The sequence below is a fragment of the Amblyomma maculatum genome, chromosome 7 (genome assembly GCF_055883805.1).
Source record: "Amblyomma maculatum isolate TAMU_Amacu chromosome 7, ASM5588380v1, whole genome shotgun sequence".
In the NCBI taxonomy this organism is placed as follows: Eukaryota; Metazoa; Arthropoda; class Arachnida; order Ixodida; family Ixodidae; genus Amblyomma; species Amblyomma maculatum.
The window spans coordinates 58,572,012-58,713,607 of record NC_139350.1 but is presented as its reverse complement, the minus strand read 5'-3'; the positions used below and the strand labels follow the sequence as shown (position 1 = coordinate 58,713,607).

Here is a 141,596-nt window from a genome sequence, read left to right as displayed (position 1 = left end):
CGATCGCTATCATTGATAGCCAAGCAAAGTGGCTCTAAATACAGTGAAAACAGCAGGGGTGAGAGCGGGCAGCCCTGCCTTACCGATGAACGTACTGCGATGCTGTCAGTCAGTTAACCATTCACTATAATACGGGTCGTGCAGTTCGCATACGCCATTTTAACACCCTCCACTATGACGTCACCAAGTTTAGAATGCTCCAAAATGGAAAACAGAATTTCGTGAGAAACACGGTCAAAGGCTTTCGCCAAATCTAACTGCATCATGGCTATCTGACCACCGAGTGCATCAACACATTCTAGTACGGTTCTTGCGACATGTATATTCGTGGCAATGGATCGACCCTTGATGCCGCACGTTTGATGAGACCCAACCAGTTTTTTTATTACGCTTTGCAGTCTTTTTGCTAAAACCTTCATATACACCTTGTAGTCAACATTGGTGAGGCTAATCGGTCGATATGACCCCACCAACAGTCGTTTCTCTGGATCATCTGTCTTGGGTATTAGCACAATATGCGATGTAGCGAAAGACAATGGAACAGTATTACGTTCATAAGCTTCAGTGATTACATCGAGCATAAACTGAGCCGCATACTGCTGAAAGGTTTTAAAGAAGGCAGCGCTTAGACCATCCGGCCCAGGTGCTTTCCCAGGTGTCAGGTCATCTATTGCAGATTCTATCTCCTGCAACGTTATCGGTGTTTCTAGGCGCGCTTTACTTTCGTCATCCAGTGCAGGCATCAGTCTTAGAAAATCTGTTCGAAAGCCGCCTACAGTCTCAAGCTTAGCGCCAAGCAGTTCTTCGAAGTGCTCTGCTACCGCACGCTGAATATCTTTAGCATCTTCAGTGATATGGCCGGCATACCTTATACTCCTTATTTCTTTCTGGCAGGAGTATCTTTTTTCGTCTGCTCGGGCTCGTTTTGTCGGCACTTCTCCAGCCCAAAGTTTTTCAGCCCTTGCACGTATGACAGCCGCTGTGTATCTTTCGCTGTCGATTGTTTCCAGCTGCCTTTTAATCTCTCGTATTTTACTGGCGAAATGCCCTGGCACAGTACTTTCCATGCTCAAGAAAAACTGAAGTTGTTCATTCCGTTCTTTTTCTTTTTCTTTCTCTTTATGCCGCACCTTACTGCTCTTTTCAATGGATTTCAATTTCACCCACTCTTTGAAGCTGTCCCATTCCGCTTCAAAACTTACTGGTCGCATAACCAGACGATCTTCAAACTCGGTCTTAACTTCCGTAAGGAACTCTTCATCGGCGAGAAGTTTGGCATTCAGTTTCCATAGGTACCAGTTAAAGCGCGATTTCTTTCCTGCCCTACCGAACACTGCACTCACGAGACAATGATCGCTGAAAGACACAGGTTTGACCTCACATGCAGTACATAGGGAAACAAGATCAACCGAGGCATACACCCTGTCCAATCTAGCATGGCTATCTCGCTGAAAGTGCGTGAACTCTGGTTGGTTTCCAGTGGAGAACACACTACCAACATCCTCAAGGCCGTATTCATGCACAAGTGCATTCAACAGCTCGGAGCTTCTGTCTCTTCGAGGTTTACACTTCGCCGCTTGGTCCACAGCTGCGCACACACAGTAGTAATCGCCAAGTACAAGCAAGATTTTGTCGACCTTCAACCACAATTCAATAGACTAAAAAAACAATTCACGTTCGCATTCTGAATTGGGAGCATACACACACACAACACGCCAGCATAAATTACAGTAGGTAAAATCAGTAACCAAAAGCCGACCACTTGGACAGGCAAAAACGAACTCAACACTTATTCCCAGCGTGTTGCGTATAAATAAAAGGCATCCACCCGATACACCAACAGAATGGCATACACACACATAAAAGTTTGTTTGAAAAGAAGCCACCATACGGTCAGTGCTTTCTTGGCTCTCAATCTTTGACTCTTGCACAGCTGCTATATCTATATCATTATCCAAAAGGAGGCGACTGAGCTGGCATTGTCGCCTTCTCGCTCCCAGCCCTCTGACATTCAAAGTAGCTACTTGTAACGGCGAATTAAGCTTAAGAGTCATGAATTAGAAAGAGACGCCCGTACCAGCATGGTGCCTACATTCATGGTTGCGTGGCCTCCGCTTCTGAAGAACAGCGGCTTATGTGTGCATGTAATGTCCTCCCAGCAGAATATCGGGCTGCATTCAAACGAAGTCCAAGCACCGTCTTTCATTTTTTTTTCCACACACGCCCCTCTTGGTTGCAGAAAGTTCCTGACGCTGGTCGGTAGGCAGCCGACCCACACATCGTTCAGGACACCACAAAACTACGGAGGCGGTTTCCCCGCCTGCCGCGTGTCGGCCGAGAAGTTCGGCTTTGGTCGCAAAATTGCTCTTCGGATGCCCGCAGTTTTCGGAGGCGGCTCACCACAAACACCGCCTGGCAGCTGAGTCTCCTCGACGCTTTCCTCGTGCGGACGTTTCGCGGCAATTAAGGCTGCTGTCTCCGGCCCAACCTCCATGGCATCAGTACAGGAAGGCTCAGTATTGAGATGGTCCTCAGCATCAGAAAATTTGATTACGTCTTCTGACGGTTCCTTTGACGCGCTTTCATGGTCCTGGGATGGAACGTTCAAGACATGCAGAGTTTCATTCTGTTCATTAGAGACCGTCACCTTATTCTTCTTTAAAACCGTCATGGAAGGCGCGTCCTGTTTCGTTGACTGACCTCTAATGTCAGCAGCCTCCTCCGCATCCGCCTCGTCGATAATTAACTCGGACGAGTCTTCGCTGGTCCCAGGTCCGGCAATGCTAGCGTAGGTTCGTGCACACTGGCTGTCTTCATGCCCGAACCGTCGACAGGTTCCGCAGCGAGGAACCCGGCACTCTTTGCGGATGTGACCCGTACTCCGACAGCGTAGGCACAACGGGGGTCTGCCTGGCACAATCACTAGCGCCAGCTCGCCGCTAACATTCAACTGATGCGGCAGGTCGTCGAGCTTCAAGCCAGCTTTCAGCTTCAGCGTGACGATTCTAGTGGTGGAGCCCTTTTCTAACATACCTTTAACACGCCAGCGCTCCCGGGAAACCTTCGACACCTTTCCGTACGGCGCAAATGCAGCACGAACATCCTCGTCTGGCACGTTGTGTAGCAGCCAGTGAAGTTTGAGTCGCACGTCCTGGTTCGCCGGGTCAATCACCATGCAGCGACCGTTTTTTACACACAGCTCACCTACACTTACAATCTTGTTCACCACTTCAGTATCTTTGAGAGTGACGGCCCAAACGTGGATCATCCGATACGCCCCCATTGCGATAACGTCGGGGATTAGCGAGTGTTGCGCCAAAGCATCCCGGAAATCTTCCACCCGGTACGAGCGGGCCCTGATATCGGCATGCAAAAAAAACGGTATTCAAAACAAACCGACCTGTTGGCAGTGCAGGCAAAACAACCTGGTAAGTATTGTCCTGTTCAGCAGTCCTGTTACCGCGGCCTGTAATGGCCGCTGAAGCAGCTCCTGAGGAGCCCTGCATCCTGCGTTCGTTCACTGGTGTGGCCGGAAGCAGAAACTGCGCCACGGAGGCCGGGACGGAGGGCAATCCCAAGAAGAAAGCTTCTCTAGCTAACAACACACTCGGGCAGCTTAAAATAGGGCATTTAGTGTTTCATGAAGCATTTTTTTTTATTTAATCCACGTGACTACAGCAACAAAGTAAAATGTTAGATATGTGTGTTTCTCTCAGTTAAGCAAACATACTTATGTTGCACAGTGACAACTACTACACTGCAGCTAGAACTAAAAAAATGCCGCCACCGGGAGGACTCGAACCTCCAACCTTTCGGTTAACAGCCGAACGCGCTAGCCGATGGCGCCACGGAGGCCGGGGGGGGGGGGGGGGGGGGATGTGCCAAGAAGAATGCTTCTCTAGCTAACAACACGCTCGGGCAGCTTCAAATGGCTAGGGTGTTTAGTGTTCAATGAAGCATTTTTTTTTTTCAATTTATCCACGACACTACAGCGACAAAGTAAAATGTCAGATGTGTGTGTTTCTCTCAGTTAACCAAACATGCTTGTGTTGCACATTGACAACTACTACACTGCAGCTAGAACTAAAAAAAATGCCGCCACCGGGAGGACTCGAACCTCCAACCTTTCGGCTAACAGCCGAACGCGCTAACCGAGTGCGCCACGGAGGCTTTTTTTTATTTATTTATTTACCTGTTCATTCAGACAAAGGAAATACATTGTAATAAAAGAGCACTTGAGCCTGCTTTGGCTGAAGTGATACATTAAAATTTCTTGAACTGGATCAGTTCATCCAATACATTCAGCCATGAAGGTGGCTCAACCTGCGCCCGATAAACTTCACGTACATAGCACAGACTTTCAACAAAGTTTTCTCTCACCGACAGCACATTGACATCTGCATTCCTGACTGCCATTCGTGTCTTCCATAAACTATGGAGGCCGAGCAGCATTATCATGTCGTAGGGAATACCTTTGTGATCATTGTCTGTTGGTAGATAGCGTATTCCTATAGGTGTTATGGGTAAATCCTTCTTTATGGTACGTTTCAGAATATCCCAATAAAATACCGGGTCCCAGCATTCAATGAACACGTGCTCGATGTTCTCAGGCTTTTTACATAATAAACAGTTTGTGGTCCAGGGTACAAATATTCCTTTGTCAGCTAGCCAGGTCTTAAAGGGAAGTGTAGTAGTGTGCAGTTTGAAAAAAAAACGACTTCGTACTTGCTTTGACCGGCATCTTTTTAACTCTTTGTAAAACATCTTGCCCTCGGCCTCCATTGTTTATCATTCGGTACAAGGGAACTGGCATCATGACATCTATTAGGTCACTATACATTTTTTTCTTGTTCACCAAACTTTAGATATTCTATCGAGAATCGAACCTTCAGTATATAGGCAGAGTCAACAATCTCCTTTAAATATCCCTTCAACCCGCATATTGGCCACCCTACAGTAGACACAATAAAATCTGGAAGGGCATTTGCTAGACGCAGTTGCATCATTGTACGTAAGAAGGGCTCACTTTGAGCCCTGAAAAACATAAAACGGGAGACGAGTTGCCGAACAAACAAATGTGAGAGACCGACACCACCATCTCGAACTGATCGAAATAAATTGGTTCGTTTTGTCCTTTCCCAGTTGGACGCCCAAATGAATACAGCAAGCGCTCTGTGCATTTTTAGCACATATACGCGTGACATAGAAAGAAACTGCAAAACATACCACAATTTGGAGATTAAAAAAATATTGCATATGGATGCCCTCTCAAACATGGATAATTCTCTACCTTGAAAAGCCCCTGCTTTCTCCTTCACTTCGGGCATCACGTCCTTCCAGTAATCGGCGCTCCTGTTATAATATTGCAGTGGCACTCCCAAGTACTTCGATGGAACGGTTGTCCACTGGAGGTTCAAAAAAGACCTCGGCGAAATTTCCCAATTTCCGTGCCAGAAGCCGACACTTTTGTCCCAGTTAATCTCAGCGCCTGTCTGTTCACAAAAGTTTTTGGCAACGAAAATTGCTTCTTGAACACGTTTTTGGTCGCTACAAAACACCGCAATATCATCCGCATAGGCAAGAACTTTCACCTGGGACGACTCAATACGAAAACCGTTAATTAGTTCGGAGTTGATCAGTTTAAGACAAAATGGCTTCAGGTATAGAGCGAAAAGTAAAGGAGAGAGTGGGCAACCCTGTCTTACTGAAGACCGTACGGGGACAGTTTCGCCTAAGCTTTTGTTAATAATGAAACCATTTTTAGACCATCAAGAATAACACATCCTACATTTGCATGTTCGAGCACGCTGTACAGAACTTCATGCGATACCCGATCGAATGCCTTTGCCAGGTCCAGTTGGATCATTGCTACTCGACCAGCAAAGTCATCACATCATTCCAGAATACTACGCGCAACATGAACATTTGTGCATATACTGCGCCCTTTTACTCCGCACGTTTGGTGCGGTCCAACGAGTTGCATGACCGCACTTTGCAGGCGCTTGACCAGAACCTTCATGAATATCTTGTAGTCGGTATTGGTCAGCGTAATCGGGGGATAAGAGCCTACCGACTGCAGTTTCCTTTGGTCATCCGTTTTGGAGATTAGCACTACGTGACCAGTACGAAAAGACAGCGGCATTTGTTTTTCTTTGTACGCTTCCGTGATCACCGCATGTAAAGCTGGGCTAATTTCATCTCGAAAAGTCTTATAAAAAGCGGCCCCGAGGCCGTCGGGCCCTGGCGTCTTCCCAAGGACTAGCTCGTCAATTGCGCTTTCAACTTCATCAATGCTGATGGGTTGTTCTAGGCGAGCAACCGTGGGCTCATCTAATCTGGGCACTAGCGATAAAAATTCATCACGCAGTTCGCACCTCGTTCTTTTATTCCCTACCAGTTCTGTATAATATTCCACAAAGGCCTGCTCAATTTTCTTCTTGTAGCTGGTAATCTCATTGTGGTACCGAATCTGCCGGATTTCTTTCTGCGTTGCATACCGCCTTTCATCGCACAACGCACGTTTGTTCGGTGCTTCACCTGCCCACAACTTTTCGGCCCGCGCTCTTATCAGCGCCGCTCTGTACTTGTCTGTCTCCAGAGCTTCTAGCTTGTTCTTTATTTCTCGGATTTTGTTTATGTACATGCCAGGCGCTGCTGTTTCCATACACAGTATGAAATCCAAATTGCACTTCAATTCTTTCTCCATTTTTTGACATCTTTGATGAAGTATTGTTCCTCGTTCTATCGCAATCACCTTGACGTCGTTCTTAAATGATTCCCACTTTGCTGCGTAGCTCCATGAGCGAGTCGAGGGCATTTTAGCTATCTCTTCTTTAATTCGCTCAATGAATTCTTCATCCTCTAGAAGTTTTACGTTAAGCTTCCAGAGGTCCCAACTAAACCGTGACTTTTTGGGCTTGTTACCAAACGTAGCCATCACAAAACTGTGATCGCTGAACGAGAGGTGCTTTAGATCGTATTTTTCACATGCTGTGACAAGTTGCAAGCTGGCGTACACTCTGTCTAGTCTCGCATTACTGCCGCGTTGGAAATGCGTAAAACCGGGATGTGAGCCTTGGGACAGTACACTGCCAAGATCTTCCATATTATAGTCTTGAATTAGTGAGTTCAGCAACCAAGCGCTCTGATCGCGAATCGGGGACTTGGGTACTCGATCTTCTGTTAAGCAGACACAGTTGAAGTCACCCATAAGAATAACACTTTTCGCACAATTTAGGAACACTTCAACCTTCTCAAAAAAAGCAACACGCTCAGTCTGATTGTTAGGTGCATACACACATATAACACGCCAAGCACTACCAGACAGTACAAAGTCAACAACCAGTAACCGGCCTTCTTCGGATGCTACGACATTTTCCTCCACAATGCCCAGACTGTTTCTCACAAATAAGGCTCAACCACCCGACCTTCCAACAGCATCACATATACACACATTGTATCGCGACCAAAAATTGGCAACCATTCGATCTGTATGTTCCTCACCCTCAATTTTGGTTTCTTGCAAAGCGATAATGTCCAAATCATTTTCTAAGAAAATTCGGCTGACTTGACGCTGACGCTTGATCGCTGCCAGCCCCCTGACATTCAACGTCGCTATGCGCAATGGCATATGAAATATAATTCCCTTATCTCTGGAAGAACACACAAATCGTGCAGTGCTCACCTCAGGGCACAATGTCGCGGCAGCGGTTTCCGTGCTCAGCGGATTAACACTTGTGTCCACGCTGTGCCAGCCTTTACTAGAGGCTCGATGCGCTTCTTCTGGGTCGTCCTCCATGCGTAGTCAAGTGTGTCGCGCACGTTGCTCCGGCATCCGAAAAGGACAAAGTTACCACAGAAGCAGCGCTATTTCGCCGTCGCTTCTGCTGTTCTTCTATCAGGCGGAATAGTTGGCCTTGGTTTAAATTTCGCTCGCCGCGTCGGTGTCGCTTTGGTGGGCGGCTCCTCCACTGCTGCACCATAACTTAGCTGGTCGCCTTGTACCGCTTGAAGATGAGAGCGTTTTGTGGCTGAAACAGCGGTGTCTTCCAAAGTTGTATCTTTTACATTTTGTAGGGTGCTTGCTTCGTTCCTTGAGGTATCCTCCATTTCGACAATAGGCGTCTTTTCCTGATTTTTCTCTTTCTCCTGTTCAAGTTGAGGCAGTTCATGCTGCGAGGCCGTCGTCGCCACAATGTGCTCACCGCTTCAAGGTTGCAGGTCTTTTGCAGCAGCAGATGGTAAAACCCCTGCTTCCTTTGACGCTTCCTCAGCCTCCACCTCATCCATGACATGTTCCGCCAGCTCACTGTTCATTGCCGGGCCCGTCATGTTGGCGTACGTGGGAACACACTGGCTCTCATCATGCCCAAATCGCCGACAACGCGAGCACCTAGGCAGTCGATAGTCGCGACGAATGTGGCCTTTCCCTTGACATCGCAGGCAAAGGGGGGGGGGGGGGGGGGGGGGCTCCCTGCGACTACTAAAAGAGCTGGCTCACCTGCAATACGGATTTGGTGGGGAATGTCTTCAGTTGTGACACCTGTATTCAGTTTTAGGCTCAACATTCTAGTTGTGGACCCCTTTTCGGTAACGCCTTGAACACGCCACTTTTCTTTTGACGTTTGCGTCACTTCACCATATGGTCGGAAGGCCACCCGCACATCTTCGTCAGTCACATTGTGAAGAACCCAGTGCACCTTGACTCGTACTTCCTGCTTGTTGGGGTCGATAACGATGTACCGACGTTCCTTGACGGAAATGCTTTCAGCCGCGAGCACTTTCTGCATGGCTTCTGAACTCCTAAACGTGACCGCCCACACGTGATTCCTTTGGAATGCTCCCAGGGCTACAACCTCAGGGAGCAAATCCAAACGAGCGAGGGCATCCCTATAGTCCTCGACCCTATACGGCCGCGCCCGAACGTCGCCGTGCAAAAATACTGTGTTCAAAACGATACGACCTGTAGGTAGGTGGGGCAGCATCACTTCGTATTCCTCGTTATCATGAACAGCAATCCTGTTCCCGCGGCTCGGCTGAGCCGCTAACGCCGCTCCAACGGAGCACATGATAGCACGTCCGTCACGCTCGGTGGCCGGAAGTGGAATCCTTTGCGCCACGGAGGCCGGGTCGGGGGGTATGCCAAGAAGAAAGCTTCTCTAGCTAACAACACACTCGGAAAGCTTCAAATAGCTAGGGCGTTTAGTGTTTCATGAAGCATTGTTTTTATTTAATGCACGAGAATACAACAACCAAGCAAAATGTCAATTAGTGTGTTTCTCTACAATAACCAAACTTGTTTTGCTGCTCAGTGACAAACTACACTACAGCTAGAACCAAAAATATGCCGCCACCGGGAGGACTCGAACCTCCAACCTTTCGGTTAACAGCCGAACGCGCTAGCCGATTGCGCCACGGAGGCCGGGTTTTTTTTTTTCTTTATTGCCGGTCCTCGGCTTTCACAAAACAAAGACAAAAAAAAACAAAAAATGTACACAGTTATACAAGAAGCGAAATCCCCAAGAGAGGACCAGGCTTTGTCACATTTAAAATTCTCTGAGTGTTGTCAAAGGCTCTAGCCTTGAGAGCCACTCAGGGACAGGATTCCGTATCTTCTGTATTTCTACAAACTTGCAGATGCTCTCTCGAAAATATATACGCGCTGGACGCGCTTCGGGGTCACAGTAGTACCCGGCCATACGAGAGCGCCATATACTGTGGAGGCCCACCAGCATGACTAAATCGAACGGGATCCCACCCTCATTTTTTGTTGGCAAGTACCTGATTCCGTGTGAATGCAACGGGAGCTGTTTCTTCATGGTCGTCCGTAGCACGTCCCAAAAATAAACCCCTTCCCAACAGTGCAAAAAAACATGGTCTATGGTCTCCGGTTGCTTGCAGATTAGGCAGTTTTGTCCCCACGGTAGAAACATCTCTTTTTCTTCCAAAAAAGATTTGACGGGTAAAGTTCCAGTGTGCACTTTAAAGAAAAAACTCTTGACTTCCGGCGATACATTCATTTTTTTAACCCTTCGCAACACATTACCGCCGGGGCCTCCACAGTACAAGGCCCTGTACAACGGCACCGGAAAGATAACATCGCACAAATCTCTGTACAACGTTTTCCTTGTTACGCTGCTCAAATATTCCTTTGAAAACCGAGTAGTTAAGAATCTGACGCTGGTTACTATCTCTCGGAAATAACCAAGAATGCCTCCTGTCATGCATTTTGTTGCAACTACATACTCTGGCAAGGCTCGCCCTAGCCTTACTTGGCACACTGTGCGCAGGAAAGGATCTTCAACATCACGGAAAACAAAAATCTGTTTACCAGTTGCCTCACAAATAAGTGTCCCAGCCCTAGGCCTCCGTCTTTGACCCGTCTGAACAAGTTTGTCCGCATGCACCTTTCCCAGCTAGAGGCCCATACAAAAACCGCAAAAATTCGATGTACCTGTTGTATGTTAATTCGCGAGCAGTGGAGCACTTGCATCACATACCACAGTTTACTAATAAAAAACAGGTTACACACAGTGGCTCTTGCAAACACGGATAAATGAGTACATTTCCACTTTTCTGCTTTTTCTTGTGTCTCTTGTGCCTGCCCCTTCCAATACTGTTCAGTATCTCAGTAAAATTCCAACGGGACTCCAAGGTACTTTACAGGGGTCGTACACCAAGTTACATCCGAAAGTGTGAGGAGTATCCGGCCATTCTCCGTGCCAGAACCCCACGCACTTTCGCCAGTTCACCTTGCTTCCCGTGACCAAACTAAATCTTTTAACACCTTCTACCGCACTGCTAATGCTATCCTTTGTGACACAGAAAATTGCTACATCATCTGCATATGCTAGGACTTTCACTTCCGCTTCATGCAGCCGAAAACCATGAACAGCATTACTCTGTATTATGTGCAAGCACAAAGTTTCAACATACATACAAAACAAGAGTGGACTGAGGGGGCAACCCTGACGCACCGAACGTTCCACGTTAATGGGGGCCCCCAACGATTTATTAACAATTAACTTTGTAGCGCCGTGTCGGTACGCCATGGCCACACCCTCAGTGATAATAGAACCTACATTGATATGATCTAAGATAGAAAACAAAATCTCATGAGCAACACAGTCAAACGCTTTTTCAAGATCTAGCTGGAGAATTGCTACCGGTACCCCAGTGACGTCGCTACACTCCAGCACACACCTTGCCTTATGAATATTGTAAGCAATAGACCTGTTCTTTATGCCACATGTTTGATGAGGGCCAACAATTTCTTTAATAACGCTCTGAAGCCTCGCCGCCAACACTTTCATGGATATTTTATAATCGACGTTCGTTAGTGAGATCGGCCTATATGCAGTAACCTGTCTGAGTTTTATAGGATCATCTGTTTTAGGGATGAGGACGGTATGGGCCGCACCGTAAGACGGGGGCAACTCCTTACGATCATAGGCATCATTGAACAGCAAAGTCAAAAGTGGGGTTTATTCCGTTTTAAACGCTTTGTAAAAAGCTGCACTTAACCCATCTGGGCCAGGAGACTTTCCCGAGTTCAAGTTCTCTATTGCTCGTTCAACTTCTTTTTCACTAATTCGCCTCTCCAAGCTTTCCTTTCGGGATTCATCGAGCCTAGGCATAGCGCCGAGAAACTCGCCTTTAAATCTGTGCACGTCAACTTCATGTTGTGCGAACAACGCCTGATAGTAATCAAAGAAAGCATGATGGATGCGATCGCTATCGGTCACTACCCCACCCGCTCCTTCGATCTCCTGAATTTCGTTGCGTCGAGCGTGCGCTTTTTCCATTCCTAAAGCCCGCTTAGTGGGCGTCTCCCCTGCAACCAATTCTTCCGCTCTTGCCCTCACTGTCGCCCCTCGATATCGGTCTTCCTCGATAAGTTCAAGCTTTTGCTTTGTTTTCTTAATATCTTCCTTACCTATGCCGGGCGTTTTACATTCCTGCGCCAACAATTTTTCAAGGATATCTCTCAGCTGTTTTTCCTGTAATCTTTCCTGGTGCTTTAGCAAAGTAGACCGCTCAATGGCCTTCATCTTAAATTCTTCTTTGGCTAGTACCCACTGGAGCCCAATTTCGTTTTGACACTAATTTACTATTTTGGTAATTTTTTCCGTCACATACTCAGTGAAAATTTGGTCTTTTAGCAGTTTACAATTTAATTTCCACAGCTCCCATGAAAATCCACTGGCTCGCTTCCTTTTGCCTAGAGTGCATATCACTGCACAGTGATCTGAAAAGGCCACTGGTAAAACTCGGTATTTTTGACACTTTGGTATTAAGTCCAGTGACATGTAAATCCTGTCGAGGCGAGCATGACTAATACCTTGAAAGTGGGTGTATTGCACACTACGTTCACCGTCTAAACACTCCGCCACATCATCTAATGCATATTCATCTATCAGTCGTGACAATAAGTCTGTACTTCTGTCCCTGAAGGCTCGGGTGCTGCTTTTATCGCGAGCCGCCAGAACACAATTGAAATCGCCCATGAGCACTATCTGTTTCTCACTAGTGCAGTAATATTTAAGGCTCTCAAAAAAGGAACACCTATCCTCCAATTCATTAGGTGCATAAACACAGATAACCCGCCATTCTATATTCTCAAAATCGAAATCACAAATCACGTATCGCCCTGCCTCTCCGGAAGCATAAGTCTGCACGTTAAGTCCAGGCAACTTTTTTACAAGAAGGACGCACCCGGCAGAAGTTCCGACTGATAGCTCACAACGGCATAATACTTCGACGTGAAGCGCTGCACCATGCTCCCGGTCTCTTCCTCTCCCTCGACTTTGGTCTCTTGAACGGCTAGCACATCGATGTCTCTGTCCGTTATAAGGCGCAACACCTGGCTCTGCTTTTTCTTCGTTGCTAACCCTCTAACATTAAGCGTCCCGAATGTCAGAGCAGGGGTTGGATCCATTTTAATATAGAGTGAAGAGACCGAGAGCATTTGCGCTCACCTTTCGCGTCTAGCACCCGGCTACACGCCTTTGTTTCCGCCGCAGCCCTCCGTTGCGGCTGCATGGTCTTGCAGCGGCGGTGGCTTATCGCTGGTCCGCTTGTCCCCCTGAAAGTTCGACTTCGGTCTGAGAGAGGACCGCCGGGACTGGACCGTTTTCGTAGGCGGCTCCTCAACGCTTGACGCTGTTGTTTTGTCTTCTCCATCACCAGACTGGGCGTGAGGCCGTTTGGCCGAGACATTGCCCGCACGAACATTGCACTGTTGCTGTTGCTCCTCGCTGCTCGTCGAGGCCATCATCGCGGGTTCCGTAGCTGCCAAAAAGCTATCTTCCTTCTTCTCAGTATCAGCCCAGGCCGCTGCCGAGTCTTTTTCTTCAGGTTGCCTCTCTGCCTCACTTGACACGTTTGTGTTTCTGCTAGAAGTCCCAGAAGAGACAGTCGCCGCTTCCGGCTTGCCTACTTCCTCGACTCCTTTCGCCGCTTCCTCCGCCTCTGATACGTCCATCTGGTGTTCGGCTATCTCCTCCCTCGATGCGAGCCCCGTGGCCACCGCACATGTACGGACACACTCACTGTCGACGTGGCCGTAACGCCTGCATTTCGAACACCGGGGCACCTTGCATTCACGTCTAACGTGACCGCTACCACGGCAGCGCAGGCACTGCATAGGCCGCCCAGGCACCACAACAAAGGCCAACTCACCGGCGACTCGCAGCTGGTGAGGTAGGTCATCGGTCTTAATACCGGGTTTCAGTTTCAGGAGAACTGTTCTCGTTGTTGACCCCTTCTCTTTGACGCCTTGGACGCGCCACCTCTCCCGGGTCACCTCGGTTACGTTACCGAAAGCAGCAAAGGCCGTCCGGATGTCGTCGTCGGCCACACCGTGCAACATCCAGTGCAGCCGCAGCTTCACCTGTTGGTCCTCTGGGTCGATGATGGTGCAGCGACGTCCCTTTACTTCTACTTGTTTCAACGCAGCCAGCTTCTTCGTTGCTTCAGCGCTGCTGAGCGTGACAGCCCAAACGTTGTTAATCTGGTACGCCCCCAACGCCACAACATCGGGGAGCGCACCAACGTTGGCGAGGGCATCGCGAAAATCTTCCACTTTGTACGGCCTATTGCGCACGTCGCCGTGCAAAAACACGGTGTTTAAAACAACACGTCCTGTAGGCAGCGTCGGCAAAATCAACTCATAGTCCATATCATCCGTATCAAGATTCCTGTTTCCGCGGCCGGCAAGGGCCGCTGTCGCCGCTCCGCTGGAGCTCATGATTCTGCGACCGTCCCGCTCGGTGGCCGGAAGTAGAATGCTTCTCTAGCTAACAACACACTCGGAAAGCTTCAAATGGCTAGGACGTTTAATATTTAATGAAGCATTTTTTTTATTAATTGCACGAGAATACAGCACCCAAGCAAAATGTCAATTAGTGTGTTTCTCTACAATAACCAAACTTGTTTTGCTGCTCAGTGACAAACTACACTACAGCTAGAACCAAAAATATGCCGCCACCGGGAGGACTCGAACCTCCAACCTTTCGGTTAACAGCCGAACGCGCTAGCCGATTGCGCCACGGAGGCCGGGTCGGGGGATGTGCCAAGAGGAAAGCTTCTCTAGCTAACATCACACTCGGAAAGCTACAAATGGCTAGGACGTTTAATACTTCATGAAGCATTTTTTTTATTAATTGCACGAGAATACAGCACCCAAGCAAAATGTCAATTAGTGTGTTTCTCTACAATAACCAAACTTGTTTTGCTGCTCAGTGACAAACTACACTACAGCTAGAACCAAAAAAAAATGCCGCCACCGGGAGGACGCGAACCTCCAACCTTTCGGTTAACAGCCGAACGCGCTAGCCGATTGCGCCACGGAGGCCGGGTCGGGGGATGTGCCAAGAGGAAAGCTTCTCTAGCTAACATCACACTCGGAAAGCTACAAATGGCTAGGACGTTTAATACTTCATGAAGCATTTTTTTTATTAATTGCACGAGAATACAGCACCCAAGCAAAATGTCAATTAGTGTGTTTCTCTACAATAACCAAACTTGTTTTGCTGCTCAGTGACAAACTACACTACAGCTAGAACCAAAAATATGCCGCCACCGGGAGGACTCGAACCTCCAACCTTTCGGTTAACAGCCGAACGCGCTAGCCGATTGCGCCACTTTTTTTTTTTTTCTTTATTGCCGTGAAACACAAAACAAAAATACACATGATAAAAAACGTCAACTACACTTGAGCTAACGCGTAAGTGGCTAAAATCTTTTCAAGTGCACTAACTCATCAAAGAGACAATGCCATTGTGGCGGATCCTGCTGCCTCATGAAAGTTTCACGTATATAAACAGCACTTTCAATAAAGTTTTCACGCGAAGATCGTGTATCTATATCTGCATGACGCACCTGCATTCGTGTTTTCCACAAACTATGGAGGCCAAGAAGCATAATTAAAACATAAGGTGCATCATCGTTCTGCACTGGTAGAAATCTTATACCGTAAGGAGTTAATGGAAGCTCCTTTTTAATTGTCCTTTGGAGGACGTCCCATAGAAAGACAGCATCCCAACACTGTAAGAAAACGTGTTCAATTGTTTCCGGTTTTTTGCACAACAGGCAATTTGTTGTCCATGGGACGAAGATACCTTTTTCATTCAGCCAGGTTTTAACAGGGAGCGTATTAGAGTGAAGTTTGAAAAGGAATGTTTTAGCTGATGGCCTCACGGGCATCTTCTTAACTCTTTTCAAAACGTCCTGCCCTGGGCCTCCACAGTGTAATGCCCGGTAAAAAGGCACCGGCAGCATCACGTCAATGAGATCTTTATACAGTTTTTTTCTAGGAACGTTGTAAAGGTAATCAAAAGAAAACCGCACTTCAAGCAACTTGCACGAAAAAACAACCTCGCGCAGGTAGCCAGTCACAGTACCAGGCATGTTTTCACATGACACAATCCATTCAGGGAGCAGCCTCTGTAATCGCACTTGCATCACGGTTCTTAAAAAGGTATCTTTTTGATCACGGAGGAATATAAATCGCGAAACCACCTGACGCAAGAACAGATGTGCAAGGCCAAGCCCGCCCCTTTTAACAGAAATAAACAAATTCGTCCGGGCGGTTTTTTCCCATGTGGATGCCCAAATAAAAACAGCAAAAACGCGGTGCATTTTCTGAATTGAGGTTCGTGAGACACACAACACATTCATGAGGTACCACAGCCTCGAAATAAGAAAAACATTGCAAATAGAAGCGCGCGAAAATATTGAGAGTTGCCTTCCTTGCCAGGCATCCGCTTTTTCTTTCGCTCTGGATGTTTCTTCCATCCAGTGCACGTTGGGATCTTGATAACATTCTAAAGGCACGCCTAGATATCGTGTTGGGAGAGCAGACCATCGCAGCTTACAGAAGAAATCAGGTGTCACGTCCCAATCACCGTGCCAAAACCCAGAGCTTTTCTCCCAATTGATCTTACATCCCGTTTGATCACAAAATGTTTGGACGACACTCGTGGCTTCACAAATGCTCTTTCTAGTTGCACAAAACACTGCTATGTCATCGGCATATGCTAGCATTTTCACGTGTGCTGATTGCAGCTTGAACCCTAAAATGCGATCGCTATCAATGATAGCCAAACAAAGTGGCTCTAAATACAGTGCAAACAGCAGGGGTGAGAGTGGGCAGCCCTGCCTTACCGATGAACGTACTGCGATGCTGTCAGTCAGTTCACCATTCACTATAATACGGGTCGTGCAGTTCGCATACGCCATTTTAACACCCTCCACTATGACGTCACCAAGGTTAGAATGCTGCAAAATGGAAAACAGAATTTCGTGAGAAACACGGTCAAAGGCTTTCGCCAAATCTAACTGCATCATGGCTATCTGACCACCGAGTGCATCAACACATTCTAGTACGGTTCTTGCGACATGTATATTCGTGGCAATGGATCGACCCTTGATGCCGCACGTTTGATGAGACCCAACCAATTTCTTTATTACGCTTTGCAGTCGTTTTGCTAAAACCTTCATGTACACCTTGTAGTCAACATTGGTGAGGCTAATCGGTCGATATGACCCCACCAACAGACGTTTCTCCGGATCATCTGTCTTGGGTATTAGAACAATGTGCGATGTAGAGAAAGACAATGGGACAGTATTACGTTCATAAGCTTCAGTGATTACACAGAGCAAAAACTGAGCCGCATACTGCTGAAACGTTTTAAAGAAGGCAGCGCTTAGGCCATCCGGCCCAGGGGCCTTCCCAGTTGTCAGGTCATCTATTGCAGATACTATCTCCTGCAACGTTATCGGTGTTTCTAGGCGCGCTTTACTTTCGTCATCCAGTGCAGGCATCAGTCTCAGAAAATCTGTTTGAAAGCCGCCTACAGTCTGAGGCTTAGCGCTAATCAGTTCTTCGAAGTGCTCTGCTACCGCACGCTGAATATCTTTAGCATCTTCTGTGATATGGCCGGCATACCTTATACTCCTTATTTCTTTCTGGCAGGCGTATCTTTTCTCGTCTGCTAGCGCTCGTTTTGTCGGAACTTCTCCAGCCCAAAGTTTTTCAGCCCTTGCACGTATGACAGCCGCTGTGTATCTTTCGCTGTCGATTGTTTCCAACTCACTTTTTATCTCTCGTATTTTACTGGCGAAATGCCCTGGCACTGAACTTTCCATGCTCAAAAAAAACTGGAGTTGTTCATTCAGTTCTTTTTCTTTTTCTTTCTCTTTATGCCGCACCTTACTGCTCTTTTCTGTGGATTTCAATTTGACCCACTCTTTGAAGCTGTCCCATTCCTCTGCAAAACTTATTGGTCGCATAGCAAGACGATTTTCAAACTCGGTCTTAACTTCCGTAAGGAACTCTTCATCGGCAAGAAGTTTGGCATTCATTTTCCATAGGTACCAGTTAAAGCGCGATTTCTTTCCTTTGCGACCAAACACTGCACTCTCGAGACAATGATCGCTGAAAGACACAGGTTTGACCTCATATGCAGTACATAGGGAAACAAGATCTACCGAGGCATACACCCTGTCCAATCTAGCATGGCTGTCACGCTGAAAGTGCGTGAACTCTGGCTGGTTTCCAGTGGAGAACACACTACCAACATCCTCAAGGCCATACTCATGCACAAGTGCATTCAACAGCTCGGAGCTTCTGTCTCTTCGAGGTTTACACTTCGCCGCTCGGTCCACAGCTGCGCACACACAGTTGTAGTCACCAAGTACAAGCAAGATTTTGTCAGTCTTCAGCCACACCTCAATAGACTCAAAAAACAATTCACGCTCACATCCTGAATTGGGAGCATACACACACACAACACGCCAGCATAAATTAGAGTAGGTAAAATCGGTAACCAAAAGCCGACCGCTTGGACAGGCAAAAACGGACTCTACGCTTACTCCCAGCGTGTTGCGTATAAATAAAAGGCATCCACCCGATACACCAACAGAATGGCATACACACACATAAAAGTTTGTTTGAAAAGAAGCCACCATACGGTCAGTGCTTTCTTGGCTCTCAATCTTTGACTCTTGCACAGCTGCTATATCTATATCATTATCCAAAAGGAGGCGACTGAATTGGCATTGTCGCCTTCTCGCTCCCAGTCCTCTGACATTCAAAGTAGCTACATGTAACGGCGAATTAAGCTTGAGAGTCATGTATTAGAGAGAGACGCCCGTACCCGCATGGTGCCTACCTTCATGGTTGCATGGCTTCTGCTTCTGACGAACAGCGGCGTATGTATGCATGTAATGTCCTCCCAGCAGAATGTCGGGATGCATTCAAACGAAGTCCAAGCACATTGTTTCATTTTTGCTCACACACGCACCACTTGGTTGCAGAAGGTGCCTGACGCTGGTCGGTAGGCAGCCGAGCCACAATTCGTTCAGGGCACCACAAAAACTACCGAGGCGGTTTCCCCGCCTGCCGCGTGTCGGCCGAGAAGTTCGGCTTCGGTCTTAACGTGGCTCTTCGGATGCCAGAAGTTTTCGGCGGCGGCTCACCACAAACACCGCCTGGCAGCTGAGTCTCCTCCACGCTTTCCTCATGCGGACGTTTCGCGGCAATTAAGGCTGCTGTCTCCGGCCCAACCTCCATGGCATCAGTAAAGGAAGGCTCAGTACTGAGAATCCTCAGCGTCGGAAAATTTGGCTACGTCTTCTGACACTTCCTTTGATGCGCTTTCATGGTCCTGGGATGGTACGTTCAAGACATGCCGAGTTTCATTCATTTCATTTGAGACCGTCACTTTATTCTTTGTTAAAACCGTCATGGAAGGCGCGTCCTGTTTCGTTGACTGGCCTCTAATGTCAGCAGCCTCCTCCGCATCCGCCTCGTCCATAATTAACTCGGACGAGTCTTCGCTGGTCCCAGGTCCGGCAATGCTAGCGTAGGTTCGTGCACACTGGCTGTCTTCATGCCCGAACCGTCGACAGGTTCCGCAGCGAGGAACCCGGCACTCTTTGCGGATGTGACCCGTACCCCGGCAGCGTAGGCACAACGGGGGTCTGCCTGGCACAATGACGAGCGCGAGCTCACCGCTAACATTCAACTGATGCGGCAGGTCGTCGAGCTTCATGCCAGCTTTCAGCTTCAGCGTTACGAGTCTAGTTGTAGAGCCCTTTTCTAGCATACCTTTAACACGCCAACGCTCCCGGGAAACTTCCGACACCTTTCCGTAAGGCGCAAATGCAGCACGAACATCTTCATCTGGCACGTTGTGTAGTAGCCAGTGAAGCTTGAGTCGCACGTCCTGGTTCGCCGGGTCAATCACCAAACAGCGACCGTTTTTCACAGACAGCTCACCTACACTGACAATCTTGTTGACGGCTTCAGTATCCTTGAGAGTGACGGCCCAGACGTGGCTCATCCGATACGCCCCCATAGCGATAACATCGGGGATTAGCGAGTGTTGTGCTAAAGCATCCCGGAAATCTTCCACCCGGTACGGGCGGGCCCTGATATCGGCGTGCAAAAAAACGGTATTCAAAACAAACCGACCTGTTGGAAGTGCAGGCAAAACGACCTGGTAAGTGTTGTCCTGTTCAGCAGTCCTGTTACCGCGGCCTGACATGGCCGCTGAAGCCGCTCCTGAGGAGCCCTGCGTCCTGCGTCCGTTCACTGGCGTGGCCGGAAGCAGAATCCCATAACCACTACACCACGCAAACGGGGGCTGTGAGCTGAGATCTCATTGCGCCACGGAGGCCGGGTCGAGGGATGTGCCAAGAGGAAAGCTTCTCTAGCAAACAACACACTCGGAAAGCTTCAAATGGCTAGGACGTTTAATATTTCATGAAGCATTTTTTTTATTAATTGCACGAGAATACAGCAACCAAGCAAAATGTCAATTAGTGTGTTTCTCTACAATAACCAAACTTGTTTTGCTGCTCAGTGACAAACTACACTACAGCTAGAACCAAAAATATGCCGCCACAGGGAGGACTCGAACCTCCAACCTTTCGGTTAACAGCCGAACACGCTAGCCGATTGCGCCACGGAGGCCGGGTCGGGGGATGTGCCAAGAGGAAAGCTTCTCCAGCTAACAACACACTCGGAAAGCTTCAAATGGCTAGGACGTTTAATATTTCATGAAGCATTTTTTTTATTAATTGCACGAGAATACAGCAACCAAGCAAAATGTCAATTAGTGTGTTTCTCTACAATAACCAAACTTGTTTTGCTGCTCAGTGACAAACTACACTACAGCTAGAACCAAAAATATGCCGCCACCGGGAGGACTCGAACCTCCAACCTTTCGGTTAACAGCCGAACGCGCTAGCCGATTGCGCCACGGAGGCCGGGTCGGGGGATGTGCCAAGAGGAAAGCTTCTCTAGCTAACAACACACTCGGAAAGCTTCAAATGGCTAGGACGTTTAATATTTCATGAAGCATTTTTTTTATTAATTGCACGAGAATACAGCAACCAAGCAAAATGTCAATTAGTGTGTTTCTCTACAATAACCAAACTTGTTTTGCTGCTCAGTGACAAACTACACTACAGCTAGAACCAAAAATATGCCGCCACAGGGAGGACTCGAACCTCCAACCTTTCGGTTAACAGCCGAACGCGCTAGCCGATTGCGCCACGGAGGCCGGGTCGGGGGATGTGCCAAGAGGAAAGCTTCTCCAGCTAACAACACACTCGGAAAGCTTCAAATGGCTAGGACGTTTAATATTTCATGAAGCATTTTTTTTATTAATTGCACGAGAATACAGCAACCAAGCAAAATGTCAATTAGTGTGTTTCTCTACAATAACCAAACTTGTTTTGCTGCTCAGTGACAAACTACACTACAGCTAGAACCAAAAATATGCCGCCACCGGGAGGACTCGAACCTCCAACCTTTCGGTTAACAGCCGAACGCGCTAGCCGATTGCGCCACGGAGGCCGGGTCGGGGGATGTGCCAAGAGGAAAGCTTCTCTAGCTAACAACACACTCGGAAAGCTTCAAATGGCTAGGACGTTTAATATTTCATGAAGCATTTTTTTTATTAATTGCACGAGAATACAGCAACCAAGCAAAATGTCAATTAGTGTGTTTCTCTACAATAACCAAACTTGTTTTGCTGCTCAGTGACAAACTACACTACAGCTAGAACCAAAAATATGCCGCCACAGGGAGGACTCGAACCTCCAACCTTTCGGTTAACAGCCGAACGCGCTAGCCGATTGCACCACGGAGGCCGGGTCGGGGGATGTGCCAAGAGGAAAGCTTCTCCAGCTAACAACACACTCGGAAAGCTTCAAATGGCTAGGGCGTTTAATGTTTCATGAAGCATTTTTTTTTTATTAATTGCACGAGAATACAGCACCCAAGCAAAATGTCAATTAGTGTGTTTCTCTACAATAACCAAACTTGTTTTGCTGCTCAGTGACAAACTACACTACAGCTAGAACCAAAAATATGCCGCCACCGGGAGGACTCGAACCTCCAACCTTTCGGTTAACAGCCGAACGCGCTAGCCGATTGCGCCACGGAGGCTTTTTTTTTTTTTTTTTTCTTTATTGCCGTGAAACACAAAACAAAAATACACATGATAAAAAAACGTCAACTACACTTGAGCTAACGCGTAAGTGGCTAAAATCTTTTCAAGTGCACTAACTCATCAAAGAGACAATGCCATTGTGGCGGATCCTGCTGCCTCATGAAAGTTTCACGTATATAAACAGCACTTTCAATAAAGTTTTCACGCGAAGATCGTGTATCTATATCTGCATGACGCACCTGCATTCGTGTTTTCCACAAACTATGGAGGCCAAGAAGCATAATTAAATCATAAGGTGCATCATCGTTCTGCACTGGTAGAAATCTTATACCGTAAGGAGTTAATGGAAGCTCCTTTTTAATTGTCCTTTGGAGGACGTCCCATAGAAATACAGCATCCCAACACTGTAAGAAAACGTGTTCAATTGTTTCCGGTTTTTTGCACAACAGGCAATTTGTTGTCCATGGGACGAAGATACCTTTTTCATTCAGCCAGGTTTTAACAGGGAGCGTATTAGAGTGAAGTTTGAAAAGGAATGTTTTAGCTGATGGCCTCACGGGCATCTTCTTAACTCTTTTCAAAACGTCCTGCCCTGGGCCTCCACAGTGTAATGCCCGGTAAAAAGGCACCGGCAGCATCACGTCAATGAGATCTTTATACAGTTTTTTTCTAGGAACGTTGTAAAGGTAATCAAAAGAAAACCGCACTTCAAGCAACTTGCACGAAAAAACAACCTCGCGCAGGTAGCCAGTCACAGTACCAGGCATGTTTTCACATGACACAATCCATTCAGGGAGCAGCCTCTGTAATCGCACTTGCATCACGGTTCTTAAAAAGGTATCTTTTTGATCGCGGAGGAATATAAATCGCGAAACCACCTGACGCAAGAACAGGTGTGCAAGGCCAAGCCCGCCCCTTTTAACAGAAATAAACAAATTCGTCCGGGCGGTTTTTTCCCATGTGGATGCCCAAATAAAAACAGCAAAAACGCGGTGCATTTTCTGAATTGAGGTTCGTGAGACACACAACACATTCATGAGGTACCACAGCCTCGAAATAAGAAAAACATTGCAAATAGAAGCGCGCGAAAATATTGAGAGTTGCCTTCCTTGCCAGGCATCCGCTTTTTCTTTCGCTCTGGATGTTTCTTCCATCCAGTGCACGTTGGGAACTTGATAACATTCTAAAGGCACGCCTAGATATCGTGTTGGGAGAGCAGACCATCGCAGCTTACAGAAGAAATCAGGTGTCACGTCCCAATCACCGTGCCAAAACCCAGAGCTTTTCTCCCAATTGATCTTACATCCCGTTTGATCACAAAATGTTTGGACGACACTCGTGGCTTCACAAATGCTCTTTCTAGTTGCACAAAACACTGCTATGTCATCGGCATATGCTAGCATTTTCAAGTGTGCTGATTGCAGCTTGAACCCTAAAATGCGATCGCTATCAATGATAGCCAAGCAAAGTGGCTCTAAATACAGTGCAAACAGCAGGGGTGAGAGTGGGCAGCCCTGCCTTACCGATGAACGTACTGCGATGCTGTCAGTCAGTTCACCATTCACTATAATACGGGTCGTGCAGTTCGCATACGCCATTTTAACACCCTCCACTATGACGTCACCAAGGTTAGAATGCTCCAAAATGGAAAACAGAATTTCGTGAGAAACACGGTCAAAGGCTTTCGCCAAATCTAACTGCATCATGGCTATCTGACCACCGAGTGCATCAACACATTCTAGTACGGTTCTTGCGACATGTATATTCGTGGCAATGGATCGACCCTTGATGCCGCACGTTTGATGAGACCCAACCAATTTCTTTATTACGCTTTGCAGTCGTTTTGCTAAAACCTTCATGTACACCTTGTAGTCAACATTGGTGAGGCTAATCGGTCGATATGACCCCACCAACAGACGTTTCTCCGGATCATCTGTCTTGGGTATTAGAACAATGTGCGATGTAGAGAAAGACAATGGGACAGTATTACGTTCATAAGCTTCAGTGATTACACAGAGCAAAAACTGAGCCGCATACTGCTGAAACGTTTTAAAGAAGGCAGCGCTTAGGCCATCCGGCCCAGGGGCCTTCCCAGTTGTCAGGTCATCTATTGCAGATACTATCTCCTGCAACGTTATCGGTGTTTCTAGGCGCGCTTTACTTTCGTCATCCAGTGCAGGCATCAGTCTCAGAAAATCTGTTTGAAAGCCGCCTACAGTCTGAGGCTTAGCGCTAAGCAGTTCTTCGAAGTGCTCTGCTACCGCACGCTGAATATCTTTAGCATCTTCTGTGATATGGCCGGTATACCTTATACTCCTTATTTCTTTCTGGCAGGCGTATCTTTTCTCGTCTGCTAGCGCTCGTTTTGTCGGAACTTCTCCAGCCCAAAGTTTTTCAGCCCTTGCACGTATGACAGCCGCTGTGTATCTTTCGCTGTCGATTGTTTCCAACTCACTTTTTATCTCTCGTATTTTACTGGCGAAATGCCCTGGCACTGAACTTTCCATGCTCAAAAAAAACTGGAGTTGTTCATTCAGTTCTTTTTCTTTTTCTTTCTCTTTATGCCGCACCTTACTGCTCTTTTCTATGGATTTCAATTTGACCCACTCTTTGAAGCTGTCCCATTCCTCTGCAAAACTTACTGGTCGCATAGCAAGACGATTTTCAAACTCGGTCTTAACTTCCGTAAGGAACTCTTCATCGGCAAGAAGTTTGGCATTCATTTTCCATAGGTACCAGTTAAAGCGCGATTTCTTTCCTTTGCGACCAAACACTGCACTCACGAGACAATGATCGCTGAAAGACACAGGTTTGACCTCATATGCAGTACATAAGGAAACAAGATCTACCGAGGCATACACCCTGTCCAATCTAGCATGGCTGTCACGCTGAAAGTGCGTGAACTCTGGCTGGTTTCCAGTGGAGAACACACTACCAACATCCTCAAGGCCATACTCATGCACAAGTGCATTCAACAGCTCGGAGCTTCTGTCTCTTCGAGGTTTACACTTCGCCGCTCGGTCCACAGCTGCGCACACACAGTTGTAGTCACCAAGTACAAGCAAGATTTTGTCAGTCTTCAGCCACACCTCAATAGACTCAAAAAACAATTCACGCTCACATCCTGAATTGGGAGCATACACACACACAACACGCCAGCATAAATTAGAGTAGGTAAAATCGGTAACCAAAAGCCGACCGCTTGGACAGGCAAAAACGGACTCTACGCTTACTCCCAGCGTGTTGCGTATAAATAAAAGGCATCCACCCGATACACCAACAGAATGGCATACACACACATAAAAGTTTGTTTGAAAAGAAGCCACCATACGGTCAGTGCTTTCTTGGCTCTCAATCTTTGACTCTTGCGCAGTTGCTATATCTATATCATTATCCAAAAGGAGGCGACTGAGTTGGCATTGTCGCCTTCTCGCTCCCAGTCCTCTGACATTCAAAGTAGCTACATGTAACGGCGAATTAAGCTTGAGAGTCATGTATTAGAGAGAGACGCCCGTACCCGCATGGTGCCTACCTTCATGGTTGCATGGCTTCTGCTTCTGACGAACAGCGGCGTATGTATGCATGTAATGTCCTCCCAGCAGAATGTCGGGATGCATTCAAACGAAGTCCAAGCACATTGTTTCATTTTTGCTCACACACGCACCACTTGGTTGCAGCAGGTTCCTGACGCTGGTCGGTAGGCAGCCGACCCACAAATCGTTCAGGGCACCACAAAAACTACGGAGGCGGTTTCCCCGCCTGCCGCGTGTCGGCCGAGAAGTTCGGCTTCGGTCTTAACGTGGCTCTTCGGATGCCAGAAGTTTTCGGCGGCGGCTCACCACAAACACCGCCTGGCAGCTGAGTCTCCTCCACGCTTTCCTCATGCGGACGTTTCGCGGCAATTAAGGCTGCTGTCTCCGGCCCAACCTCCATGGCATCAGTAAAGGAAGGCTCAGTACTGAGATGATCCTCAGCGTCGGAAAATTTGGCTACGTCTTCTGTCGCTTCCTTTGACGCGCTTTCATGGTCCTGGGATGGTACGTTCAAGACATGCCGAGTTTCATTCATTTCATTTGAGACCGTCACCTTATTCTTTGTTAAAACCGTCATGGAAGGCGCGTCCTGTTTCGTTGACTGGCCTCTAATGTCAGCAGCCTCCTCCGCATCCGCCTCGTCCATAATTAACTCGGACGAGTCTTCGCTGGTCCCAGGTCCGGCAATGCTAGCGTAGGTTCGTGCACACTGGCTGTCTTCATGCCCGAACCGTCGACAGGTTCCGCAGCGAGGAACCCGGCACTCTTTGCGGATGTGACCCGTACCCCGGCAGCGTAGGCACAACGGGGGTCTGCCTGGCACAATGACGAGCGCGAGCTCACCACTAACATTCAACTGATGCGGCAGGTCGTCGAGCTTCATGCCAGCTTTCAGCTTCAGCGTTACGAGTCTAGTTGTAGAGCCCTTTTCTAGCATACCTTTAACACGCCAACGCTCCCGGGAAACTTCCGACACCTTTCCGTAAGGCGCAAATGCAGCACGAACATCTTCATCTGGCACGTTGTGTAGTAGCCAGTGAAGCTTGAGTCGCACGTCCTGGTTCGCCGGGTCAATCACCAAACAGCGACCGTTTTTCACAGACAGCTCACCTACACTGACGATCTTGTTGACGGCTTCAGTATCCTTGAGAGTGACGGCCCAGACGTGGCTCATCCGATACGCCCCCATAGCGATAACATCGGGGATTAGCGAGTGTTGCGCTAAAGCATCCCGGAAATCTTCCACCCGGTACGGGCGGGCCCTGATATCGGCGTGCAAAAAAACGGTATTCAAAACAAACCGACCTGTTGGAAGTGCAGGCAAAACGACCTGGTAAGTGTTGTCCTTTTCAGCAGTCCTGTTACCGCGGCCTGACATGGCCGCTGAAGCCGCTCCTGAGGAGCCCTGCATTCTGCGTCCGTTCACTGGCGTGGCCGGAAGCAGAATCGATTGCGCCACGGAGGCCGGGTCGGGGGATGTGCCAAGAGGAAAGCTTCTCCAGCTAACAACACACTCGGAAAGCTTCAAATGGCTAGGGCGTTTAATGTTTCATGAAGCATTTTTTTTTTATTAATTGCACGAGAATACAGCACCCAAGCAAAATGTCAATTAGTGTGTTTCTCTGCAATAACCAAACTTGTTTTGCTGCTCAGTGACAAACTACACTACAGCTAGAACCAAAAATATGCCGCCACCGGGAGGACTCGAACCTCCAACCTTTCCGTTAACAGCCGAACGTGCTAGCCGATTGCGCCACGGAGGCCGGGACGGGGGATGTGCCAAGAGGAAAGCTTCTATAGCTAACAACACACTCGGAAAGCTACAAATGGCTAGGGCGTTTAATGTTTCATGAAGCATTTTTTTATTAATTGCACGAGAATACAGCACCCAAGCAAAATGTCAATTAGTGTGTTTCTCTGCAATAACCAAACTTGTTTTGCTGCTCAGTGACAAACTACACTACAGCTAGAACCAAAAATATGCCGCCACCGGGAGGACTCGAACCACCAACCTTTCGGTTAACAGCCGAACGCGCTAGCCGATTGCGCCACGGAGGCCGGGACGGGGGATGTGCCAAGAGGAAAGCTTCTCTAGCTAACAACACACTCGGAAAGCTACAAATGGCTAGGGCGTTTAATGTTTCATGAAGCATTTTTTTATTAATTGCACGAGAATACAGCAACCAAGCAAAATGTCAATTAGTGTGTTTCTCTGCAATAACCAAACTTGTTTTGCTGCTCAGTGACAAACTACACTACAGCTAGAACCAAAAATATGCCGCCACCGGGAGGACTCGAACCACCAACCTTTCGGTTAACAGCCGAACGCGCTAGCCGATTGCGCCACGGAGGCCGGGACGGGGGATGTGCCAAGAGGAAAGCTTCTCTAGCTAACAACACACTCGGAAAGCTACAAATGGCTAGGGCGTTTAATGTTTCATGAAGCATTTTTTTTTATTAATTGCACGAGAACACAGCACCCAAGCAAAATGTCAATTAGTGTGTTTCTCTGCAATAACCAAACTTGTTTTTCTGCTCAGTGACAAACTACACTACAGCTAGAACCAAAAATATGCCGCCACCGGGAGGACTCGAACCTCCAACCTTTCCGTTAACAGCCGAACGTGCTAGCCGATTGCGCCACGGAGGCCGGGACGGGGGATGTGCCAAGAGGAAAGCTTCTATAGCTAACAACACACTCGGAAAGCTTCAAATGGTTCGGGCGTTTAATGTTTCATGAAGCATTTTTTTTATTAATTGCACGAGAATACAGCACCCAAGCAAAATGTCAATTAGTGTGTTTCTCTGCAATAACCAAACTTGTTTTGCTGCTCAGTGACAAACTACACTACAGCTAGAACCAAAAATATGCCGCCACCGGGAGGACTCGAACCTCCAACCTTTCCGTTAACAGCCGAACGTGCTAGCCGATTGCGCCACGGAGGCTTTTTTTTTTTTTTTTTTTCCTTTATTCCCGTGAAACAGAAAACAACAATACACATGATAAAACACGTCAACTACACTTGAGCTAACGCGTACGCGGCTAAAATCTTTTCAGGTTCACCAACTCATCAAATAGACATTGCCAATGTGGTGGATCCTGCTGCATCCTGAAAGTTTCGCGTATATACACCGCACTTTCAATGAAGTTTTCACGCGCAGATCGTGTATTTATATCTGCGTGACGCACCTGCATTCGTGTTTTCCACAAACTATGGAGACCAAGAAGCATAATAAATCATAAGGTGCATCATCGTTCTGCACTGGTAGGAATCTGATTCCGTACGGAGTTAGGGGAAGTTCCTTTTTAATTGTCCTTTGGAGGACGTCCAACAGAAAAACAGCATCCCAACACTGTAAGAAGACGTGTTCAATTGTCTCCGGTTTTTTGCACAACAGGCAATTTGTTGTCCATGGGACGAAGATACCTTTTTCACTCAGCCAGGTTTTAACAGGGAGCGTATTAGAGTGAAGTTTGAAAAGGAACGTTTTAGCAGATGGCCTCACGGGCATCTTCTTTACTCTTTTCAAAACATCCTGCCCTGGGCCTCCACAGTGTATTTCCCTGTAAAAAGGCACCGGCAGCATCACGTCAATGAGATCTTTATACAGTTTTTTTCTGGGAACATTGAAAAGGTAATCAAAAGAAAACCGCACTTCCAGCAACTTGCACGAAAAAACAACTTCGCGCAGGTAGCCAGTCACAGTACCAGGCATGCTTTCACATGACACAATCCATTCAGGGAGCAGCCTCTGCAATCGCACTTGCATCACAGTTCTTAGAAAGGTATCTTTTTGATCACGCAGGAATATAAATCGCGAAACCACTTGTCGCAAGAACAAATGAGCAAGGCCAAGCCCGCCCCTTTTAACAGAAATAAACAAGTTCGTCCGGGCGGTTTTTTCCCATGTGGATGCCCAAATAAAAACAGCAAAAACGCGGTGCATTTTCTGAATTGAGGTTCGTGAGACACACAACACATTCATGAGGTACCACAGCCTTGAAATAAGAAAAACATTGCAAATGGAAGCGCGCGAAAACATTGAGAGTTGCCTTCCTTGCCACGCATTCGCTTTTTCTTTCGCTCTGGATGTTTCTTCCATCCAGTGCATGTTGGCATCTCGATAACAATCTAAAGGCACGCCTAGATATCGCGTTGGGAGAGCAGACCATCGCAGCTTACAGAAGAAATCAGGTGTCACGTCCCAATCACCGTGCCAAAACCCAGAGCTTTTCTCCCAATTGATCTTACATCCGGTTTGATCACAAAATGTTTGGACGACACCCGTAACTTCACAGATGCTCTTTCTTGTTGCACAAAACACTGCTATGTCATCAGCATATGCCAGCATTTTCACGTGTGCTGATTGCAGCTTGAACCCTAAAATGCGATCGCTATCAATGATAGCCAAGCAAAGTGGCTCTAAATACAGTGCAAAAAGCAGGGGTGAGAGTGGGCAGCCCTGCCTTACCGATGAACGTACTGCGATGCTGTCAGTCAGTTCACCATTCACTATAATACGGGTCGTGCAGTTCGCGTAAGCCATTTTAACACCCTCCACTATGACTTTTCCAAGGTTAGAATGCTCCAAAATGGAAAAAAGAATTTCGTGAGAAACACGGTCAAAGGCTTTCGCCAAATCTAACTGCATCATGGCTATCTGACCACCGAGTGCATCAACACATTCTAGTACGGTTCTTGCGACATGTATATTCGTGGCAATGGATCGACCCTTGATGCCGCACGTTTGATGAGATCCAACCAGTTTTTTTATTACGCTTTGCAGTCTTTTTGCTAAAACCTTCATATACACCTTGTAGTCAACATTGGTGAGGCTAATCGGTCGATATGACCCCACCAACAGTCGTTTTTCCGGATCATCTGTCTTGGGTATTAGCACAATGTGCGATGTAGCGAAAGACAATGGAACAGTATTACGTTCATAAGCTTCAGTGATTACATCGAGCATAAACTGAGCCGCATACTGCTGAAAAGTTTTAAAGAAGGCAGCGCTTAGACCATCCGGCCCAGGGGCCTTCCCAGGTGTCAGGTCATCTATTGCAGATTCTATCTCCTGCAACGTTATCGGTGTTTCTAGGCGCGCTTTACTTTCGTCATCCAGTGCAGGCATCAGTCTTAGAAAGTCTGTTTGAAAGCCGCCTACAGTCTCAAGCTTAGCGCTAAGCAGTTCTTCGAAGTGCTCTGCTACCGCATGCTGAATATCTTTAGCATCTTCTGTGATATGGCCGCCATACCTTATACTCCTAATTTCTTTCTGGCAGGCGTATCTTTTCTCGTCTGCTAGGGCTCGTTTTGTCGGCACTTCTCCAGCCCAAAGTTTTTCAGCCCTTGCACGTATGACAGCCGCTGTGTATCTTTCGCTGTCGATTGTTTCCAGCTCACTTTTAAGCTCTCGTATTTTACTGGCGAAATGCCCTGGCACAGTACTTTCCATGCTCAAAAAAAAAGCAAGTTGTTCATTCAGTTCTTTTTCTTTTTCTTTCTCTTTGTATCGCAGCTTACTACTCTTTTCTATTGCTTTCAATTTGACCCACTCTTTGAAGCTGTCCCATTCCGCTGCAAAAGTTACTCGTCGCATAGCAAGACGATTTTCAAACTCTGTCTTAACTTCAGTAAGGAACTCTTCATCGGCAAGAAGTTTGGCATTCAGTTTCCATAGGTACCAGTTAAATCGCGATTTCTTTCCTTTGCGACTAAACACTGCACTCACGAGACAATGATCGCTGAAAGACACAGGTTTGACATCATATGCAGTACATAGGGAAACAAGATCTACCGAGGCATACACCCTGTCCAATCTGGCATGGCTATCTCGCTGAAAGTGCGTGAACTCTGGCTGGTTTCCAGTGGAGAACACACTACCAACATCCTCAAGGCTATACTCATGTACAAGTGCATTCAACAGCTCGGAGCTCCTGTCTCTTCGAGGTTTACACTTGGCCGCTCGGTCCACAGCTGCGCACACACAGTTGTAGTCACCAAGTACAAGCAAGATTTTGTCGACCTTCAACCACAACTCAATAGACTGAAAAAACAATTCACGCTCACGCCCTGAATTGGGAGCATACACACACACAACACGCCAGCATAAATTAGAGTAGGTAAAATCGGTAACCAAAAGCCGACCACTTGGACAGGCAAAAACGGACTCTACGCTTACTCCCAGCGTGTTACGTATAAATAAAAGGCACCCACCCGATACACCAACAGAATGGCATACACACACATAAAAGTTTGTTTGAAAAGAAGCCACCATACGGTCAGTGCTTTCTTGGCTCTCAATCTTTGACTCTTGCACAGCTGCTATATCTATATCATTATCCACAAGGAGGCGACTGAGCTGGCATTGTCGCCTTCTCGCTCCCAGTCCTCTAACATTCAAAGTAGCTACGTGTAACGGCGAATTAAGCTTGAGAGTCATGTACTAGAGAGAGACGCCAGTACCGGCATGGTGCCTACCTTCATGGTTGCGTGGCCTCCGCTTCTGACAAACAACGGCGTATGCATGCATGTAATGTCCTGCCAGCAGAATGTCGGGATGCATTCAAACGAAGTCCAAGCCCATTGTTTCATTTTTGCTAACACACGCACCACTTGGTTGTAGAAGGTTCGTGACGCTGGTCGGTAGGCAGCCGACCCACAAATCGTTCAGGTCTCCACAAAAACTACGGAGGCGGTTTCCCCGCCTGCCGCGTGTCAGCCGAGAAGTTCGGCTTCGGTCTTAACGTGGCTCTTCGGATGCCAGAAGTTTTCGGCGGCGGCTCACCACAAACACCGCCTGGCAGCTGAGTCTCCTCGACGCTTTCCTCATGCGGACGTTTCGCGGCAATTAAGGCTGCTGTCTCCGGCCCAACCTCCATGGCATCAGTACAGGAAGGCTCAGTACTGAGATGATCCTCAGCGTCAGAAAATTTGGTTAAGTCTTCTGACCCTTCCTTTGACTCGCTTTCATGGTCCTGGGATGGAACGTTCAAGACATGCCGAGGTTCATTCTTTTCATTTGAGACCATCACCTTACCCTTTGTTAAAACCGTCATGGAAGGCGCGTCCTGTTTCGTTGACTGACCTCTAATGTCAGCAGCCTCCTCCGCATCCGCCTCGTCCATAATTAACTCGGACGAGTCTTCGCTGGTCCCAGGTCCGGCAATGCTAGCGTAGGTTCGTGCACACTGGTTGTCTTCATGCCCGAACCGTCGGCAGGTTCCGCAGCGAGGAACCCGGCACTCTTTGCGGATGTGACCCGTACTCCGGCAGCGTAGGCACAACGGGGGTCTGCCTGGCACAATGACGAGCGCGAGCTCACCGCTAACATTGAGCTGATGCGGCAGGTCGTCGAGCTTCATGCCAGCTTTCAGCTTCAGCGTGACGAGTCTAGTTGTAGAGCCCTTTTCCAGCATACCTTTAACACGCCAGCGCTCCCGGGAAACGTCTGACACCTTTCCGTACGGCGCAAATGCAGCACGAACATCTTCATCTGGCACGTTGTGAAGTAGCCAGTGAAGCTTGAGTCGCACGTCCTGGTTCGCCGGGTCAATCACCAAGCAGCGACCGTTTTTCACAGACAGCTCACCTACACTGACAATCTTGTTGACGGCTTCAGTATCCTTGAGAGTGACGGCCCAGACGTGGCTCATCCGATACGCCCCCATAGCGATAACATCGGGGATTAGCGAGTGTTGTGCTAAAGCATCCCGGAAATCTTCCACCCGGTACGGGCGGGCCCTGATATCGGCGTGCAAAAAAACGGTATTCAAAACAAACCGACCTGTTGGAAGTGCAGGCAAAACGACCTGGTAAGTGTTGTCCTTTTCAGCAGTCCTGTTACCGCGGCCTGACATGGCCGCTGAAGCCGCTCCTGAGGAGCCCTGCATCCTGCGTCCGTTCACTGGCGTGGCCGGAAGCAGAATCGATTGCGCCACGGAGGCCGGGACGGGGGATGTGCCAAGAGGAAAGCTTCTATAGCTAACAACACACTCGGAAAGCTTCAAATGGTTCGGGCGTTTAATGTTTCATGAAGCATTTTTTTTTATTAATTGCACGAGAACACAGCACCCAAGCAAAATGTCAATTAGTGTGTTTCTCTGCAATAACCAAACTTGTTTTGCTGCTCAGTGACAAACTACACTACAGCTAGAACCAAAAATATGCCGCCACCGGGAGGACTCGAACCTCCAACCTTTCGGTTAACAGCCGAACGCGCTAGCCGATTGCGCCACGGAGGCTTTCTTTTTTTTTTTTTTTTTTTTATTTATTACCGACTTGGCAACTACAAAGAACGATGAAAAGTCGCATGGAATTAAAAACACCAGTCACTTTCTTACAGGTTTCTTGTGATAGAATGGATAAGGTGACATGAGCTTGTCCAAGACTGGCAGCCATTCCGGGGGTTCAGATTGCCCTCCGAAAACATCACGCGTGTACATAACACTTTCAACAAAGTATTGATGGGCTGGGTGTACGACAACATGCTCATGGCGAACATCCATCCGCGTTCTCCATATGCTGTGCATACACAAGACCATCAATAAATCACTGGGCACTTCTCCTGGCTGGCCGCGTGGAAGGTAGCGTATGCCAAACGGCGTTATTGGTAAGTCCTTTTTATTGTACGCTGTAGCACGTCCCACAAAAAAACCGCATCGTGACAATCAAGGAAAATATGCTCTATGGTTTCCAGCTTTTTGCAAATTAAACAGTCAGCAGACCAAGGCACGAAAAGGCCTTTGCTTTCCAGCCATGGCTTCACCGGAAGAGTGCCGGTATGCAATTGAAAAAAGAAAGATTTAGCGGACGATCTGATGCGCATTCTTTTCACTCTCTTCAACACGTCCCGCTCCGGACCCAAAGCATATACAGCGCGATAAAGAGGCACAGGTAAAAAGGTTTCCAATAAATCTTTGTACAGCCTTTTTCGCGTAACAGTGCACATATACTCATTTGAAAATCTCGCCTTCACTATTTGGAAGGACGCGACAACTTCGCGAAGAAAAGCACTTAGAGCCATTGTCCCTGTAGACATAGTCGAAACTACATATTCCGGCAGTGAATCCCGCAATCGCACTTGGATTACCGTTCTAAGAAAAACATCGCTTTGTTCGCGCAAAAAAAAGAACCTTGTTACAATCTGCTTTAAGTATAAATGTGACAAGCCCAGTCCACCGTTATGCACCGTATGAAAAAGATTGCATCGACTGGTACGCTCCCATGTTGAAGCCCACACAAACGTGGCAAATACCCTATGCAGTTTTTGAACAGAGATTCTTGACATAGATAACACTTGCAGCATGTAAAAAATTTTTGCAACTAGGAACATATTGCAAACGGTAGCTCTTGCGAACATAGAAAAGTTATGTCCTCCCCATTTGTTTGTTTGGGTTTTCACTTGCTCAACTTCACCGGCCCAACATTCCTTGCTTTCACGGTAGTGCTTTAGTGGCACACCAAGGTAATTGCCTGGCGTTATTGTCCATTGCATACTGGAGAACAGTTCAGGCGCGTATTGCCAGTTTCCGTGCCAAAATCCTAAACACTTTGGCCAACTAATTTCACTTCCACTTGCAGTGCAAAAGGCAGTGGCTTCTTTTACAACTTCTTGCACGCTCTCATGGTCAGTACAAAAAACCGCAATATCGTCCGCGTATGCCAAAACCCGAATTTCACTTTGAAAAAATCTATAACCGCGTATGTTTGGCCTTGTAAGCAATCTTAGACAGAAAGGCTCCAGATAAAGCGCAAACAAAAGGGGAGACAGAGGACAGCCCTGCCTTACTGACGACTGAACAGGTATACGATCAGTTAACTGCTTATTCACGACCAGTCTCGCTGAACAGCACTCGTAAGCCATTTTCACGCCCTTTGTAATCACGGAACCAGCATTGACATACTCTAAAACAGAGAACAAAATTTCATGTACCACTTTATCAAATGCTTTGTGGAGGTCTAATTGCATCATGGCTACGTGGTCATGCATCGCGTCACAACATTCGAGTACACTCCTTGCTGCGTGTATGTTAGTAAAAATGGTCCTTCCTTTTATACCGCATGTCTGATGTGGGCCTACAAGAGAAGTAATTACACTTTGGAGTCGTCGTCCTAATACTTTCATGTAAATTTTATAGTCAACATTCGTTAGACTTATAGGACGGTAAGACGCTACAGACTGAAGCTTAACATGGTCATCTGTTTTCGGGATTAGTACAATGTGTGACATTCGAAAAGACGGAGGAGGTACGTTCTTTTCGTAGCATTCACTAATAACTCTTTCCAGTAAAACAGCCATTTCAGTTGGAAAGGCCTTGTATATGGCAGCACCAAGACCATCTGGTCCGGGTGACTTATTGGAATTTAATTCCCCGATAGCGGCCTCAATTTCCTCGGAAGTAATACTTGCTTCAAGTGTCTGCGCCACTTCGTCTTCTACTCTTGGCATCAGCGAAAGAAAGTCTTTTCTGAAGCGTTCAATGTCCGGTGTTTTCAGGCTAAACAATTCGCTGTAAAATTCTACAAACGCCCGTTCAATCGTTTTTTTTTTTTCCGAGGTAACTACGTTCTGATAGCAGATTTCTTTTATCTCTTTTGACACTGCGTACCTTTTTTCGTCACTAAGTGCCCTTTTCGTGGGCGTCTCTCCGAGCCACAATTTTTCGCTGCGTGCCCTTATCACCGCACCGCGATACTTCTCTTCGTCTATCACCTCAAGTTTGGTTTTTATCTTTTTTATATCTTGGGCGAACAAGCCAGGCGTAACGCTCTCCATGCTAAGCATGTATTCAAGTGTACTACGAAGTTCTTTTTCTTGTTCTCTTTCTTTACGTCGGAGAGTGCATGCTCGGTCAATAGCAGCTATCTTTATCTCGCACTTAAACTGCTCCCATGCTTGTATAAAATTAGAGTCATTTTGTAACATATGCCTAATATATTCTTTAACTTTAGTGGTAAACTCTTCATCCAGCAGCAGTTTTTCATTAAATTTCCATAGCTCCCAATTGAACTTTGTTGCCTTACTTTTCATGCCTAGAGTAATCATTACGAGGGAGTGGTCACTAAAGCTCATGGGAAGTGTTTCATATTCCGAGCACAAGGGCACACAATCAATGGGAACGTATATTCGGTCCAACCTTGCATGACAGCTACCTTGAAAGTGCGTGAACTTTGCTTGGCTTTCATGCGTCATTATACAGCCAGCATCTTCAAGCTCTGCCTCAATAACAATGTCAGTAAGTAACTCTGCACTCTTGTCACGAAGGACACGGTCTGTTGTTCTATCTTCCGGTCTACAGACACAGTTGAAGTCTCCAAGCAGGAGAACACGCCTCTCATGTATTAGGAAGGATTTCATATAGTGAAAAAACTCTTCCCGCTCAAACGTTCTAGTCGGCGCATAAACGCAGATCACTCTCCAGTCCAATCCAGAAAAAGTGAAATCACATATCAATAGCCGCCCACTCTCACACGAGAACACAGACTGCACACACTCTATGCAATTTCGAATGAAAATGACACATCCCCCCGATCTTCCAACCGCATGACAAACGCAAACACTATATCTAGAACGATATATTTCAGCCATTTTCTCTGTTTGTTGTTCGCTTTCCATTTTGCTCTCTTGAACTGCTAGCACATCAATTTCATTTTCCAGCAGAATGCGGTTAAGCTGCAGTTGTCTCCGACGCGTTGACAGCCCTCTCACATTTAGCGTGGCTACGCGCAAGCTAGTGGTTAAATTCGTCGCCATCTCAAGAAATTATATATCGCGAAACATATATCACTCACATCGCTTTTGCAGAAAGACAGCATTGCGGTTGATCTGTTGCACGGGATGACCATTCTTCCTTTTTGGCGAGTCCGTCCGTCGTTCCAAGCGCTGCTCCCGATCATGGACCGGGCTTGTAACGTCTCGACCGGAAAGGGTACCCCCGCTATGGCGGAGGCACAGGTGACACAGTTCTCCGGTCTGGGGGCACGTTTGGCCTTGGCTTGAAGGACGCCCGGCGAAGGGGGGCTGCCTTCAGTGGAGGCTGTCCGCTTTCCGCTCCTCCTTGGGTTGATTCCTCGTTGACACTGTCTTCGTGCACCCGCTTCACAGGCAAGGTAGAAGCAGCTGGCATCTCAGCTTCAGTGTCCCCCTGTTCCTCACTGTGTTGCGTAGCCGACGCTGGGCTTGCTGCACTGGCATTGCCGTTTTCTTTCGTGGGTGTCTCGGTCCCAGCGACATTCGGCAACGGAACTATCAACTCTGATTCACAGTGTTCTTTAGGGGCAGGGGTCTTCTCAGAGGACTGTCCGTTCTGTTCTGCCTCCTCAGTGATTCCACTGCTCGCTTCCTCGGCGTCCACTGCGTCCATCAAGTGCTCGCCTGCCACTTCACTCGGCACGGGGCCTGCAACGTTGGCATACGTGCGCACACACTGCGACTCGTCATGGCCGTAGCGACGACACAGCCCGCAGCGCGGCACACGACACTCACGACGTATATGTCCTTTCCCGCGGCACCGGAGGCAAAGCGGGGCTCTGCCTGGGACGTGGACGAGTGCGACGTCCTCGGCGACCCGAAGCTGATGCGGCAGGTCCTCGATGGTAACGCCCACTTTGAGCTTCAGCGTGACCGTTCGTGTCGTTGAAGCCTTGTCGACACAACCTTGCACTCTCCACTTGTCTCTTGAAATTTCCGTAACTTTTCCAAAAGCTGCCAACGCCGCTCGCACGTCATCGTCTTGCACGCCGTGAAGCAGCCAGAAAAGCTTCAACCTAATGCCTTGGTTACAGGGGTCAATGACCACGCAGCGGTGCTCCTTCACTTCAATAGCTTGGGCTTCCAAAATCTTCGCTTTCGCCTCTTCACCTTTAAACGTTACCGCCCACACGTGATTCATTTGGTATGCCCCGAGGGCAACCACTTCCGGCAGCAGTGAAAGACGAGCGAGGGAGTCTCGAAAGTGCTCCACCCGGTACGGCCTGGCTTTTATGTCGCCATGCAAAAAAACAGTATGTAAAACACTCGAACCTGTAGGCAGATGCGGTAGAACCAGTTCATAATCCTTGGTAGGCCTTTCCGTGCTCCTGATACCACGGCCCAGCTGGGCCGCTGAATCCGCTCCTTGGGAGCCCATGATAATCACGTCCGTCACGCTCGGTGGCCGGAAGTGGAATCCTCATTGCGCCACGGAGGCCGGGACGGGGAATGTGCCAAGAGGAAAGCTTCTATAGCTAACAACACACTCGGAAAGCTACAAATGGCTAGGGCGTTTAATGTTTCATGAAGCATTTTTTTATTAATTGCACGAGAATACAGCAACCAAGCAAAATGTCAATTAGTGTGTTTCTCTGCAATAACCAAACTTGTTTTGCTGCTCAGTGACAAACTACACTACAGCTAGAACCAAAAATATGCCGCCACCGGGAGGACTCGAACCTCCAACCTTTCGGTTAACAGCCGAACGCGCTAGCCGATTGCGCCACGGAGGCCGGGACGGGGGATGTGCCAAGAGGAAAGCTTCTCTAGCTAACAACACACTCGGAAAGCTACAAATGGCTAGGGCGTTTAATGTTTCATGAAGCATTTTTTTATTAATTGCACGAGAATACAGCAACCAAGCAAAATGTCAATTAGTGTGTTTCTCTGCAATAACCAAACTTGTTTTGCTGCTCAGTGACAAACTACACTACAGCTAGAACCAAAAATATGCCGCCACCGGGAGGACTCGAACCTCCAACCTTTCGGTTAACAGCCGAACGCGCTAGCCGATTGCGCCACGGAGGCCTTTTTTTTTTCTTTATTGCCTGGCTTTGACACAAATACACCGCATTGGAACTCGAAACAACATGAACAAAGGAATAATATATGTACACTAAGGTAGTTAGCGTTGCCTAACACCCACTGAGCCACTGAGGGGCAGGCATTGTCATGTTAAAATTCCTTGAGCACCGTCAAAGGTTCCAGCTTTGACAACCACTCAGGAGCACATGGTTGCAGTTTAAGCACGTCGAGCCATCGCTGCACACTTTCACGGAAATACATGCGGGCTGGCCGTGCATCTGGATCGCAGTGATAACCAGCCATTCGTGCGCGCCATATACTGTGGAGGCACATTAACATAACCTGGTCTAACAGCATATCATCGTGGTTATCCAATGGCAAATACCTAATGCCATGGGAATCAAGTGGCAACTGTTTTTTTATTGTCCTTTGCAGAACATCCCACAAATATACCCCCTCCCAGCAATGCAAAAACACGTGATCTATTGTCTCTGGCTGTTTGCAGATGAGACATTGGGCCCCCCACGGTAGGAACATACCCTTTTCCTCCATAAATGATTTTACACTCAAAGTACCGGTATGTACCATAGAGAAAAACGTTTTAGCTCCCGGAGCAACTTGCATTTTCTTTACGCGTTTTAATACGTGACTTCCTGTGCCTCCATAGTATAAAGCTCGGTACAAGGGCACCGGGAAGACCACTTCACAAACATCATTGTATAATGTTCTCCTGTTAACATTACTTAAATACTCTTTCGAAAACCGTGCGCTTAAGAATTTCGCGCTCAAAACAATTTCCCTAAAGAATCCAAAAAGAGAACCCGGCATACTTTGAGTATAAACTACGAAATCAGGCAAAGCTCGACCAAGTCTTTGTTGACACACTGTGCGCAGGAATGGATCGCTGGCATCCCTAAAAAACATAAACCTGTAAATGACCCAGACCAAGCCCCCCATGCTTCACCTGCCGGAACAAATTTCTCCGACTGCACCTCTCCCAACTCGAGGCCCAAACAAACACCGCAAAAACTCGATGCAATTTTTGCACATTTACACGGGAGCAATGCAACACTTGCATAACATACCATAACTTACTAATTAAAAACAGGTTGCAAACTGTGGCTCTTGAAAATATTGATAATTGAGCGCTTTTCGATTTCTCCGCTTTTTCACGGGTTTCTTTGACCTGCTCTAGCCAGTATGGCTCGCTTTCCTTGTAGAATTTCAAGGGCACACCCAAGTACTTTGCAGGCGTTGTAACCCACGATACATTAGCGAAAGTGTCGGGGGTCAGCTGCCATTCTCCGTGCCAAAATCCCAGGCACTTACCCCAGTTAACTTTACTCCCTGTGACTTTGCTAAAATGTTTTACCACATCCACTGTCCTCTTTATACTCTCCTTATTTACACAAAAAACCGCAACGTCATCTGCGTAAGCCAGCAATTTGACTTCTGACTCCTGCAGTCGAAAACCATCAATGTCACTGTTTTGTAGGATGCTTAAACACAAACTTTCAATACAAATGCCGAACAAAAGAGGGCTGAGGGGGCAACCTTGGCGCACTGAACGTCGTACGTTGATGGGGGCACCCAGTGACTTATTGACAATTAATCTCGTAGTGCAGTTACGGTACGCCAAAGCCACTCCCTCTCGAATAACAGAGCCGACATTACCATAGTCTAATATACTGAACAGAATAGTATGCGCCACACAATCAAAAGCTTTCTCCAAGTCCAACTGCAGTAACGCAACACATGCATGAGTTGCATCGCAGCATTCGAGCACACTTCTCGCTTTGTGAATGTTCTGAAAGATAGATCGCCCTTTGATACCGCACGTTTGGTGAGGGCCCACTAGTTCGCATATAACCGTTTGCAGTCTGCCAGCAAGCACCTTCATATAGATCTTGTAATCAACGTTTGACAGAGCAATGGGCCTGTAAGACGACAACTGCCTAAGCTTATCTGGTTGGTCAGTTTTCGGAATAAGTACTGTGTGCGACGATCCGAAAGACGCAGGCAGTGCCTTCAGTTCATACGCTTCTTTAAATAAGGCACACAACAAAGGGGATAGCTGTTCCTTGAACGCTTTATAAAAAGCCGCACTCAGGCCATCAGGCCCGGGTGATTTCCCTGGGTTTATATTTTCTATTGCCTGCTGCACTTCTTTTTCGCTTATTGGCCGCTCCAGTCTTTCTTTTTGTTCCTCGTCAATTTTTGGCATCACGTCAAGAAAGGATTCTTTAAAACGGTCCAAATAAACCTCTCGGGACGAAAATAGATCTTCATGATACTCCCGGAAAGCTTTCGCGATTCCTTCGTTATCGGTTTCTGTGCGTCCTGCCCAATCTACCTCTGCCACGTGATTTCGCCTTGCATTTGCTTTTTCTATTCCCAACGATCTTTTTGTCGGCGTCTCATCCATGGCCAATTTTTCCGCTCTTGCACGCACTAACGCTCCTTGGTATCTGTCTTCTTCTATCAAGTTAATCTGTTCTTTAATTTTTCGAATATCCTCTATCCATCTTCCGGGTGCGTTACATTCCTGTTCGTGTAGTTTTGCAAGCAAAGCCTTAAGCTGGGTTTCTGTAATTTTCTTCTCGTACACCAGGCAACTTGATCTGTCAATGGCTTTAATTTTAATCTGTTCCTTGCACAACTCCCACTGTTTCCAGATTTCGAGCAAAGTCCCTGGCCTCACTTTAATCAATTCATTCAATACCACGCGTCTAAAGGCATCATCATTAAGCAATTTATTGTTAAATTTCCATAACTCCCAGCTAAATGCATTGCTTCGTTTTTTGGTGCCGAATAAGCATTGCACCAAACAGTGATCCGTGAATGTCATAGGCACAACTCGGTATTCATTGCATGAATGAATCAAATCCAGCGACGCGTAAATTCTGTCCAGACGCGCGTGGCTAGAACCTTGGAAGTGCGTGTACTGAACGGCACGCGGTCCTTCCAAGCAATCAGCCACATCCTCCATATTCCATTCGCTTGTTAACTGGCATAACATTTCCGTGCTCTTGTCTCTGAATCCGCGTGTGCTGGTTTTGTCTCGAGCATTCAGTACACAGTTAAAATCGCCCAGCAATACTACCTGCCTTTCCGTACTTAACTGTTGCATAACATTCTCGAAAAACACTGTTCTTTCCTCCACACAGTTAGGAGCGTACACACAAATAATGCGCCACTCAATACCGCTGTATACACAATCAGCCACTACACACCGTCCAGAAGAGCATGAGGAGTAGCCCTTTACAACCAGACCAGGCAGCTTTTTGACAAACAATACACACCCGGCCGATGTCCCAACTGCGTGGCTAACAATGGCGTAAAATCTAGCCGTGAAACGTCGCACCATGCTCCCGGTCTCTTCCTCCCCGTCAACCTTAGCTTCTTGCACGGCAAGCACGTCAATATCGTGGTCAATTAAGAGCCGATGCATCTGGCTCTGCTTCTTTTTGCCTGCCACTCCCCTGACATTTAACGTGGCTACTCTTAAGGTGGTTTCAGGCGCCATTTTCATCAAGGGTGCAGAGACCGAAAGCATGGTGCTTACTTTTCCCGTCTAGCGCGTTGCTAGACGCCGTCGTTGGATCCATCCCCGTCCGGTGCGAGCGGCTGACCCGGCAGCGGGGGCACTTTATCTGCTGCCCGTCTCTCTGATGAAATGTTTGGCCTCGGACGTAGCGTGGACCGCCGGGATTGCCCCGTTTTTGCTGGTGGCTCGTCGACGCTGGGGGCTGACGCCTGGTTACCTTCGGGTTCGGACTGTGTGTGGGATCGCTTGGCTGGGGCTGGGACGCCTGGCTTACGAACACCGCTGGTGTCCGAGTGCTCCTCCCCATTATCCTGTTCCATGCCGTTTGAAGGCTCAAGTGACGTGCCTTCCTCATTGCTAGGGAGCTCAGGTTTCGAGTCTGCTCTCCCCACATCTCTCGCAGCATTGCTGTTTTCTGCCGAGTCCACCGACGAATCTGTCTCCCGTGTCTGCGTTCGCACCTCTCCGGCACCCTTCGCCGCCTCCTCCGCCTCGACCACGTCCATGGTGAGCTCCGCCGGCCGTTCCGCAGTTCCATGTCCCGCTGCCGAAGCGTACGAAAGCACACAGGCAGCCTGGTCATGACCGTAGCGTCTACACTTTGGACAATGCGGCACCTTACATTCTCGTCGAACGTGACCGGTACCACGGCAGCGCAGGCACTGCATCGCTCGCCCAGGCACCACGACAAGGGCCAGCTCTCCGGCCACTCGCAGCTGGTGAGGTAAGTCATCGACCTTAATGCCGGGTTTCAATTTCAGGAGCACAGTCCTCGTGGTGGACCCCTTCTCCCTGACGCCTTGAACTCTCCACCTCTCCCGGGTCACCTCGGTCACCTTCCCAAAAGCCGTAAAAGCCGTCCGGATGTCGTCGTCTGCCACACCGTACAACATCCAGTGAAGTCGCAGCTTCACCTGTTGGTCCTCGGGATCGATAATGAGGCAACGGCGTCCCTTAACTTCGAGCTCCTTGAAAGCCGCCAATTTCTTCGTTGCTTCTGTGCTGCTTAAAGTGACCGCCCAAACATGGTTGATCTGATACGCCCCCAACGCCACAACGTCGGGGAGCGCACCAGCGTTGGCAAGGGCGTCGCGGAAATCCTCGACCCTGTATGGCCTGACTCGCACATCGCCGTGCAAAAAAAGCGTGTTAAAAACAACGCGTCCGGTGGGCAAAGTTGGCAGAATAATCTGATATTCGCTATCATCCATGTCCTCAAGCCTGTTTCCGCGGCTGGAAATGGCCGCTATCGCCGCTCCGCTGGAGCACATGATTCTGCGACCGTTCACTGCGGTGTCCGGAAGTAGAATGCTGCGCCATGGAGGCCGGGTCGGGGAATGTGCCAAGAGGAAAGCTTCTATAGCTAACAACACACTCGGAAAGCTTCAATGGCAAGGGCGTTTAATGTTTCATGAAGCATTTTTTTTATTAATTGCACGAGAATACAGCAACCAAGCAAAATGTCAATTAGTGTGTTTCTCTACAATAACACAACTTGTTTTGCTGCTCAGTGACAAACTACACAACAGCTAGAACCAAAAATATGCCGCCACCGGGAGGACTCGAACCCCCAACCTTTCGGTGAACAGCAGAACGCGCTAGCCGATTGCGCCACGGAGGCCGAGTTTTTTTTTTTCTTTATTGCCGGGCTCCGACAACCAATTCAGTACATCACAATACACTATATATAAACACAGGCAAGACGTGGAACAAAAAGAAAACGCTGTCAGTTTTGTACTGACATTGTCACTTAAAATTCCTTTAGGCCTGCCAAGGCTTCCAGCCTTGGCAGCCACTGCGGCACACACTCAAGTGTCTTCTGCACCTCAACGAAGCGGGAAATGCTCTCCCGAAAATACAACCGTGCAGGCCTCGCATCAGGATCACAATAGAAGCCGGCCATGCGGGAGCGCCATACAGAGTGGAGGCCAGCCAACATTACGAGATCGAAAGGAAAACCATCTTTGTTATCTATCGCCAAATATCTGATCCCGTGTGGATCTAGAGGGAAATCCTTTTTCACTGTTCTCTGCAGAACATCCCAGAAATACACTCCTTCCCAGCAGTGAAGAAAAACATGATCTATAGTTTCGGGTATCTTGCAGATTAGACAGTTAGTTCCCCATGGCAAGAAAAAACCTCGTTGTTCAAGGAATGTTTTGACTGGAAGTGTTTCAGTATGAAGTTTAAAAAAAAAGGACTTCATGCCTGGTGTCACCTGCATTTTCTTCACCCGTTTTAACACATTCTGGCCCGGCGCTCCACTGTGCATGGCTCTGTACATCGGTACAGGAAGTATGCTGTCGCACACATCTTTGTACAGTGTTTTCCTTTTCACCGCAGACAAATAATCGTTGGAAAATCGTACTGTCAAGAAACATACGCTCATCACCACCTCCTTGAAAAAGCCCTTAATTGGCCCTGGCATTTCATTCGTGCCGATCACAAAGTTTGGCAACGCCCGTCTTAATCTCATTTGGCACACCGTTCGTAAGAAAGAGTCTTTTGTGTCCCGGAAAAACAGAAACCTGTTAATAAGCTGTCGCACAAAGAGGTGCGCCAGACCAAGACCGCCGTCCTCCACCTTTCTGAACAAATTTGTTCGGCTGCACCTTTCCCACTGCGATGCCCAAATAAAGGTAGCAAACACTCTGTGCAGCTTTTGCACATTTAGCCGCGAGCAATGCAAAACCTGCATTAGATACCATAATTTGCATATAAAAAAAAGATTACACACAGTTGCCTTGGCAAAAAACGAGAGAGGAACCCCCTTCCATCTGTCTGCTTTCTCACGTATTTCATGCGCCTGGCTTCTCCAGAGGCCATCATTGCTTTCGTAGAATTGCAGAGGGACACCCAGGTACTTCACTGGGGTCTTCACCCACGTTACGCCTGCAAACGTGTCTGGGGTTGACGCCCATTCTCCATGCCAAAATCCCAGGCATTTTTCCCAATTGATCAAACTCCCTGTGATGTCCCGAAAACATTATACCTCTTCGACCACTGCTATTTTACCTCTTCGACCAACCTTTCGGTTAACAGCCGAACGCGCTAGCCGATTGCGCCACGGAGGCTTTTTTTTTCTTTATTGCCATGAAACACAAACCAAAAATACACATGATAAAACACGTCAACTACACTTGAGCTAACGCGTACGCGGCTAAAATCTTTTCAAGTGCACCAACTCATCAAGCAGAGAATGCCATTGTGGCCGATCCTGCTGCATCCTGAAAGTTTCGCGTATATAAACAGCACTTTCAATAAAGTTTTCACGCGCAGATCGTGTATCTATATCTGCATGACGCACCTGCATTCGTGTTTTCCACAAACTATGGAGGCCAAGAAGCATATAAATCATAACGTGCATCATCGTTCTGCACTGGTAGGAATCTTATACCGTAAGGAGTTAATCGAAGTTCCTTTTTCATTGTCCTTTGGAGGACGTCCCATAGAAAAACAGCATCTCAACACTGTAAGCAAACGTGTTCAATTGTTTCGGGTTTTTTGCACAACAGGCAATTTGTTGTCCATGGGACGAAGATACCTTTTTCATTCAACCAGGTTTTAGCAGGGAGCGTATTGGAGTGAAGCTTGAAAAGGAACGTTTTAGCTGATGGCCTCACGGGCATCACCTTAACTCTTTTCAAAACGTCCTGCCCTGGGCCTCCACAGTGTAATGCCCGGTAAAAAGGCACCGGCAGCATCACGTCAATGAGATCTTTATACAGTTTTTTTCTGGGAACATTGGAAAGATAATCAAAAGAAAACCGCACTTCTAGCAACTTGCACGAAAAAACAACCTCGCGCAGGTAGCCAGTCACAGTACCAGGCATGTTTTCACATGACACAATCCATTCAGGGAGCAGCCTCTGCAATCGCACTTGCATCACAGTTCTTAGAAAGGTATCTTTTTGATCACGGAGGAATATAAATCGCGAGACCACCTGACGCAAGAAAAATGTGCAAGGCCAGGCCCGCCCCTTTTAACAGAAATAAACAAATTCGTCCGGGCGGTTTTTACCCATGTGGATGCCCGAATAGAAACAGCAAAAACGCGGTGCATTTTCTGAATTGAGGTTCGTGAGATACACAACACATTTATGAGGTACCACAGCCTCGAAATAAGAAAAACATTGCAAATAGAAGCGCGCGAAAACATTGACAGTTGCCTTCCTTGCCACGCATCCGCTTTTTCTTTAACTCTGGATGTTTCTTCCACCCAGTGCACGTTGGGATATTGATAACATTCTAAAGGCACGCCTAGATATCGTGTTGGGAGAGCAGACCATCGCAGCTTACAGAAGAAATCAGGTGTCACGTCCCAATCACCGTGCCAAAACCCAGAGCTTTTCTCCCAATTGATCTTGCATCCGGTTTGATCACAAAATGTTTGGACGACACCAGTGACTTCACAGATGCTCTTTCTAGTTGCACAAAAGACTGCAATGTCATCAGCGTATGCTAGGATTTTCACGTGTGCTGATTGCAGCTTGAATCCTAAAATGCGATCGCTATCAATGATAGCCAAGCAAAGTGGCTCTAAATACAGTGCAAAAAGCAGGGGTGAGAGCGAGCAGCCCTGCCTTACTGATGACCGTACTGCGATGCTGTCAGTCAGTTCACCATTCACAATAATACGGGTCGTGCAGTTCGCATAAGCCATTTTAACACCCTCCACTATGACGTCACCAAGGTTAGAATGCTCCAAAATGGAGAAAAGAATTTCGTGAGAAACACGGTCAAAGGCTTTCGCCAAATCTAATTGCATCATGGCTCTCTGACCACCGCGTGCATCAACGTATTCTAATACGGTTCTTGCGACATGTATATTCGTGGCAATGGATCGACCCTTGATGCCGCACGTTTGATGAGGCCCAACCAATGTTTTTATTACGCTTTCCAGTCTTTTTGCTAAAACCTTCATGTACACCTTATAGTCAACATTGGTGAGGCTTATCGGTCGATATGACCCCACCAACTGTCGTTTCTCCGGATCATCTGTCTTGGGTATTAGAACAATGTGCGATGTAGAGAAAGACAATGGAACAGTATTACGTTCATAAGCTTCAGTGATTACACAGAGCATAAACTGAGCCGCATACTGCTGAAAAGTTTTAAAGAATGCGGCGCTTAGACCATCCGGCCCAGAGGCCTTCCCAGATGTCAGGTCATCTATTGCAGATAGTATCTCCTGCAACGTTACCGGTGTTTCTAGGCGCGCTTTACTTTCGTCATCCAGTGCAGGCATCAGTCTTAGAAAATCTGTTCGAAAGCCGCCTACAGTCTCAAGCTTAGCGCTAAACAGTTCTTCGAAGTGCTCTGTTACCGCACGCTGAATATCTTTAGCATCTTCAGTGATATGGCCGGCATATCTTATACTCCTTATTTCTTTCTGGCAGGCGTATCTTTTCTCGTCTGCTAGCGCTCGTTTTGTCGGTACTTCTCCAGCGCAAAGTTTTTCATCCCTTGCACGTATAACAGCCGCTGTGTATCTTTCACTGTCGATTGTTTCCAACTCACTTTTTATCTCTCGTATTTTACTGGCGAAATGCCCTTTCACTGAACTTTCCATGCTCAAAAGAAACTGGAGCTGTTCATTCAGTTCTTTTTCTTTTTCTTTCTCTTTATGCCGCACCTTACTGCTCTTTTCTCTGGATTTCAATTTGACCCACTCTTTGAAGCTGTCCCATTCCGCTGCAAAACTTACTGGTCGCATAGCAAGACGATTTTCAAACTCGGTCTTAACTTCCACAAGGAACTCTTCATCGGCGAGAAGCTTGGCATTCAGTTTCCATAGGTGCCAGTTAAAGCGCGATATCTTTCCTTTCCTACCAAACACTGCACTTACGAGACAATGATCACTGAAAGACACAGGCTTGACCTCATATGCAGTACATAGGGAAACAAGATCAACCGAGGCATACACCCTGTCCAATCTAGCATGGCTATCTCGCTGGAAGTGCGTGAACTCTGGCTGGTTTCCAGTAGAGAACACACTGCCAACATCCTCAAGGCCATACTCATGCACAAGTGCATTCAACAGGTCGGAGCTTCTGTCTGTTCGAGCTTTACACTTCGCCGCTCGGTCCACAGCTGAGCACACACATTTGTAGTCACCAAGTACAAGCAAGATTTTGTCAGTCTTCAGCCACAATTCAATAGACTCAAAAAAAGATTCACGTTCGCATTTTGAATTGGGAGCATACACACACACAACACGCCAGCATAAATTACAGTAGGTAAAATCAGTAACCAAAAGCCGACCACATGGACAGGCAAAAACGGACTCTACGCTTACTCCCAGCGTGTTACGTATAAATAAAAGGCATCCACCCGAGACACCAACAGAATGGCATACACACACATAAAAGTTTGCTTGAAAAGAAGCCACCATACGGTCAGTGCTTTTTGGCTCTCAGTCTTTGACTCTTGCACAGCTGCTATATTTATATCGTTATCCAAAAGGAGGCGACTGAGCTGGCATTGTCGCCTTCTCGCTCCCAGCCCTCTGACGTTCAAAGTAGCTACGTGTAACGGCGAATTAAACTTGAGAGTCATGTATTAGAGAGAGACGCCCGTACCCGCATGGTGCCTACCTTCATGGTTGCGTGGCCTCCGCTTCTGAAGAACGGCGGCGTATGTGTGCATGTAATGTCCTCCCAGCAGAACATCGGGCTGCATTCAAACGAAGTCCAAGCACCGTCTTTCATTTTTTTTCACACACGCCCCTCTTGGTTGCAGAATGTTCCTGACGCTGGTCGGTAGGCAGCCGACCCACAAATCGTTCAGGACACCACAAAACTACGGAGGCGGTTTCCCCGCCTGCCGCGTGTCGGCCGAGAAGTTCGGCTTTGGTCGCAAAGTTGCTCTTCGGATGCCCGCAGTTTTCGGAGGCGGCTCACCACAAACACCGCCTGGCAGCTTAGTCTCCTCGACGCTTTCCTCGTGCGGACGTTTCGCGGCAATTAAGGCTGCTGTCTCCGGCCCAACCTCCATGGCATCGGTACAGGAAGGCTCAGTACTGAGATGGTCCGCAGCATCAGAAAATTTGATTACGTCTTCTGACTTTTCCTTTGACGCGCTTTCATGGACCTGGGATGGAACGTTCAAGACATGCAGAGTTTCATTCTGTTCATTAGAGACCGTCACCTTATTCTTCTTTAAAACCGTCATGGAAGGCGCGTCCTGTTTCGTTGACTGACCTCTAATGTCAGCAGCCTCCGCATCCGCCTCGTCCATAATTAACTCGGACGACTCTTCGCTGGTCCCAGGTCCGGCAATGCTAGCGTAGGTTCGTGCACACTGGCTGTCTTCGTGCCCGAACCGTCGACAGGTTCCGCAGCGAGGAACCCGGCACTCTTTGCGGATGTGACCCGTACTCCGGCAGCGTAGGCACAACGGGGGTCTGCCTGGCACAATCACTAGCGCCAGCTCGCCGCTAACATTCAACTGATGCGGAAGGTCGTCGAGCTTCAAGCCAGCTTTCAGCTTCAGCGTGACGAGTTTAGTGGTGGAGCCCTTTTCTAGCATATCTTTAACACGCCAGCGCTCCAGGAAAAACCTCCGACACCTTTCTGTACGGCGCAAATGCAGCACGAACGTCCTCGTCTGGCACATTGTGTAGCAGCCAGTGAAGTTTAAGTCGCACGTCCTGGTTCGCCGGGTCAATCACCAAGCAGCGACCGTTTTTTACACACAGCTCACCTACACTTACAATCTTGTTCACCGCTTCAGTATCTTTGAGAGTGACGGCCCAGACGTGGCTCATACGATACACCCCCATTGCGATAACGTCGGGGATTAGCGAGTGTTGCGCCAAAGCATCCCGGAAATCTTCCAACCGGTACGGGTGGGCCCTGGTATCGGCATGCAAAAAAACGGTATTCAAAACAAACCGACCTGTTGGCAGTGCAGGCAAAACAACCTGGTAAGTATTGTCCTGTTCCGCAGTCCTGTTACCGCGGCCTGACATGGCCGCTGAAGCCGCTCCTGAGGAGCCCTGCATCCTGCGTCCGTTCACCGGCGTGGCCGGAAGCAGAATCCTCGCGCCACGGAGGCCGGGTCGGGGGATGTGCCAAGTGGAAAGCTTCTCTAGCTAACAATACACTCGGAAAGCTTCAAATGGCTAGGACGTTTAATGTTTCATAAGCATTTTTTTTATTAATTGCACGAGAATACAGCAACCAAGCAAAATGTCAATTAGTGTGTTTCTCTGCAATAACCAAACTTGTTTTGCTGCTCAGTGACAAACTACACTACAGCTAGAACCAAAAATATGCCGCCACCGGGAGGACTCGAACCTCCAACCTTTCGGTTAACAGCCGAACGCGCTAGCCGATCGCGCCACGGAGGCTTTGTTTTTCTTTATTGCCATGAAACACAAACCAAAAATACACATGATAAAACACGTCAACTACACTTGAGCTAACGCGTACGCGGCTAAAATCTTTTCAAGTGCACCAACTCATCAAACAGAGAATGCCATTGTGGCCGATCCTGCTGCATCCTGAAAGTATAGCGTATATACACAGCACTTTCAATAAAGTTTTCACGCGCAGATCGTGTATCTATATCTGCATGACGCACCTGCATTCGTGTTTTCCACAAACTATGGAGGCCAAGAAGCATATAAATCATAAGATGCATCATCGTTTTGCACTGGTAGGAATCTTATACCGTAAGGAGTTAATGGAAGTTCCTTTTTAATTGTCCTTTGGAGGACGTCCCATAGAAAAACAGCATCCCAACACTGTAAGAAAACGTGTTCAATTGTTTCGGGTTTTTTGCACGAAGATACCTTTTTCATTCAACCAGGTTTTAGCAGGGAGCGTATTGGAGTGAAGCTTGAAAAGGAACGTTGTAGCTGACGGCCTCACGGGCATCTTCTTAACACTTTTCAAAACGTCCTGCCCTGGGCCTCCACAGTGTAATGCCTGGTAAAAAGGCACCGGCAGCATCACGTCAATGAGATCTTTATACAGTTTTTTTCTGGGAACATTGGAAAGATAATCAAAAGAAAACCGCACTTCTAGCAACTTGCACGAAAAAACAACCTCGCGCAGGTAGCCAGTCACAGTACCAGGCATGTTTTCACATGACACAATCCATTCAGGGAGCGGCCTCTGCAATCGCACTTGCATCACAGTTCTTAGAAAGGTATCTTTTAGATCACGGAGGAATATAAATCGCGAGACCACCTGACGCAAGAACAGATGTGCAAGGCCAAGCCCGCCCCTTTTAACAGAAATAAACAAATTCGTCCGGGCGGTTTTTTCCCATGTGGATGCCCAAATAAAAACAGCAAAAACGCGGTGCATTTTCTGAATTGAGGTTCGTGAGATACACAACACATTTATGAGGTACCACAGCCTCGAAATGAGAAAAACATTGCAAATAGAAGCGCGCGAAAACATTGACAGTTGCCTTCCTTGCCACGCATCCGCTTTTTCTTTCACTCTGGATGTTTCTTCCACCCAGTGCACGTCGGGATCTTGATAACATTCTAAAGGCACGCCTAGATATCGATTGCGCCACGGAGGCCGGGTCGGGGGATGTGCCAAGAGGAAAGCTTCTCTAGCTGACAATACACTCGGAAAGCTTCAAATGGTTCGGGCGTTTAATGTTTCATGAAGCATTTTTTTTTTATTAATTGCACGAGAATACAGCAACAAAGCAAAATGTCAATTAGTGTGTTTCTCTGCAATAACCAAACTTGTTTTGCTGTTCAGGAACAAACTACACTACAGCTAGAACCAAAAAATGCCGCCACCGGGAGGACTCGAACCTCCAACCTTTCGGTTAACAGCCGAACGCGCTAGCCGATTGCGCCACGGAGGCCTTTTTTTTTTTTTCTTTATTGCCTGGCTTTGACACAAATACACCGCATTGGAACTCAAAACAACATGAACAAAGGAATAATATATGTACACTAAGGTAGTTAGCGTTGCCTAACACCCACTGAGCCACTGAGGGGGCAGGCATTGTCATGTTAAAATTCCTTGAGCACCGTCAAAGGTTCCAGCTTTGACAGCCACTCAGGAGCACATGGTTGCAATTTAAGCACGTCGAGCCATCGCTGCACACTTTCACGGAAATACATGCGGGCTGGCCGTGCATCTGGATCGCAGTGATAACCAGCCATTCGTGCGCGCCATATACTGTGGAGGCACATTAACATAACCTGGTCTAACGGCATATCATCGTGGTTATCCAATGGCAAATACCTAATGCCATGGGAATCAATTGGCAACTATTTTTTTATTGTCCTTTGCAGAACATCCCACAAATATACCCCCTCCCAGCAATGCAAAAACACGTGATCTATTGTCTCTGGCTGTTTGCAGATGAGACATTGGGCCCCCCACGGTAGGAACATACCCTTTTCCTCCATAAATGATTTTACACTCAAAGTACCGGTATGTAGCATAAAGAAAAACGTTTTAGCTCCCGGAGCAACTTGAATTTTCTTTACGCGTTTTAATACATTACTTCCTGTGCCTCCATAGTATAAAGCTCGGTACAAGGGCACCGGGAACACCATTTCACAGACATCCTTGTATAACGTTCTCCTGTTAACATTACTTAAATACTCTTTCGAAAAACGTGCGCTTACGAATTTCACGCTCACAACAATTTCCCTAAAGAATCCAAAAACAGAGCCCGGAATACATTGAGTATAAACTACGAAATCAGGCAACGCTCGACCAAGTCTTTGTTGACACACTGTGCGCAGGAATGGATCACTGGCATCCCTAAAAAACATAAACAGGTTGACAAACTGTCGCACAAACAAATGACCCAGACCAAGCCCCCCATGCTTCACCTGCCGGAACAAATTTGTCCGACTGCACCTCTCCCAACTCGAGGCCCAAACAAACACCGCAAAAACTCGATGCAATTTTTGCACATTTACACGGGAGCAATGCAACACTTGCATTACATACCATAACTTACTAATTAAAAACAGGTTGCAAACTGCGGCTCTTGCAAATATTGATAATTGAGCGCTTTTCCATTTCTCCGCTTTTTCACGGGTTTCTCTGACCTGCTCTAGCCAGTATGGCTCGCTTTGCTTGTAGAATTCCAAGGGCACACCCAAGTACTTTGCAGGCGTTGTAACCCACGATACATTAGCGAAAGTGTTGGGGGTCAGCTTCCATTCTCCGTGCCAAAATCCCAGGCACTTACCCCAGTTAACTTTACTCCCTGTGACTTTGCTAAAATGTTTTACCACATCCACTGTCCTCTTTATACTCTCCTTATTTACACAAAAAACCGCAACGTCATCTGCGTAAGCCAGCAATTTGACTTCTGACTCCTGCAGTCGAAAACCATCAATGTCATTGTTTTGTAGGATGCTTAAACACAAACTTTCAATATAAATGCCGAACAAAAGAGGGCTGAGGGGGCAACCTTGGCGCACTGAACGTCGTACGTTTATGGGGGCCCCCAGTGACTTATTGACAATTAATCTTGTAGTGCAGTTACGGTACGCCAAAACCACTCCCTCTCGAATAACAGAGCCGACATTAACATAGTCTAATATACTGAACAGAATTGTATGCGCCACACAATCAAAAGCTTTCTCCAAGTCCAACTGCAGTAACGCAACACATGCATGAGTTGCATCGCAGCATTCGAGCACACTTCTCGCTTTGTGAATGTTCTGAAAGATAGATCTCCCTTTGATACCGCACGTTTGGTGAGGGCCCACTAGTTCGCAATAACCGTTTGTAGTCTGCCAGCAAGCACCTTCATACAGATCTTGTAATCAACGTTTGTCAGAGCAATGGGCCTGTAAGACGACAACTGCCTAAGCTTATCTGGTTGGTCAGTTTTCGGAATAAGTACTGTGTGCGACGATCCGAAAGACGCAGGCAGTGCCTTCAGTTCATACGCTTCATTAAATAAGGCACACAACAAAGGAGATAGCTGTTCCTTGAACGCTTTATAAAAAGCCGCACTCAGGCCATCAGGCCCGGGTGATTTCCCTGGGTTTATATTTTCTATTGCCTGCATGCTGCACTTCTTTTTCGCTTATTGGCCGCTCCAGTCTTTCTTTTTGTTCCTCGTCAATTTTTGGCATCACGTCAAGAAAGGATACTTTAAAACGGTCCAAATAAACCTCTCGGGACGAAAATAGATCTTCATAATACTCTCGGAAAGCTTTCGCGATTCCTTCGTTATCGGTTTCTGTGCGTCCTGCCCAATCTACCTCTGCCACGTGATTTCGCCTTGCATTTGCTTTTTCTATTCCCAACGATCTTTTTGTCGGCGTCTCATCCATGGCCAATTTTTCCGCTCTTGCACGCACTAACGCTCCTTGGTATCTGTCTTCTTCTATCAAGTTAATCTGTTCTTTAATTTTTTGAATATCCTCTATCTATCTGCCGGGTGCCTTACATTCCTGTTCGTGTAGTTTTGCAAGCAAAGCCTTAAGCTGGGTTTCTGTAATTTTCTTCTCGTACACCAGGCAACTTGATCTGTCAATGGCTTTAACTTTAATCTGTTCCTTGCACAACTACCACTGTTTCCAGATTTCGAGCAAAGTCCCTGGCCTCACTTTAATCAATTCATTCAATACCACGCGTCTAAAGGCATCATCATTAAGCAATTTATTGTTAAATTTCCATAACTCCCAGCTAAATGCATTGCTTCGTTTTTTGGTGCCGAATAAGCACTGCACAAAACAGTGATCCGTGAATGTCATAGGCCCAACTCGGTATTCATTGCATGAAGGAATCAAATCCAGCGACGCGTAAATTCTGTCCAGACGCGCGTGGCTAGAACCTTGGAAGTGCTTGTACTGAACGGTACGCGGCCCTTCCAAGCAATCAGCCACATCCTCCATATTCCATTCGCTTATTAACTGGCATAACACTTCAGTGCTCTTGTCTCTGAATCCGCGTGTGCTGGTTTTGTCTCGAGCATTCAGTACACAGTTAAAATCGCCCAGCAATACTACCTGCCTTTCCGTATTTAACTGCTGCATAACATTCTCGAAAAACACTGTTCTTTCCTCCACACAGTTAGGAGCGTACACACAAATAATGCGCCACTCAACACCACTGTATACACAATCAGCCACTACACACCGTCCAGAAGAGCATGATGAGTAGCCCTTTACAACCAGACCAGGCAGCTTTTTGACAAACAATACACACCCGGCCGATGTCCCAACTGCGTGGCTAACAATGGCGTAAAATCTAGCCGTGAAACGTCGCACCATGCTCCCGGTCTCTTCCTCCCCGTCAACCTTAGCTTCTTGCACGGCAAGCACGTCAGTATCGTGGTCAATTAAGAGCCGATGCATCTGGCTCTGCTTCTTTTTGCCTGCCACTCCCCTGACATTTAACGTGGCTACTCTTAAGGTGGTTTCGGGCGCCATTTTCATCAAGGGTGAAGAGACCGAAAGCATGGTGCTTACCTTTCCTGTCTAGCGCGTTGCTAGACGCCGTCGTTTGATCCATCCCCGTCCGGTGCGAGCGGCTGACACGGCAGCGGGGGCACTTTATCCGCTACCCGTCTCTCTGATGAAATGTTTGGCCGCGGACGTAGCGTGGACCGCCGGGATTGCCCCGTTTTTGCTGGTGGCTCGTCGACGCTGGGGGCTGACGCCTGGTTACCTTCGGGTTCGGAATGTGTGTGGGATCGCTTGGCTGGGGCTGGGACGCCTGGCTTACGAACACCGCTGGTGTCCGACTGCTCCTCCCCATTATCCTGTTCCATACCCTTTCCCGGCTCAGGTGACGTGCCTTCCTCATTGCTAGGGAGCTCAGGTTTCGAGTCTGCTCTCCCCACATCTCTCGCAGCATTGCTGTTTTCTGCTGAGTCCACCGACGAATCTGTCTCCCGTGTCTGCGTTCTGACTTCTCCGGCACCTTTCGCCGCCTCCTCCGCCTCGACTACGTCCATGGTGAGCTCCGCCGACCGTTCCGTAGTTCCATGTCCCGCGGCCGAAGCGTACGAAAGCACACAGGCAGCCTCGTCATGTCCGTAGCGTCTACACTTTGGACAACGCGGTACCTTACATTCTCGTCGAACATGACCGGTACCGCGGCAGCGCAGGCACTGCATCGCTCGCCCAGGCACCACGACAAGGGCCAGCTCTCCGGCCACTCGCAGCTGGTGAGGTAAGTCATCGACCTTAATGCCGGGTTTCAATTTCAGGAGCACAGTCCTCGTGGTGGACCCCTTCTCCCTGACGCCTTGAACTCTCCACCTCTCCCGGGTCACCTCGGTCACCTTCCCAAAAGCCGTAAAAGCCGTCCGGATGTCGTCGTCTGCCACACCGTACAACATCCAGTGAAGTCGCAGCTTCACCTGTTGGTCCTCGGGAGCGATGATGAGGCAACGGCGTCCCTTAACTTCGAGCTCCTTGAAAGCCGCCAATTTCTTCGTTGCTTCTGTGCTGCTTAAAGTGACCGCCCAAACATGGTTGATCTGATACGCCCCCAACGCCACAACGTCGGGGAGCGCACCAGCGTTGGCAAGGGCGTCGCGGAAATCCTCGACCCTGTATGGCCTGACTCGCACATCGCCGTGCAAAAAAAGCGTGTTAAAAACAACGCGTCCGGTGGGCAAAGTTGGCAGAATAATCTGATACTCGCTATCTTCCATGTCGTCGATCCTGTTTGCGCGGCTGGAAAGGGCCGCTATCGCCGCTCCGCTGGAGCACATGATTCTGCGACCGTTCACTACGGTGGCCGGAAGTAGAATGTAACGCGCTAGCCGATTGCGCCACGGAGGCCGGGTCGGGGGATGTGCCAAGAGGAAAGCTTCTCTAGCTAACAACACACTCGGAAAGCTTCAAATGGCTAGGGCGTTTAATGTTTCATGAAGCATTTATTTTATTAATTGCACGAGAATACAGCACCCAAGCAAAATGTCAATTAGTGGGTTTCTCTACAATAACCAAACTTGTTTTGCTGCTTAGTGACAAACTGCACTACAGCTAGAACCAAAAATATGCCACCACCGGGAGGACTCGAACCTCCAACCTTTCGGTTAACAGCCGAACGCGCTAGCCGATTGCGCCACGGAGGCCGGGTCGGGGGATGTGCCAAGAGGAAAGCTTCTCTAGCTAACAACACACTCGGAAAGCTTCAAATGGCTAGGGCGTTTAATGTTTCATGAAGCATTTATTTTATTAATTGCACGAGAATACAGCACCCAAGCAAAATGTCAATTAGTGGGTTTCTCTACAATAACCAAACTTGTTTTGCTGCTTAGTGACAAACTACACTACAGCTAGAACCAAAAATACGCCGCCACCGGGAGGACTCGAACCTCCAACCTTTCGGTTAACAGCCGAACGCGCTAGCCGATTGCGCCACGGAGGCCGGGTCGGGGGATGTGCCAAGAGGAAAGCTTCTCTAGCTAACAACACACTCGGAAAGCTTCAAATGGCTAGGGCGTTTAATGTTTCATGAAGCATTTATTTTATTAATTGCACGAGAATACAGCACCCAAGCAAAATGTCAATTAGTGGGTTTCTCTACAATAACCAAACTTGTTTTGCTGCTTAGTGACAAACTACACTACAGCTAGAACCAAAAATATGCCGCCACCGGGAGGACTCGAACCTCCAACCTTTCGGTTAACAGCCGAACGCGCTAGCCGATTGCGCCACGGAGGCCGGGTCGGGGGATGTGCCAAGAGGAAAGCTTCTCTAGCTAACAACACACTCGGAAAGCTTCAAATGGCTAGGGCGTTTAATGTTTCATGAAGCATTTATTTTATTAATTGCACGAGAATACAGCACCCAAGCAAAATGTCAATTAGTGGGTTTCTCTACAATAACCAAACTTGTTTTGCTGCTTAGTGACAAACTACACTACAGCTAGAACCAAAAATATGCCGCCACCGGGAGGACTCGAACCTCCAACCTTTCGGTTAACAGCCGAACGCGCTAGCCGATTGCGCTTTTTTTTTTTTCTTTATTGCCTGACTTTGACACAAATACACCGCACTGGAACTCAGAACAACATGAACAAAGGAATAATATATGTACACAAAACTAGTTCGCGTTGCCTAACCCCCACTGAGGGGCAGGCATTGTCATGTTAAAATTCCTTGAGCACCGTCAAAGGTTCCAGCTTTGAGAGCCACTCAGGAGCACATGGTTGCAATTTAAGCACTTCGAGCCATCGCTGCACACTTTCGCGGAAATACATGCGGGCTGGCCGTGCATCTGGATCGCAGTGATAACCAGCCATTCGTGCGCGCCATATACTGTGGAGGCCCATTAACATAACCTGGTCTAACGGCATATCATCATGTTTATCCAATGGTAAATACCTAATGCCATGGGAATCAAGTGGCAACTGCTTTTTTATTGTCCTTTGCAGAACATCCCACAAATATACCCCCTCCCAGCAATGCAAAAACACGTGATCTATTGTCTCTGGCTGTTTGCAGATGAGACATTGGGCCCCCCACGGTAGGAACATACCCTTTTCCTCCATAAATGATTTTACACACAAAGTACCGGTATGTAGCATAAAGAAAAACGTTTTAGCTCCCGTAGCAACTTGCATTTTCTTTACGCGTTTTAATACATTACTTCCTGCGCCTCCATAGTATAAAGCTCGGTACAAGGGCACCGGGAACACCATTTCACAAACATCCTTGTATAACGTTCTCCTGTTAACATTACTTAAATACTCTTTCGAAAAACGTGCGCTTACGAATTTCGCGCTCACAACAATTTCCCTAAAAAATCCAAAAACAGAGCCCGGCATACATTGAGTATAAACTACGAAATCAGGCAACGCTCGACCAAGTCTTTGTTGACACACTGTGCGCAGGAATGGATCACTGGCATCCCTAAAAAACATAAACCGGTTGACAATCTGTCGCACAAACAAATGACCCAGACCAAGCCCCCCATGCTTCACCTGCCGGAACAAATTTGTCCGACTGCACCTCTCCCAACTCGAGGCCCAAACAAACACCGCAAAAACTCGATGCAATTTTTGCACATTTACACGGGAGCAATGCAACACTTGCATTACATACCATAACTTACTAATTAAAAACAGGTTGCAAACTGCGGCTCTTGCAAATATTGATAATTGAGCGCTTTTCCATTTCTCCGCTTTTTCACGGGTTTCTCTGACCTGCTCTAGCCAGTATGGCTCGCTTTCCTTGTAGAATTCCAAGGGCACACCCAAGTACTTTGCAGGCGTTGTAACCCACGACACATTAGCGAAAGTGTCGGGGGTCAGCTGCCATTCTCCGTGCCAAAATCCCAGGCACTTACCCCAGTTAACTTTACTCCCTGTGACCTTGCTAAAATGTTTTACCACATCCACTGTCCTCTTTATACTCTCCTTATTTACACAAAAAACCGCAACGTCGTCTGCGTAAGCCAGCAATTTGACTTCTGACTCCTGCAGTCGAAAACCATCAATGTCATTGTTTTGTAGGATGCTTAAACACAATGTTTCAATATAAATGCCGAACAAAAGAGGGCTGAGGGGGCAACCTTGGCGCACCGAACGTCGTACGTTGATGGGGGCCCCCAGTGACTTATTGACAATTAATCTCGTAGTGCAGTTACGGTACGCCAAGGCCACTCCCTCTCGAATAACAGAGCCGACATTAACATAGTCTAATATACTGATCAGAATAGTATGTGCCACACAATCAAAAGCTTTCTCCAAGTCCAACTGCAGTAACGCAACACATGCATGAGTTGCATCGCAGCATTCAAGCACACTTCGCGCTTTGTGAATGTTCTGAAAGATAGATCGCCCTTTGATACCGCACGTTTGGTGAGGGCCCACTAGTTCGCATATAACCGTTTGTAGTCTGCCAGCAAGTACCTTCATATAAATCTTGTAATCAACGTTTGTCAGAGCTATGGGCCTGTAAGACGACAACTGCCTAAGCTTATCTGGTTGGTCACTTTTCGGAATAAGTACTGTGTGCGACGATCCGAAAGACGCAGGCAGTGCCTTCAGTTCATACGCTTCATTAAATAAGGCACACAACAAAGGAGATAGCTGTCCCTTGAACGCTTTATAAAAAGCCGCACTCAGGCCATCAGGCCCGGGTGATTTCCCTGGGTTTAAATTTTCTATTGCCTGCTGCACTTCTTGTTCGCTTATTGGCCGCTCCAGTCTTTCTTTTTGTTCGTCATCAATTTTTGGCATCGCGTCAAGAAAGGATTCTTTAAAACGGTCCAAATTAACCTCTCGGGATGAAAATAGCTCTTCATAATACTCCCGGAAAGCTTTCGCGATTCCTTCGTTATCGGTTTCTGTGCGTCCTGCCCAATCTACCTCTGCCACGTGATTTCGCCTTGCGTTTGCTTTTTCTATTCCCAACGATCTTTTTGTCGGCGTCTCATCCATGGCCAATTTTTCCGCTCTCGCACGCACCAGTGCTCCGCGATAACGGTCTTCGTCATTCAGTTGAAGTCTTTGTTTTATTTTTCTAACGTCGTCCATGTATAACCCTGGCGTGTTACACTCCAGGGCTAACAATTTATCTAGCAAAGATCTTAAATGCATTTCGTTTTGTTTTTCTTGAAACCGTATGCATCTGGCTTTTTCTATAGCTTTGATTTTAATTTGTTGCTTACAGAGTTCCCATTCTTGACCCAGTTCGTGGGTGTCCTCCTGACAAATCTTACCAATTTCTTCTTCTACTAGTCTCGTGAATTGCTCGTCATTCAGCAGTTTATTATTTAACTTCCACAATTCCCAATTAAAACCGCTACCTCCCTTTCTTGTTCCAATTGTACACTGAACCATGCAGTGATCTGAGTACGTTACCGCCAAAACATAATACTCCTGGCATTTTGGGGCCAGTTCTGCGGACACATAAATCCTGTCAAGGTGGGCGTGGCTAGCACCCTGAAAATGAGTATACTGAACCCGTCGCTCGCTCGTGAGACACTCTGCAACGTCTTCGAGTGCAAACTCGTCAATCAAGCGCGAAAGTACCTCTGTGCTACGATCCCTAAATGTACGGTGGCTAGTTTTGTCACCGGAGCTCAGTACACAATTGAAATCTCCCAGAAAGACAAGTTGCTTATCCGTGTTTAAATACCCTTCAACAAAATCAAACAAAGCAGCCCTCTCATCAACTACCGTAAGTGCATATATACAAACAGCACGCCACTCAGCCGAGCAAAAACTAAAATCGAGGACCACACCCCGACCCGACTGTAAAGAAGCATGCGACTGCACTACAAGACCCGGCAACTTCTTCACAAACAGGACGCATCCAGCAGAAGTACCGACTGCATGGCTGACAACTGCGTAAAACCGCGACGTGAAACGTTGCACCATGCCCTCGGTCTCTTGTTCACCCTCGACTTTTGTCTCTTGAACTCCAAGTATATCGATGTCATTTTCATTTAAAAGGCGCAGGACTTGGCTCTGCTTCCTTTTCGCTGCTAGACCTCTCACGTTAAGGGTCGCAATCTTTAGTGACAGTTCATAAGCCATTTTCTTAGAGTGAAAAGAGGCCAAGAGCATGGTGCTTACCTCTCACGTCTAGCATGGCGCTAGACGGTTTCGTTGACGCCAGAGCCATGAGGTTGGACTGGCAGACCTTGTGACAGGGGCGGCTTTTCGGCAGCTCTCCTGTCCGTCGAGACATTCGGTCTTGGTTTGAAGGTCGCCCTCCTCCCTATTGGCGTTTTTATCGGCGGCTCGTCGTTGCTAGCTGTTTCTGCCTTGCTTGTCTCACTTGTGCTCTCGTCGTGGGCACGCTTCGCAGGGCCTTGGACGTTGGTCGCTCGGCCGCTGCTCTTTTCAAGGGTTTCCTGTCGGCCCGCAGACTCCGGAATTTCAGTTTTTGAGCTCTCGGCTTCGCTTACCCTTTCTTCCTCTGACGGTCCGTTGTTCGGTAGCGTGACTTCCTTGTCTGGCCTACTGATTATCTCGTCACCGCCCCCCGGGGGCACTAACATGCCTGTAGTTGCTGTTTGCTCTTCAGCTTCTCCGACCCCCTTTGCGGCCTCTTCTGTCTCTGCGACATCCATTTGGTGCTCCGTCATGTCCGCCCTCGCTGTCGGTGCAGTGGCCACTGCATACGTCCGTACGCAATCTTCCTCGGAGTGGCCAAAACGCTTACATGTCGAACACCGCGGAATTTTACATTCCCGGCGCACATGACCGGTCCCGCGGCAGCGCAGGCACTGCATTGGCCGCCCAGGCACCACAACAAGGGCCAACTCCCCTGCAACTCTTATCTGATGAGGTAGGTCGTCTATCTTCATCCCTGGCTTCAACATCAGGAGTACGGCTCTCGTTGTTGAGCCCTTTTCGTGAACGCCCTGGACGCGCCACCGCTCACGGGTAACTTCGGTCACCTCACCGAAAGCCCCAAAAGCAGTTCTGATATCCTCATCCGCCACGCCATGCAACATCCAGTGGAGCCGTAGCTTCACCTGTTGATCCTCCGGGTCAATGATGATACACCGTCGGCCTTTCACTAGAAGCTCCTTGAAGGCTAGCAGCCGCTTGGTTGCTTCAGAGCTGCTCAAGGTCACCGCCCAGACATGGTTTATTTGGTAGGCCCCCAAGGCCACCACGTCTGGGAGCGTACCAGTCTTGGCCAGGGCGTCCCGGAAATCTTCAACCCTGAAGGGTCGCACTCGTACGTCGCCGTGCAAAAAAACTGTGTTGAAAACAACACGTCCGGTGGGCAGATGCGGCAAAATGAGCTGATATTCCTTATCATCGTTTGCGTTAACCCTGTTACCGCGGCCAGCCTGGGCCGCAATCGCCGCTCCGCCGGAGCTCATGATTCACCGTCCGTACACGCAGGTGGCCGGAAGTAGCATGCGCTAACCGATTGCGCCACGGAGGCCGAGTTCGGGGGATGTGCCAAGAGGAAAGCTTCTCTAGCTAACAACACACTCGGAAAGCTTCAAATGGCTAGGGCGTTTAATGTTTCATGAAGCATTTATTTTATTAATTGCACGAGAATACAGCACCCAAGCAAAATGTCAATTAGTGGGTTTCTCTAAAATAACCAAACTTGTTTTGCTGCTTAGTGACAAACTACACTACAGCTAGAACCAAAAATATGCCGCCACCGGGAGGACTCGAACCTCCAACCTTTCGGTTAACAGCCGAACGCGCTAGCCGATTGCGCCACGGAGGCCGGGTCGGGGGATGTGCCAAGAGGAAAGCTTCTCTAGCTAACAACACACTCGGAAAGCTTCAAATGGCTAGGGCGTTTAATGTTTCATGAAGCATTTATTTTATTAATTGCACGAGAATACAGCACCCAAGCAAAATGTCAATTAGTGGGTTTCTCTACAATAACCAAACTTGTTTTGCTGCTTAGTGACAAACTGCACTACAGCTAGAACCAAAAATATGCCGCCCCCGGGAGGAGCCGAACCTCCAACATTTCGGTTAACAGCCGAACGCGCTAGCCGATTGCGCCACGGAGGCCGGGTCGGGGGATGTGCCAAGAGGAAAGCTTCTCTAGCTAACAACACACTCGGAAAGCTTCAAATGGCTAGGGCGTTTAATGTTTCATGAAGCATTTATTTTATTAATTGCACGAGAATACAGCACCCAAGCAAAATGTCAATTAGTGGGTTTCTCTACAATAACCAAACTTGTTTTGCTGCTTAGTGACAAACTGCACTACAGCTAGAACCAAAAATATGCCACCACCGGGAGGACTCGGACCTCCAACCTTTCGGTTAACAGCCGAACGCGCTAGCCGATTGCGCCACGGAGGCCGGGTCGGGGGATGTGCCAAGAGGAAAGCTTCTCTAGCTAACAACACACTCGGAAAGCTTCAAATGGCTAGGACGTTTAATGTTTCATGAAGCATTTATTTTATTAATTGCACGAGAATACAGCACCCAAGCAAAATGTCAATTAGTGGGTTTCTCTACAATAACCAAACTTGTTTTGCTGCTTAGTGACAAACTGCACCACAGCTAGAACCAAAAATATGCCACCACCGGGAGGACTCGAACCTCCAACCTTTCGGTTAACAGCCGAACGCGCTAGCCGATTGCGCCACGGAGGCCGGGTCGGGGGATGTGCCAAGAGGAAAGCTTCTCTAGCTAACAACACACTCGGAAAGCTTCAAATGGCTAGGGCGTTTAATGTTTCATGAAGCATTTATTTTATTAATTGCACGAGAATACAGCACCCAAGCAAAATGTCAATTAGTGGGTTTCTCTACAATAACCAAACTTGTTTTGCTGCTTAGTGACAAACTGCACTACAGCTAGAACCAAAAATATGCCGCCACCGGGAGGAGTCGAACCTCCAACATTTCGGTTAACAGCCGAACGCGCTAGCCGATTGCGCCACGGAGGCCGGGTTGGGGGATGTGCCAAGAGGAAAGCTTCTCTAGCTAACAACACACTCGGAAAGCTTCAAATGGCTAGGGCGTTTAATGTTTCATGAAGCATTTATTTTATTAATTGCACGAGAATACAGCACCCAAGCAAAATGTCAATTAGTGGGTTTCTCTACAATAACCAAACTTGTTTTGCTGCTTAGTGACAAACTGCACTACAGCTAGAACCAAAAATATGCCGCCACCGGGAGGACTCGAACCTCCAACCTTTCGGTTAACAGCCGAACGCGCTAGCCGATTGCGCCACGGAGGCCGGGTCGGGGGATGTGCCAAGAGGAAAGCTTCTCTAGCTAACAACACACTCGGAAAGCTTCAAATGGCTAGGGCGTTTAATGTTTCATGAAGCATTTATTTTATTAATTGCACGAGAATACAGCACCCAAGCAAAATGTCAATTAGTGGGTTTCTCTACAATAACCAAACTTGTTTTGCTGCTTAGTGACAAACTACACTACAGCTAGAACCAAAAATATGCCGCCACCGGGAGGACTCGAACCTCCAACCTTTCGGTTAACAGCCGAACGCGCTAGCCGATTGCGCCACGGAGGCCGGGTCGGGGGATGTGCCAAGAGGAAAGCTTCTCTAGCTAACAACACACTCGGAAAGCTTCAAATGGCTAGGGCGTTTAATGTTTCATGAAGCATTTATTTTATTAATTGCACGAGAATACAGCACCCAAGCAAAATGTCAATTAGTGGGTTTCTCTACAATAACCAAACTTGTTTTGCTGCTTAGTGACAAACTGCACTACAGCTAGAACCAAAAATATGCCGCCACCGGGAGGACTCGAACCTCCAACCTTTCGGTTAACAGCCGAACGCGCTAGCCGATTGCGCCACGGAGGCCGGGTCGGGGGATGTGCCAAGAGGAAAGCTTCTCTAGCTAACAACACACTCGGAAAGCTTCAAATGGCTAGGGCGTTTAATGTTTCATGAAGCATTTATTTTATTAATTGCACGAGAATACAGCACCCAAGCAAAATGTCAATTAGTGGGTTTCTCTACAATAACCAAACTTGTTTTGCTGCTTAGTGACAAACTACACTACAGCTAGAACCAAAAATATGCCGCCACCGGGAGGACTCGAACCTCCAACCTTTCGGTTAACAGCCGAACGCGCTAGCCGATTGCGCCACGGAGGCCGGGTCGGGGGATGTGCCAAGAGGAAAGCTTCTCTAGCTAACAACACACTCGGAAAGCTTCAAATGGCTAGGGCGTTTAATGTTTCATGAAGCATTTATTTTATTAATTGCACGAGAATACAGCACCCAAGCAAAATGTCAATTAGTGGGTTTCTCTACAATAACCAAACTTGTTTTGCTGCTTAGTGACAAACTGCACTACAGCTAGAACCAAAAATATGCCGCCACCGGGAGGAGTCGAACCTCCAACATTTCGGTTAACAGCCGAACGCGCTAGCCGATTGCGCCACGGAGGCCGGGTCGGGGGATGTGCCAAGAGGAAAGCTTCTCTAGCTAACATTTTTTTTCCTTTATTGCCGCTCCTCGGCTTTCACAAATCAAAGACAAAAAAAATGTATGTACACAGTTATACAAGAAGCGAAATCCAAGAGAGGACCAGGCTTTGTCACATTAATATTCTCTGAGTGTTGTCAAAGGCTCTAGCCTTGAGAGCCTCTCAGGGACAGGATTCCGTATCTTCTGTATTTCTACAAACTTGCAGATGCTCTCTCGAAAATATATACGCGCTGGACGCGCTTCGGGGTCACAGTAGTACCCGGCCATACGAGAGCGCCATATACTGTGGAGGCCCACCAGCATGACTAAATCGAACGGGATCCCACCCTCGTTTTTTGTTGGCAAGTACCTAATTCCGTGTGAATGCAACGGGAGCTGTTTCTTCATGGTCCTCTGTAGCACGTCCCAAAAATAAACCCCTTCCCAACAGTGCAAAAAAACATAGTCTATGGTCTCCGGTTGCTTGCAGATTAAGCAGTTTGGTCCCCACGGTAGAAACATCTCTTTTTCCTCCAAAAAAGATTTGACGGGTAAAGTTCCAGTGTGCACTTTAAAGAAAAAACTCTTGACTTCCGGCGATACATTCATTTTTTTAACCCTTTGCAACAGATTACCGCCGGGGCCTCCACAGTACAAGGCCCTGTACAACGGCACCGGAAAGATAACATCGCACAAATCTCTGTACAACGTTTTCCTTGTTACGCTGCTCAAATATTCCTTTGAAAACCGAGTAGTTAAGAATCTGACGCTGGTTACTATCTCTCGGAAATAACCAAGAATGCCTCCTGTCATGCATTTTGTTGCAACTACATACTCTGGCAAGGCTCGCCCTAGCCTTACTTGGCACACTGTGCGCAGGAAAGGATCTTCAACATAACGGAAAAACAAAAATCTGTTTACCAGTTGCCTCGCAAATAAGTATCCCAGCCCTAGGCCTCCGTCTTTGACCCGTCTGAACAAGTTTGTCCGCATGCACCTTTCCCAGCTAGAGGCCCATACAAAAACCGCAAAAATTCGATGTACCTTTTGTATGTTAATTCGCGAGCAGTGGAGCACTTGCATCACATACCACAGTTTACTAATAAAAAACAGGTTACACACAGTGGCTCTTGCAAACACGGATAAATGAGTACATTTCCACTTTTCTGCTTTTTCTTGTGTCTCTTGTGCCTGCCCCTTCCAATACTGTTCAGTATCTCAGTAAAATTCCAACGGGACTCCAAGGTACTTTACAGGGGTCGTACACCAAGTTACATCCGAAAGTGTGAGGAGTATCCGGCCATTCTCCGTGCAAGAACCCCACGCACTTTCCCCAGTTCACCTTGCTTCCCGTGACCAAACTAAATCTTTTAACACCTTCTACCGCACTGCTAATGCTATCCTTTGTGACACAGAAAATTGCTACATCATCTGCATATGCTAGGACTTTCACTTCCGCTTCATGCAGCCGAAAACCATGAACAGCATTACTCTGTATTATGTGCAAGCACAAAGTTTCAACATACATACAAAACAAGAGTGGACTGAGGGGGCAACCCTGACGCACCGAACGTTCCACGTTAATGGGGGCCCCCAACGATTTATTAACAATTAACTTTGTAGTGCCGTGTCGGTACGCCATGGCCACACCCTCAGTGATAATAGAACCTACATTGATATGATCTAAGATAGAAAACAAAATCTCATGAGCAACACAGTCAAACGCTTTTTCAAGATCTAGCTGGAGAATTGCTACCGGTACCCCAGTGACGTCGCTACACTCCAGCACACACCTTGCCTTATGAATATTGTAAGCAATAGACCTGTTCTTTATGCCACATGTTTGATGAGGGCCAACAATTTCTTTAATAACGCTCTGAAGCCTCGCCGCCAACACTTTCATGAATATTTTATAATCGACGTTCGTTAGTGAGATCGGCCTATATGCAGTAACCTGTCTGAGTTTTATAGGATCATCTGTTTTAGGGATGAGGACGGTATGGGCCGCACCGTAAGACGGGGGCAACTCCTTACGATCATAGGCATCATTGAACAGCAAAGTCAAAAGTGGGGTTTATTCCGTTTTAAACGCTTTGTAAAAAGCTGCACTTAACCCATCTGGGCCAGGAGACTTTCCCGAGTTCAAGTTCTCTATTGCTCGTTCAACTTCTTTTTCACTAATTCGCCTCTCCAAGCTTTCCTTTCGGGATTCATCGAGCCTAGGCATAGCGCCGAGAAACTCGCCTTTAAATCTGTGCACGTCAACTTCATGTTGTGCGAACAACGCCTGATAGTAATCAAAGAAAGCATGATGGATGCGATCGCTATCGGTCACTACCCCACCCGCTCCTTCGATCTCCTGAATTTCGTTGCGTCGAGCGTGCGCTTTTTCCATTCCTAAAGCCCGCTTAGTGGGCGTCTCCCCTGCAACCAATTCTTCCGCTCTCGCCCTCACTATCGCCCCTCGATATCGGTCTTCCTCGATAAGTTCAAGCTTTTGCTTTGTTTTCTTAATATCTTCCTTACCTATGCCGGGCGTTTTACATTCCTGCGCCAACAATTTTTCAAGTATATCTCTCAGCTGTTTTTCCTGTAATCTTTCCTGGTGCTTTAGCAAAGTAGACCGCTCAATGGCCTTCATCTTAAATTCTTCTTTGGCTAGTACCCACTGGAGCCCAATTTCGTTTTGACACTAATTTACTATTTTGGTAATTTTTTCCGTCACATACTCAGTGAAAATTTGGTCTTTTAGCAGTTTACAATTTAATTTCCACAGCTCCCATGAAAATCCACTGGCTCGCTTCCTTTTGCCTAGAGTGCATATCACTGCACAGTGATCTGAAAAGGCCACTGGTAAAACTCGGTATTTTTGACACTTTGGTATTAAGTCCAGTGACATGTAAATCCTGTCGAGGCGAGCATGACTAATACCTTGAAAGTGGGTGTATTGCACACTACGTTCACCGTCTAAACACTCTGCCACATCATCTAATGCATATTCATCTATCAGTCGTGACAATAAGTCTGTACTTCTGTCCCTGAAGGCTCGGGTGCTGCTTTTATCGCGAGCCGCCAGAACACAATTGAAATCGCCCATGAGCACTATCTGTTTCTCACTAGTGCAGTAATATTTAAGGCTCTCAAAAAAGGAACACCTATCCTCCAATTCATTAGGTGCATAAACACAGATAACCCGCCATTCTATATTCTCAAAATCGAAATCACAAATCACGTATCGCCCTGCCTCTCCGGAAGCATAAGTCTGCACGTTAAGTCCAGGCAACTTTTTTACAAGAAGGACGCACCCGGCAGAAGTTCCGACTGCATGGCTCACAACGGCATAATACTTCGACGTGAAGCGCTGCACCATGCTCCCGGTCTCTTCCTCTCCCTCGACTTTGGTCTCTTGAACGGCTAGCACATCGATGTCTCTGTCCGTTATAAGGCGCAACACCTGGCTCTGCTTTTTCTTCGTTGCTAACCCTCTAACATTAAGCGTCCCGAATGTCAGAGCAGGGGTTGGATCCATTTTAATATAGAGTGAAGAGACCGAGAGCATTTGCGCTCACCTTTCGCGTCTAGCACCCGGCTAGACGCCTTTGTTTCCGCCGCAGCCCTCCGTTGCGGCTGCATGGTCTTGCAGCGGCGGTGGCTTATCGCTGGTCCGCTTGTCCCCCAGAAAGTTCGACTTCGGTCTGAGAGAGGACCACCGGGACTGGACCGTTTTCGTAGGCGGCTCCTCAACGCTTGACGCTGTTGTTTTGTCTTCTCCATCACCAGACTGGGCGTGAGGCCGTTTGGCCGAGACATTGCCCGCACGAACATTGCACTGTTGCTGTTGCTCCTCGCTGCTCGTCGAGGCCATCATCGCGGGTTCCGTAGCTGCCAAAAAGCTATCTTCCTTCTCCTCAGTATCAGCCCAGGCCGCTGCCGAGTCTTTTTCTTCAGGTTGCCTCTCTGCCTCACTTGACACGTTTGTGTTTCTGCTAGAAGTCCCAGAAAAGACAGTCGCCGCTTCCGGCTTGCCTACTTCCTCGACTCCTTTCGCCGCTTCCTCCGCCTCTGATACGTCCATCTGGTGTTCGGCTATCTCCTCCCTCGATGCGAGCTCCGTGGCCACCGCACATGTACGGACACACTCACTGTCGACGTGGCCGTAACGCCTGCATTTCGAACACCGGGGCACCTTGCATTCACGTCTAACGTGACCGCTACCACGGCAGCGCAGGCACTGCATAGGCCGCCCAGGCACCACAACAAGGGCCAACTCACCGGCGACTCGCAGCTGGTGAGGTAGGTCATCGGTCTTAATACCGGGTTTCAGTTTCAGGAGAACTGTTCTCGTTGTTGACCCCTTCTCTTTGACGCCTTGGACGAGCCACCTCTCCCGGGTCACCTCGGTTACGTTACCGAAAGCAGCAAAGGCCGTCCGGATGTCGTCGTCGGCCACACCGTGCAACATCCAGGGCAGCCGCAGCTTCACCTGTTGGTCCTCTGGGTCGATGATGGTGCAGCGACGTCCCTTTACTTCTACTTGTTTCAACGCAGCCAGCTTCTTCGTTGCTTCAGCGCTGCTGAGCGTGACAGCCCAAACGTGGTTAATCTGGTACGCCCCCAACGCCACAACATCGGGGAGCGTACCAACGTTGGCGAGGGCATCGCGAAAATCTTCCACTTTGTACGGCCTATTGCGCACGTCGCCGTGCAAAAACACGGTGTTTAAAACAACACGTCCTGTAGGCAGCGTCGGCAAAATCAACTCATAGTCCTTATCATCCGTATCAAGATTAATGTTTCCGCGGCCGGCAAGGGCCGCTGTCACCGCTCCGCTGGAGCTCATGATTCTGCGACCGTCCCGCTCGGTGGCCGGAAGTAGAATGCTTCTCTAGCTAACAACACACTCGGAAAGCTTCAAATGGCTAGGACGTTTATATTTCATGAAGCATTTTTTTTATTAATTGCACGAGAATACAGCAACCAAGCAAAATGTCAATTAGTGTGTTTCTCTGCAATAACCAAACTTGTTTTGCTGCTCAGTGACAAACTACACTACAGCTAGAACCAATCCCAACAATCCAGGAATACGTGTTCTATGGTTTCAGTTTTCTTACATAGGTAATAGTTAGTTGTCCAGGGTACAAAAAGACCTTTTTCATGAAGCCATGTTTTTACTGATAAAGTGTTAGTATGAAGTTTAAAGAAAAGGATTTGACCGAGGGTAACACCGGCATTCTCTTCACTCTGTGCAAAACATCTCCTCCTGGGCCTCCACATAATGGCAAACGGTAAAGTGGAACCGGAATCATTGCATCCAATAAATCTGAGTACAATTTTTTCCGCGTAACATCACTCAAGTACTGCATCGAAAATCGCGCATGCAGCATCCCGTATGCAAGTACCACTTCGCGTAGGTACCCTCTCACAGCCCCACCCATAGCATGACAAGAGCCTACCACATATCCTGGAAGGAGTCTACACAGTCGGAGTTGCACAACTGTGCGCAGGAACATGTCATTTTGATTTCGCAGAAACATAAATCGGGAGACAACTTGCCTCAAAAACAAATGTGCAAGGCCTAGCCCACCTTTTTTTGCAGACAGGAACAAGTTTGTCCGACTGGTTCTTTCCCACGTCGATGCCCAAATAAAAGCGGCGAAAACACGGTGCAATTTTTGAATGCTGATCCGAGAGGCACTGAGCACATTCATGACATACGATATTTTTGCAGTGAGAAATAAATTGCACACGGTAGCCCGCGAAAATACAGATAATTGCCTTCCTTGCCACGCATCAGCCTTTTGTTTTGCATTTAAAGTTTCATCTCTCCAATACGAATCAGGGTCCCGGTATGCTTGGAGAGGTACACCTAGATACATTGTAGGAATCGTTGACCACTGCAGTCGAGAGTAGTACTCTGGCGTGTCGTCCCAACTGCCATGCCAGAAGCCATAGCTCTTTTCCCAGTTCATTAACGCCCCCGTAGACTGACAATATTTGTGGACTACATTTGTGGCTTCACAGATGCTATCTTTATCGGAACAGAAAACCGCAATATCATCGGCATAGGCCAATATTTTAACATGCGCTGACTGTAGCCTGAAGCCCGTTACGCTCTCAATATTTCGGATAGCCAAGCAAAGAGGCTCAAGGTAGAGTGCAAACAACAGGGGCGACATGGGACAGCCCTGCCTAACTGACGACCGAACTTGCAGGCTTTCGGTCAGTTCTCCGTTCACTATAATTCGCGTTGTGCAGTTGGCATACGCCATTCTGACGCCGTCTGTTATTCAATCCTTAACATTGGAGTGATCCATTATGGCAAACACCACATCGTGCGACACCCGGTCAAATGCTTTTGCGAGATCCAGTTGAATCATTGCCACACGGTCACCAAGTGCGTCACAACATTCTAGTACGCTTCGCGCTACGTGAATGTTCGTGGCGATGCTCCGTCCCTTTATACCACAAGTCTGATGCGTGCCAACCAGCTTTGTTATCACACATTGCAGTCGTCTTGCCAACACTTTCATGAATATTTTATAATCAACGTTGGTGAGGCTTATCGCGCGATAAGACCCCACCTACAAACGCTTTTCCGGCTCCTCAGTTTTCGGAATCAGTGTGATATGAGAAGTTCTGAAGGACAGTGGAACACGGTTTTGCTCATAAGCTTCATTGATAACCTTCAGGAGGATGTGAGCAATCGTTGGCTTAAACATTTTATAAAAGGACGCCCCTAATCCGTCAGGGTCGGGTGCTTTACCAGTTGGCAGAGCGATCTATTGCGTCCTCTATTTCTTCGACGCAAATTGACATTTCTAGTCGCTCCTTTTCTTCATCATCAAGCTTAGGCATTAGAGGCAAAAATTCTGATTCAAAATCCTCTACCATTTTTCGCGGGTGACCAAGTAGGTCTTTGAAATGACCGGCAATTACATGTTTGATAACACTGCCGTCCGACGAAACATCATTCCCGCTTCGTATTTTCCGTATTTCCTTACGGCTCGCGTATCGCTTTTCGTCCGATAAAGCGCGCTTTGTAGGCGCTTCAGCGGCCCACAGCTTCTCAGACCGTGCGCGAATAACCGCTGCTCTGTACGTATCTGTATCTAATCTTTCCAACTGTATCTTGATGCTCCTTAGTTCTTTGGAAAATGTACAGGCGCGGTCAAAAATACGCGGCCCGCGGCTGCGATCGGCGGAGCGGCTGCGAGCCGCTTCGCGGCGCTTGCGCCAGTGCTGCGAGGGTATGCACTGTGACGACAGATTTCTCCCTCGCTCTCGAGCGTACACATTACACAGTTGATAAAGTTCAAGTGCGACGTTCACCTATTTCGCAGTTGAACGTCGCACTTGAACTTTATCAGCCATGTGATGTGTCCGCTCGAGCGCAAGGGAGAAATCTTTCGTCACAGTGCATACCCTCGCAGCACTGGCGCGAGCGCCGCGAAGCGGCTCGCAGCCGCTCCGCCGATCGGAGCCGTGGGCCGCGTATTTTTGACCGCGCCTGTACCTGGTTGAGCGCATTCTATACCAGTAAGGAATTCTAGTTGCTCACACAGGTGTTTTTCGTTTTGTTTCTGTTCATATCGCAATTTACTACTTTTTTTCAATTGCCTTCAGTTTTACTGCCTGTTTAAATTCTTCCCAGCCCACAGCAACACTTATCGGCTGATCTGCGAGAAACTTTTTTAGCTCCTTCTCAACGTCCTTAACATAACCCTCGTCCTCCAACAGTTTCGTGTTGAGTTTCCATAGGTCCCAATTAAAGCTGTTTTTGCTTTGATTTCTGCCGAAGTTTGCAATAACTAGACAGTGAACACTAAAGCACACTGGTCTAACCTCATACGATGTACACAGCGGCACTAATTCAAGCGATACATACAACCGATCAAGTCGTGCGTGGCTACTGCCTTGAAAATGAGTGAATTGCAGTTGAGTAGCATTTGCAAACACACTTCCAACATCTTCCAAGTTGTGACCGTGAATAACTGAATTCAGGATCTCCGCACTCTTATCCTTCGCTGTCAAGCGTTCTACACGGTCTTCAGCGCGACAAACACAGTTGAAATCTCCCAACAAAACTATGACCTTTTCACAATCTAGGTACGTCTGGAAACGTTCAAAAAACATTATTCTCTCGGAAGCTATATTAGGTGCATACACACACATAACTCTGAAGTTTACATCGTAATGTGAAAAATCTACAATCAGAAGCCGGCCACTTTGACACGAAAACAGCGACTACACATTTATACCAACATTGTTACGTATGAAAAGGGCACAGCCGCCAGAGGCACTAACTGAATGACACACACAAACGTCGAAATGCAGTCGGAAAGCGGACACCATTCGATCTGTCGTTTCTTGGCTATCAGTTTTGGTTTCTTGAACAGCTACTACATGCAGATCGTTCTCAATGAAAAGGCGGTTAAGCTGGCACTGTCGCCTTCTTGCTCCGAGGCCCCGTACGTTTATTGTAGCTACACGTAGCGCTTCAGGGAGGTTGATTGCCATGTCGAAGAAAGGAAAGGACCCTGTCTCATGGTGTCTACATAAACGACAAACCCCGGAACCCCATGCCACCTCTGTATGGCATGAACTACACAGAACTACGGAGGCGGTTTACCCGCCTGCCGTGATTCTACAGGAATGTTCGGACGCGGCTTCAAGGTCGAACGCCTCATACCTGATGTTTTAGTCGGCGGCTCGTCTCCGCCACTGGCACCAAGTTGGGGCACATTCGCAGCGAGTTGCTCGTGCGGCCGCTTTCCGACCGTTTGGCTGACCGCTGTACCGAGAACGTCCATGGGCTGGGTGTCGCTAACCACAGAGTCAGATAATGTCACAGCCGCACCATTCGGCACGACGGCGACGGCCGATGCAGACTCTGGGGAAGACTTCTCGGGCGTTGCGCCAGCGACAGGTTGACACTCCAGTTGATCCGTCTGTGGGGCGCCCACCGTGGTCTCTTGCAGCGACGATACATTAGCCGCTCTCGATGCCTCCTCCGCGTCGACTTCATCCATGAGCAGTTCGGCAGCGTCTACGCTGCTCACGGGCCCGGCGACGCTGGCGTACGTCCGAGAACACTGGGTCTCGTCATGTCCGAAGCGACGGCAGAAACCGCACCGTGGAATGCGGCAGTCGCGCCGAATGTGGCCCGTGCCTCGACACCGCAGACATAGGGGAGCCCTGCCCGCAACGACCACAAGGGTCAGCTCTCCAGCGACGTTCACCTGGTGGGGCAGGTCGTCCAGCTTCACGCCGGCATTCAACTTCAACGTCACCAGCCTCGTGGTCGAACCCTTATCCGCCACACCCTGTGCGCGCCACCGCTCCTTAGATATGTCGGTCACTTTGCCGAACGGCGCGAAAGCGAGTCGCACGTCCTCGTCCGGTACGCTGAGCAGCAGCCAATGTAGCTTCATTCGGATGTCTCGGTTCGCCGGGTCAATCACGAGGCATCGAGCAGCTTTCACTTTCAGCTCACCCATTTCCACAATCTTCTTTACGCCCACGTCGTCCTTAAAGGCCCAAACGTGGCTCATGCGGTACGCCCCGAGGGCGATAACTTCCGGCAGGAGCGATAGGGGAGCGAGCGCATCCCGGAAATCTTCCACCCGGTATGGGCGGACCCTGATGTCTCCGTGCAAGAAAACAGTGTTTAGAACGAATCGTCCTGTAGGCAAACTAGGCAATACGGCCTGGTATTCTTCACCCGATGCAAAAACCCTGTCACCGCGGCTCGACATGGCCGCTGTAGCCGCTCCAACGGAGCTCGTCATAACACGTCCGTCACGCTCGGTGGCCGGAAGTGGCACTCCCGCGCTAACCGATTGCGCCACGGAGGCCGGGACGGAGGGCAATGCCAAGAAGAAAGCTTCTCTAGCTAACAACACCCTCGGGCAGCTTAAAATGGCTGGGGCGTTTAGAGTTTCATGAAGCATTTTTTTTTTATTTATTGCACGAGAATACAGCAACAAAGCAAAATATCAATTGGTGTGTTTCTCTCAATCAACCAAACTTGTTTTGCTGTTCAGGGACAAACTACACTACAGCTAGAACCAAAAAATGCCGCCACCGGGAGGACTCGAACCTCCAACCTTTCGGTTAACAGCCGAACGCGCTAACCGATTGCGCCACGGAGGCCTTTTTTTTTTCTCTCTTTATTGCCGGCTGTCATACACATAACCAAGGTTGACACACAAATTGAACTGAACACTCCAGCTCGTGATGTTCACATACATATGACACAGGTAAAAAAGCCGTTGACCCTATTGGGGTTGCCGTTGTCGAGTTAAAATTCTCTCAACTCTACCAATGGTTCAACTTTCACCACCCATGCTGGGACTGCACTCATCGCTTTGTGCGTTTCAACAAAGGTGTACATACACTCGCCAAAGTAGAGCCTTGCAGGGCGAGCTTCAGGGTCAACGTGGAAGCCCGCCATTCGGGACCGCCAGAGACTGTGTAATCCTAGCAACATTACGGTGTCTAGGGGTACATCATCTTCATTATCTGTCGGCAGGAACCTGATTCCGTGTGGATCTAAAGGTAATTCTTTTTTAAGCGTTCTTTGTAATACGTCCCAAAAATAAACCCCCTCCCAGCAGTGCAGAAAAACATGGTCTATTGTCTCTGGTTGTTTACATATTAGGCATTGCGAACCCCAAGGCAGATAAAAACCCTTGTCTTCGAAAAATGTTTTCACCAATAATGTACCTGTATGTAGCTTAAAGAAAAACGTCTTTACCCCCGGAGAAACTGGCATTCCTTTCACGCGTTTTAATACGTCTTGACCTAGACTCTCGCCGTACAAGGCTCTGTACATAGGAAGAGGAAAAAGGTTGTCACAAATATCATTGTACAGTTTCTTCTTTTTGACTGTACTCAAGTATTCTACCGAAAAACGAGCAGTTAAAATTCGGACACTGCTTACTATTTCTTAAAAAAACTTGGAAATTCGCCCTGGAATACTTCTCGTAGAGACAACAAAATTGGGCACTGCCCGCACGAGCCTTCCTTGGCACACAGTACGTAAGAAAGGGTCTGAGACGTCACGGAGCAAAATAAAACGATTAACCAGTTGGCGTACAAATAGATGAGCAAGCCCAAGTCCACCTTCTCGAACCCGGCGAAACAAGTTATCTCGGCTACACCTTTCCCATTTGGATGCCCAAATAAAAACTGAAAAAAACTCGATGAAGCTTTTGTACATTTAACCTGGAACAATGAAGTACCTGCATGACATACCACAACTTTGCCACAAAAAACAGATTGCACACAGTGGCTCGTGCGAAGATAGATAGCGGCGCCCCTTTCCACTTGTCGATCTTCTCGCTTATTTCTTGAGCTTGGGCACGCCAGAATGAATCACTGTCTTCATAGCATTCCAAAGGTACGCCCAAATACTTCACCGGTGTTGTGACCCAGGTTACGTTGGCAAAAACATTGGGTGTCGATGACCACTCCCCATGCCAGAACCCTAAGCACTTTCCCCAGTTTACTGGGCTTCCTGAGATCGCACTGAATTCTTTCACTATCTCAGCAGCCTTGAGTACACTTTCTTTGTCCAAGCAGAAAACTGCTACGTCATCCGCGTACGCCAAGAGTTTCACCTCGCACATATGCAGTTGGAAGCCCTGGACAAATTCGCTTCGTATAATAGACAAGCACAAAGTTTTTATATAAATACAGAACAGAAGAGGGCTGAGGGGGCAGCCCTGGCGCACCGAGCGTTGCACATTTATTGGATCGCCCAGTTCCTTGTTGACAATCAATCTCGTGGTGCAGTTTTGGTACGCCAGGGTCATGCCCTCTCTGATAACAGAACCCACGTTGATATAGTCCAAAATAGAAAACAAAGCATCATGAGAAACACAATCAAAAGCCTTTTCCAAGTCAAGCTGGAGAACCGCGACCCTAGCGCAAACAGCGTCGCATCACTCCAGCACGCACCTCGCCTTATGTATATTAGTAGTTATGGACCGTCCTTTGATGCCACAAGTCTGATGGGTGCCGACTATCTCTTGAATTACTGTCTGCAGCCTGGCCGCAAGAACTTTCATTAGAATTTTGTAATCAACATTTGTTAGTGATATAGGCCTGTATGATGTCACAAATCTTAATTTCTCCGTTTCATTAGTTTTAGGTATTAACACAGTGTGTGACGTGGCAAACGAAGGCGGCAACACTTTAAGGTGGAAGCCCTCGTTAAAAACTTCTGCCAACAGCGGGGATAGCTCTTCCTTAAATGTTTTGTAGAAAGCTGCGCTCAAACCGTCAGGCCCAGGCGACTTCCCTGGGTTTAGGTTTTCTATTGCTCGTGCTACTTCTTGCTCGGAAATTACCTGCTCTAGTCTTTCTTTTGTGCAGTTGTCCAGTCGGGGTAATGAAGAAACAAACACCCCCTTAAACTTCTCCAACTCAATGTCCCTTATTGCGAATAGCTGCTGATAGTAATCATAGAACGCACGTGCTATGTCATCCTTATCCGTCATACGGCTGCCGTTCCATTCTATTTCTAGTATTTCGTTTCGACGAGCGTGTGCTTTTTCGAGACTGAGGGCCCGCTTAGTGGGGGCCTCGCCAGCTGTCAATCTTTCAAACCTTGCACGAACGATCGCTCCACGATATCGTTCCTCATCCATTAACTTTATTTTCTTTTTGATATTTTTGATGTCATCTTTATACACCCCCGGCTGTTTGCTTTCCTGAGCAACTAACATGTTTAGTGTTGCCCTTAGTCCTGCCTCTTCTCGCTTTTAATTATGACGAATGCAACTACCTCTTTCTATCGCTTTCATCTTTATTTCTTGTTTAAATAGCTCCCACTGCTCCCCAATGTTACTGTTAGGTCGCTTCTCTATTACTTTTATCTTCTCTAATATAGTATCACGTAAAATCTGGTCATCTAAGAGTTTAGAATTTAACTTCCAGAGTTCCCAGAGAAAATGTTTGCTTTGATTTCTAGGTCCAATACTGCCCTTCACAAGACAGTGATCGGAAAACGAAATCGCGATAACGGCATAATTTTGACAGTTTGGTATCGCATCCAACGATACGTAAATCCGATCGAGTCGCGCATGACTGGATCCCTGGAAATGAGTGTAAAGCACACTGCGCGCACCATCCAAACACTCCGCAACGTCTTCCAGCGAAAATTCACCAATCTTCTGGGACAAACAGTCAGTGCTTGCGTCTTTGTAGGCACGGTTTGAGGTCTTATCTCTAGCGCTTAACACGCAGTTAAAATCCCCCATCACCACGAGTTTCCTCTCTGAACTTAAATATCGTTGCATGCTTGTGAAGAAGTTGAACCTTTCTTCAACAGTATTGGGTGCATACACACACAGAACGCGCCATTCGCTATTGTGAAAAACGACGTCGCAGACAATGAGCCTTCCACATGCGGATAAGGTCACGGCCTGCACTGTCAGTCCTGGCAACCGCCTAACAAGCAGAAGGCACCCAGCCGATGAACCCACCGCGTGACTAACAGCCACATCATACCTTGACGTGAAACGCTGCACCATGCTCCCAGTCGCCTCCTCCCCTTCCACTTTGGTTTCTTGAACCGCTAGCACGTCTATGTCTAGCTCTGTCACAAGGCGATGTACTTGGATTTGTTTTCGCCTCCCTGCCAACCCACGGACGTTAAGCGTTGCTACGCTCAGGGCCTGTTTCATCGCCATTTTCATGCATAAGGAGGACACCGGGAGCAAGGCGCTTACCTTTCACGTCTAGCGTGCCGCTAGACCGTTCCAGAGGTCCCACCGCCATCACTTGTGGTGGGCCCGACTTGCTGCGGGGAAGGCTTTTCAGCGGTTTTCCTGTCTGCCGAGGTATTAGGTTTGGGCCTGAACGGTGGTCGTCGGCTCTGTGTCGCTTTCGCTGGTGGCTCCTCGTTGTTGCTCGGGTTCCCTTTGTCAGCACAGCTGCCGGCCTCGGCATGCGGACGCTTTGGCGCACAAGCGGTGCCCGTTGGCCGAGCTCCGTCTTCCGTGATAGCACTCACACTCATTGCTGGTCTCTGTTGTGCGGCGCCTTGACTGAACACGTCCTCTTTCAAGGACAACTCCGATACAGCCGAAGCTGGCTTTTCAGTGCTGGTGTCCACGCACACCTCTTTATCCGTGCCATGCGATGTCGCCACATTATCTGGCACTGCGGAACCTCCCGTGTTGTCTTGGGTTCCCTTCGCTGCTTCTTCAGCCTCGGCAACGTCCATCACATCCTCGGGCGTCTCCTCTCTCATAGCTCGTACCGTTGCCACCGCGTAAGTGGGCACACACTCCACTTCCGCGTGTCCGAAGCGCCGGCAGCGAGAGCAGCGCGGCACTTTACACTCGCGTCGCACGTGTCCGGAGCCGGGGCAACGTAGACATTGCATAGGCCTTCCGGGCACTACGACGAGGGCCAACTCGCCAGCTACCCTCAGTTGATGGGGAAGGTCATCTAATTTCATCCCTGTCTTCAACTTCAGGAGTACGGACCGTGTTGTGGAGCCTTTTTCATTTACACCCGAGACGCGCCATCGTTCACGGGTGACTTCGGTTACGTTGCCGAATGGGGCGAAAGCCGTCCGAATATCTTCGTCAGCGACACCGTGGAGCATCCAGTGAAGTCGGAGGCGGACTTGCTGATCTTGAGGGTCGAAAATAAAGCATCGTCGCCCCTTAACGTTAACCTCTTTCAAAGCACAGATGCGCTTTGTGGCTTCAGCGGTCTTGAAAGTGACAGCCCATACGTGATTTACCTGATACGCCCCCAAGGCGACAACCTCGGGGAGCGCGTCCGTCTCGGCGAGCGCATCGCGGAAATCCTCGACTCGGAAGGGTCTAGCTTTAACATCTCCGTGCAAAAAAAGCGTGTTTAACGCAACACGTCCTGTAGGCAGCTGAGGCAAAACGATCTGATACTCGCTATCAGTACTTGCGTCGGACCTGTTTCCGCGGCCAGCCTGGGCCGCTATCGCCGCTCCGGTGGAGCCCATGATCCTGCGTCCGCACCGAACGGTAGCCGGAAGTAGAATGATTGCGCCACGGAGGCCGGGTCGGGGGGTATGCCAAGAAGAAAGCTTCTCTAGCTAACAACACACTCGGAAAACTTCAAATAGCTAGGGCGTTTAGTGTTTCATGAAGCATTTTTTTTTATTTAATGCACGAGAATACAGCAACAAAGCAAAATGTCAATTAGTGTGTTTCTCTAAAATAACCAAACTTGTTTTGCTGCTAAGGGCAAACTACACTACAGCTAGAACCAAAAAATGCCGCCACCGGGAGGACTCGAACCTCCAACCTTTCGGTTAACAGCCGAACGCGCTAGCCGATTGCGCCACGGAGGCTTTTTTTTTTCTTTATTACCGACTTGGCAACTACAAAGATCGATGAAAAGTCGCATGGAATTAAAAACACAAGTCACTTTCTGACAGGTTTCTTGTGATAGAATGGATTAGGTGACATGAGCTTGTCCAAGACTGGCAGCCATTCCGGGGGTTCAGATTGCCCTCCGAAAACATCACGCGTGTACATTACACTTTCAACAAAATACTGATGGGCTGGGTGTACGACAACATGCTCATGGCGAACATCCATTCGCGTTCTCCATATGCTGTGCATACACAAGACCATTAATAAATCACTGGGCACTTCTCCTGGCTGGGCGCATGGAAGGTAGCGTTTGCCAAACGGCGTTATATTGGTAAGTCCTTTTTAATAGTACGCTGTAGCACGTCCCACAAAAAAACCGCATCGTCACAATCAAGGAAAATATGCTCTATGGATTCCAGCTTTTTGCAAATTAAACAGTCAGCAGACCAAGGCACGAAAAGGCCTTTTCTTTCCAGCCATGGCTTCACCGGAAGAGTGCCGGTATGCAATTGAAAAAAGAAAGATTTAGCGGACGATCTGATGGGCATTCTTTTCACTCTTTTCAACACGTCCCGCTCCGGACCCAAAGCATATACAGCGCTATAAGCAGGCACAGGTAAAATGGTTTCCAATAAATCTTTGTACAGCCGTTTTCTCGTAACAGTACACATATACTCATTTTAAAACCACGCCTTCACTATTTGGAAAGACGCGACAACTTCGCGAAGAAAAGCACTTCGAGCCATTGTCTCTGTAGACATAGTCGAAACTACATATTCCGACAGTGAATCACGCAATCGCACCTGGATTACCGTTCTGAGAAAAACATCGCTTTGTTCGCGCAAAAAAAAGAACCTGGTTACAATCTGCTTTAAGTATAAGTGTGACAATCCCAGTCGACCATTATGCACCGTATGAAACAGATTGCATCGACTGGTACGCTCCCATGTGGAAGCCCACACAAACGTGGCAAATACCCTATGCAGTCTTTGAACATAGATTCTTGACATAGATAACACTTGCAGCATGTAAAAAATTTTTGCAACTAGGAACATATTGCAAACGGTAGCTCTTGCGAACATAGAAAATTATTTCCTCCCCATTTGTTTGTTTGGGTTTTCACTTGCTCAACTTCACCGGCCCAACAATCCTTGCTTTCACGGTAATGCTTTAGTGGCACACCAAGGTAATTGCCTGGCGTTATTGTCCATTGCATACTGGAGAACAGTTCAGGCGCGTATTGCCAGTTTCCGTGCCAAAATCATCAACACTTTGTCATACTAATTTCACTTCCACTTGCAGTGCAAAAAGCAGTGGCTTCCTTTACAACTTCTTGCACGCTCTCATGGTCAGTACAAAAAACCACAATATCGTCCGCGTATGCCAAAACCCGAACTTCCCTTTGAAAAAATCTATAACCGCGTATGTTTGGCCTTGTAAGCAATCTTAAACAGAAAGGCTCCAGATAAAGCGCAAACAAAACGGGAGACAGAGGACAGCCCTGCCTTACTGACGACTGAACAGGTATACGATCGGTTAAATGCTTATTCACGACCAGTCTCGCTGAACAGCACTCGTAAACCACTTTCACGCCCTTTGTAATCACGGAACCAGCATTGACATACTCTAAAACAGAGAACAGAATTTCATGTACCACTTTATCAAATGCTTTGTGGAGGTCTAATTGCATCATGGCTACGTGGTCATGCATCGCGTCACAACATTCGAGTACACTCCTTGCTGCGTGTATGTTAGTAAAAATGGTCCTTCCTTTTATACCGCATGTCTGATGTGGGCCTACAAGAGAAGTAATTACACGTTGGAGTCCTCGCCCTAATACTTTCATGTAAATTTTATAGTCAACATTCGTTAGACTTATAGGACGGTAAGACGCTACAGACTGAAGCTTAACTGGGTCATCGTTTTCGGGATTAGTACAACGTGTGACATTCGAAAAGACGTAGGAGGTACGTTCTTTTCGTAGCATTCACTAATAACTCTTTCCAGTAAAACAGCCATTTCAGTTGGAAAGGCCTTGTATATGGCAGCACCAAGACCATCTGGTCCGGGTGACTTATTAGAATTTAATTGCCCGATAACGGCCTCAATTTCCTCGGAAGTAATACTTGCTTCAAGTGTCTGCGCCACTTCGTCTTCTACTCTTGGCATCAGCGACAGAAAGTCTTTTCTGAAGCGTTCAATGTCAGGTGTTTTCAGGCTAAACAATTCGCTGTAAAATTCTACAAACGCCCGTTCAATCGTTTTTTTTTTCGAGGTAACTACGTTCTGATAGCAGATTTCTTTTATCTCTTTTCCACTGCGTACCTTATTTCGTCACTAAGTGCCCTTTTCGTGGGCGTCTCTACGAGCCACAATTTTTCGCTGCGTGCCCTTATCACCGCACCGCGATACTTCTCTTCGTCTATCACCTCAAGTTTGGTTTTTATCTTTTTTATATCTTGGGCGAACAAGCCAGGCTTAACGCTCTCCATGCTAAGCATGTATTCAAGTGTGCTACGAAGTTCTTTTTCTTGTCCTCTTGTTTTACGTCGGAGAGTGCATGCTCGGTCAATAGCAGCTATCTTTATATCGCACTTAAACTGCTCCCATGCTTGTATAAAATTAGAGTCATTTTGTAACATATGCTTAATATATTCTTTAATTTTAGTGGTAAATTCTTCATCCAGCAGCAGTTTTTCAATAAATTTCCATAGCTCCCAATTGAACTTTGTTGCCTTACTTTTCATGCCTAGAGTAATCATTACGAGGGAGTGGTCACTAAAGCTCATGGGAAGTCTTTAATATTCCGAGCACAAGGGCACACAATCAATGGGAACATATATTCGGTCCAACCTTGCATGACAGCTACCTTGAAAGTGCGTGAACTTTGCTTGGCCTTCATGCGTCATTATACAGCCAGTATCTTCAAGCTCTGCCTCATTAACAATGTGAATAAGTAACTCTGCACTCTTGTCACGAAGGACACGGTCGGTTGTTCTATCTTCCCGTCTACACACACAGTTGAAGTCTCCAAGCAGGAGAACACGTCTCTCATGTATTAGGAAGGATTTCATATAGTGAAAAAACTCTTCCCGCTCAAACGTTCTAGTCGGCGCATAAACACAGATCACTCTAAATTCCAATCCAGAAAAACTGAAATCGCATATCAAAAGCCGACCACTCTCACACGAGAACACAGACTGTACGCACTCTATGCAATTTCGAATGAAAATGACACATCCCCCCGATCTTCCAACCGCATGACAAACGCAGACACTATATCTAGAACGATATATTTCAGCCATTTTATCTGTTTGTTGTTCGCTTTCCATTTTGCTTTCTTGAACTGCTAGCACATCAATTTCATTTTCCAGCAGAAGGCGGTTCAGCTGCTGTTGTCTCCGACGCGTTGACAGCCCCCTCACATTTAGCGTGGCTACGCGCAAGCTAGTGGATAAATTGGTCGCCATCTCAAGAAATTATAAATCGCGAAACATTTTACTCACATCTCTTCTGCAGAAAGACAGCATTGCGGTTTAACTGTTGCATGGGATGACCATTCTTCCGTTTTGGCGAGTCTGTCCGTCGTTCCAAGCGCTGCTCCCGATCATGGACCGGGCTTGTGACCTCTCGACCGAAAAGGGTACCCCCGCTATGGCGGAGGCACAGGTGACACAGTTCTCCGGTCTGGGGGCACGTTTGGCCTTGGCTTGAAGGACGCCCGGCGAAGGGGGGCCGCCTTCGGTGGAGGCTGTCAGTTTTCCGCTCCTCCTTGGGTTGATCCCTCGTTGACACTGTCTTCGTGCACACGCTTCACAGGCAAGGTAGAAGCAGCTGGCATCTCAGCTTCAGTGTCCCCCTGTTCCTCACTGTGTTGCGTAGCCGAAGCTGGGCTTGCAGCACTGGCATTGCCGTCTTCTTTCGTGGGTGTCTCGATCCCAGCAACATTCGGCAACGTAACACTCACATCTGACTCACAGTGTTCTACAAAGGCAGGGGTCTTCTCAGAGGATTCTTCTTTCAGCTCTGCATCCTCAGTGATTCCATTGCTAGTTTCCTCGGCGTCCACTGCGTCCATCAAGTGCTCGCCTGCCACTTCACTCGGCACGGGGCCTGCAACGTTGGCATACATGCGCACACACTGGGACTCGTCATGGCCGTAGCGACGACACAGCCCGCAGCGCGGCACACGACACTCACGCCGTATATGAACTTTCCCGCGGCACCGGAGGCAAAGCGGGGCTCTGCCTGGGACGTGGACGAGTGCGACATCCTTGGCGACCCGAAGCTGATGCGGCAGGTCCTCAATGGTAGCGCCCACTTTTAGCTTCAGCGTGACCGTTCGAGTCGTTGAAGCCTTGTCGACACACCCTTGCACTTTCCACTTGTCTCTTGATATTTCCGTAACTTTTCCATAAGCTGCCAACGCCGCTCGCACATCATCGTCTTGCACGCCGTGAAGCAGCCAGAAAAGTTTCAACCTGATGTCTTGGTTACAGGGGTCAATGACCACGCATCGGTGCTCTTTCACTTCAAAAGCTTCGGCTTGCAAAATCTTCGCTTTCCCCTCTTCACCTTTAAACGTTACCGCCCATACGTGATTCATTTCGTATGCCCCGAGGGCAACCACTTCCGGCAAAAGTGAGAGACGAGCGAGGGAGTCTCGAAAGTGCTCCACCCGGTACGGCCTGGCTTTTATGTCGCCATGCAAAAAAACAGTATGCAAAACACTCGAACCTGTAGGCAGATGCGGTAGAACCAGTTCATATTCCTTGGCAGGCCTTTCCGTGCTCCTGATACCACGGCCCAGCTGGGCCGCTGAATCCGCTCCTTGGGAGCCGATGATAATCACGTCCGTCACGCTCGGTGGCCGGAAGTGGAATCATTGCGCCACGGAGGCCGGGTCGGGGGGTATGCCAAGAAGAAAGCTTCTCTTGCTAACAACACACTCGGAAAGCTTCAAATAGCTAGGACGTTTTGTGTTTCATGAAGCTTTTTTTTTTTTTATTTAATGCACGAGAATACAGCAACAAAGCAAAATGTCAATTAGTGTCTTTCTCTACAATAACCAAACTCGTTTTGCTGCTCAGGGACAAACTACACTACAGCTAGAACCAAAAAATGCCGCCACCGGGAGGACTCGAACCTCCAACCTTTCGGTAAACAGCCGAACGCGCTAGCCGATTGCGCCACGGAGGCTTTTTTTTTTTTTTTCCTTTATTGCCGGTCCTCGGCTTTCACAAATCAAAGACAAAAAAAAATGTATGTACACAGTTTTACAAGAAGCGAAATCCCCAAGAGAGGACCAGGCTTTGTCACATTAAAATTCTCTGAGTGTTGTCAAAGGCTCTAGCCTTGAGAGCCACTCAGGGACAGGATTCCGTATCTTCTGTATTTCTACAAACTTGCAGATGCTCTCTCGAAAATATATACGCGCTGGACGCGCTTCGGGGTCACAGTAGTACCCGGCCATACGAGAGCGCCATATAGGGGCTATGCACATGACGTCAGACACAAGGGGCGCTAGTGTCAGTGGCAACTGCGGCCATTTTTGCGGTCGTGACGTGGTGGCGCAGTGCTGCTTGCAGTGAGACGCGCGCAGACGCGATGCTTGTGCCTTCGTCCCGCGCTTGTTACCCTCCGTGAGTGGAATTGTGGATTTTGCACAAAATGCGCTTAAGTGCCTACGCACGCGAGCTGTGTGATGCAGAAAAAACTCGCTACTTGCAAAAGGTGCGTCTTTGTGACGGCGTCGATCCGCTGGACCTTCGAGGCGAAGAACTTTGTCGCGATGTCGCTCTCTACCCGCGCGTCGATTTCACCGATATCAAAGACTACCTTGTTCACACCACAAGCTTTGTGACGCGAGAGGAATTCAAAGCTTACAAGGCAATGGAGGGTCATAACTTCCTGACCAGCGGTGGGGTCCAGCAGCCGTGCCTGAAGGTGCTGTCCGACGGCCGCGTCGTCATCGTTTGTCAGGTAAGCGGATTGCCTTTCTTAGTCCCGACGCCTGCAAAATGCTTGTACGATGCGCGTTTTCCGCTGTGAAGCTTACACGTGGCGAGAGCGGGGTGAACAGCAGAGCTTAAATATAAGAGGCATTGTGACTGATTTCACACAGTTTGCTAATGCAGCGCGCGTAGAGCACAACCTGTTATCACACGCCTGGCCGTCACACGACTCGGCTTTTTGCGATTTTTGCTATTTACCCCGTTTTACCTCATCGTTTTCGTCATGCATACTTTGCTTTTGGCTTTTCTTGCTTTCTCGTTAGGATCACGGCATCGTTACTGCAGTACACGTTTCAGTGATAGAAAAGCCAAAAGTGTGTAAAAGAGTTCATGTATCGTTCCTAGTTTGCTTTGCTTGTCTGTCTAAACGTTCAGGTGCACAATGGATAAAAAATTTTCAAGGGTGTATGTAGTCTCACGCGCGGAGACTGCGTAAGCTTGCGAAATTTATGACTGGCCCACCTGAATTTTGAAGGCACAACTAAGATGATCATAGTGAAATTAGGTTGAACACCAGTAAGGTAATATGTCAAATTTTGGACGTCGGTTGGGTCAAATTTTGGGATTGGCTCCCTTCAGTTGTGAAGGACACCATTGAGTTTGCCATACTTGAATTAGTTTGCACGCCAAATTTCATCAAATCAAATTGCGGGGTTCGGAGAGCCAATTCTGGGGGTGCGAGCATTTAGCACCATGATCCTGTTAATCAAAAGCCCTCTGCAAATTACAGTTGGTTAAAACAGCAAAGGAAACATTGAATAAGGAGGTTTCACTAACGCTGCGATTTTAGAGAAAAGGTTAAAAATATGCAATAACGTTTCGGACATTTTTTTTTTTAATTTCAGTCTCTATTGTAACTGGTGTTTCTAGGAGTAGTTTGTTTTGTGGCATTCAGCACATTTCCATCCTTTATGCAGGTCCGGCATTCCCAGTCAGTCAGTGACAAGCCATTGACACCTTGGCTTATCATCAAGGAAGACGGTGAAGTGCAAGCTGCGCATTGTACATGCAAGGCAGGCCTCGGAGAAGCCTGCTCTGATGTTGCAGCAGTACTTTTTTACATTGATGCTGTTGTCAAGAGACGGGACGGGCAAGTATGTACGGATAAGGAAAACTCATGGCTGCCTCCAACAGTGCGATCCGTAGAGCCAAAAAAGGTTTCGAATGTAAATTTTTCGTCATTAACAATGAGGAAAAGGCTAATGGATGGGGAAGAGCCTCTTCGCAAGAAGAAGCAAAGAAGAGCTGTCAAGGAGACCACAGATTCAGAATGGGCAATGGGCAGAGTTTCTTCAAGCCTGTCATAGCAGCGGAAGACGGCCGGCACTTCTCTCATTGGAACCCAATTACGCACATCATTATATTCCTGTAGCAGTGAGGTTTCCCCAAGTCATCCTTACAAATTTACAGGAAGAGGACGTTCCGGGCACGTGGAGTGAGACGAGAGAAATGCTTTTCCCTGGCTGAAGGCCTGTCAATTGAGCATGAGGTACAGTAGCTCCAGTCAGCATGTTTCTTACTCTTAGTGTAGCTGTTTTCCTGCAGCTGTACTACCCTGCAATATCAAAAATTACTGGGGACGCTTAAGTCTCCTTATGTACTGTGAATGCGTAGTATTGTCATTGAAAAACATTGCTGCTTATCTTCACTGTCTTTCAGGTTGCTGAGTTGATTGAAAAAGAAACCAGAGAGCAGGCAAGGAGCTCCAAGTGGTTTGCCTTTAGAGCTGGCCGTATCACAGCTTCAAATGCCAAGGCTGTGTGCAGGACTTCAACGACAAACCCCTCGTTGTCTTTACTAAAGAGGCTGTGCTATCCCGAAGATGCTCAATTTTCAAGCCCACAAACAGCATGGGGAAAGGAACACGAACAAAAGGCCACACAAGCTTATGTTGCTGCATCAAAGAATATTCATGTCAACTTTAAGTTCAGCCAGTCAGGTCTGCATATCTGCAAAGAAAGACCATTTCTTGCTGCAATGCCCGATGGCATGGTCAGCTGTGACTGTTGTGGCAAAGGAGTGCTTGAGGTGAAATGCCCATATAACAGTAGAGAAGAGTCAGTCAGGAGTTATGCAATGTCTGACTCATCATGTCTTTCCATTGAAAATGACAAAGTGATGCTGAAAACAGACCACAGTTACTTCTACCAGGTTCAAATGCAGATTTTTGTGTGCAAGGTGAGATACTGCGATTTTGTTGTTTGGACATCAGTAGAACCGACAAATCTACAGCGCTGGTTCAGAAGGACACAGTCCGATCTCCTGCCAAAATTAATCGGAACGCGTTTCTCCTTCTACCGTGCATATGTGTACACGTCCGCACAGCGCTACTCAATTGAGGCATAATAACAACGTTTGCTACATTCGGCACAGAGCTTATTCCTTTTTGAAACAATGTACAAAACACAGCAATCATTCAAGCGCTAACATCAATAAATTGGACGAAAGTGCCGTGTCGAGGTCGTCGCGCGGATGCTAGGTTTTAGTAGCGACTGTCGCTGACCCTTGCCACCTACGAGACGGTACTGCTGAGTGCGCTGGTCATCGTTAAATGTACATTGAACTGGCAATAACTCATCTAGGCATCTTAATTCGCTCCCCTGAGATGAAGTGCTTGCCGCAGACTCGGTAGTGATTTGCTGAGTGGTTCAAGTCCTTGCGGTTGATCCGGCGAAACCACTCTGCCCTCCTACGAGCAGTCGTCTCTTCGGTCTTCCGGCACTGGTTTTTTACAACCTTAGGTATGGAAAAGAAGCCCACCTGTGCGACATTTTGGTCGCCGGGCTTCTTTTTTGTGCGGTTGCTGCAGCCAAACACAACGCAGTTCACCATTCTCGCGTGTGCAACACGCCGGCACCGCAGGTACTCGTGAACATGCAATGATAGTTTTGACACTCGTAACAACCAAAGACGGCAGCACTGCGAACACGTTGCTCACATTGACGGATGCGTGCACGCTAAGACAGGTTGAATGATGAATCCGCGGGCTCCAAAAACACAGCTAACTTATCCGGACGGCCATCTTGCCGGATAACTGGAACGGAATGACCGTAAGCATGGCGCGCAAGCCGGAATGACGGTGGCGCCATCTCGGGGATCAGGCCCCAGTGCATACCCCCTATACTGTGGAGGCCCACCAGCATGACTAAATCGAAAGGGATCCCACCCTCATTTTTTGTTGGCAAGTACCTAATTCCGTGTGAATGCAACGGGAGCTGTTTCTTCATGGTCCTCTGTAGCACGTCCCAAAAATAAACCCCTTCCCAACAGTGCAAAAAAACATGGTCTATGGTCTCCGGTTGCTTGCAGATTAAGCAGTTTCGTCCCCACGGTAGAAACATCTCTTTTTCCTCCAAAAAAGATTTGACGGGTAAAGTTCCAGTGTGCACTTTAAAGAAAAAACTCTTGACTTCCGGCGATACATTCATTTTTTTAACCCTTTAAAACACATTACCGCCGGGGCCTGCACAGTACAAGGCCCTGTACAACGGCACCGGAAAGATAACATCGCACACATCTCTGTACAACGTTTTCCTTGTTACGCTGCTCAAAAATTCCTTTCAAAACCGAGTAGTTAAGAATCTGACGCTGGTTACTATCTCTCGGAAATAACCAAAAATGCCTCCTGTCATGCATTTTGTTGCAACTACATACTCTGGCAAGGCTCGCCCTAGCCTTACTTGGCACACTGTGCGCAGGAAAGGATCTTCAACATCACGGAAAAAGAAAAATCTGTTTACCAGTTGCTTCACAAATAAGTGTCCCAGCCCTAGGCCTCCGTTTTTGACCCGTCTGAACAAGTTTGTCCGCATGCACCTTTCCCAGCTAGAGGCCCATACAAAAACCGCAAAAATTCGATGTACCTTTTGTATGTTAATTCGCGAGCAGTGGAGCACTTGCATCACATACCACAGTTTACTAATAAAAAACAGGTTACACACAGTGGCTCTTGCAAACACGGATAAATGAGTACATTTCCACTTTTCTGCTTTTTCTTGTTTCTCTTGTGCCTGCCCCTTCCAATACTGTTCAGTATCTCTGTAAAATTCCAACGGGACTCCAAGGTACTTTACAGGGGTCGTACACCAGGTCACATTAGCGAAAGTGTGAGGAGTATCCGGCCATTCTCCGTGCCAGAACCCCACGCACTTTCCCCAGTTCACCTTGCTTCCCGTGACCAAACTAAATCTTTTAACATCTTCTACCTCACTGCTAATGCTATCCTTTGTGACACAGAAAATTGCTACATCATCTGCATATGCTAGGACTTTCACTTCCGCTTCATGCAGCCGAAAACCATGAACAGCACTATTCTGTATTATGTGCAAGCACAAAGTTTCAACATCCATACAAAACAAAAGTGGACTGAGGGGGCAACCCTGACGCACCAAACATTCCACGTTAATGGGGGCCCCCAACGATTTCATCATCATCATCATCATCAGCCTGATTATACCCACTGCAGGGCGAAGGCCTCTCCCATATTTCTCCACTTAACCCCAACGATTTATTAACAATCAACTTTGTAGTGCCGTGTCGGTACGCCATGGCCACACCCTCAGTGGTAATAGAACCTACATTCATATGATCTAAGATAGAAAACAAAATCTCACGAGCAACACAGTCAAACGCTTTTTCAAGATCTAGCTGGAGAATTGCCACACGTACCCCAGTGACGTCGCTACACTCCAGCACACACCTTGCCTTATGAATATTGTAAGCAATAGACCTGTTCTTTATGCCACATGTTTGATCAGGGCCAACAATTTCTTTAATAACGCTCTGAAGCCTCGCCGCCAACACTTTCATGAATATTTTATAATCGACGTTCGTTAGTGAGATCGGCCTATATGCAGTAACCTGTCTGAGTTTTATAGGATCATCTGTTTTAGGGATGAGGACGGCATGGGCCGCACCGTAAGACGGGGGCAACTCCTTACGATCATAGGCATCATCAAATAGCAAAGTCAAAAGTGGGGTTAATTCCGTTTTAAACGCTTTGTAAAAAGCTGCACTTAACCCATCTGGGCCAGGAGACTTTCCCGAGTTCAAGTTCTCTATTGCTCGTTCGACTTCTTTTTCACTAATTCGCCTCTCCAAGCTTTCCTTTCGGGATTCATCGAGCCTAGGCATAGCGCCGAGAAACTCGCCTTTAAATCTGTGCACGTCAACTTCATGTTGTGCGAACAACGCCTGATAGTAATCAAAGAAAGCATGATGGATGCGATCGCTATCGGTCACAACCCCACCCGCTCCTTCGATCTCCTGAATTTCGTTGCGTCGAGCGTGCGCTTTTTCCATTCCTAAAGCCCGCTTAGTGGGCGTCTCCCCTGCAACCAATTCTTCCGCCCTCGCCCTCACTATCGCCCCTCGATATCGGTCTTCCTCGAAAAGTTCAAGCTTTTGCTTTGTTTTCTTAATATCTTCCTTACGTACGCCGGGCGTTTTACATTCCTGCGCCAACAATTTTTCAAGTATATCTCTCAGCTGTTTTTCCTGTAATCTTTCCTGGTGCTTTAGCAAAGCAAAGTAGACCGCTCAATGGCCTTCATCTTAAATTCTTCTTTGGCTAGTACCCACTGGAGCCCGATTTTGTTTTGACACTCATTTACTATTTTGGTCATTTTTTCCGTCACATACTCAGTGAAAATTTGGTCTTTTAGCAGTTTACAATTTATTTCCACAGCTCCCATGAAAATCCACTGGCTCGCTTCCTTTTGCCTAGAGTGCATATCACTGCACAGTGATCTGAAAAGGCCACTGGTAAAACTCGGTATTTTTGACACTTTGGTATTAAGTCCAGTGACATGTAAATCCTGTCGAGGCGAGCGTGACTAATACCTTGAAAGTGGGTGTATTGCACACTACGTTCACCGTCTAAACACTCCGCCACATCATCTAATGCATATTCATCTATCAATCGTGACAATAAGTCTGTACTTCTGTCTCTGAAGGCTCGGGTGCTGCTTTTATCGCGAGCCGCCAGAACACAATTGAAATCGCCCATGAGCACTATCTGTTTCTCACTAGTGCAGTAATATTCCAGGCTCTCAAAAAAGGAACACCTATCCTCCAATTCATTAGGTCCATAAACACAGATAACCCGCCATTCTATATTCTCAAAACTGAAATCACAAATCACGTATCGCCCTGTCTCTCCGGAAGCATAAGTCTGCATGTTAAGTCCAGGCAACTTTTTTACAAGAAGGACGCACCCGGCAGAAGTTCCGACTGCATGGCTCACAACGGCATAATACTTCGACGTGAAGCGCTGCACCATGCTCCCGGTCTCTTCCTCTCCCTCGACTTTGGTCTCTTGAACGGGTAGCACATCGATGTCTCTGTCCGTTATAAGGCGCAACACCTGGCTCTGCTTTTTCTTCGTTGTTAACCCTCTAACATTAAGCGTCCCGAATGTCAGAGCAGGGGTTGGATCCATTTTAATATAGAGTGAAGAGACCGAAAGCATTTCCGCTCACCTTTCGCGTCTAGCACCCGGCTAGACGCCTTTGTTTCCGCCGCAGCCCTCTGGTGCGGCTGCAAGGTCTTGCTGCGGCGGTGGCTTATCGCTGGCCCGCTTGTCCCCCAGAAAGTTCGGCTTCGGTCTGAGAGAGGACCGCCGGGACTGGGCCGTTTTCGTAGGCGGCTCCTCAACGCTTGACGCTGTTGTTTTGTCCTCTCCATCACCAGTCTGGGCGTGAGGCCGTTTGGCCGAGACATTGCCCGCACAAACATTGCACTGTTGCTGTTGCTCCTCGCTGCTCGTCGAGGCCATCATCACGGGTTCCGTAGGTTCCAAAAAGCTATCTTCCTTCTCCTCAGTATCAGCCCAGGCCGCTGCCGAGTCTTTTTCTTCAGGTTGCCTCTCTGCCTCACTTGACACGTTTGTGTTTCTGCTAGAAGTCCCAGAAGAGACAGTCGCCGCTTCCGGCTTGCCTACTTCCTCGACTCATTTCGCCGCTTCCTCCGCCTCTGATACGTCCATCTGGTGTTCAGCTATCTCCTCCCTCGATGCGAGCCCCGTGGCCACCGCATATGTACGGACACACTCACTGTCGACGTGGCCGTAACGCCTGCATTTCGAACACCGGGGCACCTTGCATTCACGTCTAACGTGACCGCTACCACGGCAGCGCAGGCACTGCATAGGCCGCCCAGGCACCACAACAAGGGCCAACTCACCGGCGACTCGCAGCTGGTGAGGTAGGTCATCGGTCTTAATACCGGGTTTCAGTTTCAGGAGAACTGTTCTCGTTGTTGACCCCTTCTCTTTGACGCCCTGGACGCGCCACCGCTCCAGGGTCACCTCGGTTACGTTACCGAAAGCAGCAAAGGCCGTCCGGATGTCGTCGTCGGCCACACCGTGCAACATCCAGTGCAGCCGCAGCTTCACCTGTTGGTCCTCTGGGTCGATGATGATGCAGCGACGTCCCTTTACTTCTACTTGCTTCAAAGCAGCCAGCTTCTTCGCTGCTTCAGCGCTGCTGAGCGTGACAGCCCAAACGTGGTTAATCTGGTACGCCCCCAACGCCACAACATCGGGGAGCGCACCAACGTTGGCGAGGGCATCGCGAAAATCTTCCACTTTGTACGGCCTATTGCGCACGTCGCCGGGCAAAAACACGGTGTTTAAAACAACACGTCCTGTAGGCAGCGTCTTTTTTTTTATTGCCTGGCTTTAACACAAATACACCGCACTGGAATTCAAAACAACAGGAAAAAAGGAATAATATATGTACACAAAGGTAGCTAGCGTTGCCTAACACCCACTGAGGGGCAGGCCTTGTCATGTTAAAATTCCTTGAGCACCGTCAAAGGTTCCAGCTTTGACAGCCACTCAGGAGCAGATGGTTACAATTTAAGCACGTCGAGCCATCGCTGCACACTTTCACGGAAATACATGCGGGCTGGCCGTGCATCTGGATCGCAGTGATAACCAGCCATTCGTGCGCGCCATATATTGTGGAGGCACATTAACATAACCTGGTCTAACGGCATATCATCGTGGTTATCCAATGGCAAATACCTAATGCCATGGGAATCAAGTGGCAACTGTTTTTTTATTGTCCTTTGCAGAACATCCCACAAATATACCCCCTCCCAGCAATGCAAAAACATGTGATCTATTGTCTCTGGCTGTTTGCAGATGAGACATTAGGCCCCCCGCGGTAGGAACATACCCTTCTCCTCCATAAATGATTTTACACTCAAAGTACCGGTATGTAGCATAAAGAAAAACGTTTTAGCTCCCGGAGCAACTTGCATTTTCTTTACTCGTTTTAATACATTACTTCCTGTGCCTCCATAGTATAAAGCTCGGTACAAGGGCACCGGGAACACCACTTCACAAACATCCTTGTATAATGTTCTCCTGTTAATATTACTTAAATACTCTTTCGAAAAACGTGCGCTTAAGAATTTCACGCTCAAAACAATTTCTCTAAAGAATCCAAAAAGAGAACCCGGCATACATTGAGTATAAACTACGAAATCAGGCAACGCTCGACCAAGTCTTTGTTGACACACTGTCCGCAGGTATGAATCGCTAGCATCCCTAAAAAAACATAAACCGGTTGACATAAACCAGTGACCTTAAGCGTGTACAAATGTGCATTACAGAAGACAATAATGAATGTGACTTCATTGACGCCTCAGGTGTAAGTGTTGAAAGCTTCCTTAAACTTTTGAGGTTCTACCTGGAATCCACCTTCATAGGCTGGAAGAACAAGCTGTATAGGCAGAAGGCTGGAGTATGCATTGGGTCGAGTGTTGCACCGGTCTTGAGTGACATCTTCTTAATGTACGTGGACAGACACCTGAAGGATAACTTGGAGGGCTTACATTATTCCACCTTCAGGTATGTGGACGACTTTTTAGTATTAATAGACCGTGAAGGATTCAATCAACGAATGAAGGAAATTATGGATGTTTTGTCTGAGTGTGGATCCGGGCTGGAATTTACTGCTGAGAAAGCAGTGGACGATCGGTTACAGTATTTAGATATTTTGATTCAATTCGGTGATGATCATGTTTGTTGGGAATACAACCCGAGATCGATGAAGCCGTTGCTAGGCTTCAATTCAGGACATTCCAAATTAGTGAAGAATTGGATTATAAACACATGCTTATTAAATGCGTTGAAGAAATCTTGTTACCACGGCATGGGCAAGAGTTTTGAAAGACAAGTGACGAGAATTGCAAAGGCCGGTTATCGGGAGTCACTTATTATTGAGGCCAGTTGCCGGGTACTGAAGAGCCTTAAAAGAACGCACCGACTGAAATCCCTGCCCAGCATGGGTGAGAGGAAGAGAAAGGTTGCAGTGGTACCATATGTTCACAGAATTTCGCATGGCCTCAAAAATGTAGGCAAGAGGTATAATGTGGACGTCGCACTGACCGCCCTGCTCAAGATGAAGAGGATCTGCCCGGCTGTTCAAAGGGAAAGAGAAGCGAAGAAGCAAGAATGTGGGGTGAAACATAGAAACCCATATGTTGGATGCAAGACAGGTGTTGTGTATAGGCTTCCACTCTCTTGTGGAGCCAGTTATATAGGACAAACCGGACGGTGTATTAATAAGAGACTACAGGAACACTGTAACAACTTGGAAAGTGGGAAGGACAAAACGTTTCTGGTATCACATTGCCAGTCATGTGAAATAATGAAGAAGGAGAAGAAGTGCACTCCTAAGTTTGACAGTGTTAAGATTTTATATCGCCACAAAGAGAAGATAACCAGAGAGATAGTGGAATCGTATTTTATTTCAACGGACAATAAGTGTGTCAGCAAGACTTCTCTTGCTCTTTCAAGCAAAGAGGTGTCTTTTTAAGTGATTTTTTAAAGTAATTTTTTTATGCAGCAGGTGAACCCAGGGGTTGTTTCACGTGACTGTTTCGTTTTCTTCATGTTTGTTTTTCTGGGCCTTGGAGTAAACGGCTTAGGCTTAGTTGTGAGTCAGCGCATGTACTGTGGCTTTCTTGTTTTTTGTCCCTTGTCTTCGTGTTCGCGCTGTTTATATTAATAATGAATAAGTACCAACTCGCCCAACAAAGTATCTCGGTAGTTATTCTGTTGCGGTAGCGGATCTGTTGAATTTCATTTTGTGCTGCATATCTTCTTTCATCACACAATGCACGCTTATTCGGCACTTCGCCAGCCCACAACTTTTCGGCGCGCGCCCTTATCACAGCCGCTCGGTAGTTATCTGCCTCCAGAGGTTCTAGCTGGCTTTTGACTTCTCGGATTTCTTTTATGTACAAACCGGACACTACTGTTTCCATACATGTCAAAAAGTCTAATTTGCACTCCAATTCTTTGATCAGGTCCTTTTGACTTCGATGAAGGATAGTTCCTCGTTCTATCGCTTACATCTTGACTGTGTTCTTAAAATTTTCCCACTTATCTGCGCAGCTTGCTGATTTGATGCAAGGCATTTTGGTTAAGTCTATAATTTGTTTCACGAAGGTTTCATCCTCCAGCAATTTAACATTAAATTTCCAAAGTTTCCAGTTGAAACGAGTCCTACTATGTTTCTTCCCAAAGCTTACAATAACAAGGCTGTGATCGCTGAAAGAATCATGTTTCACTTCATGGTTGGAACACATTGTCACAAATCCTATGCTTGCGTACACTCTATCTAGTCTTGCATTGCTACCGCGTTGGAAGTGCGTAAAACATGGCTGCGAGCCTTGAAGCAACACCCAGCCCAGATCTTCCATGTCATGTTCTTGAATTATTGCATCGAGATACTGCGCACTCTGATCACGCACAGGGGTGATCGGCACTCGATCTTCTGGCATGCAGACAAAGTTAAAATCACCCATCAAAACGACGCTTCTCTCGCAGTTCAAAAACACTTCCGACCTTTAAAAAAAAACTAACACGTTCCTTGTAATTGTTAGGGGCATACACACAAATCACTCTCCAAGAGCATCCAGAAAGGGCGAAATCGACAACCAGTAACCGACCCTCTTCGGATGTGACAATGGTATCATTCCCAATTCCAAGATTATTTCTCAAAAATAACGCGCAACCACTGGACTTTCCAACCGCGTTACATACGCAGACATTGTATCGGGACCGAAAAATTTCAACCATGCAATCTGTGTTCCTCGCTCTCAATCTTAGTCTCTTGTAATGCGATAATATCAAATTCATTTTCTAAAAAGAGGCGGTTGACCTGACACTGGCGCTTCCTCGCCGCCAGTCCACGCACGTTAAGCGTGGCTACGCATAGTGGCAGTTCAATCTTTTGTTCATTTTTAAAGGCACCCACTGCTCGCACAGTGCTCACCTCAGAGTACCGTGGCGCTGAAGGCGGTTTCGCGTGTTGGATCTCCACAAAGCGCACCGCCTCGCAACGATCACGCGCACTTTCACAGTCCATGGCCAAAGTTTGGCGGTCAAGCTTACAGTTCCCTTCCATGGTATATCGTCTCCACCATGGCACGCTGATCCGGAAACCGACGGCAGCGAATTACAGCTGTAGAAGCGCTATTCCGGCGCCTCTACCGCAGGTCGTATGTCTGGTGGAATATTTGGTCTTGGCCTGTAGGGCGACCGTCGCGTCATTACCGCCTTGGTGGGCGGTTCCTCCGCGGGTGCTCCATCAGTTTGTCGGTCATCTCTCACAGTTTCGAGGTAAGCGCGTTTTGTGGCTGTGACAGCAGCTTCTTCCAATGAGACATCATTATGGTGGTGTTCGACGTGAGGTTCGTCAAGTGTGCTAGCAGGGGCTCTGAGAGTAGTCGGCTGCTTTTTTTGGCTCTTTTCCTCGGAGACGTGTTGCGGTACTGGAGGTGCCTCGGCCGGACTTGTGCCGCTATTCCCACCACTTGAAGGCTGCGTGCTCTTCTCGGCGGTTGCTGCTTTGCCTCCAGCTGCCCTTGATGCTTCCTCAGCTTCAACCTCGTCCATAACGTGTTCAGTTACATCGACGTTCCTTCCTGGCCCGGTCTTGCTTGCGTACGTAGGTACACACTCGCTTTCTTCGTGACCAAACCGGCGACAGCGCGAGCACCGAGGTAGTCGACAGTCGCAGCGATTGTGGCGTTTCCCTTGGCAGCGGAGGTAGAGCGGGAGCCTCCCAGCTGCAACCAAAAGTGCAGGTTCACCGGCTATTCGCAGTTGTTGAGGTATGTCTTCAACTGTCACTTTAGATTTGAGCTTCAGGCTTAGTACACGGGTCGTTGACCCTTTTTCTGTGACGCCGTGCACACGCCAGCGCTCCTTCGACAACTCGGTCACCTCGCCGTACGGAAGGAAGGCCGCACGCACTTCATCAGTCACGTTGTGAAGAACCCAGTGCACTTTAACGGGAACCTCTTGCTTGTTGGGGTCAATCACAAGACACCGGTGTTCCTTCACAGTCATGCTCCCGGCAGCAAGCACTTTCTTAACGGCTTCCGTGTTCTTAAACGTGACTGCCCACACGATTCATTTGAAATGCTCCCAAGGCCACAACCTCGGGAAGCAATTCCAAACGGGCCAGGGCATCCCTGTAGTCCTCGACCCTATACGGCCGCGCTCGAACGTCGCCGTGCAAAAATACGGTATTAAAAACAATACGACCTGTTGGGAGGTGGGGCAGCATAACTTCGTAGCCTTTGTCGTTATCTTCAGCAGCAAACCTGTTTCCGCGGCTCGGCTGAGCCGCTAACACCGCTCCGACGGAGCTCATGATAACACGTCCGTTCGCTGTGGTGGCCGGAAGTGGAATCTCTTTGCGCCACGGAGGCCGGGTCGTAGGGTATGCCAAGAAGAAAGCTTCTCTAGCTAACAACACACTCGGGCAGCTTAAAATGGCTAGGGCGTTTAGTTTTTCATGAGGCATTTTCGTTATTTAATCCCCGAGAAAACAGCAACAAAACAAAATGACCGATGGTGTGTTTCTCTCCATTAACCAAACTTGCTCTGCTGCGCAGTGACAACTACTACACTACAGCTAGAACCAAAAAATGCCGCCACCGGGAGGACTCGAACCTCCAACCTTTCGGTGAACAGCCGAACGCGCTAGCCGATTGCGCCACGGAGGCCGGGACGGAGGGTATGCCAAGAAGAAAGCTTCTCTAGCTAACAACACACTCGAACAGCTTCAAATGGCTAGGGCGTTTAGTGTTTCATGAGGCATTTACTTTATTTAATCCCCGAGAACACAGACAAAAGGAAATGACCGATGGTGTGTTTCTCTCCATTAACCAAACTTGTTCTGCTGCGCAGAGACAACTACTACACTACAGCTAGAACCAAAAAATGCCGCCACCAGGAGTACTCGAACCTCCAACCTTTCGATGAACAGCCGAACGCGCTAGCCGATTGCGCCACGTAGGCCGGGACGGAGGGTATGCCAAGAAGAAAGCTTCTCTAGCTAACAACACACTCGAACAGCTTCAAATGGCTAGGGCGTTTAGTGGTTCATGAGGCATTTACTTTATTTAATCCCCGAGAATACAGACAAAAGGAAATGACCGATGGTGTGTTTCTCTCCATTAACCAAACTTGCTCTGCTGCGCAGTGACAACTACTACACTACAGCTAGAACCAAAAAATGCCGCCACCGGGAGGACTCGAACCTCCAACCTTTCGGTTAACAGCCGAACGCGCTAGCCGATTGCGCAACGGAGGCTTTTTTTTTTTCTTCATTGCCGTGAAACACAAAACAAAAATAGGCATGATAAAACACGTCAACTACACTCGAGCTAACGCGTACGTGGCTAAAATCTTTTCAAGTGCACCAACTCATCAAACAGACAATGCCATTGTGGTGGATCCTGCTGCATCCTGAACGTTTCGCGTATATACACCGCACTTTCAATGAAGTTTTCACGCGCAGATCGTGTGTCTATATCTGCATGACGCACCTGCATTCGTGTTTTCTACAAACTATGGAGGCCAAGGAGCATAATTGAATCATACGGTGCATCATCGTTCTGCACTGGTAGGAATCTGATACTGTACGGAGTTAAGGGGAGTTCCTTTTTAATTGTCCTTTGGAGGACGTCCTATAGAAAGACAGCAGCCCAACACTGTAAGAAAACGTGCTCAATTGTTTCCGGTTTTTTGCACAACAGGCAATTTGTTGTCCATGGGACGAAGATACCTTTATCATTCAGCCAGGTTTTGACAGGGAGCGTATTAGTGTGAAGTTTGAAAAGGAACGTTTTAGCAGATGGCCTCACGGGCATCTTCATAACTCTTTTCAAAACGTCCTGCCCTGGGCCTCCACAGTGTAATGCCCGGTAGAAAGGCACCGGCAGCATAACGTCAATGAGATCTTTATATAGTTTTTTTCCGGAAACATTATAGAGGTAATCAAAAGAGAACCGCACTTCCAACAACTTGCACGAAAAAACAACCTCGCGCAGGTAGCCAGTCACAGTACCAGGAATGTTTTTACATGACAATCCATTCAGGGAGCAGCCTCTGCAATCGCACTTGCATCACAGTTCTTTGAGAGTATCTTTTTGATCACGCATGAATATAAATCGCGAAACCACCTGACGCAAAAACAGATGTGCAAGGCCAAGCCCGCCCCTTTTAACAGAAATAAACAAATTTGTCCGGGTGGTTTTTTCCCATGTGGATGCCCAAATAAAAACAGCAAAAACGCGGTGCATTTTCTGAATTGAGGTTCGTGAGACACACAACACATTGATGAGGTACCACAGCCTCGAAATAAGAAAAACATTGCAAATAGAAGCGCGCTAAAACATTGAGAGTTGCCTTGCTTGCCACGCATCCGCTTTTTCTTTCGCTCTGGATGTTTCTTCCATCCAGTGAACGGTGGGATCTCGATAACAATCTAAAGGCACTCCTAGATAACGCGTTGGGAGAGCAGACCATCACAGCTTACAGAAGAAATCAGGTGCCACGTCCCAATCACCGTGCCAAAACCCAGAGCTTTCCTCCCAGTTGATATTACATCCGGTTTGATCACAAAATGTTTGAACGACACCCGTGACTTCACAGATGCTCTTTCTGGTTGCACAAAAGACTGCAATGTCATCAGCGTATGCTAGCATTTTCACGTGTGCTGATTGCAGCTTGAATCCTAAAATGCGATCGCTATCAATGATAGCCCAGCAAAGTGGCTCTAAATACAGTGCAAAAAGCAGGGGTGAAAGCGGGCAGCCCTGCCTTACTGATGACCGTACTGCAATGCTGTCAGTCAGTTCACCATTCACTATAATACGGGTCGTGCAGTTCGCATAAGCCATTTTAACACCCTCCACTATGACTTCACCAAGGTTAGAATGCTCCAAAATGGAAAAAAAAAGAATTTCGAGAGAAACATGGTGAAAGGCTTTCGCCAAATCTAATTGCATCATGGCTATCTGACCCCCGAGTGCATCAACACATTCTAGTACGGTTCTTGCGACATGTATATTGGTGGCAATGGATCGACCCTTGATGTTACACGTTTGATGAGACCCAACCAATTTGTTTATTACGCTTTGCAGTCTTTTTGCTAAAACCTTCATGTACACCTTGTAGTCAACATTGGTGAGGCTTATCGGTCGATATGACCCGTCCAACTGTCGTTTCTCCGGATCCTCTGTCTTGGGTATTAGAACAATGTGCGATGTAGAGAAAGACAAAGGAACAGCATTACGTTCGTAATCTTCAGTGATTACATCGAGCATAAACTGAGCCGCATAGTGCTTAAACGTTTTAAAGAAGACAGCGCTTAGACCATCGGGCCAAGGGGCTTTCCAAGGTGTCAGGTCATCTATTGCAGATTCTATCTCCTGCAACGTTATCGGTGTTTCCAGGCGCGCTTTACTTTCGTCATCCAGTGCAGGCATCACTCTTAGAAAGTCTGTTTGAAAGCCACTTACAGTCTCAAGCTTAGCGCTAAGCAGTTCTTCGAAGTGCTCTGCTACCGCATGCTGAATATCTTTAGCATCTTCTATGATATGGCCGCCATACCTTATAGTCCTAATTTCTTTCTGGCAGGCGTATCTTTTCTCGTCTGCTAGGGCTCGTTTTGTCGGCACTTCTCCAGCACAAAGTTTTTCAGTCCTTGCACGTATGACAGCCGCTGTGTATCTTTCGCTGTCGATTGCTTCCAGCTCACTTTTAAGCTCTCGTATTTTACTGGTGAAATGCCCTGGCACAGTACTTTCCATGCTCGAAAAAAAATCAAGTTGTTCATTCACTTCTTTTTCCTTTTCTTTCTCTTTTTACCGCACCTTACTACTCGTTTCTATGGCTTTCAATTTGACCCACTCTTTGAAGCTATCCCATTCCGCTGCAAAACTTACTGGTCGCATAGCAAGATGATTTTCAAACTCGGTCTTAACTTCTGTAAGGAACTCTTTCTTCATCGGCAAGAAGTTTGGCATTCAGTTTCCATAGGTACCAGTTAAAGCGCGATTTCTTTCCTTTGCGACCGAACACTGCACTCACGAGATAATGATCGCTGAAAGACACAGGTTTGACCTGATATGCAGTACATAGGGAAACAAGATCTACCGAGGCATACACCCTGTCCAATCTAGCATGGCTATCTCGCTGAAAGTGCGTGAACTCTGGCTGGTTTCCAGTGGAGAACACACTACCAACATGTTCAAGGCTATACATATGCACAAGTGCATTCAACAGCTCGGAGCTTCTGTCTCTTCGAGGTTTACACATGGCCGCTCGGTCCACAGCTGCGCACACGCAGTTGTAGTCACCAAGTAAAAGCAAGATTTTGTCGACCTTCAACCACAACTCAATAGACTCAAAAAACAATTCACGCTCACATCCTGAATTGGGAGCATACACACGCACAACATGCCAGCATAAATTAGAGTAGGTAAAATCGGTAACCAAAAGCCGACCGCTTGGACAGGCAAAAACGGACTCTACGCTTACTCCCAGCGTGTTACGTATAAATAAAAGGCATCCACCCGATACACCAACAGAATTGCATACCCACACATAAAAGTTTGTTTGAAAAGAAGCCACCATACGGTCAGTGCTTTCTTGGCTCTCAATCTTTGACTCTTGCACAGCTGCTATATCTATATCATTATCCAAAAGGAGGCGACTGAGCTGGCATTGTCGCCTTCTCGCTCCCAGCCCTCTGACATTCAAAGTAGCTACATGTAACAGCGAATTAAGCTTGAGAGTCATGTATTAGAAAGAGACGCCCGTACCCGCATGGTGCCTACCTTCATGGTTGCGTGGCCTCCGCTTCTGGCGAACAGCGGCGTATGTATGCATGTAATGTCCTCCCAGCAGAATGTCGGGATACATTCAAACGAAGTCCAAGCTCATTGTCTCATTTTTGCTCACACACGCACCACTTGGTTGCAGAAGGTTCCTGACGCTGGTCGGTAGGCAGCCGACCCACAAATCGTTCAGGACACCACAAAAACTACGGAGGCAGTTTCCCCGCCTGCCGCGTGTCGGCCGAGAAGTTCGTCTTCGTTCTTAACGTGGCTCTTCGGATGCCAGAAGTTTTCCGCGGCGGCTCACCACAAACACCGCCCGGCAGCTGAGTCTCCTCGACGCTTTCCTCATGTGGACGTTCCGCGGCAATTAAGGCTGCTGTCTCCGGCCCAACCTCCATGGCATCAGTACAGGAAGGCTCAGTACTGAGATGGTCCTCAGCATCAGAAAATTTGGTTACGTCTTCTGACGATTCCTTTGACGCGCTTTCATGGTCCTGGGGTGGAACGTTCAAGACATGCAGAGTTTCATTCTTTTCATTTGAGACCGTCACCTTATTGTTTGTTAAAACCGTCATGGAACGCGCGTCCTGTTTCGTTGACTGACCTCTAATGCCAGCAGCCTCCTCCGCATCCGCCTCGTCCATAATTAACTCGGACGAGTCTTCGCTGGTCCCAGGTCCGGCAATGCTAGCCTAGGTTCGTGCACACTGGCTGTCTTCATGTCCGAACCGTCGACAGGTTCCGCAGCGAGGAACCCGGCACTCTTTGCGGATGTGACCCGTACTCCGGCAGCGTAGGCATAACGGGGGTCTGCCTGGCACAATGACGAGCGCGAGCTCACCGCTAACATTCAACTGATGCGGCAGGTCGTCGAGCTTCATGCCAGCTTTCAGCTTCAGCGTGACGAGTCTAGTTGTAGAGCCCTTTTCTAGCATACCTTTAACACGAAAGCGATCCCGGGAAACGTCTGACACCTTTCCGTACGGCGCAAATGCAGCACGAACATCTTCGTCTGGCACGTTGTGTAATAGCCAGTTAAGTTTGAGTCGCACGTCCTGGTTCGCCGGGTCAATCACCAAACAGCGACCGTTTTTCACAGACAGCTCACCTACACTGACAATCTTGTTGACGGCTTCAGTATCCTTGAGAGTGACGGCCCAGACGTGGCTCATCCGATACGCCCCCATAGCGATAACATCGGGGATTAGCGAGTGTTGTGCTAAAGCATCCCGGAACTCTTCCACCCGGTACGGGCGGGCCCTGACGTCGGCGTGCAAAAAAACGGTATTCGAAACAAACCGACCTGTTGGCAGTGCAGGCAAAACGACCTGGTAAGTGTTGTCCTGTTCAGCAGTCCTGTTACCGCGGCCTGACATGGCCGCTGAAGCCGCTCCTGAGGAGCTCTGCATCCTGCGTCCGTTCACTGGCGTGGCCGGAAGCAGACTAGACCTCGCCGGAACGTGGCAAAGGATTCTTGCGCCACGGAGGCCGGGACGGCAGGTATGCCAAGAAGAAAGCTTCTCTAGCTAACAACACTCTCGGGCAGCTTCAAATGGCTAGGACGTTTAGTGTTTCATGAAGCATTTTCTTTATTTAATCCCCGAGAATACAGCAACAAAACAAAATGACCGATGGTGTGTTTCTCTCCATTAACCAAACTTGCTCTACTGCGCAGTGACAACTTGTACACTACAGCTAGACGCAAAAAATGCCGCCACCGGGAGGACTCGAACCTCCAACCTTTCGGTTAACAGCCGAACGCGCTAGCCGAGTGCGCCACAGAGGCCGGGACGGAGGGTATTCCAAGAAGAAAGCTTCTCTAGCTAACAACACACTCGGGCAGCTTCAAATGGCTAAGGCGTTTAGTGTTTCATGAGGCATTTTTGTTATTTAATCCCCGAGAATACAGACAAAACGAAATGACCGATGGTGTGTTTCTCTCCATTAACCAAACTTGCTCTGCTGCGCAGTGACTACTACACTACAGCTAGAACTAAAAAATTCCGCCACAGGGAGGACTCGAACCTCCAACCTTTCGGTTAACAGCCGAACGCGCTAGCCGATTACGCCACGGAGGACGGGATGGAGGGTATGCCAAGAAGAAAGCTTCTCTAGCTAACAACACACTCGGGCAGCTTCAAATGACTAGGGCGTTTAGTGTTTCATGAGGCATTTTCTTTATTTAATCCCCGAGAATACAGCAACAAAACAAAATGACCGATGGTGTGTTTCTCTCCATTAGCCAAACTTGCTCTACTGCGCACTGACAACTTATACACTACAGCTAGAAACAAAAAATGCCGCCACCGGGAGGACTCGAACCTCCAACCTTTCGGTTAACAGCCGAACGCGCTAGCCGATTGCGCCATGGAGGCCGGGACGGAGGGTATGCCAAAAAGAAAGCTTCTCTAGCTAACAACACACTCGGGCAGCTTCAAATGGCTAGGGCGTTTAGTGTTTCATGAGGCATTTTTGTTATTTAATCCCCGAGAATACAGCAACAAAACAAAATGACCGATGGTGTGTTTCTCTCCATTAACCAAACTTTCTCTACTGCGCAGTGACAACTTGTACACTACAGCTAGAACCAAAAAATGCCGCCACCGGGAGGACTCGAACCTTCAACCTTTCGGTTAACAGCCGAACGCGCTAGCCGATTGCGCCATGGAGGCCGGGACGGAGGGTATGCCAAAAAGAAAGCTTCTCTAGCTAACAACACACTCGGGCAGCTTCAAATGGCTAGGGCGTTTAGTGTTTCATGAGGCATTTCCGTTATTTAATCCCCGAGAATACAGCAACAAAACAAAATGACCGATGGTGTGTTTCTCTCCATTAACCAAACTTTCTCTACTGCGCAGTGACAACTTGTACACTACAGCTAGAACCAAAAAATGCCGCCACCGGGAGGACTCGAACCTCCAACCTTTCGGTTAACAGCCGAACGCGCTAGCCGATTACGCCACGGAGGCCGGGATGGAGGGTATGCCAAGAAGAATGCTTCACTAGCTAACAACACACTCGGGCAGCTTCAAATGACTAGGGCGTTTAGTGTTTCATGAGGCATTTTCTTTATTTAATCCCCGAGAATACAGCAACAGAACAAAATGACCGATGGTGTGTTTCTCTCCATTAACCAAACTTGCTCTACTGCGCACTGACAACTTGTACACTACAGCTAGAACCAAAAAATGCCGCCACCGGGAGGACTCGAACCTCCAACCTTTCGGTTAACAGCCGAACGCGCTAGCCGATTGCGCCACGGAGGCCGGGACGGAGGGTATGCCACGAAGAAAGCTTCTCTAGCTAACAACACACTCGGGCATCTTCAAATGGCTAGGGCGTTTAGTGTTTCATGAAGCATTTTCGGAGTGCCACTTCCGGCCGCGCTAGCGAGCGGACATGCTTACCATGTGGTCCAACAGAGCGGTGTCAGCGGCCGTTTCTGGCCGCGGTAACAGGGTTTCTGCTTCATCGAATGATGAGTACCGTGTTGTTTTACCTAGTCTGCCTTCAGGTCGTTTGGTTTTGAAAACCGTGTTTATGCATGCTGATGTAAGAGCCCGGCCCTACCGCGTAGAAGACTTCAGGGATACGCTGGCCCGTTTGAAACTGCTCCCCGAGGTTTCGGCCTTGGGGGCGCATCAAATGAATCACGTTTGGGCAGTCACGTTCAAGTGTGCTGAAGGTGCAAAGAGGTTGCTCGAGAATCATCATCATCATCAGCCTGATTATACCCACTGCAGGGCGAAGGCCTCTCCCATATCTCTCCACTTAACCCGGTTCTGTGCTAGCTGCATCCACTTGACCCCTGCGAACTTCTTAATCTCATCCGCCCACCTAACTTTCTGCCGCCCCCTGCTACGCTTTCCTTCCCTTGGAATCCAGTTTGTTACCCTCAGCGACCATCGGTTATCCTCTCTTCGCACTACATGTCCTGCCCATGTCCATTTCTTCTTCTTAATTTCCACTAGAATGTCGTTAACTTGAGTTATTTCTCTGACCCACTCTGCACGCTTTCTATCTCTTAATGTTACCCCTACCATTTTTCGTTCGATAGCCCTCTGGGTTGTCCTCAACTTAAGTAGAACTCTCTTGGTTAGCCTCCACGTTTCAGCCCCATAGGTGAGTACAGGCAAGATGCAACTGTTGTATACTTTCCTCTTGAGCGATACCGGTAAGCTGCTAGTCATAATCTGCGAGTGCTTGCCAAATGCGCTCCATCCCAATCTTATTCTTCTTGTTATTTCCTTTTCATGGTCCGGATCTGCGGTTACTACCTGTCCTAAGTAGATATATTCGCCTACTACTTCCAGTATTTCGCTACCTAATGTAAACTCCTGTTCCTTCCCGAGGCTGTTGAACATTACCTTAGTCTTCTGCATATTGATTTTCAAGCCTACCTTTCTACTTTTCCTGTCTAGGTCATCAATCATTATTTGCAGTTCATCTCCCGAGTTGCTTAGCAAGGCAATGTCATCAGCAAATCGCAGATTACTGAGGTATTCTCCATCTAGCCTTATCCCTAACTGCTCCCATTCCAAGTCTCTGAATACTTCCTCTAAACAAGCTGTGAATAGTACTGGGGAGATTGTGTCTCCTTGCCTAACACCTTTCTTTATGGGAATTTTGTTACTTTCTTTATGCAGAACTATGGTTGCTGTGCAGCCACTACATATATCTTCCAGCACTTTCACGTACGGCTCGTCTACCCCCTGATTTCGCAATGCCTGCATCACCGCCGAGGTTTCAACTGAGTCAAATGCTTTTTCGTAATCAATGAATGCTATGTATAAGGGCTGGTTATATTCCGCGCATTTTTCTATCACCTGATTGATGGTATGGATATGATCGATAGTAGAGTACCGTTTCCGAAACCCTGCTTGATCCTTTGCTTGATTGCAGTCTAAGGTTGTCCTGATTCTATTAGCGATTACCTTAGTAAATACCTTATACGTAACAGACAGTAAGCTGATTGGTCTGTAATTTTTAAGGTCCTTAGAGTCCCCTTTCTTGTGAATGAGGATAATGTTTGCATTCTTCCATGCTTCCGGTACCGTCGATGACACCAGGCACTGCGTATACAGGGTGGCCAGTTTTTCTAGCACGATATCCCCCCCGTCCTTCAGCAAATCTGTAGTTATCTGATCCTCTCCAGCTGATTTCCCCCTTTTCATATTTTCTAGTGCTTTCTTGACCTCGTCCTTCGTCACTTGTGGAACGTCTGACTGTTTTTCCCTACCGCCAATCTCATTACGGTCCTGACTACTTTGGCTACTGTAGAGATCTGTATAGAACTCCTCGGCTACTTTGACTATCTTGTCCATATTAGTGATGACGTTGCCCGCCTTGTCCCTTATCGCATACATCTGGTTTTTGCCTATGCCCAATTTCTTCTTTACCGCTTTAAGGCTTCCCCCGTTCTTTACAGCATGCTCAATTTTCTCCATGTTATACTTCCTTATATCGGCCACCTTGCGCTTATTGATTAGCTTTGATATCTCGGCCAATTCGATCTGGTCTGTTGGATTGGAAGCTTTCATACTCTGCCGTTTCTTAATCAAATCTTTCGTCTCCTTAGACAGCTTACCGGTATCCTCTCTAACTATCCTACCGCCTACTTCTACCGCGCACTCAGTAATGATATCTCTGAAATTATTGTTCCTTGCCTCTAGGGTAATGTCGCCATCCTCAGTTAGAGCTGAATACCTATTCTGTAGCGAGAATAGGTATTCAGCTCGAGAATGCCGAAGTACAAGTGAAGAGTCATCACTGTGTACTCATCGACCCGTCGAATCAAGACATCCGGGTGAAGTTGCACTGGTTGCTCCCCACCGTACCTGATGACGACGTACGGGCCGCTTTGCTCGCATACGGAAGACCGACGGAAGTGGTCAAGGAGCGCTGAAGGGTCAACGGTGTTTCGGACAAGGGTTCGACGACACGAACCGTGACGCTGAAACTCAAGGTGGGGGTGACGCCGGAGGACATACCACATCAGCTGAGAATTGCCGGTGAGCTGGCCCTTGTGGTAGTGCCGGGTAGGGCACCACTCTGCTTGCGCTGCCAGAGCACCGGTCATATTCGTCGAGACTGCAAGGTACCACGCTGCGTGCTCTGTCGTCGTTTTGGCCACGACGAGACGGAGTGCGTGCGCACCTACGCCAGCGTCGCAAGGCCTATGGGGAGTGACGATAACTCGGACCTCCTGATGGACGAGGCTGATGCTGAAGCAACAGCAAGGGTAGAGGCTAGTATCGCTAAGGACGAAAAGGCGGCTGCCGAGCATACATCAGGGAACCCAGTCGCGGGAGAAACGCGAAACCTTGAAGAAGACTCACTTGCGTCAACAGAGGAGGCGAGTACGCCAGCCGTGGTGCAAGAAAAAGACAACACAGTGCTGTCGGTGGAAAGCGTGAGCGAGGTGCAGGAGGCCATGGACAGTTGCAAGGAAGGCGCCGCCGTCTCGGCAACTAAGCGCTCGCACGAAGTCGCCGAGCCAGAGGGAGCATCTCCTGGACTGACCGTCACCGGAGAACCACCTTCAAAGGCAGGTCCCATGCTTCGGCCGACGTTACGCCTACGGCCGAGCATCGCTTCCGAGCGGAGGTTGACGGCAACAACGCCGCCGGCTCCACCTTCGCCGCCGCCTGCTTCGTAGTTGTAAGCGCAGGCACATGCCGTGCGCTGGATCCTGCGCCTCGGGACCTGTCGTCCAAGGTAAGCACCGTACTCTCGGTCTATTTTCATGCTATAATGGCGCTACCAGATAGGTCCTTGCGACTCGCCACAATCAATGTTCGAGGGCTTACAGCGAGGAGGAGACAACGGCAGTTATATAGGTTAGCAGTGGAACAAGATATAGACATCCTTGCTGTACAGGAAACTAAAATCGAAGGCGACGATGAGACCGAGAGTATGGTGCTCCCTTTCACGTCAATGTACTACGCGTGTGTTAGTCATGCTGTCGGGAGATCCGCGGGGTGTGCACTCTTTGTTCGGCAACATTTTGGGCTTGATGTCCAGGCAGTGAGGACAGACACGTCGGGGCGCACGGTTGTATGCGATTTTGCTTTTGGCTCAGTAGAGTGGCGGGTGATATGCTTGTATGCTGCTAATGTGCTCGAGGAAAGACGACAGTTTTTTGAGTGTCTCAAAAATTTTATGAGTGTTGACCGAAAACTTGTACTGATGGGCGACTTTAATTGCGTGCTATCGGCGCGTGATAAAGCGAGTGTTACACCGCACAGAGACGCCAGCACGGCAGTATTGAGCAAAATAACTGACGAATTTGGGCTGCTCAAAGACGTTGCGGAATCCCTGGGAAAAGAGCTGTGCGTTCCCTTCACGCATTTTCAAGCAGCAAGTCATGCCAGACTAGATAGAGTGTACGTGTCGGCCGAACTGATTGCGCTTTGTCGTGAGTACCACGTGAAGTCTGTTTCATTCAGTGACCATTGCCTGGTAAGGTTTGACGTTAGACATAAGGCAAAAAAGGAAATCTTCACATGGGATATGTGGAAATTGAACGCGAAAATTTTGGACGACGATGCTTTCAAAGAACAGGTGTCAGTTATGCTTGAAAAAATTGAGAACGACACAGCCACAGCGATAAGCGAGCAATGGGAAACTTTCAAACAAATAACAAAAATGAAGGCATTGGAACGAGCCAGTGCCATAAAGCATGCGAAGAATAAGTATGAGGCAGATTTGCGGAAAACCTTGCAAATGATAATAAATGAAGAAAACATAGCCCCCGGCACATTCAAGGCCGACATCTGTGAACTCAAGCAAAAGCTGGAGCAGATAGATATCGAACGTTATCACGGGGCGCTTGTTCCAGCAAGAACAGATAAAGTGATAACCGGTGAGGCGCCAACTAAAAGGACCCTGGCAATGGAACGCAAATGGGCCAGCAAGAACATGATTTCTGAAATTGAGCAGGACGGAGTTATCGTAAAAGGAAAAAATGACATCGAGCACGCTTTCACACTTTTCTATACAGCCTTATTCATGCGTAGCGGGGTCGACTCAAACAGCTTCAAGGTAGAATTCCTGAATTTGATGCCCAGAATTGATGACGACTCAAAAGAGAGGTTAGAGCGTCCGATTACAGCCGATGAAATAGAGTTGGCAATTGACGACTTAACACGAGGGAAATCCCCGGGGCCAGATGGATTAAGCGCCGATTTTTACAAAGCTTTTAAGCAGGAACTAGCGCCTATATTGGTTCGAGTTTTAGATGATGCTTACGAACAAAAGCGTCTACCGCCTTCTTTCCTGTCCACTCATACAGTTCTGATCCCCAAAACAGATGATGAGCCGCATTAAGGCAAGTAACTGCCTACCGTCCTATTAGCTTAACCAATGTTGATTATAAGATATACATGAAAGTACTCCCTAAAAGACTTCAAACGGTTATGAAGGATATAGTTGGACCACATCAGACGTGCGGTATCAGAGACCGATCAATATTCACAAACATCCACACGGCGAGATGCGTGCTGGATTGCTGCGATGCTCTACACATGCGCGTCGCAATGCTCCAGCTTGATTTGGAGAAAGCGTTCGATCGAGTGCCACACGAAATTCTGTTTACCATTTTGCAACATGTAAACGTTGGAACAGTCATCACAGAGGGTGTCAAAATGGCGTACAGTGGTTGCACGACGCGGATAATAATCAACAAGTCGGTGGGAGCGCGCATCGAGGTGCAACAATCTGTGCGCCAGGGTTGCCCCCTCTCGCCTCTACTCTTTGATATGTACATAGAACCCCTTTGCCACAGTGTCATCGGGACTTTTTATATCAAAGGCTTCAAACTACAGCAAGCCGAGGTCAAACTCCTTGCATATGCCGACGACGTTGCGGTTTTCTGCGTTGACTATGAGAGCATTTTGAAAACTGTGGATATTGTGAAGCGTTTCTGTGCTGCCAGCGGTAGTGCTGTCAATTGGGCTAAGTGCCTTGGATTTTGGCATGGTACTTGGCCAGAGGCCCCTGGTACTTTCGCCAACATGCAATGGCTTAGTACACCCGCGAAGTACCTAGGCGCTCCGTTAGAGTTTTACCGCGACAGTGAGCCCTACTGGCGGAATCAAGTTGGGGAAATGCGTGATAGGACGGAAAGGGTGAAAGGTTGGGACTTGTCGATGTTCGCACGCAGCACTGTGTGCAATGTGTTTTTTGTTAGTAAATTGTGGCATGTGCTAAGCTTTGTGCTCTGCTCGCGCGCTAATGTGCAAAAGTTTCACCGCATATTCGCTGTCTTTGTGTGGGGGTCGGTATGGGAGAGGACAAGGCGTACAAACCTCTTCCGTAGTGCTGGTAATGGAGGCCTTGGCTCGTCGCATTTATACCTGCGGCAGGTAGTTAATCGTTTCTGCTTCCTTCGAGACGTGAAAAACCCTTTTTTACGCACTGTGTTACAGATCAGATTAAGCAAACTTCTACCCGATTTTGTTCTTTCTACCGAATACGTAACAGCACGCGTTGTTGGTTTTCTCAAGGAGGTCGTGGCGGCCTGTGCGCGATTCTCACGCGATTATTCAGCTGTAGTAAAGCGCAAAAAGTTGTACAAGGACCTTGCAGACGTAGTTTTCCCTGTACCACTGTATCGCACCATGTACAATGCCAATCCCGGTAGCGACGTTTTAAAGCACGTAAAGAGAATGCATGTGGCTCCAGGCGAAAAGTCCTTTTTCTTTAGGCTGCACACCGGAACCTTAGAGGTAAAAACCTGGATGGAGGAAAAGGGACTGTACGTTCCCTGGGGTGTGCATTGTTTTTTTATGCAGAAAGCCCGAAACCGTCGAGCACGTCATCTTGGAGTGTTTGGGTGGCGTGTTCTTTTGGGACATACTGCAAAGCACACTGAAAAAAGAAATGCCACTAGACCCCACGAGGAATTCGTTTCCTAGCTGTGGAAAATGATGAAGGCGTCCCTTTCGACGCAGTAATGCTGATGGGATTGCACTGTATATGGAAGGCCTGCATGGCAGCGCGACACACCGACATTGATGCAAGGCCGGCACGCCAGTACTTCTGCGAATTCGTTGCGGCGCTCGTGGCAACCCACAAGATTGTGTACCCGGTGCCCGGATGGGTATCGAGAATTGAGCCCCTTATGCACATGAAGAGTTTTTAGCCCCTTTACATCAGTCAAGGTTTGGCTGGAAGTTTTATCCCATACCGACGCTATGTGCATTCTTCTCCAGTGTTCTTTCACTTTTGTTGTGTAGCGATGTATGTCTAAGCAGGCAATAAAAAAATTAAAGCATTTTTTTTATTTAATGCACGAGAATACAGCAACAAAGCAAAATATCAATTGGTGTATTTCTCTCAATCAACCAAACTTGTTTTGCTGCTCAGTGACAAACTACACTACAGCTAGAACCAAAAAATGCCGCCACCGGGAGGACTCGAACCTTCAACCTTTCGGTTAACAGCCGAACGCGCTAGCCGACTGCGCCACTGAGGCCGGGACGGGGGGTGTGCCAAGAAGAAAGCTTCTCTAGCTAACAACACACTCGGGCAGCTTCAAATGGCTAGGGCGTTTAGTGTTTCATGAGGCATTTTCTTTATTTAATCCCCGAGAATACAGCAACAAAACAAGATGACCGATGATGTGTTTCTCTCCATTAACCAAACTTGCTCTGCTGCGCAGTGACAACTACTACACTACAGCTAGAACCAAAAAATGCCGCCACCGGGAGGACTCGAACCTCCAACCTTTCGGTTAACAGCCGAACGCGCTAGCCGATTGCGCCACGGAGGCTTTTTTTTTTCTTTATTTCCTGACCGTGGACGTACAGAAAAAGGACACATATGACATCAATAACATGACAAAATAAAAGATCAAGCATTGACTAAAAGCTTCAGCCTTCCTTAGCTGAAGTTGTCGGATTAAAAATCCCTCATATGTGACAACCCTTCAAAACTAACTAACCATTCTGGCTCTAGTTTTAAAGCTTTCTGTTCGTTCACATATGCCCGCATGCTGTCTCTAAAGAGTTGTCTCGCTGAACGTGCATCGACGTCACCATGCTCTACAGCCATTCTGCTTTTCCATATGCTGTGGAGAGCCAGTAGCATCAAAAGATCCAACGGTGTATCATTGTTCGCTTCTACTGGCAAGGATCGCATACCATGTGGGCTTATGGGTAGTTCTTTTTTAAACGTCCTCTGGAGCACGTCCCATAAAAATACGGCATCCCAGCATTCGAGAAAAACGTGTTCAATCGTCTCCTCTTTCCTGCATATTATGCAGTGGACACCCCAGGGTACAAAAAGCCCTTTCTGATCCTTCCATTTCTTTACCTCTAATGTTCCAGTGTGCAACCTAAAAAAGAACGTTTTCACCCCTGCCGGCACCATCATCCTCTTCACTCTTTTAAAGGGAAGCTGAAGCGGTTTTCAAATTGGATGAAATGCTGTGGTTGGGAAGAAAAGACTTCGAAAATCATATGTGTAAATTTTTTCTCGATTCTGTCCGTTAGAACAGCCGCAATCGCCTTTTAAAAACCCGCCGCGGACACGCCCCCGTCGCCTCCGGAAGCGCCGGGTCGGGGGATGGCAAAATTGGAGAGCTGGCGGAAGTGACGCCATTCACGGGGAGCCGGCCAGCCGTCCTGCCCGTCCCGCATTGCTTGCTCCGCTGCGTCTCGCGCTTTGGCGTGGCGAACGACGATTCAACGTAATCCTTTGCTAGTGCCGTTTGGTTTTTCTAGTTCGAGCGTTCTGTGTGGAGTGGGTGTAGCGACAGGTGGCCATCATGCCGTCGTTCTGCGCAGCATTCGGCTGCGCGAACACTGGCGGCCGGGACGATGTGGTGTTTCACACGTTTCCAAAGGACAAGAAACTTTCAGCACGGTGGGTCTCTGCCGCGAAGAGGAAAAATTTCGTACCTACGAAATCAACTGTGTTGTGCTCGAACCATTTCCGTGACAGTGACTATTATCGGAGCTTGGGAACGATGGGGGCACTCGGAATTCCAATTACATCAGCGCAACTGAAGCCAGGAGTCGTTCCGTCAGTGTTCCCGCACAACAATAACGCCTCGCCACCTCCAAGAGCGGCCTCCTGGCAGCACAAGCAGTCCGCTTCATTATTCATCAGCGCGCAGCACATGCAGCTGCACCTAATTGAACAAAATCTGATTATTTGAACTTATAAATATTTGAGCAATGCAAACAATTTGCATTCGTGAACGCTTGACAAGGCTGATGATCGACAATAGTATAGCGTTCGTGCAAATTTTTCCTCGAGTAAAAATGGCAAACTCGTCGAGCCGCGGTATGCATATATCTGTTGTAAGTCATTCTGCTGGCTATCTCGCTGCGCAACACCACCAACTACATCCTGCCGATACAAGACCAACGGAAAGCCGCAGACAAAAAGAGGTGCACAGGACGACGCGGCAAAGATCTGCCTCGTTTTCTAGCTGGCTTTACTTGTTTAAAATGTGCCAATTCACCTAGCTCTCCACTATACTACATCTCGTAGGACGACAGAAGAAAAAAAAAATACAGGGGCGCACTTAATAGCACCCACGAATAGCTTCCTCTTTCATCTCGTTACACTGCAGTCCAGCAGTGAACTCACTAAACAGGTTTGGCGCTCTTTCGTAGTAATAAAAGGCCTTCGGATGTAAGTAAGCACCGTGCTCTAAATAAATGAAAAACAAATGCTTTACCTCGCGTGACTCGTGTAAGCATGCCGGCGTTTTGAATTCGACATTACAGATGTCTGGTGTTTCGGCTGTTATGCAGCAGCCAGTAAGCAACAGCGTTTCGACGTGATTTACTTTATTACCACTTGCACATCTACATCGCAAAGATATGTAAAAACAAGCACCTACGCAAAACATACGTACCAGAGGAGATTTCAAACCCGTGAAAATGTCGCGGCGTCACTTTCTCCATCGGCGCACTCCGCGGCGTCGTTGGTTCCGCCGTTTTCTGCAGCCGCTGATGGCTCGAACATATATGGCGAGAGTCCAAACTTTTCACTACTGTCCGCGCTATCCATAATTTTCAAAGACTAGGCTTTCCAGCCAACTGAAGCAACGCGCTAGCAACGCACTGCGCAGCAACGCCGTCGGTGCAGGCCGGAGACCCGCGGGACGCCCGTAGATGACGTCACGACGGTTCCGACCACTCACAGGCGACAGTGGCGTTCGCTCGGCGCCCTGAGGCGCTGGCGCGCGTTTTCTTCTAAAAAACAGCTGTTTGCGTTTATTTAAGCCCTTTTTTCATGCGATATTCTTGTTCAGTGGACCAAAAACAACTAAATGCTGCCGAAAACTCAATTTTTTCGAAAAGTGCTTCAGCTTCCCTTTAAGAACATTTTTGCCCACTGTGGACGAGTACATCGCTCTGTACAACGGTTCTGGAAGCACCACATCGCACAAGTCTTTATACAGTTTTTTCCGGTTTACACTCCACAAATAGTCTAAAGCAAACCGCACCATCAAGAACATGTACGCCAAGACCACTTCCCTTAGATACCCGTGGACACCTCTTGACATGCGGTCAGAAGAAACGACAATTCCCGGGAGAGCTTGACCCAGGCGTAACTGACAGACCGTACGAAGAAATGGATTTTTCACATTCCTCAAGAACATGAAACAATTGACTAACTGGCGCAGAAACAGATGTGCCAAACCAAGCCCGCCGTCCTTCACCCGGCGGAAGAGATTTGTCCGACTTGTCCGTTCCCACCAAGACCCCCACACAAAAACGGCAAAGATACGATGCATCTTTTGGACATTTGCTCTTGAACAATATAACACTTGAAGCACATACCAAACTTTTGTCACTAAAAACAAATTACAAATTGTGGCCTTAGCAAACACCGACCACTGCCATCCATTCCATTTGTCCACTCTATCTTTCAATTTACCGACTTGGTTTTTCCAGTATGGGTCACTGTCCCGATACGATTCAAGAGGGGCACCAAGGTAGCTGACAGGGTTGGTAACAAATTTCATGTCAGCGAAAATGCCTGGGGTCGCTGGCCAGTCACCGTGCCAGAAGCCCAGGCACTTGCCCCAGTTAACAGCACTGCCGCTTACAGCACAAAAATCTTTTACAGTTTTCACACCTTCTACGATGCTTTCGTAGTCTACACAAAACATCGCGACATCATCGGCATAAGCCAAAAGCTTCACTTCTGCTTGATGCAGCTTGAAGCCCCGCATTTTCTCATGCTTGATAATGCTTAAACATAAAGGTTCAAGATGGATACAAAAGAGAAGAGGTGAAAGGGGGCATCCTTGGCGAACTGAGCGTTGAACAGCAATACTGTCTCCAACAGATTTGTTCACAATTAGCCTAGTTGTACAAGCACTGTAAGCCATAGCCACTCCTTCTCTGATGACGCATCCGACCTTGACATAGTCTAATATACACAAAAGCAAGTCGTGGGGCACTCTATCAAAAGCCTTTTCGAGATCTATTTGGAGCATTGCTACTCCAAGTCCATCAGCATCGCAACATTCAAGAATGGCCCTCGCGATGTTAATGTTCGTAAAAATGGACCTGTCTTTAATACCGCATGCTTGGTGGTCTCCAACAATATCTTTAATAACTGTTTGCAGTCTTTTAGCTAGTATTTTCATTAAAATTTTATAGTCGACATTGGTTAAACTAATCGGCCGGTAAGAGGTAACACTGCGTAATTGACCTCGGTCCTCCGTTTTGGGAATTAGCACTGTATGAGAAGATGCAAATACGGCGGCAGCACATTAAGCTCATATGCTTCATTGTACACTTTTTCCAGTACCGGCGAGAGAAAATCCTGGAAAGCTTTATAAAATGCGGCGCTAAGTCCATCAGGCCCAGGCGATTTGCCGGGGTTCAGATTCCCTATAGCGCATTTCACTTCGTCCTCCGTGATGGGGGTCTCTAGCACACGTGTCGTCTTTTCGTCGAGTTGTAGCATTAAAGGTAAATAAACTCTCTTGAAACTCTCGATATCAACTGCACACGGTACGAACTGCTGACAATAATGCTCGAAGAAAGCTTGCTGAATTTCCTTCTTTTCGTTGGTAATGGTCCCTTGGTATTCAATTTCATCTATCTGATTCCTTCGAGCGTGCCACTTTTCTGTGCCTGACGCCCTTTTTGTCGGACCTTCCCCCCTTACCAGTCGTTCGGCTCTAGCTCTGACAAGGGCACCGCGATATCGGTCAGCGTCGAGTAGTTAAAGCTTGCCCTTAAGGGCTCGTATGTCGTCTATGGACAAACCGGGGTTATTGCTTTCCACATCGATTAGACGCTGTAGATTCACATGAAGGGACCTTTCTTCGGCCCTTTCTTCTCTGGCTATAGCGCTCGATCTTTCCAATGCTGTCATTTTGACATTCTGTTTAAAAACCTCCCATTTAGCCCCTAACTTTGTTACGCCTTTGTCATTCATATTTGCTATATGCCTTTCAACCTCGGCTTGGAAACTGTCATCAGATAATAATTTTGAGTTTAACTTCTACATTTGCCAGTCAAATCCTTGACTTTTAGTTTTGTTCCCAGCGATAGTGACGGTGACCAAGCAGTGATCGCTGAACGATACTGGCTTAACATGGTATTCGTGGCATACAGGCACCAGATCAAGAGATATGTACATCCTATCGAGTCGAGCGTGACTAGAAGCCTGGAAATGAGTGAACTGAGCAGCTCGCCCACCCTCAAAACATCCAGCCACATCAACAAGGTTAAACTCATTTACCAATTCTGCGAGAACACAGGTGCTGGCATCACTATGCGGCCTTCTACTCGTTTTATCTGATGCGGAGAGTACACAATTGAAGTCTCCCATTATCACAGTTAGCCTTTCTGAGTTGCAATACTGACGAATACCTTCAAAGAAATCGCGCCTTTCACCAACGTTGTTCGGTGCATAAACACAAATGATGCGCCCTTCGTATGAATACAGCACGAGATCGCAAACAACGAAGCGGCCATACGCACAAGTCGTGACAGCTTGAATTGTGACACCAAGGCACTGACGCACAAACAGCACACAACCAGCCGCTGCTCCAACTGCATGACTTACAACGGCATTGTATCTTGAAGTAAAACAGCTAACCATTCTCCCGGTTTCTTCTTCACCATCAACTTTAGTTTCCTGAATCGCGATGACGTCTAGCTCCAGCTCGCTAACCAAACGAAACAGTTGATTTTGCTTGCGCCTTGCTGCGAGCCCTCGAACATTAATAGTCGCGAATCTAATGGCTTTGTCTAGACGAATCATTGCTGATGAACGAATACCCGGGAGCATGGTCATACCTTTAGTGATGTCTGTGGCCGAGCACCCCGCCATGGTGGCAGGTGTCAAGTCTGAGGTGGGAGCGGTGCTGCCACCCCTCTTTTCTTTGATAACAAATTCGGCCTAGGCCGAAAGGACGCCCGCCGTACCGGCGCGGAAGTCTTTGTCGGCGGTCCTTCGACGTCTGCGTTCTCGTGACCTGGTGTTCGGTCCTCTGTGTCGTCGCATGTCCGCTTCGCTACCGCTGCCGAGTTCGCTGCCTCAGATTCGACCATGCTGTCTGTTTCGTGAATGAATACTGTGTTGTGACTGACCTCCGTGTCCACAGTTGAGTTGCTGCTGCTGGCCACCTTAGCGGCCGCGACGCCGACGGAACACGCTAGCAAATTCTTGACACCCTGCTCCTTGACCTCGTCCGCGTTTGGGGAGGGGGGAGGGACCGTTGTTTCTGCTGAGCTGGTGCCCGTCTCCTTAGCCGCTTCTTCCGCATCCGCCTCGTCCATGAGGTGTTCCGACATGTCGTCGTTCCTCACGGGCCCTGCGACGTTTGCATACGTCTTTACATACTGCGGTTCGTCGTGGCCGAAACGGCGACAACGAGCGCAGCACGGAACCTGGCACTCCTTCCGGATGTGACCCGTCGTCTTGCAGCGAAGGCACAGGGGAGCCCTGCCCGGAACGACGACGAGCGCTGGCTCACCGGCAACTCGCAGCTGGTGTGGGATGTCGTCAATTTTCACCCCTGTCTTTTGACCCTTTGTCGGTGACGCCTTGTGCGCGCCACCTTTCCCTTGCGATGTCAGACACCGTCCTATACGGCAACAGTGCGGCTCGCACGTCTTCGTCAGGTACGCCATGCAACAGCCAGTGAATCTTTAACCGGACGCCCTGGTCGTTGGGGTCGACGATTACACAGCGATGGTCCTTCACTTTCACATCACTGACAGCGAGCAGCTTACGTGTGGCCTCGGCGTCTTTAAACGTCACTGCCCAAAAGTGGTTCATTTGGTACGCCCCCAGGGCGACCACCTCTCGGAGCAATCCAAGACGAACCAACGCGTCCCTGAAGTCTTCAACTCGGTACGGTCGAGCCTTCACATCACCATGCATGAAAACAGTATTAAGCACAATGCGCCCGGTTGGCAAACTTGGAAGAATCACCTGATAGTCGTCAGCCGAAGCGTCAAAAAACCTGTTTCCGCGGCCGGCCTGGGCCGCTGATACCGCTCCTGACGAGCCAGCCATCCCGCGTCCGCTTCGCTCGAAAGCCGGAAGTGGAATCCTCATTGCGCCACGGAGGCCGGGACGGAGGGTAGGCCAAGAAGAAAGCTTCTCTAGCTAACAACACATTCAGGCAGCTTCAAATGGCTAGGGCGTTTAGTGTTTCATGAGGCATTTTCGTTATTTACTCCCCGAGAATACAGCAACAAAACAAAATGGCCGATGGTGTATTTCTCTCCATTCACCATACTTGCTCTGCTACGCAGTGGCAACTACTACACTACAGCTAGAACCAAAAAATGCCGCCACCAGGAGGACTCGAACCTCCAACCTTTCGGTTAACAGCCGAATGCACCACGGAGGCTTTTTTTTTCTTTATTGCCTGTTTTGAGTTCACATCAATTAAAAAAAAAGATCCACAATAATGGTAAAACTCGCAACAACCAGACTTCGGCTGTCAAGAAAAGTTTAAAATTTCTTGAGGACAGCCAGTTCATCGAGCACACTGATCCAGTCAGGTGGATCAGAAAGCGCCCGGTACGTTTCTCTAAGGAGCAGCACACTCTCGATAAAGTTCTCGCGTACAGAACTTGTGTTGACATCTGCATGTTGCACTTGCATCCTTGTTTTCCACAGGCTGTGGAGGCCCAAGACCATGACTAAATCCAAAGGAATACCCTCACTCTCGACTGGAAGGAACCGTATGCCATACGGATCTAACGGAAGGTCTTTCTTTAGTGTTCTCTGGAGAACATCCCAGTGAAAGTCTGGGTCCCAGCAATCCAGAAAGACGTGCTCGATTGTCTCTGGTTTTTTGCAAAGGAGACAGTCTGTTGTCCAGGGAACGAATAAGCCTCTTTCATGTAACCAGGGCCCGCTTGCACAAAACAATCTTAAGACTGTCTTAGCTAAGTCCAGACTTAACTGGAGTCTAAAGAATAGGCCACTAGCATGGCCGCTTAAGACTGGAGTTAAGACTGGGCTTCAGTCCTGACTTGAATAAGTCGCTTGTATGTTTACGACTCTAGTGCTGTCTTGGTTAAGACACAAGGACGCCAGGTGTCTAAGTAGAGAAATTAGGGAAATGCAGGGATGCGCTGGCACTGTCCCTGCTGTAAGATGTACACATTCCGCCAATTTTGCGTTGTGTAAAATCCGTGCCATTGCTTTTTGCGGCTTAAGATTGTGTTACGAGGAAAAATGCCCCAAGTGGTTGCTGAGGCCGTTCTGGGAAGCCACTCTGGTGAACATGAACCCGAAGCGTTCGACGTTCGGAACACGAGCCGTCTTAAATAAGCGTGGTCTTTCTAAAGACACCATTTAAGTCTGGACTTAGCTCGGACTTTATCGTGCAAGCCGGCCCAGGTTTTAACAGGTAATGTGTTGGAATGTAGCTTAAAGAAGAACGTTTTAACTGAAGGCCTAACTGGCATCTTTTTCACACACTTTGAGACATCCTGTCCGAGGCCTCCCCGGTGTGGTGCACGGTAAATCGGCAACGGTATCGTCACATCCAGAAGATCTTTGTACAGTTTCTTCTTACACACTTTGCTCAAGTATTCCATTGAGAAACGCGCATGCAACATTCTGAAAGACAGGACAACTTCGCGCATGTACCCTTTTAAGGCGCCACTCATATTCTCACCAGATCAAACAACATATTCTGGAAGCATTTTACACAGTCGTACTTGCATGACCGTCCTCAAGAATTTGTCGTTTTGATCACGAAGGAAAAAAAAACGCGAGACAACCTGTCGCAAAAAGAGATGCACAAGGCCCAAGCCCCCCGCCTTAACAGGAAGAAAGAGGTTGGTTCTGCTGCACTTTTCCCATGTTGATGCCCACATGAAAACGGCAGACACGATGAATTTTTTTAATGTTAACACGCGTCGCCAAAAGCACATTCATTACGTACCATATCTTTGCCACAAGGAAAACATTGCACACATAAGCGCGTGAGAACATTGACAACGGCTTGCCCTGCCATGAATCAGCTTTCTCTCTCGCCCTCTCTGCTTGGCCAGCCCAGAAAGGGGTGGGATCTTGGTACGATTCAAGCGGCACGTCTAAATACTGGGTCGGCAATTTTGACCATTGCAAACGAGAAAAGTATTCAGGCGTAACATCCCAGTCTCCATGCCAGAATCCGGCACTTTTTTCCCAATTTACTTCACAGCCTGTCTGTCGGCAGAATTTTTCAACAAGGACAGTAAATTCTTGAATGCTTTCTCTGCTTGAACAGAATACAGCGATGTCATCTGCATATGCCAGCATTTTGACCTGTGCTGACTGTAGCATAAAACCAGTTATACGTTCATTGTTTATAATAGACCGGCAGAGAGGCTCGAGGTAGGCCGCAAACAGCAGGGGTGACAGGGGGTAGCCTTGCCTCACTGACGACAGCACACGAATGCTGTCAGTGAGCTCTCCATTCACAATTATCCGTGTCGTGCAGTTCGCATACACCATTAGAACACCTTCCTCAATCACTCGCCCTATGTTTGAGTGTGCCAATAATCGTGCGAAACGCGATCGAATGCTTTGGCGAGATCCAGCTGTATCATTGCCACTCGAGATCCAATCGCATCACAACACTCCAAAACAGTTCGTACCACGACCACATTAGTTGCGATGCTTCGACCTTTAATGCCGCACGTCTGGTGTGGCCCAACCAGACTTGGTATTACACTTTGAAGCCTTTTCGCCAGCACTTTCATGTATATTTTGTAATCCACGTTGGTGAGGCTTATCGGCCGATAAGAACCCACCAACAGGCGTTTTCCTGGCTCATCATACTTCGGAATCAAAACAATGTGCGAGGTAGAAAATGAAGGTGGAACCTGCTTACGCTCGTATGACTCGTCTAGCACTTTAAGTAAAATCTGGGCTGTGTAATCTTTAAATGCTTTGTAGAAAGCAGCGCCAAGCCCGTCAGGTCCTGGCGACTTTCCCATTGAAAGCTCGTCTATCGCACTTTCTATTTCTGTCAAACTTATGGGTCGTTCTAGACGCGTTTTAACATCATCGAGTTTTGGCATTTGGCGCAAGAATTCTGCCTGAAAGCCATTTTTGACTTCGCGTTTATGGCCAAGCAATTCATTGTAGTGTTCTATAAAGGCATTTTTGATAGTAGCAGGGTCCCTAGTTACAGCACCTCGGTTGTCAATTTGCCGTATTTCCTTTCGATACGCGTGCCGTTTCTCATCTGACAGCGCTCGCTTAGTTGGCGTCTCCCCCGCCCAAAATTTTTCGGACCTTGCTCTTATCACTGCTGCCTTATACTTTTCAGTGTCAATGTTTTCAAGTTGTCGTTTCAAGGCTTTTATTTTTTGTGCATATCTTATTTCTTGTGCATATCTTCCCGGCTGGATGCTATCCATGCTAAGCAAAAACTCAAGCTCCTCGTGCATTTCTTTCTCTTTTCTTTTTTCGTCATATCGAATTGCGCTTGCAGTTTCGATAGCTAAAAGCTTTACTCTCTGCTTTAGCTCCTCCCACTCAACTATATAGCTTTCGGCCTGCGTCGAAAGTAATTTATCGAGTTCTTTCGTTGTCTCTCTTACAAAACTGCCGTCCTCTAAAAGCTTCACGTTAAATTTCCACAGGTGCCAGTTAAATCGTGACCTCCGCTGTTTCCTGCCAAATGTTCCAATTACTAAGCAATGGTCACTGAAGCTTACGGGCTTAACGTCATACTCTGTGCACAATGAAGCCAGTTCAACAGAGACATAAATTCGATCTAATCTGGCGTGGCTATCCCTTTGAAAATGCGTGTATTTAGGGTGTGCGTCGTAAGAGAACAAATAGCCAACGTCTTCGACATTACATTCATTAATTAAAGAGTGAAGCAGCTGAGCACTCTTATCCCTCATTGGCAAATTTTTTGCGCGGTCCTGAGCGAAACAAACGCAGTTGAAGTCTCCTATCAATATTACTACCTTGTCGCACCTAAGATGCATTTCGAGACTTTCGAAAAATGTTTTGCGCTCGCTCACCGCGTTCGGAGCATAAACACAGACAACACGGTAACTATAATTCGAAAACGAAAAGTCAACAACAAGAAGGCGACCGCATTGGGAAGCCACAACGGAAGCAACGTTGACGCCTAAACTTTTACGAATAAATAAAACGCAGCCACCCGACGCGCCGACGGAATGGCAGACGCATACGTCATACAAAGAAGAAAAGGACGACGCCATACGATCACTTAGCTCTTCGCTTTCAATCTTAGTTTCTTGGATAGCGATTAGGTCAAGGTCATTTTCAAGAATTAGGCGCCGCAGCTGGCTTTGTCGTCTTCTTGCTCCCAAACCCCGCACATTTAAAGATGCTAGACGAAGTGTTACATCGAGATTAACCGCCATGTTTAGTAACAAAAGCCCCGCTAATAAGAGTTCGTAGCGGGTAACAAAACACTAAACTCACAGTGCATAAAGCCTCCATGCAGCGCTCCCCAATCCAGTCTTTCGCGGGAGCCGTACAGATCACAACCAGCACCGTCTTCACTGAGTCCACCTGGCCACACAGGCCAAAGGATTATGGAGGCGGTTTCACCGCCTGCCTTGGCTCCGACGGGACGTTCGGCCGCGGTTTGAAGGGCGGCCGTCTCATCCCGGTTGTTTTTGGTGACGGCTCCCCGCTGCCACTGCCGTCCAGTTGCTCACTCTCGGTATCTTTCTGGTCACGCAGCCGCTTTCCGGGAAGTATACCGGCACCGACGCCAGCTGCTCCCTGAGTAACGTCCGTTGCGGTTGCTTCGGCGCCCTCGATGTTCGATTCGTCGTCGTTCGTCGCGTTATCCAAAGCAGATTCCTCTTGGTCGGTAACTATTGCTTTGCTCGGTGGGCTAGCGTGAACACTAGGCTTCTGCGGCACAAGGACTTGAAGATTAGGCTGCAATACTTCAACAGGATAGTTAAGCGGGCGAGTTGGTGATACATCATCCAAAAAAACAGCGCAAACAAACGGGGACGACAGGGAGAAACAACAGGAACAGGCGCTGACTCTCAACTAAAATTTAATCGCAGAAAACACATTTATATAAGGTACAGAAAACAATAAAACACCAAAACCAGACCGCACGTGTTACTATGTGATGTCCAGATATGCAACTTCGCAGTCACGCAGGAGCAGGGAAGGTTTGCTGACACACAATCTTTCTTTCTTGGCCATATTATACGCCTCGATGATTTCCCTGGTCAACTGGTCGGGGTGTTTGTACAAAATGTCAGTATAATGTAAAGACGGAAAACAGGATTGACACTCACGGCAATGATCAACTAGATTAGTGGAGCGATTAGATTCTAATGAGTTGAGATGTTCTCTGAGACGTGTGTTAATACATCGTCCCGTTTGCCCAATGTATATCTGACCACAGGACAAGGGAATTTTATAAACTACCCCTTTGGAGCATGGCACAAATCTTTTATCGTGTTTAACAGCACAAGACGCTACAGATTTATTAGGATTACGGGACTTATTTTCTACCACTGAACAAATTTTATTGAGCTTATTAGGGGCCGAAAAAACAACATCAACTTCATACCTATGGGCAGCATTTTTAAGACCATGAGAAAGGCGATGAACATAGGGAAGAACTGCGAACTTTCTCCGTTGCTGTTCTTTCTGTGAAGGCAGCAGCAATGCCGGCGATTTAAGCTTTTTGATTATTTTATTGCAACCCGAAGTTAGAAGCTCAGCTGGATAACCTGCTTCCCTAAGTCTCTTAGCCTGGTTATCGAAACTTTCTTTCATAACATGGTGACAGGATTTTGACAACGCAGAAGACAATGATGAAACAACAATTCCACATTTCACTACCTTAGAATGATGCGATTTATAGTTTAGCAGCGGTTTATTGGCCCGTGGTGCGTAATTCCAACACATGTGCCCCTTCCCTTCAGTCAAACACAAATCTAAGAATTGCATCTTGTTATCAACCAGTACCTCAGTGGTGAACTGCAAACCCCACGAATTAGCTTTGAATGCTTCTAACACTGTAGACATGTGCCTAGCAAAGTTCGTTTTTTCAATGACAATCAAAAAATCATCAACGTATCTGAAAATTTGGAACTGTATCCCAACCAAATCTTTCTGGATACCTCGATCGACAAATGACAAAAAAATTTCACTAAGAGCAGGCGCTACTCTAGACCCAATACAAACGCCCGCTTTCTGGGAATAGAGTGTGCCTTCCCATTCAACAAAGGTAGAGTTCACATAAAACGACAACAGCTCAAGGAACCCAGACACTGAAATACCGCAACCACTTATGAATTGTTCCTCATCATTGTCCGAAGTGATGCAATCAAAAACAGCAGTCATCATTTCCTTGTGCGGCAGAGAGTAGAACAAATCTACCACGTCTATGCTAAAAGCTGAGCATGAGCCTGGGTTTTGCTCCTGTAAGAACTTGACGACACACTCAGAATTTGGTACCTTAAAAGGATCATTTGGCAGCTTTATCTATTAATGATCCTTTTAAGGTACCAAACTCTGAGTGTGTCGTCAAGTTCTTACAGGAGCAAAACCCAGGCTCATGCTCAGCTTTTAGCATAGACGTGGTAGATTTGTTCTACTCTCTGCCGCACAAGGAAATGATGACTGCTGTTTTTGATTGCATCACTTCGGACAATGATGAGGAACAATTCATAAGTGGTTGCGGTATTTCAGTGTCTGGGTTCCTTGAGCTGTTGTCGTTTTATGTGAACTCTACCTTTGTTGAATGGGAAGGCACACTCTATTCCCAGAAAGCGGCGTTTGTATTGGGTCTAGAGTAGCGCCTGCTCTTAGTGAAATTTTTTTGTCATTTGTCGATCGAGGTATCCAGAAAGATTTGGTTGGGATACAGTTCCAAATTTTCAGATACGTTGATGATTTTTTGATTGTCATTGAAAAAACGAACTTTGCTAGGCACATGTCTACAGTGTTAGAAGCATTCAAAGCTAATTCGTGGGGTTTGCAGTTCACCACTGAGGTACCGGTTGATAACAAGATGCAATTCTTAGATTTGTGTTTGACTGAAGGGAAGGGGCACATGTGTTGGAATTACGCACCACGGGCCAATAAACCGCTGCTAAACTATAAATCGCATCATTCTAAGGTAGTGAAATGTGGAACTGCTGTTTCATCATTGTCTTCTGCGTTGTCAAAATCCTGTCACCATGTTATGAAAGAAAGTTTCGATAACCAGGCTAAGAGACTTAGGGAAGCAGGTTATCCAGCTGAGCTTCTAACTTTGGGTTGCAATAAAATAATCAAAAAGCTTAAATCGCCGGCATTGCTGCTGCCTTCACAGAAAGAACAGCAACGGAGAAAGTTCGCAGTTCTTCCCTATGTTCATCGCCTTTCTCATGGTCTTAAAAATGTTGCCCATAGGTATGAAGTTGATGTTTTTTCGGCCCCTAATAAGCTCAATAAAATTTGTTCAGTGGTAGAAAATAAGTCCCGTAATCCTAATAAATCTGTAGCGTCTTGTGCTGTTAAACACGATAAAAGATTTGTGCCGTGCTCCAAAGGGGTAGTTTATAAAATTCCCTTGTCCTGTGGTCAGATATACATTGGGCAAACGGGACGATGTATTAACACACGTCTCAGAGAACATCTCAACTCATTAGAATCTAATCGCTCCACTAATCTAGTTGATCATTGCCGTGAGTGTCAATCCTGTTTTCCGTCTTTACATTATACTGACATTTTGTACAAACACCCCGACCAGTTGACCAGGGAAACCATCGAGGCGTATAATATGGCCAAGAAAGAAAGATTGTGTGTCAGCAATCCTTCCCTGCTCCTGCGTGACTGCGAAGTTGCATATCTGGACATCACATAGTAACACGTGCGGTCTGGTTTTGGTGTTGTATTGTTTTCTGTACCTTATATAAATGTGTTTTCTGCGATTAAATTTTAGTTGAGAGTCAGCGCCTGTTCCTGTTGTTTCTCCCTGTCGTCCCCGTTTGTTTGCGCTGTTTTTTTGGATGATGCAATACTTCCTTGACCGCTGGTCCTTTTCCTTCTTTCGAAGTCTCCTCAGCGTCCGCCTCATCCATGTACAGCTCGGACACTTCATCGCTTTTGCCGGGACCGGTGACGCTTGCGTATGTGCGAGTGCACTGACTCTATCCGTGTCCGAACCGACGGCAAGAGCTGCATCGCGGAATGCGGCACTCACGCCGTATGTGACCTGTACCTTGGCAGCGCAGGCAAAGCGGAGCCTTGCCAGGCACTACCACTAGAGCCAATTCGCCACTGACGCTCACCTGATGCGGAAGGTCGTCGAGCTTGACACCTGGATTCAACTTGAGTGTCACAAGCCTTGTTGTTGAACCCTTATCCGACACGCCCTGTGCTCTCCACTTCTCCTTTGCAACATCTGTCACCTTCCCGAAAGCAGCAAACGCGAGCCGCACTTCTTCGTCTGGTACACTGTGCAGCAACCAGTGTACAGTCATGGACAATATTTTGCGAGACGCCGGAGCGCCGTTTCAAAGCTGCCTCTGGGCCACTAGGCGGCGTGGTGCGCGCGTCGAGGTTGCGCGGGCCGATGACTAGGCGCATGCCCGTCCTATATGCGTCCGCTGGCCTTTCTCCTCGCTCGTTTTGTTTGAAGCGCTGCTTATTCCGCACTTGGGCGCGGCTGGCGCTGTTTACTGCTCGCGCCGCTCGAGCTATGCGGCCGTCGTGCTCGGCGTGCAGCCAGTCGAAAGCGATAACAGCGCTCGTGCACGGGGCCCGCCACCTTTATACCGAATCATTTAGATCTGTTTCTTTTTTTCTTTCAATAATAACATAACTTCTGGCATGCGATAAAGGTCTCGTTTCTGCAAACTGCCCACTGCGATGAAAACATCTCGATAAAGACACTCGGTCCTTATGCTTCAACTGCGAGCGTTAGCGTGCATCGCAACTCATTCATAGTTATTGTGCCGACCAAAAGCGTAAAAGAGAGAAATAATCCTTAAGCAACAAGTTTATTGTCATAAAACAAAAAATAAAAATAAAACAATGCAGACATCACTGGCAAACGAAAAATTCCTAATACTTGGTGAAACCGCCATCAGCAGCGATGACGCTTGCCAACCGGCGTGGCAACGATTCGTAAAGGGAACGAACCACATCTGTGTCCGCACGAAGCCTTTCCCATTCACCTCTGATCGCTTCCCAGAGTGTGTCTGCGTTGGCATTCCCAATGTGAGACCTCATCAGGTGAGCTTTCAATAGGCCCCACACATTTTCAATGGGACTCATGTCGGCTCCCTTCGGAGGCCATGGCAGCTGCCGCACGCCACGAGCGTCGAGAATAGCGCTCACTTTTCGAGACGTGTGTACAGGACTCGTATCTTGTTGAAAAAGGTAGAATCCATCTGGGAATGGTCCGTCAAGGACATATGGCGTTAACACACTCTCAATGATGTCGACGTAGGCGTCCGAGGTGAAGGATCCATCGACTCTCACCAGAGGCCCCAGTCCATTTCTTGACATGGCGCTCCATACAGCCACGGAACAGCGACCACTGGAGAACACATTTTGCACGTATGGCGGGTCGTATCTATATAGGAGAAGAAAATCAGTACAAAGTTATAATTTGGGTCTTATGCATCAGGTTGAGCGCGAGTGAAAACTAACTTTTCCGTGTAAAAAGGTTTGATTAGCAACTGTGAATCGTTTCTAAATAGTTAGTACTTGAACCACGCTACTAAATGACAAGAGTTGTTTCGGAAGAGCAATTACTTTAGAGTAAATTGCGGCATCGGCACTAAGAAGCGTTTGCTAATGGACTCTCTTCGGGAGGGCGCTTCTATCAACATCGTGCACCTCCGAGATATTGCATGCTGAGGAGGAGTATTCGGCATTGTTTACGACGTATATTTCATTTGGGAACACGAAGACAGCAGTTTGCCGCTATATCCTACTTTATTCGTATTCTTCATATAAAATATTCAGGATTTACTTAGACGCAAAAAAAAGGGTATCCATACCTGCAATTCACTGGCCTCCAAACTCGGCACTTCTGGTCCCAGCGGGTGGAAAAAGAAGACTCGTCCGAGAATATAACTTCGGACCAGTCGTCCACAGTCCACCCTTTCAGAGAGTTGGCGAACTCGAGCCGTTCCTTGCGCTGTTTAGTTGTCAGATGCGGCTTCTGGGCAGCCATGCACGATCGGAGACCAATTTCTTTGAGCCGCCGCCTGATAGTTTTAGCAGATATATTCAGTGCAAGTTCCTTGCGGATTTCTTCTGCAGTCATGAAGGGGTCGGCCACCGATGCCGCTATGATCAGGAGGTCATCTTCTTCTGTTGAAGCTCTCGGTCGACCTGGGCGCTTGGAATCTGCCAGGCTGCCTCCATTGCGGAAAACGCGAATGGTTCGGGCTACTGCAGATTTGGAACGACCGGTACGGCGAGCAATTTCTCGCTGGGGAACACCTTCCACGAAGAGACATGCAATCAGTCTCCTGTCGTCGATCGGCACTCTTAGAGGCATTTTGCAACTGGCAGGATTTGCGATGAAATTATATAGGTTTTCCTGGATATCGCTAACCAATCATAAATCAAGTAACGTCGATGGCTGAGCAGAAAATATAGGCGTTATGTGGGAAGAGTGCTTGCGCTATCTCGCCTTTCTACGATCAGACGATGCAAGCATGTGCTCATCAGCCTTATCACGTCAGAGTGACTTTTAAACAACTATAGTTCGAAAATTACGGTATTACATCACATAAAATGACAGTATACATTTTACAGCCTTACGTCCCCGACGTGATAAGGCTGATGAGCACATGCTTGCATCGTCTGATCGTAGAAAGGCGAGATAGCGCAAGCACTCTTCCCACATAACGCCTATATTTTCTGCTCAGCCATCGACGTTACTTGATTTATGATTGGTTAGCGATATCCAGGAAAACCTATATAATTTCATCGCAAATCCTGCCAGTTGCAAAATGCCTCCAAGAGTGCCGATCGACGACAGGAGACTGATTGCATGTCTCTTCGTGGAAGGTGTTCCCCAGCGAGAAATTGCTCGCCGTACCGGTCGTTCCAAATCTGCAGTAGCCCGAACCATTCGCGTTTTCCGCAATGGAGGCAGCCTGGCAGATTCTAAGCGCCCAGGTCGACCGAGAGCTTCAACAGAAGAAGATGACCTCCTGATCATAGCGGCATCGGTGGCCGACCCCTTCATGACTGCAGAAGAAATCCGCAAGGAACTTGCACTGAATATATCTGCTAAAACTATCAGGCGGCGGCTCAAAGAAATTGGTCTCCGATCGTGCATGGCTGCCCAGAAGCCGCATCTGACAACTAAACAGCGCAAGGAACGGCTCGAGTTCGCCAACTCTCTGAAAGGGTGGACTGTGGACGACTGGTCCGAAGTTATATTCTCGGACGAGTCTTCTTTTTCCACCCGCTGGGACCAGAAGTGCCGAGTTTGGAGGCCAGTGAATTGCAGGTATGGATACCCTTTTTTTTGCGTCTAAGTAAATCCTGAATATTTTATATGAAGAATACGAATAAAGTAGGATATAGCGGCAAACTGCTGTCTTCGTGTTCCCAAATGAAATATACGTCGTAAACAATGCCGAATACTCCTCCTCAGCATGCAATATCTCGGAGGTGCACGATGTTGATAGAAGCGCCCTTCCGAAGAGAGTCCATTAGCAAACGCTTCTTAGTGCCGATGCCGCAATTTACTCTAAAGTAATTGCTCTTCCGAAACAACTCTTGTCATTTAGTAGCGTGGTTCAAGTACTAACTATTTAGAAACGATTCACAGTTGCTAATCAAACCTTTTTACACGGAAAAGTTAGTTTTCACTCGCGCTCAACCTGATGCATAAGACCCAAATTATAACTTTGTACTGATTTTCTTCTCCTATATAGATACGACCCGCCATACGTGCAAAATGTGTTCTCCAGTGGTCGCTGTTCCGTGGCTGTATGGAGCGCCATGTCAAGAAATGGACTGGGGCCTCTGGTGAGAGTCGATGGATCCTTCACCTCGGACGCCTACGTCGACATCATTGAGAGTGTGTTAACGCCATATGTCCTTGACGGACCATTCCCAGATGGATTCTACCTTTTTCAACAAGATACGAGTCCTGTACACACATCTCGAAAAGTGAGCGCTATTCTCGACGCTCGTGGCGTGCGGCAGCTGCCATGGCCTCCGAAGGGAGCCGACATGAGTCCCATTGAAAATGTGTGGGGCCTATTGAAAGCTCACCTGATGAGGTCTCACATTGGGAATGCCAACGCAGACACACTCTGGGAAGCGATCAGAGGTGAATGGGAAAGGCTTCGTGCGGACACAGATGTGGTTCGTTCCCTTTACGAATCGATGCCACGCCGGTTGGCAAGCGTCATCGCTGCTGATGGCGGTTTCACCAAGTATTAGGAATTTTTCGTTTGCCAGTGATGTCTGCATTGTTTTATTTTTATTTTTTGTTTTATGACAATAAACTTGTTGCTTAAGGATTATTTCTCTCTTTTACGCTTTTGGTCGGCACAATAACTATGAATGAGTTGCGATGCACGCTAACGCTCGCAGTTGAAGCATAAGGACCGAGTGTCTTTATCGAGATGTTTTCATCGCAGTGGGCAGTTTGCAGAAACGAGACCTTTATCGCATGCCAGAAGTTATGTTATTATTGAAAGAAAAAAAGAAACAGATCTAAATGATTCGGTATAAAGGTGGCGGGCCCCGTGCACGAGCGCTGTTATCGCTTTCGACTGGCTGCACGCCGAGCACGACGGCCGCATAGCTCGAGCGGCGCGAGCAGTAAACAGCGCCAGCCGCGCCCAAGTGCGGAATAAGCAGCGCTTCAAACAAAACGAGCGAGGAGAAAGGCCAGCGGACGCATATAGGACGGGCATGCGCCTAGTCATCGGCCCGCGCAACCTCGACGCGCACACCACGCCGCCTAGTGGCCCAGAGGCAGCTTTGAAACGGGGCTCCGGCGTCTCGCAAAATATTGTCCATGACTGTACCTTCATTCGGACGTCTCGGTTAGCAGGATCGATGACGAGACACCGAGCACCTTTAACCTGCAGGTCTGCAAAGCGAAGTATCCTCTTCATCGAGTCAGCGTCCTTGAAGGTCACGGCCCAGACGTGGTTCATGCGGTACGCCCCCAGGGCGATAACAGCCGGCATGAGCGAAAGCGGAGCAAGCGCATCACGAAAGTCTTCCACCCCGGTATGGGCGGACCCTGATGTCACCGTGCAAAAACAAAACAGTGTTTTCAACAAATCGCCCTATAGGCAAACTTGGCAGTACAACCTGATAATCACTGTCCGAAACAAAAAGCCTGTTTCCGCGGCCAGACATGACCGCTGTACCCGCTCCAACGGAGCCCAACATAACACGTCCGTTCGCTGCGGCGGCCGGAAGTGGAATCCCAATTGCGCCACGGAGGCCGGGACGGAGGGTATGCCAAGAAGAAAGCTTCTCTAGTTAACAACACACTCGGGCAGCTTCAAATGGCTAGGGCGTTTAGTGTTTCATGAGGCATTTTCTTTATTTAATCCCCGAGAATACAGCAACAAAACAAAATGACCGATGGTGTGTTTCTTTCCATTAACCAAACTTCCTTCGCTGCACTGTGACACATACTACACTACAGCTAGAACAAAAAAATGCCGCCACCGGGAGGACTCGAACCTCCAACCTTTCGGTTAACAGCCGAATGCGCTAGCCGATTGCGCCACGGAGGCTGGGGCGGAGGGTATGCCAAGAAGAAAGCTTCTCTAGCTAACAACACACTCGGGCAGCTTCAAATGGCTAGGGCGTTTAGTGTTTCATAAGGCATTTTCTTTATTTAATCCCCGAGAATACAGCAACAAAACAAAATGACCGATGGTGTGTTTCTCTCCATTAACCAAACTTGCTCTGCTGCGCAGTGACAACTACTACACTACAGCTAGAACCAAAAAATGCTGCCACCGGGAGGACTCGAACCTCCAACCTTTCGGTTAACAGCCGAACGCGCTAGCCTATTGCGCCACGGAGGCTTTTTTTTTTTCTTTATTGCCTGTCTTCGACACAGTAAAATAAAACACGAAGGCTATGTACATCACTTTTACAAATGTAGCCGAACCCAGGCTGGCGGGTCTGGCTTTGTCACATTAAAATTCTCTAAGTGTCACCAAGGGTTCTAGCCTTGGTAGCCACTCAGGAACACAGTCCTGCAACTTTTGTATTTTGACATAACTATACATATTTTCCCGAAAATACATTCGCGCTAGACGTGCGTCCGAATCACCATGATACCCAGCCATACGAGAGCGCTAAATACTGTGGAGGCCCACCAGCATGACTAAGTCAAACGGGAAATCATTCACATTTTCTGTTGGCAAGAACCTTACCTTATTCCATATGAGTCTAACGGAAGCTCTTTTTTGATCGTCCTCTTTAGCACATCCCAAAAATAGACCCCTTCCCAGCAGTGCAGAAATACATGGTCGATTGTTTCAGGTTGCTTGCATATAAGACACTGTGACCCCCATGGCAGAAACATCTGTTTTGCCTCCAGAAAGGTTTTCAACTGGTAAAGTCCCAGTATGTAGTTTAAAGAAGAAGTTCTTGATACCCGGTGACAGCTGCATTTGCTTTATCCTTTTCAATACGTTGCCACCCGGGCCTCCACAGTATAAAGCTCTGTACAAGGGAATAGGGAAAATAACATCACGCACAGTCTTATATAATGTCTTTCTGGTCACTGCACACAAATATTCTTTTGAAAACCGGGCGTTTAAGAATTTAACGCTGGAGACTATCTCCTTAAAGAAACCAAAAGTGGGACCGGCAATGAATTCAGTAGCAATCACAAAACCTGGCAGAGCCCGCCCAAGCCTTGCTTGGCCCACTGTGCGCAAAAAAGGATCTTGCACGTCCTGAAAAAACAAAAATCTACTGACCAGCTGCTTTACAAATAAATGACCCAGTCCCAGTCCCCCATCCTTGACTCTACTGAACAAATTGGTACGCGTACACCTCTCCCAATTAGAGGCCCACACAAAAACGGCAAAAATACGATGTAACTTTTGAACATTAAGGCGAGAGCAATGCAGCACTTGCATCACGTACCAAAGTTTACTAATGAAAAACAAATTGCACACGGTGGCTCGCGCAAATATGTGTAGGTGAGACCCTTTCCATTTTTCAGCTTTTGCCCTTATTTCTTGCGTTTGCTGTGTCCAATACGGTTCACTGTCTCGGTAACATTCTAATGGGACCCCCAGGTATTTCACCGGGGTCGTGTACCAGGTGACATTTGCGAAAATGTCTGGCGTCGCAGGCCACTCTCCATGCCAGAACCCCACACACTTTGCCCAATTAACTCTACTGCCCGTTGTCTTACTGAATTGTTTTACCCCCTCAACAGCCCTACGTATGCTGTCCTGACTATCACCAAACACCGCCACGTCGTCAGCATATGCGAGAACTTTTACCTTCACCGCATGTAACTTAAACCCTCTAACAGCATCATTCCGTATTATGTGCATACACAGGGTTTCTATGTAAATGCAAAAGAGGAGAGGACTGAGGGGGCAACCCTGGCGCACAGAACGTTGCACGTTGATGGGGGCCCCCAACGATTTATTAACTATTAACCTCGTTGTGCAATTCCTGTACGCCAAAGCCAAGCCCTCGGTGATCACTTCACCAACATTAACATGATGAAGAATACAAAATAAAATGTCATGCGCCACACAGTCAAATGCTTTCTCTAAGTCTAACTGAAGAACAGCCACACAAGCACCAATAGCCTCACAGCACTCCAACACAGACCTTGCCTTGTGAATGTTAGATGCTATTGACCGCCTCTTAATTCCACAGATTTGGTGTGGTCCAACAATTTCTTTAATTACCATCTGAAGCCTTGCAGCTAGCACTTGCATTAAAATTTTGTAATCGACGTTGGTCAGTGATATATATTAGGGATTTAGGGATTAGTACAGTGTGAGACACCTCGTAAGATGGAAGCAACGCCTTACGGTTGTAGGCTTCATTAAATAAAGACGTCAGCATAGGAGTTATTTCTCTCTTAAACATTTTGTAAAATGCAGCGCTTAAGCCATCTGGGCCTGGGGATTTCCCATTGTTTAAGTTTTCGATAGCCAGTTCCACTTCTGTTTGGGTAATCATCCCCTCTAAGCTTTCTTTCCGCTCGTCATTTAGCCGTGGCATAGCTTGCAAAAACTTGTCTTTAAATCCATTCAAGTCCGCCACATGATAGGCAAAGAGTGCCTGATAGTGTTCGAAAAAGGCATTCTGGATGCTATCGTTATCTGTCGCTACAGTACCAGCCCATTCTATCTCTTTGATCTGATTGCGTGAGCGTGCGCTTTCTCGAAACCTTGCGCACGCTTAGTGGGTGCTTCCCCTGTACTCAGACCTTCCGCTCTCGCCCGCACCAGCGCGCCTCGATATCGCTTTTCTTCAATAAGCTCCAACTTTTGCTTTGTTTTACGGACGTCTTCGATGCACGTGCCAGGCATTGTGCATTCTTGCGCAGTTAATTTTTCAAGCACATCCCTTAGCTGTCTTTCGTGTACTCTTTCCTGGCGTCGCAAACAAGTGGACCGTTCAATAGCCTTCATTTTAATTTCTTGCTTAGCCAGTTCCCACTGCAGCCCAATTTCAGTGCTCAGTCCTTCGCTCTTTATGTTGTTAATAATTCGTACTACACCATCGGCGAACGTTTCGTCGCTTAGCAAGTTTGAATTTAATTTCCACAAGTTCCACGAAAAGCTTTTACTTTGCTGCCTTGCCCTAAAGCACATTCAACAACGCAATGATCAGAGAACGACAAAGGAATAACACTATATTTTTGACATTTTGGTAGCAGCTCCAACGCCATATAGATTCGATCGAGGCGGGCGTGACTCGTACCCTGAAAGTGCGTGTACTGAACACTTCGTTCACCCTCCAAACACTCAGCCACCTCTTCCAGGGCATATTGGTCTATTAGACGAGACAACAGATCCGTACTTCTATCTCTGAATGCTCTACTGCTGCTCTTATCACGGGCACTCAAAACACAGTTAAAGTCTTCCATGAGCACTATCTGCTTATCAGAATTAAGATATTGCTGCAGGCTGTTAAAAAAGGGCGTCCTATCATCTACCGAGTTTGGCGGATAAATACATATTGCGCGCCACTGAATATTGCAGAAACTATAATCGCAAATTACAAACCGACCCGACTAACTGACTCACTTGCTCCGCGGAGCACTGTCGGCGCGCTCTAGACAAGGCTGCTCACGACTGTACACCTTGTAGTCAACATTGGTGAGGCTAATCGGTTGATATGACCCCACCAACAGTCGTTTCTCCGGATAATCTGCCTTGGGTATTAGAACAATGTGCGATGTAGAGAAAGACAATGGAACAGTATTACGTTCATAAGCTTCAGTGATTACATCGAGCATAAACTGAGCCGCATACTGCTGAAAAGTTTTAAAGAAGACAGCGCTTAGACCATCCGGCCCAGGGGCTTTCCCAGGTGTCAGGTCATCTATTGCAGATTTTATCTCCTGCAACGTTATCGGTGTTTCTAGGCGCGCTTTACTTTCGTCATCCAGTGCAGGCATCAGTCTTAGAAAATATGTTTGAAAGCCGCCTACAGTCTGAAGCTTAGCGCTAAGCAGTTCTTCGAAGTGCTCTGCTACCGCACGCTGAATATCTTTAGCATCTTCAGTGATATGGCCGGCATACCTTATACTCCTTATTTCTTTCTGGCAGGCGTATCTTTTCTCGTCTGCTAGCGCTCGTTTTGTCGGCACTTCTCCAGCCCAAAGTTTTTCAACCCTTGCACGTATGACAGCCGCTGTGTATCTCTCGCTGTCGATTGTTTCCAGCTCACTTTTAATCTCTCGTATTTTACTGGCGAAATGCCCTGGCACAAAATTTTCCATGCTCACAAAAAACTGGAGCTGTTCATTTAGTTCCTTTTCTTTTTCTTTCTCTTTATGCCGCACCTTACTGCTCTTTTCTATGGATTTCAATTTGACCCACTATTTGAAGCTGTCCCATTCCGCTGCAAAACTTACTGGTCGCATAGCAAGACGATTTTCAAACTCGGTCTTAACTTCAGTAAGGAACTCTTTCTTCGTCGGCAAGAAGCTTGGCATTCAGTTTCCATAAGTGCCAGTTAAAGCGCGATTTTTTTCCTTTCCTACCAAACACTGCACTCACGAGACAATGATCACTGAAAGACACAGGTTTGACCTCATATGCAGTACACAGGGAAACAAGATCAACCGAGGCATACACCCGGTCCAATCTAGCATGGCTATCTCGCTGAAAGTACGTGAACTCTGGCTGGTTTCCAGTGGAGAACACACTACCAACATCCTCAAGGCCATACTCATGCACAAGTGCATTCAACAGCTCGGAGCTTCTGTCTCTTCGAGGTTTACACTTCGCCGCTCGGTCCACAGCTGCGCACACACAGCTGTAATCGCCAAGTACAAGCAAGATTTTCTCGACCTTCAACCACAATTCAATAGACTAAAAAACAATTCACGTTCGCATTCTGAATTGGGAGCATACACAAACACAACACGCCAGCATAAATTACAGTAGGTAAAATCAGTAACCAAAAGCCGACCACTTGGGCAGGCAAAAACGAACTCTACACTTACTCCCAGCGTGTTACGTATAAATAAAAGGCATCCACCCGATACACCAACAGAATGGCATACGCACGCATAAAAGTTTGTTTGAAAAGAAGCCACCATACGGTCAGTGCTTTCTTGGCTCTCAATCTTTGACTCTTGCACAGCTGCTATATCTGTATCATTATCCAAAAGGAGTCGACTGAGCTGGCATTGTCGCCTTCTCGCTCCCAGCCCTCTGACATTCAAAGTAGCTACGTGTAACGGCGAATTAAACTTGAGAGTCATGTATTAGAAAGAGACGCCCGTACCCGCATG

The 141,596-nt window shown here is 47.8% G+C and overlaps 3 protein-coding genes, 25 non-coding genes and 5 pseudogenes across 28 annotated transcripts; 2 read left to right on the top strand and 31 right to left on the bottom strand.

The window, feature by feature from the left end:
* Positions 1-9,347: 9,347 nt before the first annotated feature.
* Positions 9,348-9,421, bottom strand: TRNAN-GUU (transfer RNA asparagine (anticodon GUU)). Its single transcript has one exon. It is a non-coding gene; the product is annotated as a tRNA-Asn (tRNA).
* A 124-nt stretch (positions 9,422-9,545) lies between these two features.
* LOC146183368 (uncharacterized) lies at positions 9,546-11,043 on the bottom strand (annotated as a pseudogene).
* Positions 11,044-12,997: 1,954 nt separating this feature from the next.
* Positions 12,998-14,282, bottom strand: LOC146183367 (uncharacterized). Its single transcript, XM_084608359.1, has one exon. The coding sequence runs from the start codon at positions 14,246-14,248 to the stop codon at positions 12,998-13,000; it is 1,251 nt and encodes a 416-aa protein (XP_084464485.1). The 5' UTR covers positions 14,249-14,282.
* A 200-nt stretch (positions 14,283-14,482) lies between these two features.
* On the bottom strand, positions 14,483-14,556 carry TRNAN-GUU (transfer RNA asparagine (anticodon GUU)). The gene has a single exon. It is a non-coding gene; the product is annotated as a tRNA-Asn (tRNA).
* Positions 14,557-20,701: 6,145 nt separating this feature from the next.
* On the bottom strand, positions 20,702-20,775 carry TRNAN-GUU (transfer RNA asparagine (anticodon GUU)). The gene has a single exon. It is a non-coding gene; the product is annotated as a tRNA-Asn (tRNA).
* A 518-nt stretch (positions 20,776-21,293) lies between these two features.
* Positions 21,294-21,367, bottom strand: TRNAN-GUU (transfer RNA asparagine (anticodon GUU)). The gene has a single exon. It is a non-coding gene; the product is annotated as a tRNA-Asn (tRNA).
* Positions 21,368-21,887: 520 nt separating this feature from the next.
* TRNAN-GUU (transfer RNA asparagine (anticodon GUU)) lies at positions 21,888-21,961 on the bottom strand. Its single transcript has one exon. It is a non-coding gene; the product is annotated as a tRNA-Asn (tRNA).
* Positions 21,962-33,669: 11,708 nt separating this feature from the next.
* Positions 33,670-33,743, bottom strand: TRNAN-GUU (transfer RNA asparagine (anticodon GUU)). The gene has a single exon. It is a non-coding gene; the product is annotated as a tRNA-Asn (tRNA).
* A 5,168-nt stretch (positions 33,744-38,911) lies between these two features.
* TRNAN-GUU (transfer RNA asparagine (anticodon GUU)) lies at positions 38,912-38,985 on the bottom strand. The gene has a single exon. It is a non-coding gene; the product is annotated as a tRNA-Asn (tRNA).
* Positions 38,986-39,206: 221 nt separating this feature from the next.
* TRNAN-GUU (transfer RNA asparagine (anticodon GUU)) lies at positions 39,207-39,280 on the bottom strand. The gene has a single exon. It is a non-coding gene; the product is annotated as a tRNA-Asn (tRNA).
* A 13,307-nt stretch (positions 39,281-52,587) lies between these two features.
* On the bottom strand, positions 52,588-52,661 carry TRNAN-GUU (transfer RNA asparagine (anticodon GUU)). Its single transcript has one exon. It is a non-coding gene; the product is annotated as a tRNA-Asn (tRNA).
* Positions 52,662-57,795: 5,134 nt separating this feature from the next.
* On the bottom strand, positions 57,796-57,869 carry TRNAN-GUU (transfer RNA asparagine (anticodon GUU)). Its single transcript has one exon. It is a non-coding gene; the product is annotated as a tRNA-Asn (tRNA).
* A 222-nt stretch (positions 57,870-58,091) lies between these two features.
* Positions 58,092-58,165, bottom strand: TRNAN-GUU (transfer RNA asparagine (anticodon GUU)). The gene has a single exon. It is a non-coding gene; the product is annotated as a tRNA-Asn (tRNA).
* Positions 58,166-58,387: 222 nt separating this feature from the next.
* TRNAN-GUU (transfer RNA asparagine (anticodon GUU)) lies at positions 58,388-58,461 on the bottom strand. The gene has a single exon. It is a non-coding gene; the product is annotated as a tRNA-Asn (tRNA).
* A 5,415-nt stretch (positions 58,462-63,876) lies between these two features.
* Positions 63,877-63,950, bottom strand: TRNAN-GUU (transfer RNA asparagine (anticodon GUU)). The gene has a single exon. It is a non-coding gene; the product is annotated as a tRNA-Asn (tRNA).
* An 814-nt stretch (positions 63,951-64,764) lies between these two features.
* TRNAN-GUU (transfer RNA asparagine (anticodon GUU)) lies at positions 64,765-64,838 on the bottom strand. The gene has a single exon. It is a non-coding gene; the product is annotated as a tRNA-Asn (tRNA).
* A 518-nt stretch (positions 64,839-65,356) lies between these two features.
* TRNAN-GUU (transfer RNA asparagine (anticodon GUU)) lies at positions 65,357-65,430 on the bottom strand. The gene has a single exon. It is a non-coding gene; the product is annotated as a tRNA-Asn (tRNA).
* Positions 65,431-65,652: 222 nt separating this feature from the next.
* TRNAN-GUU (transfer RNA asparagine (anticodon GUU)) lies at positions 65,653-65,726 on the bottom strand. The gene has a single exon. It is a non-coding gene; the product is annotated as a tRNA-Asn (tRNA).
* Positions 65,727-65,948: 222 nt separating this feature from the next.
* Positions 65,949-66,022, bottom strand: TRNAN-GUU (transfer RNA asparagine (anticodon GUU)). The gene has a single exon. It is a non-coding gene; the product is annotated as a tRNA-Asn (tRNA).
* Positions 66,023-66,244: 222 nt separating this feature from the next.
* TRNAN-GUU (transfer RNA asparagine (anticodon GUU)) lies at positions 66,245-66,318 on the bottom strand. The gene has a single exon. It is a non-coding gene; the product is annotated as a tRNA-Asn (tRNA).
* A 450-nt stretch (positions 66,319-66,768) lies between these two features.
* On the bottom strand, positions 66,769-67,829 carry LOC146183349 (uncharacterized). Its single transcript, XM_084608712.1, has one exon. It carries the CDS (start codon positions 67,714-67,716, stop codon positions 66,769-66,771), a length of 948 nt encoding a protein of 315 aa, XP_084464838.1. The 5' UTR covers positions 67,717-67,829.
* Positions 67,830-75,245: 7,416 nt separating this feature from the next.
* LOC146183348 (uncharacterized) lies at positions 75,246-76,433 on the bottom strand. The gene has a single exon (XM_084608711.1). The coding sequence runs from the start codon at positions 76,419-76,421 to the stop codon at positions 75,246-75,248; it is 1,176 nt and encodes a 391-aa protein (XP_084464837.1). The 5' UTR covers positions 76,422-76,433.
* Positions 76,434-76,711: 278 nt separating this feature from the next.
* TRNAN-GUU (transfer RNA asparagine (anticodon GUU)) lies at positions 76,712-76,785 on the bottom strand. Its single transcript has one exon. It is a non-coding gene; the product is annotated as a tRNA-Asn (tRNA).
* A 5,123-nt stretch (positions 76,786-81,908) lies between these two features.
* On the bottom strand, positions 81,909-81,982 carry TRNAN-GUU (transfer RNA asparagine (anticodon GUU)). Its single transcript has one exon. It is a non-coding gene; the product is annotated as a tRNA-Asn (tRNA).
* A 5,335-nt stretch (positions 81,983-87,317) lies between these two features.
* On the bottom strand, positions 87,318-92,313 carry LOC146183344 (uncharacterized; annotated as a pseudogene).
* Positions 87,640-90,367, top strand: LOC146183345 (uncharacterized; annotated as a pseudogene).
* Positions 92,314-108,073: 15,760 nt separating the features above from the next.
* On the bottom strand, positions 108,074-108,147 carry TRNAN-GUU (transfer RNA asparagine (anticodon GUU)). Its single transcript has one exon. It is a non-coding gene; the product is annotated as a tRNA-Asn (tRNA).
* Positions 108,148-108,370: 223 nt separating this feature from the next.
* TRNAN-GUU (transfer RNA asparagine (anticodon GUU)) lies at positions 108,371-108,444 on the bottom strand. Its single transcript has one exon. It is a non-coding gene; the product is annotated as a tRNA-Asn (tRNA).
* Positions 108,445-108,586: 142 nt separating this feature from the next.
* Positions 108,587-111,836, top strand: LOC146183341 (uncharacterized; annotated as a pseudogene).
* A 2,297-nt stretch (positions 111,837-114,133) lies between these two features.
* Positions 114,134-122,686, bottom strand: LOC146183339 (uncharacterized; annotated as a pseudogene).
* TRNAN-GUU (transfer RNA asparagine (anticodon GUU)) lies at positions 115,879-115,952 on the bottom strand. The gene has a single exon. It is a non-coding gene; the product is annotated as a tRNA-Asn (tRNA).
* Positions 122,687-136,297: 13,611 nt separating the features above from the next.
* Positions 136,298-136,371, bottom strand: TRNAN-GUU (transfer RNA asparagine (anticodon GUU)). The gene has a single exon. It is a non-coding gene; the product is annotated as a tRNA-Asn (tRNA).
* Positions 136,372-136,594: 223 nt separating this feature from the next.
* TRNAN-GUU (transfer RNA asparagine (anticodon GUU)) lies at positions 136,595-136,668 on the bottom strand. Its single transcript has one exon. It is a non-coding gene; the product is annotated as a tRNA-Asn (tRNA).
* Positions 136,669-141,596: the final 4,928 nt, after the last annotated feature.

Excerpts from the sequence above, each read along its gene's own strand:
- LOC146183349 (XM_084608712.1), bottom strand. The coding sequence starts at position 67,716 with ATGCAAGTGCTCCACTGCTCGCGAATTAACATACAAAAGGTACATCGA.
- LOC146183367 (XM_084608359.1), bottom strand. The coding sequence starts at position 14,248 with ATGAGCTCCAGCGGAGCGGCGACAGCGGCCCTTGCCGGCCGCGGAAAC.
- LOC146183348 (XM_084608711.1), bottom strand. The coding sequence starts at position 76,421 with ATGACGAGCTCCGTTGGAGCGGCTACAGCGGCCATGTCGAGCCGCGGT.